Source organism: Rhinolophus hipposideros (assembly GCF_964194185.1).
Source record: "Rhinolophus hipposideros genome assembly, chromosome: 7".
In the NCBI taxonomy this organism is placed as follows: Eukaryota; Metazoa; Chordata; class Mammalia; order Chiroptera; family Rhinolophidae; genus Rhinolophus; species Rhinolophus hipposideros.
The window spans coordinates 33,214,407-33,358,585 of record NC_138053.1 but is presented as its reverse complement, the minus strand read 5'-3'; the positions used below and the strand labels follow the sequence as shown (position 1 = coordinate 33,358,585).

General features: G+C 35.3%; 1 protein-coding gene across 1 annotated transcript; it reads right to left on the bottom strand.

Moving 5' to 3' along the window:
- Positions 1-33,193: 33,193 nt before the first annotated feature.
- ST8SIA4 (ST8 alpha-N-acetyl-neuraminide alpha-2,8-sialyltransferase 4) lies at positions 33,194-114,594 on the bottom strand. The gene is made up of 5 exons (XM_081054039.1): positions 114,151-114,594; positions 106,593-106,724; positions 96,784-97,041; positions 76,180-76,473; positions 33,194-34,597 (listed from the first exon to the last, which is right to left on the bottom strand). The coding sequence occupies exons 1-5, from the start codon at positions 114,261-114,263 to the stop codon at positions 34,315-34,317; spliced, it is 1,080 nt and encodes a 359-aa protein (XP_080910165.1). The 5' UTR covers positions 114,264-114,594; the 3' UTR covers positions 33,194-34,314.
- Positions 114,595-144,179: the final 29,585 nt, after the last annotated feature.

Sequence of the window (144,179 nt, the reverse complement as noted above, 5' to 3'; positions counted from 1 at the left end):
TAGAATATATGTTTGATGTTGCCCTGAAATATGTTTCAAGATTACCATGACTACTTGGTTATGTATTTACTTCTTTTTATTTTATTAATATCATTTATTACAAGGGTTCAGAATGGGTGACAACAAGATTTACAGTACTTTGTTTTTGTTTTTGTTTTTCTTCTGGGGGATAAAAAAGGCTTCAGTGGAATATGGAAGCAGAAATAATAAAATCCCTGAAGGCAGGGCTAATGTGGTGGGCAGCAGGCAGCATCAAGACCCTCCAAGGTGGTTCACCAAGACTGCCTCTGCCCCCAGTAATGGTGTGCATCTGGGGAACTCCCCGTGGGTTCTGTACTTTAACCGTATTCATGTGGCCCTAATGCGGAGGCCATAATTTGTTCTAAAAGACAGGCCATGGAGACTTGAAGCATCAATACAGATCCCCCAGAATCATTCAGCCCGAAATGTACACAGAACCCATTTCTGCTAAGGAACATTCCAAGCATCAGATGAAGTCATAGCTCAGCCATCTCACTATAGAGCCTAGATACAGGCCATGAAAATAAGCTTTGCTCTGGTCCAGGCCACATTTCTATATGGAGAGTGCCTTGAAAGAATTTTGACATAGTTGAAACATCCACGCATAAGTTTATCTCATCAGTTATAAGCAGATCAACTGCTCCGAGAAAAATAGACCTTAACTACCAAAAAAAGTATAGGCTATAATTTGCAGAGAATGTATTTCTATGGTGCATAATATGGCTCCCTGAAAACATTTTAATATATACAAATATTCATCATATACCTGTCTTAGGCACTAGTTTATTTGCTTGGCTCCTGTATGCATTTACATTTCTAACAACTGGGTCAAAACAAGGTCAGGTAGGTAAAGAAGTCAGGCTGCTGTGAAGTATAAGTGAAGCAGCTGGGGGAGAATATTTAGTATTTCAAAACATGGATAGCTGTAGGCCAGAGGTGTCCAAACTTTTTTCAACGTTTTTACCAAGGGCCATATGCGGTAAACTACACAAACAGCCGGGCCACTCACTCGAGGTGAAGTATGTATTGCCTCAGCTGATTTATTTAAGTAAACTAAATATATTTTTGGAATTTGCTGTGGGCCAATTAAAAATGGATTGTGGGCCACAGTTGGCCCGCGGGACACAGTTTGGACACTCCTGCTCTAGGATGAATGAATAAAGTACAGTGGGAGAGCTGAATTTATGAGTAATTTAGTTGTGTGGATACTACATTCTAAGAAACATCTACATATATTGCTTACTCTTAATTATCTTAATCAAAAAGGTATATTTCCTAATACAACAGAAAGCATCATTGTCATCTAGCAACAGGATCAAATATTGATTTTTCGAAGGACAACTAAACAAAGCTGTACTGTAGCTAGAATCCTGGAATGGAAAGAATAGAACATGTATTGGCCTGTAGGAAAAGAGTAAAGTGTCCATAATTTTTAAGTTAAAGCAGTCAATGCAGTTAAATATCATTGAAATGCTCTTTTGAAACCAGCTTCTTCGTCTTTAACCTGACCTCCTCCCTGTGTGTTTGTGTATAAATTGTTTATTGATACTCTGTGAGACGGAGGTCACAGCCGGTAAATATGCTCTACTTCATATTATATACATCACTCAGGTCTAATGTTTCTGACCAAACCCCAAAGGAATGAATGTTAGTCACAGAGCTCAGCATTAGGAAAATAATTGGATTTGTCTGGCTCCATGACATATAATGATTTGAAGGACAAAGAGGACTAATAGTCTGAAAGGCCAACTTCTGAAGAGAGGAGATTCTGAGAGTAACGACCCCCACCCCCACAGTATGCCACGCCTCCATAGAATGTTAGATAAAATACCTAGGCAAAGATCTTAAGCCATGCAAAGGAAATCTTCACAGTTTGGTCTTCATTTTCTGGATATTTTAGACAAATTCATTTCAAGAGGGCTGGGAAAGAGAAAGGGAAAATGGACAGACTGTCCTTAAATGAATGGGCTACCATAACACTATTTCGGAGTCCCTAGCCCTGTCAGAAGGATAAAAGAAGGACCAACCTATCAGGATAAAGGTGAGTGGGGACTGTGTCCCTTCATGCAAAAAGAGTTATGGTTACAAACTTACCAGGTTAAAAACAGACAACCATTTGATTGTCCAGGATATTACAAAGTTGAGCCATATTACCCGCTGCAAAACACTGTGAGCATATACTATGCCCCAAGCACAGTTCTAAGCACCTTACATGTGCTCTCTTAATCTGTCCAATAACCTAGTGAGGGAGGTAGAATTATACCCCTATTTAAAGGAGAAACTGACATCCAGAGTCTGCATAGCTTGTCATAGATCACACAGCTGGTGGTAGGCACAGCATGTAAACCCAGGACTTGAATTCAGAGCCTCAACCCAGGTACCTCCATCACCAACCTTCTGGTCCCCTGTGTCTAATACTCACCATCTTCCCTGTGCTGATCTAGAATGCCTGAGAACATTTCCTTTCTCAAAAGTTATATAATTAATATTGGGAGAGCTAGAATCAGTCTTTAGAAGTACTTCTAAAGTGAGGGGACGTCTGTTTCTCATGTTTCGTTTTACCCATGGAGAAACAGAAGCCGCACTCATAGTCTAACACTGAGGTTAAGTCGCAGAGAAGGAAGTGGGACCCAGGACCCAATCCGTACCTCAAGATTCTCAGTGGTCCCTACACAGTATCAATTGATTTTTCTTTTTATTATTTTCCAGGCACGGTGACAATAGAATATGCTTGATCTCATCACATTTCCTCTCAAAACACCATGTACATCTTCAGACAAGCTTTATGCACTGTAATGCTTCATGGAAATCTCTTCATCAAAGAAAAGGAACCATGTTTTTAGGCCCATCATTTTTTAGAGCAGTCATCAGAGTGGGTGCATGGGGAATCTAGGTAGATGGAGTGAAAAGTTGTTGGAAGGAAGCACACAAGTCAGCCTGGCACACACATCTTGGCTCTTGCCTTGCTCTGACAGTATAGTCACTGAGCTGAGATTCAATTTGATCCTCCTTGTTTCAATCCTTTTTCTTGCCTTCTTATTCTACCCTCTTTTTTGCAACAGCAATAAAATGTATCCAGAGTGACTGTTCCATGTTTTCAACATCTCTCAAAATACCCCTAATAATATAATCATCATGCTCCCCATTGTCCCAGTTTGTTTGTGATTACTGTCTTTATTGTATAATATTACATAGTTTTCCATATCCTTGAATAGACTAGAAACTTTCCAACAAATTGTTGTGATAGCATTATAGAATTTTCTAAATGTACCATACAATTGAAAAGCTTGGGTATACTCGCAGATGTTTGACAGTAAAATATCTATTTGCCCTATTGACTTTTCCTTGAGTTGTTTGTACCTTGAGGAATAATAGTCTGATGGCTTGGACTGAAATGTATTCATTTTATTAACTAACAATCACAGTGAATGCACTTGACGTTAAAATATAAAGTAATACCTTTAAGAAAGCATATTGTCATTACTAGTGGAAAAATTACATTGATGTAAGTATTAAAAGATAAAATGCATTTTTTTCACAAGATTTCCTTTAAAGATCAACCTTTTTGAAAACAATCTGAAAAGCACCCTTTGGATTTTCTTTGTTATTTTCTTTGTTATTTACCTTTACAAGGTTCTTTCAGAAAGTACCAATTCTATTTTAAAGTTTTAGTCAATATTTCACATAGTGAAATCTTTTTCTTTGACACAATGAGTTATCACAGCATTTTTTCTTCCCCAGGCAGCAGCTTTGAGCTGTGACTGACAACAGGTCTCGTGGATACTGTCCATGTCAAGATTAGATCAGACACCATGGGGATTCTTTTCCACATTTGTAACTCTTAAATCAGCATAAGCAACACACAAATTCCTCCACTCTAAAGGTGAGTTTTCCTCAGTGGAATGACTATGGCTGATCGCATTTGACTTTTATTAATTGATAAACAACTTACAGTTTACAATTGGAAATTGTGAAATTGTAACAGGATATATACTTAACTGACTCTTTTCCTTTTCTTTGAAAATAGTTGTCTCCAAAAACCACAGTTAAATTTCCTTCTAGATATATTGTTATATTTTAAATGTCATATGCAATTAAGTATTTCAGGTAAAAAATGTAGTCCTCTTTCAACACAAACTCCTTTCTTACATAAAAAAAAAAGGGAAAGGAAAGGAAAGGGAAGGGAAGGGAAGGGAAGGGAAGGGAAGGGAAGGGAAGGGAAGGGAAGGGAAGGGAAGGGAAGGGAAGGGAAGGGAAGGGAAGGGAAGGAAAGGAAAGGAAAGGAAAGGAAAGGAAAGGAAAGGAAAGGAAAGGAAAGGAAAGGAAAGGAAAGGAAAGGAAAGGAAAGATGGAAGTGAATTACCGGCTGCTCTTGGATGCAGAAGTGGCAACTTGGGGTGGTCTTTACACCTAAAAATAATCTCTCTCTCTTTCTGTGCATATTAGTGCTGTTTTCTAGTTAGACGTACCAATAGAAAGGTTTTTTTTCTTTTCTTTTTTTTTTTTTTCTCTAATAAGACACTGAGAAGAGTCATGGTATCCTGGTTAAGTGCAGTCTGACATCAGACTTTTGTGGGCTTGAATTCTGTCTCTGCCACTTGCAGTACTTGATGTGAGACATTAGACAAGTCACTTAAGTTCTCTGAGTCTCATTTTTCTTCCATGTCACAGTGCCTGACTCATTGACCAGGTAGAAGGATTTAATGATATAATCCCCACAAGCACTTAACCCTGTTCCTGACACATAATGGGTGTTTTATACATATCAGCATCATCATTATTTATGTAGTAAGTCTGATATGTACAGAGACAAAACATTTGTCTAAAAATGGCTCATGCTTATTTTAAAAATGAAGAAGGATTTATTTTCACCACATTTCCCTTAATTTCTGTCTTTGAGTACCTTATTAGCTTTTTTCCCCAATGAGGTTTAAGAGGTAAAATAATGTTATTTCCTAAAAGTAGAAAACAATTGGGTTAAAATGAATATGGCCTTCTGAGGGTAACATTTTAAACATGGATTTTCTTACGCAGCCAATATTCTTTTAATATTAGATAGCCTTAGACTTTTTATGATTTGAATATTCTGTGACCAGCCAACCAGAAGGATTCTTAAAGAAAGATGCTGAAGCTGGTAGGTTCCAAGAAAAATGGAGTTGGGTGCTGAGGGAAATGTGTTTCTGAGTCAGCTAATACACATTAGGCTCGTTTAAAGGAGGCATGGGCTGTCTCAGTTATTGATGATCACCTGGATTCTTCTTTGCTTTGGAATAATTTGGTAAGTTAACGATGAAGTCATTTTCTAAATCTTGGGTCATTGCCCTGCATTCTCTTTTCACTCTGACCATTCAGATGGTGAGCACATATGAGCAAGAAACGGAGTGTGAGGCTGACATGAAAAATGGGGTTAATGAACCACAAAGATGCATAATACAAACAAAATCATTTTAGCAAAGTAGAGTTTGCATCTTTTGCTCCATAAACAATGAGTACGCACTCCAGAAATTAGCCAGCTTTTAAAGTTTTAATTAATTTGAAATGTTAAGTGGATTGTAGACATCTACTTTTACGTTGAAGCGTGGAGGGGAGTTAATCATCAATAGAACTTTTGGGAAAGGGAATTTTTCCACATCCAGAGAATTCTCATGCATAGGAAATTTTCATAGATGATTATAATACTTTTGACAAGGGTCTAAATCATTCATTTACGTACTCCTATAATTAAGCCATTCTATACCATCATTTTCTGCACAATGATTCAGAAAATATTCAGGGGAGTTACTGATATCCTAACTAAATGAATGACATAAATCTATTTTTAAAGAGAAAAGTATGTTATACAAGTATTTGGAGAATTAAATGTGTATGGAGAAGGATAAAAGGGTGTTTTAAAAAAGACCCCTATCTCCCCCATGGCTAAAATTCTTCCCACAATTTCTCTTCCATGGGACTTATTATATCCAAAGTCACACTTGCGTTTTCCAAATGAAGACATATCTTTAAGGATGTGCAAGTGTTTTAGAGAATGACCCTCTTTACTCACCAAAAGCCCCTGAAACTACGGCTTATTCCTAGCATGTGCTATCACCTGCAGGTGAAAAACAGCCACCTGTCCAGGTAGATCAAGCCAGGTGAATGCCACTAAAAGAGAAATTTTGTTTGATTCTAAACTAATTAACTATAGACAAACTCCTAAACTATTGGTAATCAGAAATTTGATTTTAAAAAACAAAAAAACAAAAACAAAAAACCAAAAATCTCTTTATCATATGCCCTCATCCTCATCTGTGTGTTTTTAATTTACAGTCTTAGGTCAGCAAGGTGATATCCTTTTATGCGGAACGCATGCGAGTTTATGCCACAGGATCAGATGCCCACAAAGGTGAGCAATTGCCATCAAACTGTGATGCTAAAATGTAACTGCCATCCTCCAGCTGCAGTTTTTCCTATGGAGACTGTTCTCAAAGAAATGTTACTAAAGCTTGGAGTGTAACGGCTTGTAAAAGAGCTGTCCTGGAATAAACTGAAAAGCTTTTTATCCTCCTTGCTGCCAAGCATAACTATCACATTTTCTTAGTCGAGGGATAACTATTTTTCAACCACAGTCCACCAGCTCCTAAAAAAAATAAAAATAAAATAATAATAAAAAATACTACCCAATATGATGTTATGAATCATATTAGTAAAAGTTCAAGAATCTTTGTCGTCAGTCCAAAATGTTATTTTGAAAATATTTAGAATAAACTACTAAGAGGAAACTCTAGATGTATAAACTTATTAAGTATTCTTTATGAGAGAGTATTATACTTTTATCTTTGAAAGAAAGGAAACCTTCAGAAATATGATAGAATCTGATAAAGAGAAATTTTTTTATGGGCTTTTTGGTGTGAAACACATGTTTTGAGGCATATGAGCAACTTCTCTGTGTATACATACGATGCTATTGCTTTCAGTGTCAGAGATGATGGATTGCTATAGTTCTGTAAAGTCAGGCTTTGTGTCTTTGTGAAATGAATCATAAGTCAAAAAGCCAGTGAATCCTTTTTTTACACATGCCTGGAATTATAGTGACATGTCTGAAATATGGTGACGTGATGATGTTACATTAAAGGAATCTTGTATATTAAATCATATCTAATAGCCATCTATGGAAGATTCAAGCGTATACTATATGTATTTTGGTATCTTACCTTTGTCAATATTTTTTAAAACATGTGCACCTCTGAGTTCATTTACTATTTCCTTGATAATAAAGGATGCTAAAAGCTATAAAAATGCTAATGTCCGCATAAGCAATGAGGCCAGGTACCTTATAATTGGTTTGGAGATACTGGATTTTTTAATTATTTTATCTGAAACCTGTGATGTGTTGGCATTGCTCCTTCCCTGGGTTCTGGCTTCACTGGGCAGCTTTCCTGATAATCATCTACTAGGGAACCGACTGCTTTGTGCTGGTCCACTTTCACACTTACAGTAACATTTATAAAAACATATTTGCCTTCTACTCACTCTGAGGGTCAGGAGCATGACTCTTATTTATCAGTTTATGCCCTAGAGACTCACATCATTCTGGCACATAGTAGGTGCTCAAAGCCTATTTTGAGTACCTAAGAGAAAGTATGAGTGCCACCCTGCAGCTGATCCCTGAGAGGCCTACATGTCCACCAATTTATGAAGAGGTTACAGAGATGAATTTCTTGCCGGCCTTGCAGCACCTCCATCTGTCATTCCTCAAGTTCTTTGATTACCACCTAAGAGGGAATCCTGGTCATCTCTCTTCTCCCATATTTCAGCTGACCCAGTTTTGTATTCTCTTTAGCATGACACATCCTTTTTCAGCTTTCTGATTTCCTAACCCTCTGCTCTGACTTTTGAAATCTACAATCTATGATTAACAAACACTCATATAATCACAATCACAGTCTAATCAAAGAAAGTTATCTTCACTTGTTTCCTTTAACTGACAATGACTCTCCCCTTAAACCATTATTTTTCCTTTTAGATGGAGAACTGCAATATCACACAGCCCACTTTTCTCAGTGTTGAGAATGGACTAGATAGTCTCCCCATTTCCCACTTTCAGATAAGTACTCCTCCATTCTCATCGAACACCTTACATCTGTGGTTGTAAACATATTGTAAAAGATTATGTAAAAATTTATAGTGGAAATCTCCACATGATTAGATTTTTATTTTTTCCCCTCTGTAAATTTCTTCTTTCAATTTTAAATAATATGCATGTATTCTTTTGCTGCCCCCAAAAGCTACTTTTTCAGGTTTTTCTTCCATTTATTGAGATGTAATTGCACATATAGCATTAAGTTTGAGGTGTACGTGTTGAATTGATACACTTATATATTACAAAACACAATAGTGTTAACTAACACCTCTATAATGTCACATGATTGCTCTCAGAATAGCTCTCCTTTGGCTTCCTAGTCACTGCACAATGTCACTTAGGTGTGCACACTGCAGTGGAGGCTGGGGGCAGGGCTCCAGTTGGGCTGGGGCATGCAGGGGCACAGCTCGGGGTGGGGTAGGGATAGCTACATGTGAGTGTAGTGGTACCTGCCAGTGATAGAAGACAGTGTCTGATCCAGGTCCACAAGCAGCTGCGAGGTTCCTGGCCATCGGCCTGCTCTACTGGGGCTGCATGATTTCCCTTGGGTGTTTGCATTGCAGAGGCCAGTGACGGGTGTCATGCCAGTGGTGTGCAAGTGCACAGCTGGAGGGGCTAGTGTGCACAGGACTGCAGGGATCTGTCACAGACCTCTAGGTGGTGTCTTATACCAGTGCGGCCACAGAGGTCTGAGCCAGCCACTGTGATTCCTTGGTCTCCCAAACGGGTGGGAAGAGGACCTGGGAGGGACTCAGGTGGCTGGAATCAGAGAATGTGAATACCTGTGAAGCCAAAGCTGGGGAAATCCACAGTGTGTCTTGGGCAGCTATGCTGGCACATGGTTCCTTCTTCAGCGGTGAAGCTGCTGGTTGCCTCTAGAATAGGTCACTGTGAACCACACTTGCTCACACTGTGGGGCTATTATTGATAGCCCCTGTTTTCCTTCCTTGTTTCTGGCTGACTTTGTAAATCTCAGCTTTTTCTGTTTTGAGAGTTAAAAGTAGTACATAGTGTTCATTCATTCAAAACCCCATGTACAGAGGGTACCAAAAAATGTATACACATTTTAAGAAAGGAAAAAAACTATTAAAATTGTAATACTCAATATATACCAATAAGAAAAGATGAATACAAGTCACGTTTGACTTCTGCGATTCCAAGAGGTGCTCAAAGTGGTTACCGTCAGTGTCCAGACACTTCTGATTATAACAAACTACTGCTTGAGCAACGTTGACCAACGTGTCCACTTGTATACATTTTTTTGGCGCCCCCGGTATATGTAAAGAGCACCTATGCTATAGCAGGCACTATTGTAGGTAAAGGTGATCCAGTGGTGAACATGACTGAAAAAAAAGTCTCACTTTCATGTACCACACATTCTGGTAGATAATAAATAAATTAAAAAAATAAATTTTAAAATAAATAATGTCGAACAATGGTAAGTGGCAGGAAGAAAATTCAAGCAAGACAATGAGATAGAGAAAGAATGCTGTTTTACATTAAGATGGTCAGGAAAAGAGTTCTTTGATGGGGTGAAGAGGCAATTAGTGAAGTTGTTCAGACTTTAACATGAGCAGACTTTAAACAGAGTATAAGACAACTCCTTGAAACAACTTGTGTTTTGGAGCTTCTTAGGACTAGTGGACAAGTACACAGCAAGCAACCCTCACTCCCACCCTCAGAAAAACACTGACAAATATGATAGACATTACATTATTTTATTTACTATAAAATTTTAGACTTTATAAGAATAGGTCTATGAGCAAATGTAATTATTTATATAGTCTTTCAGTAGTCTCTGGTTTATAGCATTTAGCTACAGAAAAATAATGCCCTCTCGGGCAAGGCATTGTTACATTTCAACATTCCTCTCTCTTACCATCACCAACAAAAACCCCATATGATTTACTATGATAAGTTATAATTCTCAGTTAAAAAAAAAAGACATTATTATGTTCTAAAATGGCTGCATATGTTTGAATGTTTGAGTCACCAAAAGAGGTACATATTAATTCCCAGGCAGTAATGCTAAGTTACGTTTTAGTTATTGTAGTCAAACAGCATGAGTGTCCTTGGACAAAAGAGCAGAAACCAGCAAACCAGAAAAAAAATTCTGTCTAACATAGAGGGGAAAAATAATAGACATTGTTTGTCTTTTTTTTATTTAGTATAGATTACAATTTGGCTTTAGACAGCGTCATTAATAAAATATTGTTGCAGACACTTAGAAAGGTGATTTTCTGTAAATCATTGGAAAAATAAAAAATGAATGCTGTAACTACAGCTTCCACGCTTGCATTATATCATCTATATGCCAAGGGAAGCAAGAACCTGATTAGGGCCCCTCTAAATGTGTCATTAGTTAGGCAGAAGGCATCTGGCTAGGAAAGCTGTTTATTATTTTTCTGGTAGAATGTTTTGTCAACGCATGGTACAACCTAGGTGACACAATGGGGAAAAGCAAAGCTTTAAGACCTGTCATTAAAAAAAATAAAAAATAAAATAAGTTAAGCCCACAGTTATTCAGAAATAGTCTATCATAATCGTTAACTAGAAAGAGAACTCCACTAGCTAACAAAGAGATGGGCTAAATCCAAATTGATTACTTTATCAACACAATGTACCTTAAATCCTGAGAGAACAAAGGCAATTTTGTTGGATAAAGCATGCTTTCTTTCAGAATGATTTTTTAAATTGCTTCTGGTTTGACAGATAAATAGGGTCAAAAAAAATCAAAACAAAAACCCTGATGGATTTGTTTATTAGACTTTCTCATAACTGCAAAAACAATAATAAATGTTTGAAACTGAATCATATTAGCTGTATTAAAGTTCAATGCACTCCTGTTATGGAAAAGTGTTTACTAGGTTATCAGGGTATAGTTTCTTTCTTTTTTTTTTTTAACTTTCAGATAAAAATACTTTTAGCATAATTCTAGTCAATTCAGTTCAAGCCAGAGCAATAAGCCTGGATTAAGTACTTATTCTTTATAAGCACGGTACTGCGTGAAATGTGGGACATGAAGGTACTAAGACTTGACAGTAGGCCTCTAAGGGATCTCAATATAATGTGGGAGAAAGGAGTTTAAAGCAATTAACCATAAAGTAAGGCATAATGTATTAAGTGCTGTAATATAGATACCACGTGACAGGCGAGTAGAGCAAAAGGAAGAATTAATTCTGACGAGGGTAGGAAAAAGATTCCTGAAGAAAGTGGTTTTTCAGCTCATTCTGTTTGAAAAATTCATATTTTTATGGGTATCTGTCTTCCTTCCCTGTTTCTCTAGCTATTCGTTTTTATATACAGATGGCGCCAAAAAAGGAAAACTGTATTAACATTTTAAGAAAGGAAAACTGTATTAAAATTGTAATAATATATACCGATAACAAAAGATGAATACACGTCATGTTTGACTTCTGCAATTCCAAGAGGTGCTAAAAGCGGTTACCATCAACTTCCAGACACTTCTGATTCTGGCGAACTACTGCTTGAACAACGTTGACCAAAGTGTCCACTTGTGTACATTGTTTTGGCCCCCTCAGTGTTTGTCCGGTCAGTCCAATCATCAATGTGCTAGGTATTGTTTCAGAAATTTGGAGTACAACGTTGACTGGAACATAGCTGTTATAGTGAATGCCTTGCAACGATCATATTTTATGACTCTAACTATCACATCTTTATGCTTAATTCTTAAACTGTAACTGCTAGTCCATTTCCAATTTGCTTTCTGGATGTCTCATCCTGGATGTTCCGCTGCAACCACAAACTCAATATTTCAAAATTAAAATTTACGTTCCCTTCAAATCTACATCACTAACTTTACTAATATAAAATGAACATCTAGCATACATCTTGTTGATGCAAAATCATTCATCTACTCATTCAGATTTAGCTTCCAGAGTCATTTAGCCTCTCATCCCAGTGAGACTCTCATCTGGGCTCCCTGTGGTCATAAACAGCACGGGATTGTTACCAATTAACATTTCCCCAGGTTTTTCACAGGACACAAGATCCTCAATCCAGGACCACTTTTGCTTTTTTTTTTTTTTTTTTTTTTTACCATTTTTCACTCTACTACATACACACAGATACCTCAACTGGTCGGATTTTTCTCTAGTCTCTATGGTAGGGCATCCTCTTACTCCCTAATTTTTGATATTTGTCCTCAAAGGTACAATTTTTCATGTGACATTTTTCTCCAACACCACATTACTTAATTTAGGTTTGGAGATACACAAAAGCCAGAGACTGGCTATTTCTTTTTCTCAAATCCCAGGATGAACACATTTCTTGGTTTGGAATATTAAGGTAGAGTTAACAGAAAGGAAAAAAATTCTGCTAATAATATTGTACTCTTCCTGTATTTTAACCGTTTTGTGCTCTACTTCCTCATTAATAAAATAAGAATAGTTGTATCTGCCATGGTTATTGTAAAGATCAAATATGAAAAATGAATAAACAACATTTATTAACTATTATCATTATTTTTTCTGATGGTCAAAGACTTCACTTTTCACATCTAGTTAACTGATGGCTGTTTGTCACAAAAAGAATCCAGCAGGGAATATGAATGTTTAGAGAAAAATATCAGTTATGAGTAGAGTTGCCACAAAGATCATCATCAAAAAGCGTCTCTTGACATACATATTAGTGAATAGTACGTTCTCTGGGGCTGAGGGGCGCAGGTGATTCTGGGAAACAGGATGTTCTAAAGCGATCCTGGAGGACTTGTCAGACATCTTGATTAATTGCCATTTTTGAAGCAGAAGGAAGAGCATCACAAAACAGTGAATAAACACCAGACTTCCCAGTCAGCTCCCTGTCCACCAAGGTACTCAACTGTAAACTGGAGGTACTTAGTTGCCTTCTAAAATCATCAAAGAGCTTAGCCAGCCAGCAAATGATAACAATAAGCAGCTAACCATGCATGAAACAAGAAATCAGAATTTTCTACTTGTACGCATGTTTCGGCTAGGAGAGATGTCAGTTAATGAGCTTAAAAAAGCAAAAAAACAAACAAACAAACAACAAAACAAGCAAACAACAACAAAAAATAAACGGAGATAACCATATGATGGCATTTAGAATCTAAATCAATATGCAAAAGATGCAGGAAACCTCGCCCAGTGCTTTATTTACATAGTGGAGGGAAACTATGACTGAGAAATGAGCTTCCTGCCAGAAGCAGGGCAATTAACCTAAAGCGGATTCAGGCTGCTAAGTGGGGTAGAAGTGCCTTGTTTGGTCAAGCAGAGACTTCCCTGGAGTGTTCCTGCTGGGATTATTCGCACAAATTTGAGTTGCCTGGATTCAACAGGCCCTTCTTGGAAAAAGGATTCTAGAGGTCTCACTTATGTTGTTCTGAGTGCCCAGCTGTGTTGAGAGAACAGAGAGGACTATGGGAGTGGCTTGGAGAAGAGGCACCTCGCTCACTTGGGGAGAGAGAGTGGAGTGTGGCTCTGAGCCCTTCCAGATTCTGCATTTAGCTCAGTTCAATTATTCACTGAAAGTGAGAAACAAAATCATGTGTTTTAGCCATAGACTAAAGGGAAGATAATGTTTTGTTAGAAAAGTCAGCTGCACAGACTCAGTCTGAATGTAGCTGCCACTGCTGCTGAAAGGTTTTATTTGGCTAATCACAGAGGTATTTTCAAATACTAACAAAAGATTCCAAGCAGAACAAATTCATTCCTGATGAAGTCTTGCAGCCCACAATGTGGAATAATTTGAATCACAGACCTGTAAAATTTGATCAGGAAGGAATTAAACGACTCTCCTGAAGTGATTTAGCAAGTCTGTTTTCACCAAGGCATTGCAGTGTAAGTGGGTAGTCAATGAAGGGTCATGTTCACCTGCCATCTTGATTGGCATCCTCCTGCCAAAGGGATTCTGAGTCATGCCATGGGAATATGCTTGCCAGCCTCAGGCAGACCTAAAGATATAGGACCCCTTCTCTTCATCACTTCTTCAGGGTGATGATACTTTTACATTTATTGTCATCATATGAAATATATGTTTCCCGATTTCTCCTATATTTTACACCTCAGACAGTTTAAAGATTATAAAGTACTTGGAGAAAAAATTAGAAAGTAGCATAAAAACATCAACTCCAACGTTGGTCTACACTAACCCCAAGGTGGAAATTTTCTTGAAGCGGCCTTGGCAAAATACATTGACTAATTCACTTCTGTTCTCGTAGCTTACTGGTCAGGCACTATCAGCTTGACCTTGTGAGGTTAAGGCAGGAGTGAGGGGATGGAGCCAAAGAGCAAACACAGACTCCTCAGATTCCAGTGTAGTGGCCGTGAATTCTGCTGTTGAAAAGAAGCAATTTGTACCACGCTGATAAAAGAGTTTCTTTTGTGTTTGCAAGAATATGTTAAAAATCAGTATTAGAACATTTTCCTACCAAAAGGTGAGACATTTGAAAAGATTTCTTTTAATGTTATGGTCTCCTACTTTGTCTCTTTGATACAAGGCATGATGAGAGAAATTTCTGAAAAGGATATATAGGGCACAGCTACTGTAATCCAATTTTAGAGGTCGTGTGGTGATGAAGTGAGGATTCAGGATGGCAGTTGTTTGCAAAGGAAAGGAAAGTGGGGAAAAAAGGAGTATCCACGATAGATAGCATAACAAAAAACTACTGAGAGTCAGAGAAATGAGGTGAATAGGAGATTTTTAAGAAGACAGTAAAGTGAAGCGGATCCAAGAAAAGCCAGTATAAAAATTGTTACATTTTTGCCACAAACATATTTTATTGATTTATCTTAAAATTTGTTAAATGCTTGGTAACAAAGAAAATATTATTGCTAGAGCCAGGAGTCAAGCCCTTGACTTCTCACAGTAATGAACAGGCCCTCACTTCAAGTTACTTCTCCAATGGGATCTCTTCTGCGTGTTCGCTGAGACATGCATGGGGGAACACGGTCTATATCTATGTTTTGTATGTATATGTATATATATATATATATATATATATATATATATATATATATATATATATATACCATTTATATTTGTGAAATAGAAGACACATACAGGAGATGCTGAATGAGGAAGTGTTAATTCTGAGTAATGTAGTACCAGAATACAAAAATAACTTTGTCTCCTCTATAAGAATTCTATGTCAGCATTGATGAAAGGGAAAGAAAGATGCTTTTGCCAAGTTTGGAAGCAATTTCTTTCCATGTAGTTTTACTTAACAAATCAGTTTTTATTTGCTACAATTTATTTTAAAAATAAATTCTGGAAAAATGCACTGAAATGAAAATCTTTTAGGCAAATAGGAAGGCATTCCAAGTACTATTCATATAAAACAACAGGCCCATTTTGTCTCTGATTTACTGAAACAAATATGACAAGTCGCTTTATATCTCTCCTTGGGTTTAGAATATCCAGCTGCAAATGGAGATACTAATTTTGACACAATTTAGAGAATTACTAACATCTATAACTAATATATATGTTCATAACATTTTCATTTACACATCGTAATGGCAAATTTTTAAAGAACATTTTGTTTTTATGATATTTTCAGGTTCAACCCAGAATTAAAGAAATATTGATTATTAAAAAGATCTGGAATCCTTTGGAAAAGAGTCAGTAAATATTTTGAGAAATATTTATAGACTTTACATATTCCTGGTAGATTGACTCTAACCTCTGTACTGCCTACAGTCATGATAAAATTGCCTGTTTTATGTCATCTCTCTCTTCTTTTTGGTTTCTCTGTGGCGCTTGAAACTGTTCACAGGCGCTTTCTTAAAACTCTCTTCCTTCAATTCCTGTGGAGTTGTACTTCGTTTTTCTCCCACTGACATGCTGTCTTCATTTCCTGTTTCAGCCCCCTTCCCCCTCCTGCTACACAAATGGGGCCCTCTGCCAAATTTCTGTTCTCTTTCTGTGTTTTTCGCTTATACTTTTCATAGACTCCTATGGCTTCAAATTTCATATATCCCTAGGGCGTCAGACTAAGTTGAAATTTTCTTAACCTAGTGCTGTAGCAGCAGACCTATTAAGGAGTTAGTTGAATATGTTGCATGTATTGATCTGGAGCCTAGAAGTTCTAATCAGAGAGGTGATTTGTATTAAGGAGGTGAATCTAGAAGCAAGTGTACCAAGAAAGAGGTATTGCTCAAGTCTAGATGATTAGACAGGGATGGATGCCAGAATAACTACACAAGATACATTTATGGAGCTTGTGGATGGGGGGGCTGAAGTTGGAACTGGAACTATAAGAGTTATTGCAATCTTGAAAACATTATTGTTAACCATGATATAATTCAGGTTTTAGAAGATATAAACACATTCCTTCAAATAAGTGTCCTTAAAAAATACCCAGAGGTGCAATTTGTTTACACCCTTTAAAATATTACATAGAGTTCAAAATACATAATGTATTTAATGGTATGCATTACAGAAATTCACACAGTTCAGAAGTGCTTAAGTAAACAAATGTTGAAATTTGTGAAATAATAGGCATAGCTTTCCCGTGATTACTAGAAAGTAGGTAGTGGGTTCTGTGGCTCCAATGTTCAATAAAAACACCACTGTTAACCTTGGGGGAAATATGGAGGCATGACATGGACTGCTGTATATTCTGGATGACCTAAGCTCCTCATTAACCATTGCCCATGGGCAGTTGGGACAGAACAGATAGGAGTAATCTAGGTGCTACGCTCAGGTAGGGGAGTATAAATTAGTTCAGAGTAGTTGATATATCTGGAACTGTGAATCTCTCTAGGGAGGTCAATATATCCTCTATGGCCAAACAATCCATGCTTCAAAACTCCATAGCCAAAAAAAAAAAAAAAACAGTCAGTATGTCCAGAGCAGTTATGTCTGTGCTGTCAGACTGTCATTAGTGGCCAAGTATCCAGAATGATCTATCTGTCTGGGCACATGTATAAATAAATAATGTATTTATTTACATTGGTCATTACGTTTGGGAGATGTTTTCCTGGTAATTCTTTCTTGGCCAAGGGTTATTTATGCCTTTGTGTTTCTTTTACACTTTATTTTGTTGTTGGGGAGATGTGGCTCAAAAAAGGCCCTTTCCTGTTTGAATATCAGTGTCAGGATGGAGGTGAGAGTACGTGGACCTGTTGAGAATCTGGCTCAAGCTACATAAGCAATGTCCCTCAGATCTGGTCACTCTGATCCTGTGGAGAAATTGATCAACAACCATGGCAAAGGGATCTGCACCCTGACAAATAAACCTGATCCCTGAATATCTAAAGGTGAGAATGGGAAACCAGGGCGACCTCAGGGATCAGGACCCCGTCTGGGCTCCTGGTAACCTCTTTAGCAGTGCTTCTTCATCATCATCTAAGACCTTTCACAGATTTTCAGCCACCTACAGTCCTTTCTCTCTGACTCTTGCATCTTCAAGTGCTGTTTTTTTTGCTGTGCTTAGGCTCCTTTCTAAACGAGGCCTATAGAGTGAGCACAACTCATTCATGAATGAGTGTGACCTTAGGAGTGAAGCACATTTTCTGCTTCACTCTTTGTAATGTAACCTCAGATTCCTTGTCAGTAAAATGAGATAATATTAATACCAAAGTCTCGAGTCATTGATGTGAAGCACTTAGCAGTAACATAGCACCAGTGAACTTGCAGCAAATGGAAAGAAGTTATGTTCTTTAATTTTCTTTGAAAAATAATTTAGAGATGATTTAACTGTTTTTACTTGGGTATGGTTTTCATACATACACACAAATGGTTTTGTGTTAATTGCCTATCATTAACTCAAAACTTCTCCAGAGGTTCGTAATGTATCATAGGAAGATATGGAAAATATTACAAGGAGAATGATATTTAGACAGTTTTGGGTGATGAACAAGAGTATGAAAATTGAAGGGATGGAATGCAGCGTAGAAAGAGAGTAAATAGTATGTGGAGTTGAGAGTGAATTTGGCGCTGTTTAGAAATTACTCTTAGAAATATAAACATGGATTTCTGAAGGAGAGAACAAACTGCAGTGGGAAAGGTACTTGAGCCAGATAATGGAGGGTTTTGCAATGCAGGGTAAGGAGTCTTGGAATTTGTCCGAAGGTTAATGATGTTATAAACAAGGGGTAAACATAGCTTTTCCTTTGGGTCTGCCTCTGTGTGAAAATGGAGCAGTAGGGTCAGGAAGATAGGCATGAAATATAGTTTTCCCAAATATTAGTGTCTCAGACTATTATAATGGTTAAGGGATCGGAGAGTGATGTGTGTATTTGGGAGGTACTTGCAGTTCTAATGAATGACATTTGATTATTTGTGAGGACTGAAGAAAACAGATGATTGCATTTTGGCCTTAGTAACTGGGTCGATGATGATGCCATTTGTTAAGATAGAAAACATCAGATGAAGAAAATATGCAGGAATGGGTGGAAATGTTTAGATTTAAGTATATTACACTTGCCAATAAGCAGTTGCCTATCTGAGTCTGGAGGGGAGGATACAGGTCTGGGCTGAAATATCAACTTAAATATATTGGTATAAAGAAACCGCAAAGCCATGAGAGTAGAGGAGATTAACTATGCGGAATTTCTGGTGGAAAAGAGTCGAGGATTGCAGCTTGCCCCTATTCAGTGCATTGAACAGTGCACCCTGCGTGTGGTGGATAATCAACAAGTCCAAAATTAAGATTTAACAGAAAAATCAATAGAGGCTTCTAATTTTAAGGATATTCTCAGTGCAAAAAAGAGATTTCTGCAAATTAAAAATGTTAACATTTGGTTGGTTGGTGCTTTTGATTTGCTTTGGTTTGTTCCTGCCATTATAAGTTAGCTGGTGATGGCCTGACTTCTTGCCATGGCTTTATGGAAAGCGCACTGTGGCTTTTCCCCTGTGGCCTGGGCCGCAAGACCCTGGCATTCGGTATTTCCAGGAGTAGTTGTTCAGAGAAGATTTGTCTTCTGAAAAATAACAAGCTTCCAATACGCTTATTACATAAACCTTAACAGGAGCTAACTGACTAAATGGATACCTGAGAAATTTTCTTTTTCTTCTTAGGTACTGGAGTGGTGGTAGAAAAAAAAAAAAAAGGAAAAAAAAGGGGGGGGGGAAGACCCTCAAAATTTATGGAAAACAAAGGAAAGATAAATTGTGTGAGACAGAAATGACAAGGTAAATAGGTCCCTTAGACCTGAAACAAAATGTGAATCACTGCCTTTGAGGCTATCCATATTTTAGCAATATTGATAACATTATCATAACAACAGTTTCTTTAGTTGTGATCCAATGCTTCACTGCACATTAATTTTAAACATAATTCGTATTACCCATATATTAACGTCTTTTAAAATGTTAGAAACCAATTCATATTTAAATGCTGCCAGGTGTATAAGTTGTCCTAGGACAAGTGTGGCCTATTGATTACCCATCAGAATCACATTCTTCCCATGTGATTGCGTCCTTTCTGACCCGACTCAATGCAGCAGAAGACCTCCTCCAAGAACTGGCTTATCCCCAGAGCGTGGCTAAGCAGTGTGCTCACAGATACATCACCTACTGAAGGTAGGTTTACCTCACAGAATCACCCATTCGGGATCTCTCAGACCCTCGGGTGCACTGAGGTGTAGCTTTGAAAGGGTAGGTGACATTCTGCAGCTTATTGTGTTTTCACACAACGCAGCCCTCGATCATGTTGTCACTTCAGGAGACTCAGAGGACAACTTGACTTTTGCGGTCTTCTCAGCAATGAACAAAGAGTCACGTCTTGAATTTTCTGCCTTGATTGAGCAATATTTCACCTGGCTGCAAAGCTACCATATGCTACACACTTTCCAATTGCCTTTAGATTTCTTAAATGCATTTATAGACTGAGAACAAACAGAAGGAAAAAATGTGGTAGATGAAATGAAGTCTTTTTCACACTGCCCCTTTTATTATTGTGTTAGAAAAACCCAGGCTTAAAATAGATTGAGGTAGATTTATCTTTTAATGAAAATCGCCGGGAGGTTTGATGTCAAATATTCTTATCTGTTCCTCACTGTGTCTCCAATGCAAGACTCATTTGCAGCACTGACCTTGCGGTGTGGTCCCGGAGGGAGCGACAAGGACATTGTGGACTGACTGCCTTCAGAGGGACTTTTAGAAGAGACAATGAAGGCAGCACGCCTCCTCTTAGGCTCCGTTGTCCAAGGTTGTGCGTGTCAGCTTTTCCCGAGAGCAAAAGGCTGAACAGTTCAAGGGCATCGTGTATGGCAGAAAGGAGCAACTTCTCAGGGCATGGTTAGGAAACTGGCCTCAGCCGCTCAAGGCCATCTGCCGCACTTGCAGGCTTCAGGGCTCACCTGAACTGCAGGTTGGAGGTTAGGTGGGTCGATAGCCCTGGGTCCTTCCATACATTCCCACTGCCTGGCATTGTGCAGAGCAGCCCTGGAGGAACTCACTGCCAGGGCTCCTCATGGCACAGCACAGCCATGCAGATGTCTCTTCTTGCTGTAATCAAAGCCTCCCGACACCTGAATGGGCTCTCAGAAACCTGGTTAGCAGTACAACTGAAGCTGAAGTAGAATAATATTGTGTATCAACTATAAGTAAATATATATATATATATATTAGTAAATATATAAATATATATATATGTATATGTATATATAGTCATGGGAGGTAGAGTACAGTATAAGGAAGATAGTCAGTAGAACTGTATCAGCTATATAAGACGTCAGAGGGGTGGTAGCTTGGGCAAGGAGGGTTATCACTTTGTGAGAGGTGTAAATGTCTAACTATTATGTCTCTTTATATACCTGAAACTAGTAAAAAAATAAAATAAAAAAAGTCACTAAACACCTGTTTAGTGACTTTACCAATTGTTTCTTGTCTTAGTGTTTCACTACATGAACCACTGGGGTTTCTTTTTGTTTTTAATTCCTTCTTACATGAATTTCAAGGTTCATAACAGAGAAGAGGTTGGTGTTAGAAGGAATGAAAGCAGAGGTAAGAAGAAAAAGTAGGCAAAGGAATGGCATTTAAAAAAAGACTGTTGTCATTCAGCATTTCAACAAACATCTGTAAAAAAAAAACATCAAACTGGAGAAATACAGTAATGAGGATTTAATGTCAAAATAATTGTAATGTATGCTTAAATACACTCAATATGACAAAGAATTATCTTAATCTTAATCAGGAAATAGGTGGGGTCTTTTTAGTTTTATTCTATAAACTGCATAGCTCCTGGAAATAACTGTCTTCCAAGAGCAATAGCTAATAAAATTTAAAAAAAAAAACAACATGATGGCATCAGATGTCCTGGAGAACATAAATAGCATCACACTTATTTTTTAATCTCTCAACTGGAACAGTGTCTCATCTAGCTGGTCGTAATTAAAATACCATATATCTGTCTATTCAAATGGAAGATTTCCCATTTTATGTATATTACTGTACAATCACCTTACTATAAATGGATTCCATGAGCAAGTGGCAAAGCAAGCTTGAAGAACTGACGTGGGTGAGTACTTTGTAATCTATTACTCCCGAATGAAAGACTCAATGAAATTGTGCACTGCTGAACATTTTAAGGATTTTTGTAAATCGGTGAAACAAATAAATCTTCTGTATAGATATGCTTGTCTGGCTTGTACTTATTGTAGTAAAATCTACCCCTACCTTACTCTTGCCCTCCTTTTTTAATGATTCACAGAACCACTTAGCATCCAGCCAAGGATGGCTGAACAAGCTGGATTAAATTTTAACTTTTTTCCACTCACATGAAACTGGCAGCCCCCAAAACCTACTGAAGCCTCCCTGAAACTCATCATTGTCTAAAGAAAAAAAAGTGTCTTTATAGAGATGAAAAATAATGTTTTCTTTCCTCCTCTTATTGTATTTCTTCCTATTCTAAGACACACTCTAACTTCAATGCAATTGTGCCATGAAAATCATGTTCGTAGCTGGATCTGGTTCAAAAAATGTACTTCTATCCATATTAGTAAAAAACATATGAAGATCTTTTCATAGTAAAAACTTAAAATCCGGAACAATAAAACTAAAACTGGAAAAGAAATGCAGCCAAAATGATCAGGCTGGGCACAGATTTTCTACCCGTGTAAACTGGTGTAGAATGCAGCATGCTGTCCTCAGAGCTGAAAAGCATGCTTGTGTTCTATTCTTCGGAGGCAGGTCTATTAACAGTTAGTAGACCCTATATCTTAGATATACATAAAGGATCAGATCTCACATTATGAATGAAGAAAATATAAGCACTGCTGAAGTTATCAAACTTTATTTTGTCTCATTTGCAGAATGAAGTTTTGTAACAAAGATTAGAAAGTCTAGATTCCCCATTTATTGTTATTTTGTTTTAAAAGGTGACCCAGAATAAGCCAGATTGACTAGTGGCACCATGAGGTGGTTGAAAATGTTTGACACAAAGGAGGCATTTTATAATCCCATATTAACAGTGAACAAATGAATGAATGGTACCCTGAATTTAATTTATGATTATGGTGTGAGAAATGTATGAAAATGTGAAGGGTGAGCTCCACATTTTAAAGTTTACAACTCTGGATACTTTTTTGAATCAATACTCAATATTACACGGAATTCCAAATACACAATTATGAGTTTTCGTCATAAAGAATGGGTTTGTTGAATTAGACATGAAATGTTTTCCCACTTTCATTTCTTCATTGGCATTCAAACTTATGGATGTTAAGATTACAGTAACTATGAGTCTTCAAATATGTTTTTTTTAATGCTTCTTTCCCTCAAAAACTATTTTTGAGCACCTTCTGTGTGCCAGACACTGTTTTAAATGCTGAGAATATAGAAGTAAATAATGGGAGCAAGGCTTTCTACCTTCACAAAGCTAACATTCTAATAAAGGGAAACAGACAATAAGTAAGAAGTAAGTAATATATAGATATCAGACAGTGATGAGTGTTTGGGGACAAAAATAAAGCAGAAAAGAGATAGGTATACATTTAATATAACACAATTAGGAAAGGCCCACTGAGAATGTGACATTTGGAAAACGAACAGAAGAGTGAGTGAGCCATGCAGGTATCCAGAGGTAGAGGGAACACTCGGAAGAGGATACGGTAGTACAAAGACTGAGGCAGAAGCGTGAGTGATATGTCAGAAGAATAGCAAGGAGACCAGTGTGACAGGAATAGAGTGAAAGAGGGGCATCGTCACATGTGAGTGGTTCAGTGCTGCAGACCAGGTAGGGGCATGTTAGGGCTATGTCAGAGTGAGGTGGGAAGCTTAATACTCTCACTTGGACACAGAAATTTTATTTTAGCATGAAGGCTTATTTGACAGTTACTCTTTGGGAACATGAGTTCAAAACAAGGGTAATCCCCATGACTTCAACTTTCTGCCTAAGTCAGGAAGAAGGGTTTTATTGTATTTTGCCATATATCTGTCTATATTGTCAAAACCTCTGGGAGTAGGAATGTTTGATGAAAGGCACTGGAAATGCAGGAGAGGTCTAAATTGGGCCCAGAAGACCTAGATGTATTCCTGATCCTGAAAATCCTGAGATGTCTCCTTGGTACAGTAGGCTGATCACAGGGTGGGGTGAAGAAGAGGGTAGCAGCCAGTGCCTCTATGTCCAGGCCTTCTGCCCAGAGCCAGAATCAGGGCTGAACACCTGGTGTGCGAGTCATCAGGCAAATCTGGAGACCAAGGGGACGCAGCACTTACTTGGTGGTGATATAATAATTCTCAACACAGGAGACCAGCACTTCCTGCCCACTGAGCGCTGGGCGTCTGGATCTTAGAACAGGGCTTTGCCGGGGGCCCCTGTGTCCTCCTGTAGCTACTAGATCAATATGAACTAGCAGCATTCTTCCTTGAAAGGAGGACCTCACCTCCTTTCAAGGAAATCTTAAATGACATTTCGTATTCTGTCCTTTATGATGTGTAATATTCATTAAACTGCATGGCTAGTATATGGCTGTGTTCCTAATATCTAGAATCCCAGTCCCCTAACTAACAAAGGTACCACTGGCTCTTCTTTCCATTTCTCTCTTCAATCCATTTTGGAAATTTCTGTTTTCTGTATTCACAATTTAGACTCTGTTAGATTTTTAAATTCTGATTTCTAGTGGGGGAAATGTTTCTTCCAGGGATTCAATAAAGATCCCACAGAACTTGGAGCTAAGATTCCTACCTTATCAATTGGGTGCTTATGCCAGTGAGCCAATAGGCAAGGAAAGGTGTTATCATACTGGCAGGGATAATTGACGCTGGTCATGATAAAGAGTTAGAGTTAGTGCTGTCTGGTGGGGAAAGGGAAGAGGATGTCTGGGATCCAGAAAATTCATTGGGTGTCTCTTGGTGTTTCAGTGCCCAGAAATAACTCTGAGTGGACCACTGCAGCATTCAAAGTTTACCACAGACAAGTTGACTAAGGGCTCAGATTTCTTGAAGATTTGAATCACCCTTTAGGCAAGAAACCCACAAAGTAAGGGGGCTTCCAGAAAGAAGGGGATGGTAAATACCAGTTATGACTTGAAATGAGAGTTCACAGATGATGGGGCTATAGTTTCCAAACTAACCCTCTTATAGGAACTCTCCTATAAATTTCACAGAAATCAACCAAGTTGGAGAGTTTGTTGTGGATTGGAATTAACGGAAGGCATCAACCTATGCCACTAGTGGCACTAGAGGAACCATATTACACACCTTGTGCTCTGCCTCAACTTTTCTCTGCCTCACCCCTCATTCCAGTCCCTGGTCCATCCAACAATACTATACAGACAGAACCTCATGTCCAGCTGCATTGCCTCTTTTGCACATTGCTTGGGTGCTTCTCTGGCATATGCTCTGGGATACCTATGGGAGCTAGCTTAGAATTCACATACGTAACTCAGAAGTTCAGGGAATTTATGACTCCTAGGTAAACTCTCAGTTCCGGATAGGGACTGATGAACAATTGCTTCTTCTTACCGTCCCTTGAATCCTGTGACCCTTATCGTACATTTCCTCAGTTAGTCCACATGGGATTGAGCCTCCAGTATTCACAGAAGCAGTTAATTTGAAAACATATCTCTGTATAGGCTTTATCTCCTTTCACATTACAGACTCCCTGTGTCTTAGTGCCTTTAGGCTGCTATAACAAAATATAATAGACTAGGTGGCTCACAAACAACAAACATTTATTTCTCATAGTTCTGGAGACTGGGAAGTCCCAAATCAAACACTAGCCGATTTGGTGTTTGGTGAGAGCCTGCTTCCCGGTTCAAAGTCAGCTATTATCTTGCTGTGTCCCCCCATGGTGTAGGGGGTGCGGGAGTGATTGGGGGTCTCTTCTATAAATGCACTAATCCCGTTCATGAGATTTCTACCTCATGACCTAATTACCTCCCAAAGGCCCCACCTCCAAATGTTCTCATTTGGGGGATTAGGTTTCAACATATGAGTTTGGGAGGGGCACGGACATTCCATGTATGACAACCTGGTTCCCCACTTCTGCTTCCTGGAAGCATTGTCCTAGTAGCCTATTTTCATTAAAACACCGTTGAGCTGTGTTTTTGAGGGACTCTGAACTATGAATATGACATGAATATATACCTGCTTCTATGAATAGATTCCTTCATTTGATTATTATCTCCACCTGTCCATGTCTCTGCCAGTTTAAAAGCATCAGAACAGATAAGATATCTATAATTGTGGAGATAAAAGAAAACTAAAGAAAAGTCCGACAGAAACATGGTTTAGATGAGGACATAAAAGAAAGCATCTGCAGAGGAGATAGACGGTGTGCCATTGAATGAGAAGTAATATTAGAAGGTTAACATTCTATATCTTATATATATTCTATATCATATATATTCTATAACATTCTATATCTTAGAAATTTGGGGCAGGTGCATTTTCAAATTCTCGGATCATCCCAAAATGAAACTTAAAAGTTATGACAATTTGGAAGCATGTATTAAAGTGACAGAAATAAATCATATTAAAAGTCATTACTTGGAAGCAAATCCTAGACATTTTCTTTTATGGTGCATTCCTTCAAGCTGATAACATAAAGTAAATACTAAAACAGAAATATTTAGAAGTGAAGGATATTGTACAATGGATAATTTCAACAGGTCTGCAGTTATGTGGTTTTAGTGGTAAGTGTTCGGTGTAGTCTAGACTGCAGTTTTATTTAAACTTGTAATTCAACAATGATTCAGGGGAAGTGTGGTCAGGAGTATATACGGGGGTGCCAAAAAGTTGCTAAGCAGTAGTTTGCTGTAATCAGAAGTGTCTGGATGCTGATGGTAATCACTTTGAGTACCTCTGGTAATTGCAGAAGTCAGACGTGACTTCTATTCATCTTTCATTATCAATATATATTGAGTATTACAATTTTAATACAGTTTTCCTTTCTTAAAATATGTATATATATATATATTTTGGCACTCTCTCTTTCTCTCTCTGTCTCTGTCTCTCTCTGTCTCTCTGTGTCTCTGTCTCTCTGTCTCTCTGACTCTCTCTCTCTCTCTCTCTCTCTCTATATATATATATATATAATATGTATATATACAGAAATATATCTATCTATCTGTCTATCAATCTATCTACCTATCTATCTGTCTATCTATCTATCTATCTATCTATCTATCTATCTATCTATCTATCTATCTATCTATCTATCTATCTATATACAGAAGTACAGCAAGTACCTGCTCTTTGGGTCTCATGTGTTAATGGAGTATTGCTTGCTTTCATTTTACCACCTGAGTACAAACCATGCTCATTGTACCCTGTCCTCTGCCTGGCCTCCTCTATGCTCCCCTAACTCTGTACACTCTAGGAACAGAATACTGTCACCAAAGGATATGATTATTTATTTTCTTGTATGTGATTTCCATCTAAGTTTGATAACTGTGAGGAAAGGTATTCCTCAAGTTTAGTAAAGTGCCTAGTAGGTACTATTACTTTATAAATGTTGGATAAATGTAATCATTTATAAGGTAAAATATTTTTAGATTTTATATACCATCAGAATTTGCAAATATATCCTGAAAACGAGTTTATACATTCATATAAGAAAAACGTGGCATCATCGTCTATAGAATTAAATAAAATTACCCCATAAATGAATACAGAGTTTATTGATATAAAGTAGGACTAAGAATTATGTATATAATTATTATAACAACTCACAAAAATACTAGCAGTCTCAACGATGGCCATAGAATATCAGAGAGTATACTTATTTTTCTTTCGCTCAGCTTATATTTTACTTTTGAAGAGCTCAGCAAATAAAGACTTACAAAGGCTCATATTTTTAAAAAGAACAATATTGACATTCAGAGAGCCTTCAGAGGCATTTCTGTGTATAAGCACATGGTAAATATCAAAGTGTCGAGTCTGCAACTACCTTGTGACTGGTCTGTACCCGAGAGACAAATAATCTGTGTGAACACAACGACCTTCTGCCCAATCATGGAGATCAACTAACAGAGAATCAGAAGTGGAACAACTCCTGTGGTAGCGATCTTTCCTGGAAAACATCTGCTACCAGCTGAGTGTGTTTACGTTGTGGCAGTGCTGGCAGATGTGCTCATAGACAGCCCATCTGTGTGGTGATGGGAGGCTTGAGCTGGGCTGGACTGACAGTGGGGAGAGAGTGCACTGTAATATACTGAGAGGTTCTGGAAATGCAAATTAGGACCTCATTGCATGTTTTTTTTTTTTCTTCCTGTGCTATTAATGCCTTAAAGCTAACTAATCTCTGTGCACTGTTTAGAATGAGCAATAAAGTTTAGTTTGGGGACTATTAATTAGTTTAGCCATGGTATGATTAATATTTTAGAAAAGAGTAATTGTTACTATAAGAGTTACTATAAAAAGTTGAAAGAATAAAGGAATATGTCAGTTTAAAATAATTTCGTATTTGAAAAGATTGGGTCTATGGGAAAATAAAACATTGAATAAATCAGCATCAGCCTTTCCAAAAGAAGCTCTTACTTGTTTTCCTGTATTATTTGTTATATTCAGAAATGTTATCCAAAGTATATTCTGTAGAACATAATTTCATACTTGGTGGAAGTTATATACAAAATTATCTATGACTTTTTAAACAATAGAAATGTCTTTCTTTATTGCGAAATTTTTCAGATCTTTTTCTATGTCAGTATATTTTCTGAGTCTCCAAAGGAGAGATATACAGAATTGTCATTCACCGAGCACATTTTTGTTCAATATGTCCTGGATTAATATTCTCTTAAGTTTACTTGAGAAATTCTACTTTGGTGATTGAATCAGAAATTAGCAGTCTGGAAGCAAAAAAAAAAAAAAAAAGAGAGAGAGAGAGATTTTTATTGGTATTCAATTCTTTCACGTACTTTCAGATTCCAGAAATTAAGCAACTCAGCAACTGAAATCTATCTTTTAGGAATGGATCAAACAATAATTTTATTTTTATATTAGAGAATTCTTTTTTGTCTTTCACACGGTCCTGCAAAATGAAGCTAGTATATTTGAAGATCAACGTATTCTGATTTTCAGGAAGAGAAGGAAACTATTAGGTTGGTGCAAAAGTAATTATTTTTAACCTTTTAAACCACAATTACTTTTGCACCAACCTGAGTTTTCAAAAATTAACCTGAAATGGATGAATTTAGCCATATGCATAAGTTCAACCTTAAATATTTCTGTAAATAGTTGCTAATGGAAATGATTGAAATACCCAAATTCAATCAAAATATCTGTACAGGAACCTCACAATTAGACTTTAAAATAGTTGTAATGTAATAAATTTTGCAATACATAAAGTCAGATTCTAACACAAGCATAATCCAGCTTATATGAAAAAAAAAAAAGAAAAGAATTTGAGGCAACAATTGGCAGTTTATGCAGCACCATCAGGAGAAAGCTACTGACCTGGAAGGCACACATTTCATCATCAGACATGATTTACTATTTGAGGACAAGGGTCATTTATTAGACTTTTCCAATGCCTAAATTACATATCTCTCCTAGATACTCACCTATACACTTGATCTATGCTCAGTAAAACATAATGTATTTGCAAATTTAAGTTTCCTGGGGAATGTTTTGCCAGTTAAAAACAGGCAGCATCAAAATGTGATGGGTAAGATAGAGGACACTGAAGTCAGCCTGCTACCTGGTTGCAATCCTGATTCTCTCACTCCTGAGCTGTGTGACCTTTGGCTTGTCATGTAAACGCTCATTTACTCTCATCTCTAACACTGGGATATTTTCAATATCCATTTCATAGGCTCATGATGAGGTCTGATTATATCCCAAGAATAGATAGGAATGACCAACAGTATATGGATCTTTGAAAGTAAAAGTTAATTATGCAAATATAAATAAAATCTATATGCATCAACCATTGTTAATGGTTCACCATTGGTCTTTAGCAAATGTTTCAAAATTGCAGGATGCTAAAAGTGACCTCATGTACGAATTTCTGGAGAAAATAGTGCAAAGTCTGAAAACATAGACTAGCCAGTTTTAGAACGTCATTGAAGAAGATTTGAACATGTAGTTTTCCAGGATCATGTCCTGGAGGGTGAACTTGCCAACAATAGCCAGAGGGTGTAATGGCTGTTGAAATCGCAAAAATCAAAGGGTAGCCTTAAGAATGTGCGGTGTGGTAAGAAGCCATTGGCCTCTCCAGCCATGAAGCTGGTGTTACCACCGACAGCAGTCAGTAGGAATATAAATTGGATACAAATTTGGACACTCCATTCCTTCAACTACAAACAGAATGCACCACACAAATACATTGTTAAGGATTTCCTGATGTTCACTGGGCTTTTGATATTGTTCATATTCCTGTGCATACGCTTTAAATAATTTGCCAAATTGCCAATGGCTGTGGCTCAGAGGTAGACAAAATCACTAGCGAAAGCTTAGTAAAAACTATCACCATATATTGATGTATGAAGTGGAGTGAGGGTTTGGATATAGAGATAAGAGAACAATTGAAAAAAAAAAGATTTAATTTATTTTACAATTTTACAAATGATAAAACAGTAACATCCAATTGCTATACATAAACAATAGGGAAACAGTGTTGAACAGAATGAACTTGACCGAATAAACCTCCTATCTCAATTCCACAAATTATATAAGAAATATTCAGTAGCAATTATTCTGTGCAGCAATCCTATCTCTGTAAACTCTTTTTTTTCCTGCTATATACATTTGAACCACTTGTGCTTTTGCCTACACGCAGAAACAATATGCATTAAAAGCTGCTACTTAAATGGGAGACACTGAACCTGGGGCCACAATCTCAAAACTGTAATTCAAATACATTGCTTGAAAGAAGCTTGAAAACACATTTTTTTAATCTTTCTTTTCTTTCTTTCTTTCTTTCTTTCTTTCTTTCTTTCTTTCTTTCTTTCTTTCTTTCTTTCTTTCTTTCTTTCTTTCTTTCTTTCTTTCTTTCCTTCTTTCCTTCCTTCCTTCCTTCCTTCCTTCCTTCCTTCCTTCCTTCCTTCCTTCCTTCCTTCCTTCCTTCCTTCCTTCCTTCCTTCCTTCCTTCCTTCTTTCAGATTTGGTCAGACTGGACTCTTATTGTAACTTTAGGTTATGAACAATGTGGAATTCACTTTCAAAGTAGATTACTCTTAAAGCACATTAGTAACTGAAGTCTCAAAAGAACTTCTTTACTCTAAAGTGGTCTTATCTCCAGAGTGCTTCACAGTGCAGCCCCGGAAGATGTTAGCATAACACAAATCTAATGTGTGCATATTACAGACCCAGTGTGTATACACACAAACACACATATATATAACATTGTATATATGCACCACACATATCTATTTGTACTATATAGATATACCTATAGCACATATATAATAAAATTATTTCTAGGTGGGCTTTATTTGGACTTTCTTTCATTAAATGTGAACAATAACCCTCTCTCACTCAATTTTTAAAAGAATGGTATATTGATAATGTCTGTGGGGAAACTTTCAAACTGGTAGAGGTAACAACTAACTCTATTTAACTCTTCCTACACCCCTTCCATAATTATAGCTACTCCCAATAACCACGTGAAAACAACTCTTTTATGAACCAAATACCACATTGTGTGCATGAGGACTAACTGGCTCAATTAGAAATAAATTATTTTGTTCACCCTTTTCCTGTGTAGTAGCTTAATAACTAGTTGGTATGTACACTACCCATAACATTATTTAGAAGGCATCTATGCTCACTTCTATACCACCAATGCAAACATAGCATTATTTAAATAAATTGCTTTTGTAAGCATGTATGCAGAAATTCCCATTAGCAATCGATCTACATTTTATATGATATAGACTACATAAAGGCATTTAAATGCCCAGCACCTTCTTTCAGATAGAAAATCTTCCACGGTAATCTCATCAGTCCTGTGGGCTGAATCATTAGATTTGCCCAGAAAAATCTGATACTTGATTTTTTTTTAATTCCAGCAACTTAATATTAAGTATAGGACAGGCTGGGTAATGATGATGAAAATGTTTCCATGGCCTATTCATGTCAACAGCACAGTAACAATCACGTTCTCTGAAGGACAGGAATACTTCACAATCAGCTGCCTGAACGTTGCCAGGTACCCGGTTAAATCGTGAAGAAGAAATGAAAAATTAAAGTTGTGAACATATAATAGTTTCAAAAGAAAAGAAAAAAACAACCCAGATAGTTCAAGTATGTATTTATAATTTGATTCCATCACGATCCCTTTTGCCCCCTTCTTGGTTAAACCTCGATGTTTTTCCTTATTCTTGCTGTTGGTTAGCCTTCAGTGCGCTCCCTGCCCCATCCCTGTGGAAGGCCACCGCCAACTGTGGAGGGGGATAGATAGGAAGGTATTCAATAAGGAATGAAATGATCTTGAACAGTTTGCGTTCTTTGAACACTAAATGCCTTTCATTGAATTCACCCTTGAGTATTGAAAGTTCCCTGAGATGAACAAAAGTAGTCTCAGTCGATACTGAAGCCCTTTTTAGATGCCAAACATTTTCAGAACTGGGCAACGTATTTAGAGAACACAAAGCACAGGGTAACAAAGCAATGTGAAGCTAGCAAGGCACTACTCAATGTGTCTATGAGATAAACTTCAACGCACAGAACAGTGAGTGGCCGGGATGCCTTTGCTGTGGCATCCAAATTGTTTAGACGTTTGTTGAAAATGCAGTAAAAATGGCAAGGTACGTGGCTGCTGCTTTTTAAGACATACTATGAATGAGTTCTGAGATAGATTTGCCTATAAGAATTTACTTGTGATTCAAACATCTATTGAATTCAAATTAAAGGCTCCTCAAAAAATGTATCCCCAACTAATCGAAATTAAGGGTCTACAAATTATCTACCTTTGACTTGTTAAGTAAATCAGGCTTTTCAACTTTACGTTCAAGACATATGCCCAATTCTTTTAAAATTTCCAGTAAATAAGAGATTAATGATTAAAGTACATCATGTTTTCTCCATATTTAGCTATGTATCTCCTTTATGCATTGTATTTTGTTTCTTAGACACATGAATTCTCAAAAAATAGTCTTCTCTACCCCATGATTTACCGTATTTTAAAAATAATATACATATGATTAATTGAGAACTGTACTACAGTGAAACCCTAGTGTGTGTGTGTGTGTGTATATATATATATATATATATGTATATATATGTATATATATATACATATATATATATATATATTCCCCATGCTATTTTTCTTTACTCAGATTGCCTTGCCTAAGAAATAAGAAGTCATCTAAGTTGTTTCAAGGCAAGAGTAGAAGTGGGTGCAAAGCACTTCTGCTTTCCAAAGAAACAATTTACCATCACAATGACCTACCTATCATAAGTCACCAGAAAACTGGCCTATGGGTCAATTCATATATGCTAAAAAAATTTAAATCACTTTATTAATAATTTCATGTGCTTCTTTGAAAACACATTAATGTGATACCGTGAATAAATTTAACCACAGGAAAAAAAATCTGGTCAGTTTAATCCATTCAAAGTGCAAAATACTGACAGTTTCACTGTTAAACCTCTTAAAGTAAATCATCTCTGTCATGGAAACAACACTCTATTAGTCATCTTATTTCTGCACTAAGAAAATTTACTGATGACATGAAGAACATGCCAGTCTTTTTATTTGAATAATAAAGGAGAATATCAAAGAATTGGAAGTCATATCTCAGCCCTACCAGTCAAACACTTATTCTAAAGGGCAAAATGCTTCCACAAAATTATTATGAAATGTAAAAGCCGTGAAAGTCTTCCTTCAAATAACAATAAAGTTTGAGTTTGGAAAATTTAAAATATCTAGAGACAACGTTTCCATTAGTAGTATAATATGTCAATATACTATTTTCACGAAAGGAGAATGGTTTGTTGTGTAGAAACATCAGTATAATCTTTGGTACCAAAAGTATATATTTTTTCGGCTAATTTTACCATCTCAGATGACACAGGACATCTTTCCTTTAGAATGGCTCAAGATTACTGAGTAGTACAGTTTAGCTGGTACCTTCTACACCACTGGAAAAAAATCTGGAGGTTTAGAGTTGTGCAAAATACATTTTTTTTACAAAGTCATTGGGGTGATTGCTCTTTAAAAATATAAGAACTTTAAAAATGATTACTTGAAGATCGTTTGTCTGATTCACATGTGTCTTAGGATTTCTAAGCACCCCGATTCTCAAACCAAAAGATTGCAGAGGACAAACAAAAACAGAAACAGAAACAGAAAATTCATGATCAGACTCAGAGTCCTGACTGAAGGCATTTGCTTGAGTTGTTTAATCTTATGAGTTTCACTGCTCAAATCGTTTCCATCTTCATATCTGCTGACAAGGATGGTTAATTTCCCCATGGGAGGAGTTGTATTCCTGGGTTCCTCTTCTCATGTGCTTGTTGTTGCAGTGGCAGCCCAACAGCGATGAACATATTTGTTTCGTTAATAATGACGAGTGCATTGTTGGATCTTGTAAACACTACTAATTATACATTCAAACTGTATTCTTAGTGGAAGTGGCACTTACTAGGACCCTTGAAGTCAAAATGTTTAATTTTCAGAGCACTTTGCAGGTATTTCATCAGCTGGTAGTGGATTTCTCACGGATGTCCTTTATCACCTTTCAGGTAATTGGCAGATGCTGAAACCCAGTCTTGTTTTGGATCCTATTTTCAAATCTTAGGAAACATCTTCAGTAAGAAGTGCATATTCAGATTGTTTGTCTGTTTTCAAATGTGCTTTATTGCTTTACACACTTTCCGGTTGTCAGTTTCAGAGCGCCTCTGTTATGCAGCACATTTAATGTTTTAAATTCTAATGGCATTCTGTGAGGACTTGCATTAGAAAAGTACCTATATTTTAAGTCATCATAGTAATGATATTTGACGGCTTTTCCATTCAAATCCTTAGGGAATGGCCAGAATCCATACAGGTGAATTTCATCACAGAATCTTGTGGCAAGTGTATACATGAGGAGACCTGTGCTGGGTCTTTTGATGGGAACTTTGTTCGTCAGCCAGTAACTGGAAAAACAAGACACACACACACACACACACAGAGAAGAGAAAGATTTAGAGAAACATACCAACCAGTCTACACCAAGTATACTATGTGGAATTAAAGTAAATAACATTTGAAAAGTATCTTTATGAATAACATTCAAAATATTGCTGAAGACAATATATAGAGAGTGCCAAAAATGTATATAAATTTTAAGAAAGGAAACTGTATTAAAGCTGTAATACTCAATAATGTGAATACAGGTCACGTTTAACTTCTGCAATTACAAGAGGTGCTCAAAATGGTTACCATCAGTGTCCAGACACTTCTGATTATGGTGAATTACTGCTTGAGAAATGTTGACCAAAGTGACATCTTTCTTAAAATTTGTCTATATTTTTTGACACTCTCTGTATTTCTTAAGCACTCAGAAAATGTAATGCATTTATTTCCATTATACTAATTTTCTTGCTCAGTGTTGAGGTCAGATAAATAGCCAGGGCTTGGAATGTAGGGCTATTACTGTGTAATTTCATATTCATAATGAATTAGCAGTAATATTTATGTAATATATAGAGTAGACTCTCAGAAAAGGTTAAATATGACTGCAAAAATCACAATAATAAGGCAGAAATTAAGTAATTCTCCTAGAAAAAGAGAATTTGAAACTATGCCTATAGTTTTTCAAAACCTCTAATATTTCAATTAAAAATACAAACAAATATACGCGTTAGCTGTATTATACTGACATATTCAACTTCAATTGTCCAAATCACATTGTACTAAAGTAATTAAAACTATTGCCTGAACCCATAGAAGAACAACATAAAACACGTGTATTATTTTCAAATAGTTCACTATTTATGCAGTTTAACATTTTGTTAAATTGGTGAAATATATTTCAATGCTGATAAATACTTTATGCTATTTATTTTAAAAGGCAATAAAATATTTCAAAATGTTCAGATCCATCATTGTTACCAAACTGTTCACCTGAAAAGCCTGAAAATTCAGAAGTTAATCATCACCTCTGATGTTAAAGGTGGTTTCCAATACTTCTTGGCATATTCATTAGCTTATGTGGAAACTCTGACTTTCAAAGTTGTCCATTTATAAATAGACTAAATTTTTAAAAAATGTTATTTTATTTTTGTTTTTATGATTATCTCCTATTCAGGAAAATATATACCCTGCCATCCAAAAGTAAGGAGAAGATTATTACCTTCTGGTTCTTGCTGTATTTAAACACCTGCCTTAGATTTTACATAATCTTATTTTCTTTTTCCTTTTATAAAATAATTTATGAAGCTTTTCAGAGGAGACCAAATATATTGAGATTTTTGAATATGAAACACGTAAAATTTTATTTTATTTCATTTGGTAGAGAAATATTGAACTTTCAAACCTCACGACAAACACCTAAAACAGGGAACATATACTTAGCCATTATTATCCCCCTTTTTCTTCCTTCTTCGTCCCCCTCCTTCAAACCAGGATTTATTGTTTACATTTTTAAATTTTTCTTGTTGGGTGAAGACCACATGCTGAATATGTTAAACAATGTAAAATACATTATTAGTCTTTTGTTATGACAGTGTTCTAAGAAAGACTATTCTCAGTAAGAAGGGTCATACGGAATTTTCAGAGAACATCTATCTTTTCACAGCCCAAAGGTAGCTGGATGAGCCCAAACCACAGCACGCACATTGGTGACATCATGACAAAACCACAAACACTGATTCTGTGCTGGGAGCATAAACTACAGTTTGAAGGCCTGAAGCTCTCTCAGCTTTGAACAAGCAGATGTTCTTAACATGAAATGATTATTATTAGAAAATCTTATGATTGTGATATGTGTGTGGTTACAAATGTCAGTAGATGCAGTTGGTTAGTTTTAAAAAGTGCATTTATTTTTAAATGTTTAAAGTGGGCGAAGTTCAAACTCAGTCGAAAAGTGACTATTTTATCAGGGAGTGTCAATGATTGGAAATAGATTGACTGTATGAAGGTCATGCTGAGTTATTTTACTCTAAGGTGAGAAAAAAATAACTAGCAGGAAATAATATAATGCTATATTATTTGTATAGGACTGCTGGGTCACATTAAATGTGACTCCATGATGACATTATAAATAAATGTTTTCAATTTCCAAATTCTGGAGAGATTTGATGGAAATCCACTTAACTACGGAAAATTGTAGACAAAATACCAAAACAACTTCAATATGTAATACAAATAAGCAACTCTAATGTTAGGAAAAATACGGAAGGCAAAATTATTGGCCAAAATATCTCAAAACAGTGTCAGAGATGTACAAATCACTCAACGTTTTTAGACCCAGGCACTTTGTGAGACACCAGAAACAGACAATCAGTGAGGTTTCTTCTTTTTACCCTCAAGTCAAGAATCTGACATTTAAATGCAGAGTGAATCAATGAGCATTATGGACACATCAGCACATCTAGAAAAATACAATACGAAAATGTAACTGGTGACAATTCTCAACTCTGTGATAATGACATCAGTGAAGATTTTATGGAGAAAATGAATGTGTGAATTTTTTAATAGGAAAGACATACCTAGAGCATTGATCAACATTAATAAAAATTGTGTTTTGAAAACTACATCCTGATCATCTTATTTGAAAAGAAAAGGTAAAGAGGCTTCAAAAACGTGTTGTATTTTAATCTATGCAGTTAAAATACTGGTATCAATAAACTTTTGCTTAGAAATGCTAATAGAAGAAATTAAGCTTTGTGATGTTTGGATTGTAACAATTTGAATAATTCCAAAGAAAAATAAATTACCTATTTTTTTTTCAGGACAATTTTGGAGAAAAAACACAAAGCAAATGCCATTTTCCCTGTTGATTACTAGAAAATCACTAGAAAACAGACCTTGATAAATGGCATCAATATATAATAGATAAATCGAAACAAAACCTTAAAGAAGGTCAAGAACTAAAGTCACAGGTAATACATTCTGTGAAATTAAAAAAATATAGGAGCTGATGCAAATAACCAGTAAGAGTCCTCTATGTGCTTATTTTAAACCTAATGTAATTCTTGAAATTATGTCGGCCAACCTCAATGATCAGGATTCAGTATTTTTCCAAAAACACATTTTACATGTGAAAATGACAAAAATGGATATTCTTTTTAAATTATAGTAGAATAATCAGATAATATCTGTTAACTTTACAAGCCAAAGCCCAGAGTACAATTTTATTATCCATATTTGAAAGTATTTCTTTATATACCAGCAACATTTAAAAACTATACACTTTTTGTGAAGAGTTTGTAAAAAAGATAATATTAACTTAAATTTTTAATCCTAATTAGGAAAATAATTGAATTGAAAAGACTGCATTGATAAAATAATAAACTACTTATACTCTAATTCAGAACAAGCTGTTCTACTTTTTATCTCAAATTCATACCTATTGTAGCTTAAAATTTAGTAATTTAGTTTTTAAGTCAGAAAATAATATAGTTCCCCTGTATGTATTTCTTTATATAGAAACTGTTTTTTTTTAAAAAATTGTAAAATAAATTATAAAAGTTTTCTTGTAGAAAACTTGAAGAAAAAAATGAATGAAGGAGAAAAATATCCACCATATAGAGATAATTACTGTTATAATGTGTGGCATCTGTTTGTTTCCCTGACATTTTTGGATATTAATATATATTACAGTCATTCACAGATACACATAGAATATTTGTCATCAACTAGGCTGTTTTATTTCAGATATTATTAATTTCCTCTCTCTCTCCTCCCTCCCTTTATTTCTGCTTTAATATTGTAATACTCTGTCTTGTATGAAACAAACTCACCCTGGAATTTATGTGTAAATTAAATATGTTCTTGTTTTTTTAATACATGCAATTATCTCATTACTTCTCAGTATAGAAGCTCTGATCTTGCTAAGCAAGATGTCTTATCCACTGCTCCTCCAACGTATCAATCCCGTTTCTTATTTCAGACAAACACAACACTTGGAATGCCTTTACCCACCAAATCAGTGTTCTATGGAAGGCCATATTTATGGTCACAACACGTGGATGTGAATCTGTGATACAATACTTTTGAATCCTTGGGAAAGCTACTTCATTTCTTGGACATTGGGCAATGACATTTAACATACGAGCTTGTTATGATCATGTAAAAGAGACAGTAAGTGTGGAAGAATCTAGCATAGAACTTAACACGTAGTAAGTGATAGTAGTTGAAATTCAACATATCCCATATTCTTCAATCCCATACATACATCCCACTTCTCGCTTGCCATCTTCTGTAACTATATATTGGCTGAGCAATTGAGGTCAGATCATTTAACCTCAATGGACACGTTTCCTTAGTTGAGAAACAAAAACATGTGATTGTATGTCTTTGGGGTTTCCTCTATCTATAAGATTCTATTGCTCTTTTAAATATTCTGTGTTTGTAAACTGTATATTCCCTGACACACTCGCGGTCCTGCTCTGTTTCCTACTCCCTATTCTGTTACCTTTACCTTCTTTCAGATTTGAATACATTGCAAAGCAAAGGAGGTACTCAGTAAATCCTTCTTGATTTTAAATCCAGCAATATATTAGATATTATTAGATATATTAGATATCATAATAGATATTTAGATAATTATATATCATAAATTAGATACTAATAACCTGATGAGCTAAAGTATGATTTCAAGCAACCAACACTTCAGAAATAAAGCAAAAAATGGTGTTCACAACAGCATTTAATGTGCTAATGACAGTTCACACTCAACATATTTGCAAATAAAGAATATCAATTTGTACTTATATTTAAACAAAGAAGTCTAAAAGTATAGAAGTAATATTATATTTTTTCATATTAAAACACTATTCTTCTAACAACTGAATATGAAAATTTCTAGAAGAATTTGAATAAAGTATGGAGTCCCACTGTGCCAAGGTTTTTAACTCAATATTATATTATATGTAAAGTTTCCATTCACAAGCCCAGAAATTCTTTTATATGGAATGTGAGATGAAGTACATAGCATAATGTCCTGTGTTCCCTTAGTTCAGAGGTGTCTTTTCTATTTCTCCTCTCATATTTAATCTTCCCACCACTGAGCTTTGTGCCTGATTCCACAGGAAGATTCTGTTAAGAGCAAATAAGTTGGCTTCTGGTTCTAAAACGCCCACGGGAATTTGAGATAGAAAAGAATAAGCTTTCTGTAATTCATCTTTACAGAAGATATCTGTATCTCCCCAATGCTATACTTCAGCCCCCAAAACCAATTCTTTTATAATATCTGAATATTATATATGAATTTTCTGTCCTCCATATTTGTCAATATGTTGGTTCATTCTTAGGAGAAGTGTACTTATACAGGTTATAAAATATAAAATAAAATAAAAAAAATAATTCCTGGATATACTAAAATAGAACAGCTCTGCTGTTTTGTTTTCAACTCTTTAAATAGTCCTTTCATTGTATTCTCAGTCTGCAGTATGGTACATAACATGACTTCATTTATTTAACATGCATAAAACTTAATTTTTTAAAAACTATTTCAGTAAAGTTCATGGTACTTTATGAGATGACTTGTGCTACTGCAAAAGTAGGACTTGTGAGTATTACTTTAAAAAAAAAAAATAGAACTTCCAGCACTGTATTACTGAAAATAATTCAGTCCACCAGGAATTAATCTTTATGTTATTCCAGAGAAGCAAAAAAGTGACAGGTGTTCAATTCACTTCTCGTGTGAGGAAACAAAGGGACAGAGAAGCACATTAAATGTGATTTGGCAAGCTAGGAATAAACCCAGGAGTAAAAACATATGCAATTTATTAAAAGGTAGCAATAATAATAATAATTTATTGAGTGTTTATAATGAGCCAGACACAGTGTTAATAGCTCTGGGTATGTTGTTGTTGTTTTTGTTTTTTGTTTGTTTGTTTTGTTTATTCTTCATTTAATCCTCATCACAAAAATGAATATTTGTTATTTCACAGATGAGGCAGGACACTGTGGCATGGGAAGGTTAAATAATCAGTTTAAGGTCATGGAGACTGTAGGTTATAGAACCAGGATTTAAGCCCACATTTATCTGGCTATGATGAATCCAATTTCAACCAAAAAGGAACTGAATTCTTTAGCTTCTCGAGAGTATTCAGCTTGGGATAGCAAGTCCTTCGGACCATTTTCAACATACAGTTCATGGGGGGAGAAATAGAGATCTGATTAGTGTTTTGGTGATTAACAGTCTGGTGTGGATGGTCATATGTTTTACACACGGAATCTTTTTGGCTGTTTTGTTTTATTCAAAGGTAAACAAGAGTGGACCAATATACAGGACCCAAGTTCAGAAGAGGATTTTGTAGTTTCAATATATGACTTACTTAACCACATTGCAAATGCCAAAGGCAGTGACATTGCATCAAAGGGTAGGGATTTCCATGCAGATTTGAACAAGACTTCTAAAGTATTTGGAAGAGTCATAAAAGTGAAAGCGAGAATTTGTAAACTCAAGAGGTCTACCTGTCAATATTTTTTTTCTATGTGTCCTTTGTATGCAGCGCTCTGTATTAAGTAGGTGATAAGAAGAAAAAAGGAAATCCTTTCTGCAGAGGCCTTCATAGCCTACATGCAGAAAATGTTTTATCCACCTTCCTAAGCCTAATTCATCAGATTCACAGAGGACTCGTGGCATGGGGAAAGTAGTTGGGGTACTACTTTTGACCCAATAATCTATGCATTCTATTTGGTACCTATTTATGTTATTTGATGTCTGTTATAGGAATCAGGCTGTGACATTAACTCTGAGTTTCATTATTTTCCTTTTTGTCTGGCTAGGTACATAGGTTGAGTGTAGATGTGGTGTTAAGGAACTCTAGGTCTATGTATACTATATTGGTTTTGCCAAGTGTCTCATATTTTATTTGCAAACATATAACTTTCATTATTGTGATGTTAGTAATTCTACTTCATAGTCACAATTGCAAAGATTTTCACATGATCTTCATAAAATCCTGTGATATATGCTATAGTATATATTGCCATCCCTACTTCACAGAGGGGACAGTTAGCAGCTCAAGAAGTACAATAGGCTTGTCTAGTTTTGCTCAGCCAATGCATTGTACATTGGTGTCTTGGTAAATGTTTAACGGCAGGCACTAACTAGGGGGGAGAGAGAGTCGCTAATTTGTAGCATTTGCCAGTTTCTGTGGTGCAAATATTCCCATAACATCAGTGAACCCGGAGATGGGAAGAGATGGCACAACCAGCTCTTGCAAGCCAGTATAATAAGCCAGCTCCAGTGCACAACTGACTACAGAAAAGAAAAAGAAAATATTCCTTCTGGCCTGTAGCCCCTTATGGTTTACATGACAAAATTCAACGTTGAAGAAACTTGCCTTTGAAAAATTTCCAGGTAGTTGTTTATTTATACTCCATTTGTAAAGAGAGAAGACGGGGTATAACTTGTATCTCTGTAAAGATAGCTTCACTACATACTCATAGAGAAGTTTAAAATTATATAATAAAATAGAAAGAGATGAATCTATTTTTGATGCACATCTTAGCATAGTCGGCACTTAATGAGTTCTTATTTAATTTATATTTGCTGGCATTTTAGAGATTTGTGGTGTTAATACAATGGAGCACACTCATGGCTTCAGTCTCTGAGTCACAATATTCAATAGTGGGAAAGCCCTGGAGAGCTGGAGTCTTGGCTTTGCATTACCTTTAGCTAACTATGTGCTCTTGAACAAACCATTTAAACTAATTTAGGATCAGATTACTAACCAATAAAACGAGATCCTTAATTTGGCTTCTACTACATCTAAAACTCTCATTTATAAAATGTCGCAAGTAATCTGAATTCAGATTAAGGAACGTGAAATTTCATCCAGTTGTAGCAATAGTCTAATCTTTACATTTTGCATGTTATTATTTATTAACTATTTATTAACTACTACTTTTATAATGTGTGATCTGACATAATATGCAGCATTGCCCTTCCATAAGATTATAGAGCTGTGTGATAAAATCATCCATGCTGAAAATTTAACATCATTTCTAGTTTTCTGTAATATTTGAAACTAGAGGTCATAAAATTTACTTCTAAATTCATAATAAATTGAATTTTGATTACATAAAATTATAAAATTATTTATTATAATTTCAAAGATACAGCGAATGAAAGAGAATTATATAGTAGGAAAATGAAATTGTTCTGAGAAGTAAGAACAGTTAAACAACAAAAAAAACAGAGGACTCCTTTAGACTTTATTTACCATGTCAGAAACATGAGTGAAATTTAAATGGATCACACCAAAACTACATCATGTGTTAGATTTTGTTGGAGAATTAAATATACATATATATATATATATATATATATATATATACATATATACTATATATGTATATATAAATATATACATATATGTATATGTGTATATACATATATATACATATATACACATATATACATATATATATATGTATGTATACTATCCTATATAAATGTCTTCCAACTATTTTGGGATGTCTCAGAAATAATGCCTAACTTGAACTGGTGCATGGCAAAAACTATGCACTTGAACTATGGCAAAAAATGAAGATGTGATGCCACAGGTTTTAATGACCTTCTCTTTTAAACCCAATTGAATTTTGAAAGACAACTGAAATTTATAATTTAAACTTACAAAATGAGGAAGTGGTGACATCCAAAAGGTGAAATACTGGAAACATAGAGGGGGAAGGTTTTTTGAAGCATGAGGAAGGAGTTAAATGAGGTTAATGCTAATGTGACGTTTGTATGATCCTTCTAATGAGATCATATTGCTTTTGGAAAATCAACAGTTATGAAAACCTTACATTTTCCCTATTACAATTAAAAGGAAGCAGTGAAATCATTTATAATAAGACATGGAGTCCTGCACGAAAAGAAATAATTAAAAGCAAGTGGGGGTAGGTAATCCTAAAACTTAGCAATAATGGGTTAGATATTGGAAGATAAATACGATAGTGGTTTTACCCATGAAAATTTTCCATTACATAAACATTTATTCAAAGGAGGCAGTTACAGATGACACTTCCACATTTCCCAGCCAACATAAGAAGAGTTTCACAGACTTTTCATAGTAAAAGTCCATTTTACTATGATAACAAAATGTAAACATCTCTTCTAGTGGTCTGATGATCTTATTTTAGCTCGATTTGGACTATTTTCAAATGTAGATGCCCAGTTTACATCAATAAATCAAGTTACATGAAACTTCCAGAGAGGAAGTGTGTTAAATCTATTTCAAGGAAAAGACTAACAATGTGATCTATAATCCATTCAATAATGTAAAGTACAAACAACATCAGCTGATGATCGGAGTTCTCCCCAAAGCCTGGTGAAGGAATGGAACCGAGATAGTCATAAGCAAGTTCAAAACAGTTCTTTAAAATTTTCCCAGTGAGTTTCAAAATAATAGCATATGGGAGAGTAGTCAAATTTAGGTCATCATTCCTTCTATAAAGAGTGTGATGCTGAAAGGACTGCCCATTTTGGCAATTGCCTTGTTTTTGGCTTAATTTATCACTCAGTAAAGGACTTTCTATGAGTAGGTAAGTTGAGAAAGGGGCACTATAAGGGATGCACGCTTTGGGATCTGAATTATATTCCAAAGTCACCTGTCACTAGAAATGCTATTGCTGTAATTCTGCTGCACAAGTTTAATTAGGGGATTTTTTAAAATTATTTAAACTTTAAAGGGCTCTAAGGTGATACATAATATTTTTCATTAAGTCACATGTCGATAAATACTTGTCTTTTTTTTCCCCTCCAGATGTCAATCTGTACTTGATGAAAGCCCAAATTAGCCCTTTTCTCTTTTTGAGCCTTACTTAATGCTGATCCCTTCAACATATTTTTAAGCGGGATCACTTAATATATAAATCACATTTATAAAATAGCTGCCGAATGGAAGATCATTAGTAGAGTTTTTTTTTGGAAAAAAAGAATGTTCTTATACTTCTGAAAATATAAAATAATTAGAAATACAGCTGTAAAGATAATTGCATTATGTAATATACTATTCTTTGCAATGGAAAAATATGAAAGTGAAAACAGTAATACAAACTCAGGCTATTATATAACAAACTGCACCTTGCCTGAGACTTCTTACTGTAATGTATGTCATAATATTCAGTTACAATGAAATGTTGAAAGAATAAAGTTGGACCCCTTCTTCATACTCTTTGCAAAAAAAAATAGCTCAGAATGAATCATAGACCTAAATTAAAGGGTGAAAACTCTAAAACTCTTAAGAGTGCAGAAGTAAAATGACATGACCTTAAGCAAAGCCTTCTTAGACATGACACCAAAAGCACAAGTGACAAAAGAAAAAGTAAACCGGAGTTTATCAAAATTAAAAATATTTGTGCTTCAAAGGAAACCATCAAAAAAAAAATGAAGAAGAAAAAAAACATAGGATGAGAGAAAATATTTGCAACTCATATCTGATAAGGGACTTGAACAAAATACATTTAAAAATAGTCCTACACCTCAATAAAAAGACAAAACAAAACAAACAAATAAAAATAACTTAATTTAAAAAATAAGCAAAGGAAAAGAATAGACATTTTTCCAGAGAAGATGCATAAATGGGCTAATATGCACATGAAAAGATGGTCAACATCATTAGCCATCAAGTAATTGTGAGTCAAAACCACAATGAAATACTTTTTCACACCAACTAGAATGGTTATAATAAAAATGACAAATAATTATGCCTTGGTGACAAGATGATGCAATTGGAACCCATCCTTTGATGGTGCTTGTGTATGAGAGTAAAATGATGTGGCCCCTTTGGAACAAGTTCTAGAAGTTCCTCAAAATGTTAAACCTAGCGTTAAACCATATGATGCAGCAATTGCACTCCTAGGTATGAGATTCTCTCCTCTACCAAACTTTAGTTTGGCTCGTCTGAGCCCTCTTGTCAAGTAGGTCTCTACTTTGCCTTTCTGTGTCCATCCATGCTGAGTCCAGTTTTAGCAAGAATCCCTGCCATGTTTGTGTAAGGAGAATCCCCACACCTTTGATATCTGATCAATTTCCTTATCTCCCAACTTTTTTCAATTCACTTAATATAAAGTTATGTACAATTAAAATTTAATATATTATGCTGATGCAATCATATTAGGAAAGATCAGTCAGATCACCTGCACACATGTCCATAACATTCAACTCCACTAGTGAATTTGAGTTCAGTTTAGTTATTGTTTTTGTTTATAGAATGCAATGAATTATTGCCCTGTATTATACTGTTAGGGTTTATATTGCTAGGAAAACAAATGGACAAACAAAAACCCAATAGTTACTTCTTTTAAACTTGATAAATTTTAAAAATCAGGGAGAAATGATAATTGGGTTTCCACCTAGAATGTGAACTTTACAATTCAACTGAATACAGCAATCACAAAATTCCCATAAATTTAGAGGCACTGCCTAAGACAACCATTTATTTCATACAATTTGTTTTCTTTTAGCTATACTAATACTACAGAAATTCAGGAATGATAATAACAAAACTTTTTCTCCAGACTCTTTGAATAAGAATGTTAAGTTGATGGAGATGATTAGCTCAGACTTCACAACAATAAACATATTAAGAGGGTGAAACATAACTTTCTTTAAAATAAAAATATAGTCAAAATGACTTTTTGTTGTTGTTCAAGAGGACTATTTCCATAACAAAGCATCTAAGATCACTTTCTGATGATAGATTCTACTTGGGAAAAATATCTGAATGCAGGGAATATGTGGGAGTTGGCATACGAAACGTGTACAGTATTCTTGACCATCTATTTCTCTTTGTGTTAGTTAATTCACGTAATATTGTTTTGTATACTGACTCAAATTTCACTTATAAAGTTTCTTAATGCATGAAATACCCATAAAGTGCAGAAAGCAAGAGATGAATCTGGGAAATACACAGGTTCAGAAAAGGAATATGCACTACTGGAAAATAAATCACATTTAAATTTTGGAATAAGAGCAATTAGGTGTTATGTATTAAGAAATATCATACTGAATCTCTAATGGTCTTACTTAACTAATAAAGAAACCTCTAAAATGTCTCAGTTGCTATCTTAATATCCATTCTTTCAAATGAAGACGATGTATGAAATGCAACACCAAAAAAGCTGCAAATCATTAAAATTTGTGGGTACTCTGGAAGATCTGTGTAGAGAGTGCTTCATTTTGTACAGGCTTGAAAACAATCCTTTTTACCTTTGGCCTAGCAATTGTGTATGAAAGCAAACTCAAGGACTGAGCTATATATCTAAGGAACAATAACTTATAGAAACTAAGAGAAAGACAGGAGCCAATGTAGGCCATCCAATAGAGCACCTGATTAAATCAGAAAATATACCAGGTAAGTTCATCAAAATGGTTTCTTACATAAGATCCTTAACCAGCTTATTAGGACCAGTGATTATTCACGGTGAAGAAGGTGAAACAGGTAGATCACCAGAGTTGAGTGGAAGTAGAAGCATAATGAATATTGTTTTGATCCAATTTCTGTCATACTACTTAATTTATTTTGAAATTCCAAAAGAAGTGCATGAAATTTCATGGTTTTTCAAAAAGGGCAAGGTTAAAAAAGCTTTGAGGATTGTCTGTGAATTCTACCTAAAAATATTCTACAATATTAACATTAAACATTCTAAGTCAGTGATGTTGAAATGCAGTAATGAGAATGGAAATAATAAGTGCACTTATGGCTATCTTTGATCATATTTTGGTTATTAAATTCTGTCTGTAGCATATGGAGTTTCCAAATTCTTAAGTGTTCAATAATTCAGAGTTATCTAATCTAGACCAGTTGCCAATTAGTTTGGTCTCATAGACCTTAATTTCAAGAAAGCTAAAAATATTCACTATGATGGTTCTATCTACAGCAAGAATTTGTCAGGTTAGAGACAGGCTCTGGAAGTGAAGGGCAGTGGCTGAACTCTAGATATTAAGTGGCCTTTTAGGCCTGGCAACTATTTACGATAAGGAAAATAAATCATATTGTATACAAATGGAATACCAATGTATACATAAATGTGCATTTTATAGCTATAGTATTAAGATCCGTCTTAGGTAGATTATTTTTTAATCTTTTTTTTTAAACAAAGAGTATTTAACTAATTTAGAGCCTGTAGAGAGCTTTCCCTGAAACTCAATTGCCTGTAAGGCTCAATTTGAGTATAGTAAGGTCAAACCTATAATTTGTATAATTTATAAAAAATAATTTGACAGAATAAACAAATCCTCATCAGAAGAATTGTACGTTTTCTTCTCTCTTCACATTTCATCAACAGTTTCTGCATTTCCAGAACTCTAGTTCTTCAGAGTATTCTGACCAGAGAGAAACAGAGGCAATATATGTGTGTGTGTGTGTGTGTGTGTGTGTGTGTGTGTATATATTAGTAAAAACTCTCTTTTCAAAATGTGATAGAAGTTTCGTTGGCTTGGAATTACCTTTTTTTATATGTGGTTCTATAGACTAAAGAAATTGGAACTACACTGCAATATTAAGTGATGATCTCCCATATTTTATTGAATCTGGACAGTTTCCTTGTTCCCTATCTCTTGTCCACGTTTAAGAGCTGACTACATATTCCAATGTGGGAAAACACTACTCCTTTTCAAACAGAAGTGCTACATAAGTTTCAATTTCCAGTTGATTCATCAAAACAAAGCTGGTTCAGAAAGGGGAAAAATTACAAATTGCTTACATCTGTTCAACCTAAAACATTATTCATACTTTGTCAGTGATGATGGCTAAGCCATCTGGGGAATATGATAAGTGTTCAGGGGAAAAAAAAATCTGTCACAGTTCAATGAAGAAATGACATGTGTGAAAGTCTCAAGGTTATCTTACAGTTCAGTGATGGCTTTCAGGTATTTGGGAAGAGATAACTTCTCAATTTATATACACACAAAGTATATCTAACTAAAGTTAGATAAGTAAGCATGGACATATTTATTAAATAAATTAATGAATTATTGCAATCAAGAGTTTCTAAGATAAACAAGTGGAACAAATTATTACAGGTTATGATTAGGAAATAGGACATTTCATTCTAATTAATAAAGTGAATATATATCGTAAACATACTATTAAGTATAGCTATATAATACACAGGTATATGTCATAGGTATTATATTTACATATACAATTATATATAATACATTAATATGTGGAGAAATATATGCAAATAAACATAATAATGTATATGTAAATCTGTATCTCCAGTTTGCTATGCAAACATATAAACACACAAACATTCCATAGGTATAATTATCTAAATATCAGAACGCATAGTTGACAATATTGCCTTAAAATCAAAAATAGTTTGAGATAGCAGTCTTTTTTTAACTGTAGTGTCAGTTGATCAAAGTTTCTCGCACTTCCTTTTTGCTTTTAGAAGGAAGTCTTTTGGTTGACTATGCAGATCTTTAAAATTCCTGATAAAACTTTGCCTTAGATAAGCATTTCTGGTATGAGACTTATTTTAGTCAGTTTTAGCAAGAAAGTACCAAATTCAAACATAAATTTGATACTTGACCCTGTTTTGTACTTTTAAGAAACTTTTAATATGAAATAAAATAATAATTTGCTCTAAAATTTACTGCCACCTATTTGGACACACCTGAGAGACCATGTATGTTAATTCCCTATTACGAAAATACTTAATAATCACTAATCTTACTCACTGACCTTCTCTTGATATTAATGGTACAAGTTAGGAAATTTCAAATTCTACTATAAATTTTGCTATTAGAGTTATAAATTGATTAAAAAAATGAAAATAATTCAGTATCAAGGAATCAATATGAAAAAATTATTTTAAATCTGGTTTATAGAACTATCTGTTTTTCACATATTTCATTGAAATACCTTGGGCGATCTATAGCAATTTTGTCTTCATTGAGGAAAGAGGACAACACATAATTTAAATCTATATGGCTTCCAAATAGTCTGCACCTTTCTCAAATATAGACCAAGAAAAATATTGAATCAGACTGCATGCAGAAAATCTGCAGCAATCAAAGATGAGAAGAGGTACGGGGTCACTTCCAGTCAGGTGCATATTTAGTATAGGTCATCCTGTTGAAAAGATCACATTCAAACGTGACTGGAGCTGTGTATTTGTATTCGTTCTACCATGGAAACAGTTTGAATGCTTTTCTCTAGAGACTTATGTATCTCAGTGACAGCTGCATTGCCACAATATGCTGAAGTGGCTCATCCTGACAGGTCATATCCTGGATTTCACGTTCTGAATGGCAGCTGGGATGCCAGAGAGTTTTCTCACAGTGGGTGAGCCCTGTGTTTAATCAGGCCCTCCTTGGCTTCAGAGACAAGCAACATGTGTGGTTATAGGCCACTCTAAGAAGTCCAAGATGCACATTTATCACTCTAAAGAGCAGTGACATTCAATGCAGCAATCTCAGCTGCTCTATTAGAATGGTGCGAAGTGCCTTTTAAGTTCACAGATTCCCTGTGTCCTATTGTAATGCTTTCCCTGAGGCCACGTGCAGCATCAGCACCACGTACACTGTTGGTAAACACTGGTTAAGCGATTCCAGTTTCAAACTGAAATCCAAATCTACATCCATGTAGCTGTGTATAGACAGATGCATGAACTGAATTAAAAATAAAACACCTTATTTTACAGTTCTGGGACAGCTCACCAATCAGAGCAAATCCGATTGTAACAACAAAACATGAGTCCACTCCCATCACTGGAAAGTGGATTACTTGTCTAAGGTGAGTCCTTGCTTCCTTTCAGGGGTGCATTTTCAGTTCTCAAGTTCATTACCAACTGCGGCTGGCACAAACCTATTACTGTGCAAAACCCGAATGAGTTGATGGGCGATAAATGAATACATGCTGGCATGAGGAGGATTTCCCTCAGCCTTTTGGAACTCCTCACTTGTGCCAGACAAGCAGCTTTTCAGGGCATTTGCCCAGAATACCTGACAGAGCAACTCCCTGCTACATCTTTTGCAAGTGAGAAGCTCCACTTTACACTCTCTGAGACCTCAAAAAGCAATGCCTTTTCGTAAACCTTTCTGAAAGAGGCTCATAGAGAAATGAGACTTTCTTATGTTAGATGGGAACATAGGTTGACTTTAAGATGTCTAAGCCCATCTTTGCAAAAAAAGACTTCTTTCAGGCCAAAAGCCTAGATTGTGCCCTAGATTTTCTAACTTGCGGGATGCCAGAGACACGTAGGTCCATATTTCATTAAAAAACCTGCAGCTTGCCTGTCAAAACTTAAACAGAAAGCTCAAGAATTCTAATAAAGGAAGCTCAGCAGTTTGGATCAAATGTGGGAGATCCTTAGTCCACTGGGGTCGATTCAGATCAAAGAGGCAAAGGCCTTCAGTTAATATGACTTCCTGATTGAGCAAGGGAAGAGTTCAGTTTTTTCAAAGGCCCAGGTTTCTGTGACACGTTCTCAGCAAGTCGGAGGCTGAGAAGAATTTTCATTACCTTAATTATTATAGTCAGGAAAAGAACAAAGCCATGTCAAGTGACTTACTATGAAACACCAATGAGTTCTGGTGTAGACAGTGTTTGGGCCCAAAGGACAGTGCACTGTTCCCCCAGTGGAAGGTGTAGGAATAGGGACTTGCTGGTATGGGAATATTCCCAAGTCACAAACCTTTACCTATGAACTATGAATATCCTGCATGTTGAAATATCAGTGTATGCATTCACACTTTCATTCATCCCAAGGCCCTGCTGTGCTCTGCCTTCTCTGGATAATTACCAAAAGAATTCCAGTGAATAACAGAACCCTGAGAGCTGTTTGAAGCTAGGACTTTCTCCAAGCAAAATCATCTTTAGACCTGCTGCCCTCTCCTTTGTCCTTTTTCCTCTCATGGTTTAGAAATTTAACCTTAATCCTTTTTCAAACATAAGCATTTATATCCTCTTAGATCCATTTTCCTTGACTCTTCCAATGATTGCCCAAATGCTTTGATACATCTTTTCATTTACTTGAAGTTTTGCCTTGCCTTAATTCTATTTTAGAGTTATAAAGAAAAAGTTGAAAAACAAAGAATACTGACAGTGATAGATCTATAATAGGGATAGGAAAGTCATAAGTTGAACAGAAAATGGACATAATAAATTACCTGTAACCTTAACCTCTAAAATGCTTGAACATATCCTTTAGGACTTCCATGATATTTCTATCTAGCATACGTTTCTCCTCCAAGTAAAACTGAATTTTCTGAAGTGCAATGAAACAAGATAAAGCAATATAAAGCTTTATCTTTTTCTTATGCATGCCTACTATGAAGATTGCAATTGTAATATCTTTGTAATCTTTGGCGATGAATGTGCAACATTAAAGATAAGGGGCTTGTGTGGCCCAGTCTGAGAGTTCAGCTCTTTATGAAAATTATAGAAATATTGTATAATAAGACTTGTTCCAAAGAGCAAACAAGTGAAAGGCAACAGAGTTTAGCAAGATGTATCCCTGTGCAGTAGTTACGGGCACATTGGAGCCAGACTGATGGAGTCTGGTCCAGGGCTACCACTTACTATGTGAGCTTGTAAAAGACGTTTAACTTCATCATAAATAAAATGAAGATAATCTTTACTTTACAGGATTGTTGTAAGACGAAATAAGTCAAAAATTGTAAGGTGCTGCGAACAATGCACGGCACACTGTAAGCATTATACTGCTTATTGTTGAGTCAAACAGCCATCAAGAAAGCAAATTTTGGAAGCATAATCCATTTCTAAGTTAGAAACTGCATATGCAGCAAACATCTATCTAAAACAAAAATTTTATTCTTCTGATGTCCTTCAATCCCTCAGTAGACCTATTTTACGTCTTGTAATATCTCTGGATGGTAAAATATTAAAATATTGCTCGTGAGTTTAGGCAAGCTGTCAAGGACACATCATCAAGAACAATATGGCAAATCATCGCTGTGGTACTTAGACAAAGCTATCCCTCTGACTAGTTACATTATATTTCTCTATGTGTGCATACATGTGTGTGCATGTATGTATAGATAAGTGAAAAGCATATGTGTGCATATACAACTAAAATTAATTGTAAAAGAGATACAAATGATGTCTACAGAGGGTTAAGTAAATAGTCATACCTATTTATATAGCCATAACTTGTATATGGCTTCAAATCTAAATATTATTTTTGTTATATCTACTGAGATGGTAACTATAAGTAGTATTTTGATAACAGATTTCTAAAATATAGCATGGTCAATACATTAGTTCTTAAAATTTAGACCTACAGATTCTCAAAACAAATCCTACTGTGAATACATAAAGACTTACCTTAACTGTCCAATGACAACTGTCTTTAATAGCATGAGTTGAAATTAAAATTGCTGGTTTTACCAGTGGAGCATTGCAGTACATTATATATTTATCTACATAAATTAATTTTGGAAAGATTTCACCTTTTTTAAAATTTATTGCGGTCCTCCAGCACCCACTTAGTTTTGAGGGTCTCCTATTTGCTGGCACTCTGCTGGGGAAAAGTGCAGAACAGGACAGACACTGTTTGCCACCCTGGGAAAACCGACAGTCTCCATTACCTATGTGAGCACCCAGTGAGCTGTTTAGATACCAAGACAGGGAGTGTATGGAGTGCCCCGGAAGTGCCAGTTCAGGAAAAACCCCAAACCGTGACTATACAAACACTATGATTGTATCATACGGAATAAACCCTTCTCCAATTCTACAATTTCCTACTGGACCCTGGAACAAGTTTCTTACTCTTTATTAGCCTCAACTGTTCTCGTCTGAAAACCTACTTGTTATGAGGATTACATGAGGAAAGAAATGTTTGATAAGTGGAGTTATTCTTACTGCCATTGTTCTTCCTCTTGAGGAGAGACACACAGCTATTCTCCAGAAGACAGAGCTCTTCTCTATCTTGCCTTTTCCCTCCTGCTTCAAGACATTCATTTTTTCCTTCATTCTCCACTACTTTTGATCCATAACTTAACCTTCCATGGGAGCTAGAAGAATCTAGTTCTTAGCTGGATGATGTTCTCCTAGATGGTTTGGCCTGATCATTTCAGAGTGGGCCCCAAAACAAATCACTTTATTTTTTGAATTCTCCATATCCGACTCTTGATCTACTTTTCTACAGTTTTTTTTTTTTTGGGGGGGATGGGTAGAAGTAGGGGATGGATGGATGACATGTGAGTTGAGACAAGATAGGAATCTAGACATATGAGTGGATAATAATTGAGCACACTTTCAGAACCATATCTTTGTTTAAAACATTGATTATGGAAAAGACAGAATTTATCTATCAGTTCTAAATAGAATTTAGTTTAGTTTAAACACAACATTATTTAACTTTGTCTACGCAGATACTGAATATCAATAGGAGAGATTTCATATCTGAATAAATTAAATGTGTTTTATTCATTTATACTTAAAGTAAGAGTTTTGATACATGTCAGTCCACACTTTAAGTTTTAATCTACTTTTTTTTAAATCTTAATTCCACATGGACTAGTTTTTCATTTTTGGGCTCTATTGGGGGCACCATGCACAATTTTTGCAATTAGACCTAAAATGTAATACTACATATCTGGGACATATGCTGGAGGGAAGTCTTCCCAATTCTTAAAAATCATTGAGGATATTTCAGTGTCACAGATGTTTCATTATTGAAGATATTTCAGTTTCACAGATATTTCATTTTTAAGCATGCTTTGAACCACAGCAACTATAATAAGAAGAGGAATGATTTGCTATTTGCATCAATGAAATGAAGGAATTGTTCTTATTTTCAAAGTGTGACTCTTTCAGTTAATATAGGTTAGCGCGCTAAAACTTATTGCAGCATTCTAAAAATTCAATATACCCTTAGCTAACTTACATGTCTTTGTTTCCTTCTCTTCTTCTTTTATTGGCTTGCTTTAGATCATCATTAATTTGCACACATTTGAATGAATTAGTTTCTAAAAATATTCTTATAGGCTCGTTACCCACTATGACACAAATTTTATGAAAGTACAGCTCTGATCTTGTCACTTCTTGCTCATAAGCCTCTACTGAAATCTCCACTTTCAAAAGAATAAAGTTCCCTGTTACATCATTCAAGGCTTCCTACAGTCTTACACTAGTCAAAGTCCTTAGTGAATTCTCTCACTGCCTTATTTATTTTTCTACTCTAACGATTTTGTTCAACATTTATGTGTTAAGCAAGTTGCATTTCCCCTGCTCCTATACTATCTTCCATTAAGGAAATCCAATCCATTCTTCAGGGCTCCAAAATGCCTCTTTTTAATGAATTTACATGATTTACATTGATGGAAGTAATTCTTCCTTTTATAGCACATTGTTGCAGTCATTCATTCCACATGTAATCAGGTGTTAGACACTGTGCTATGAATTAAAAGGAAACTAAGGCAAACTGTTTGTCCTCAAATCCTACAGGTGTCTTTGTCTATATTTGTAATAAGTTTTATATATGCTTAATGGTTAACATACAGGATCACAAAGTTGAGAACCGTAGAGATTAAACAAATTTATCGTTATGTCCCTGCATCCTAGCAGGGAACTATGCATGTAGAGGAAGACAACAAATAGTTGTTGAAGTGATTTTCTAGTCTGTTGTGGACTTAGAATTCATAGTAAATGGCACACAGGCTTTCTGGTGATTTATATTATTTTAGCTATTGCAAGTTGGTCTCTAAAATTATTTTACTCATTTTATTGGGATCAAAAATGAATACCTAGTGTAATAAATTAAAATTTTACTTTACTACATTTCCATTGTAAAAGACAATATAGAATTGAGAGGAAGAGCACACACTCAAGCTGCTTGGCTTGGATTCTGGTTTTGCCTTTTCTAGTTGTATAAACCTGGCAAGTTCCTTCATCAGTTTCCTCCGCTGTTTCCTCACGTGGAAAATGAAAGTAACAACAGAATTAGCTTATGAGGTTGTTTACATAGTATGAAAACAACTTGTAGTAAGACCAGCACATAGCAAGAGTTACATGAGTGTTAGCTAATGTTAAACAATATAAAGATTGCAAAAAGACATCTGTCTTTACACATGTCATTTTCTCTGCCTTAAACACTTCCTCCCTATTCCTACATTAACTTAAACATCAATTTCTTCAGTAGGTCATTTTCTTTTAATCAATCCCCCATTCTCACTTCTTATAGAAGTGACTCTTCCATCGGATACTTTCCTCCCCCATCATAGCACTTGTTATACTGTAATTTCCTAGTATTGATATAATCATACAAGTGGAAGTGAGAACTGTGTCTATCTAACCCAAATTTGTACCTCAGACCTAGCAGAGTACCTGGCACATAGCTCATGTTCAGTAAAAGTTGAATGATAGATGAAGTTACTGAAGAAAATTGAAATTTAGGGAAGTCCTCTTCATCATGTTAGTATTAATATAATAATAAGAGAGAATGTTATAAATGCAATCTAAATAACAGTATTGTCTAAAAGGTATACATGTATGTAATATTGAGGTTTATTTCTAGTAGAATTGGAAAAATAAAAAAAATGAAGCAATAATAATGGAAAATAAAACATAAAATCCTATAATGATAAAAGGAGCAATTGTTATTTTGTGGGGCATGAAAAGAGTAGAACAGCTAAGGATTTAGCATTTCTTAAAACTTCACATGGATGTTAGATACAGAAACCTCGTGGTTATCTATCTCATACACACCCAAAAGAAACGTGCTTATTTATGACAATGCCCATAATTTGGTACCTAATAGGGATACTAAAACATAGTTGTTGGAAGGAATTAATATGTGACATTTTAATTTGATGGTTTTAAATTTCTATTAGGTTGGTACAAAAGTAATTGTGATTTTTGCAATTATTTTCAACCTCTTAAACTACAATCACTCTTGCACCAAACTAATATATGCTTAATTATATTTTTTCTGCCTTTAATGTTTTTTCTCATTCTCAAGTTGACACTCTTGATGAAATCCACCCATCCTTCTTGGATTATTTTTTTTCTAAGTTATAAAACAAGGCAGAAGTGGGAAGAAGTCTTCCAATTTATATTCTTACATTTATAGCAATAGCACTTTTGCAGCCTAGATGTAGTATTTTGGTTTTTTCAACTTGTGCACAACTTTCTCAATCACAAATTACAAAGGGACCCATAGGTTCAGATCTATTAGCAAGTGGTCATTTCCTTATGTATAAAAAGTGACATTTCTCTTTTAGATTATGTGGTATAATAAGAAATACATTTGCTCTTTGTCCCCAGTTCCTGACACAGAGCTTCCAAAACACTAGAATTTTTCTGAGTGATAAAATGTCTTTTGTTAATCAGACAGTCCCTTTCAATTACACCTGAGTTTATACTAAAAGAAGTGACTGAGGGTAAAGCCCCTGTGTACCTCAGGACTGGGGCTGGCGATTAGAAAGGCCAACTGATTACAGAATAAGAACTTTCAGTCCTACCGCTGACCTCCAAAAAGGGAGGCGGGCTTGAGATTGGGTTATAAAAACTCTTAAACAAGGGGGGTCCAGAGAAATTTCTGGTTGTTATACACACCAAGGCGCTAGAAGCTCCTAGCCATCCCCCTTTTGTCATCCCTCCCCCACCCATACCTTGCCATATGTATTTCTTCCACTTGGCAGTTCCTGAGTTATATCCCTTCTAACATACCAGTAATAGTAGGCAAAAGGCTTTCCTGAGTTATGTGAGTTGTTCTAGTAAACTATTACACCTGAGAAAGAGGTGAGAGACCCGTAACTTATAGCCAGTTTCAGAAATGCAGGTGGCCAGGGACTTGGATTTGGTGTCTGAGGTCGGGGAAGGCATATGGGTATGAACCTTTTAACCTGTGAGAGCTGATGTTAAATCCAGGTAAATAGTGTCAAAATTGAATTGAATTACCGTACATGGATTCGTATTCAGAGAATTGGAGAATTGGTTGTTGGTCGTGGAAAACACTGCAAAGATTGCCAGATGGGGAGTTACTCAACTGTTCATGGAAATATTTGATCTTCTGAAAGTCACACATGGTTCCCTGATTTTGAAAGATGTTGCCATTTTGTGTTTTTCAAACATACCCTAATTATGTGGGTAAATGAATAGGAAAATGCATTGGAAAAAAGCATTGCATTTTCTAAATCCCCCTTTTGTTTCAGTCACCATAAATGTGTCCACCTGAAATTGGAACGTGTGCACTGTTCTAGGAGGTACACATTAGGCACTTTGCATCATGCAATATTGATGGCACTGGTAGTTGAACTAAGTTTCATGCTCATTGATACCAAATGTCTCATCAGAAGGTATCCCCTGTCTTTTGAAAGTTCTCTTCACTTTTATGAAAGACCTACATTAGTACCTGCTTTCATTGACTGGAGGAAAGCCAAAGATTTTCAATTTATGCGCGTTCAGCACCTGTTTTGCAGTGAGCATTACACAGACAGCATGTGCCACCCCCTGCACCCCAGCAGTGAGACTGGAACAGCCCAGCCCCTTTCCCGGGAACCACACTCAGCATCTCAGCATCGAGCTGTCATAACTTTGCATTGTGTCCATGAGCATTTGTGCTGTATCGCCATCTATTTTGTGCACCCATTAGTAAGATGTGTCCTAAAATAATTGCTTATTTGCTTTATGCCATTTTGGCTTATGCAAGGAACACCCTGGGAATGTGGGGTAAACCTGTGTCTGGATTGAAAAATTAGCTTTTCTTAACTACCCAAAGGGTAACTTACTGAACCTGATTTGCGGTGATACATTAATTAGGGAGCTAAGCCTTGTTTAGCTCCCCGACAATGTGCCAGCTGCTGTTCTATGGTTTACATATAAGTCAAACGATCTTCTCAGCAACCCTATTCGGTAGATACTCTTACTAACTTCATTTTACACATCAGAAACCTGAAGCTTGATGAAAATAAAGAACAAACCCAAAGTCATAGAGTTGGTAAGCTGTGGAACTGGGGATTAAAAAGCAATCTCCCTCCAGAGTCTATGTCCTAAAAATTATGTTTGCGTTTTATCTCAGTAATGCTATTAATTTGTCCATACCATTTAAGTTGGCATTACATTTATTTCAACTTTAAAACTTAAATTGCTAAAAAGTAAACTATGACTGAGGGTCCAATACTTCATTTTATAACTTTCTTGGGTATCATTCTGAGTTTAGGTGTGTTCCAATAACTGACAAACAAACAAACACAAAAACACAGAGAAGTAAAAAACCTTTCTTAAATCTAATGTAGAAAAGAAGGTTAACATGCTTTTTTCTCAGTTAATTATATGGTACTCCTTATTTAGTGTAACTTGGAATTAAACAACTTTCACTTTCCTATGGCAAATAGTAAATCACATGTTGACTTCTTCAACTTGTCAAATCAGTTATCATTGCTTATCTCTTAGAGGGGACAAAAATAATTTAAAACAATCAACTTGAACTATGCATAATTAGAAATGAATTTCTAGAAAAGTGTTTTATCATCTCCAGATTCTATTTTTACTTATATTTGGCAGAAATAACACTGATACTTGGAAAAGAATAAAATCCATCAGACAGAATTGCTATTGTTCTGTGCTGACATTAAAATGGAATACTTTGGAGATGTACTTCCCAATTTTTAGGTAAAAATACTCCCATACCAGCTATTATTACTATTGACTTTACTTATAGGAGCTCTAAAAGAGGTCTGGGGAATTTTCTCATTAGTGCTAAAACACACACACACACACACACACACACACACACACACACACACACACTCACACACACACACACACCACCCAAGGGAAATAAGAGACCATTCTGATTATTACCTTTACTTTCCACTTGTAAAGTCTGTCATCATAACTATAAGAGGTGCTTCAGGGAGGATGAGTGGGGTGAGTGTTGAACTGGTTTACCAAAAAGGGAAGAAAGTAAAAGATAGATAGATAGATAGATAGATAGATAGATAGATAGATAGATAGATAGATAGATAGACAGACAGATAGATAGACAGATAGATGATAGATAGACAGAAAGACGGATGGATGGATAGATTGATTTATAGATTCCTGCAGTTTTATTTTCCATACCACACTCTTTCTTTAAATTTGGAGAAAACACACAAAACAAATTAATAAGCCAATTTATATCTTAGTCTTTTGTATCCATTTCTACCCCCAAATTCTGTCTAGAGAATAATTTTTGAATACTAGAACACAGGATTTTTAATTTTCTCTTATGTTCTTTTTTTCTTTCATACATTACTCACTCCAAACTCAAAGTCCTAACTTTCTCCAAACCATTGATCAAAAGAGATAATTTCCATTAGGTTATGGGTGAAGAACTATAAATAACAGAGAATAGAGTTCAACAAGTATTCTAAGTGATTCTCCCAGCTCTCTCACACATACACCCTTTGATTTTGACAGTCTTTTCACAGACAAAATGAAATAAATAGCGTCCGTAAGTCCTGCGAACAGCAACTTTTTACTAATATTTGCATGTTCATCTCTAAATCTTATCTTTCCTTGCTCTTCTTAAATCAAACGTTACATTTGCCTATTTTCTTATTGCTTCTTTCATGTCCATAAGACAAGTAATAGAAACAAATAATACAGATTCAGTGTCCAACATATAATAATTCTGTAACATTGGGCAAATCATCTTCCTGAGAGAGGGGTGAAATGTTTTAGATGAAATGGTTACAGCGGAACTACATTCCACCATGGGGATGAAGATAAGAAGTTGTAGGTGAAACATGCCTATGTTATTTTGCCAGCACAGCTTTATAAAAATCAGTTTTATTAACAAAATCATTCTCTTCAAATATAAAATTTAAAATGCTAGAAAATAGAGAAATGATAAACTATGTACAAACTCACGTATTCGAAAAGGTTTGGTTCTAATTCCCTTTGCTGACGAGATGCTTTTCGTTATAGAATGAGGAAGAAACAATGTTTCAGTTTCTTAGCCTAAAATATCTCTGAAATAGATAACTGAGTTATAGTAAAACATCACAGATAAAATATTCTTTTTTCTGCAAATCTGAATGTTACTTTGCACTCACATATTTTTCTTTTTAGAAATAAATCTTAATCTGTTTTAACAATTAGTTCAATAAAATATGGCATTAAAGTTCTGGAATTAGATATAGAATTGGATGTATATCAACGGGAATACACACACATATGCACATACATAAAACACGCATAAATATATTTATTGCAATATTTTGATCATGCATTATCTAGTATTAAAACGTCTTTCTGTTTTCTGTATAAATTTTACCAAGGATGATTGTTTTCTTTCTATATACTTAGTTATGACTAAGGGAAATGACTTAATATAATTTACTTTCTCAGATAAATTATTACAATTTTTATTAATATCAACTTGGTTTTAAGGTTAAGACCTTAAGAAATCTCATTTTACCAGTTATGTAAGTAAACATGCTTCATACCTGTGAGAGTTAGTGTCAAAACTACCAAGTTTCTAGAATAAAATGGAAAATTTTAATTCATGTCAAAATGCTGTCAAAGATTTATAATAGAGAAATTGTAATGTAAGATTTTTGCCCTATAAAAACCATTATTGAGAAGATAAGGAGTTCTTACTTTTTATTTAAAAAGGAGCATATAGGTAAATAATAATAGGTTTAGCGAAATATTCATTTCTGACAAACATCATAAAATTTGAATGTCATTCCCAAGCATTTAGCCAGGCCAAACTCAAAAGCAGGGTAAGGAATTTGAGTACTTTCTCTTCAGTCAGTAACATTCAGAGACTCCACTTTAGGGATTATTATATAAAATATCCATTATATATGCTTATATTTGGTTAGTATAATAAACTAAAGAGAAGAATTATATAAAAGTTGCTGATTTTACTTTTACATCTATCATTGTAGTCACTGTATTTGCATTAGCTAATCTAAACTATAATAAAAGATAGAATAAAAAGAAAATATCCTTCTAAATGAGATAGACATTTTTCCTAGAGTTGCCAGTGTGATAGAAAGGATTTTATTTAATAAGCTTGCATGTTAATGGTTTGAATTTCTCTGTGAAACACACAATTATTCTGGTGGACTGAAGCTGGCTGTTATTGATTCACAAGAGCTATTGTTAAATTTTCTTGAATTTTATAAGCTGGTTGACATTTCATCAGTAGCTCTTAAAATTGGCAATGGTGGGAGTATTTACACTATGGAAGTCAGCAAATGTTATAATCCAGATTTGTTTGTCTTCCTAGATTGCTGATTGTTAAACATTTATTAGCACACGCTGCCTGAAAAAAAAAAACAAAAAAAAACCTCCACTGGTTAAATGCTGCGTAATTTTCTGCAAATATTTCCACCATCAGCTTTACAAGCTAGTGAAAAGAGCATGGCATTTGGTGTCAAAAGATGTATGTTTGAGAGCAGGCTACTGTGTATAAAGTCTTATTAAGTCACTTAATCTGGCTAAATATGGCTTAATGTCATTATTTTTAATGAGTTTTTTCATGAGACTACAGGCAAAGTCTTCTCCAGTTCTAAGACTGTCTAAATCAATTACCATATATGTTTATACTCATTCTGCTCACCAAAGGTATTAAACTGAAACTAATGGCTAAAAGCTAGATAAAACAGAAAAACAGGATGTGTGAATCAGGCTGACTGTCAGGATGGAAGAGACAAAGAGGTATGCCAATTGTGAAGAACTGGAGAACAATGCCTACACTACAGAAGGCAGAACAACTCAGCTTTGGCTCATAGTTATCAACAAGAAAGAAAGGTCCAGTATTGCCAGATATTCTGATTTTTTTACAGAATCAACAATAATTCAAATTTTATTTAAAATCTCATGGTTCTTAAATATTAGCAACAAATTTCATTTTTACACATATGTGTTGGTAAACAGGTCAGTAGACAGGCATCAAATTGTTACTCATAAGTTTGCTACCCCTATTCTCTCATCAGGAAGAGGAACAGAAATAGCAATATGGTGTTTCTACAAGAGAAATGAAAGAAATCAGGATTTTAATGAAGACCAACATGATATTACTTATACTTCTAACTGGTAAATGCCAAATAGACACTTAAAACAACATATTTTTAAAATCTGTCTTGACCATAAATAATATTTAAATTGTATTTTTCTCATTCCAGCCCAAACATTAGTAATGATGCTGTTTGGAACACTACAGGGAACACTAGAGAAAAAACAAACAAACAAAACAAAACAAAACAAAAAGTTAAACATCAATTAAAAGGCATAGTGCTATAGGTCATTTTCCTATTTATCTAAAAGAATGAAATTACTAGTTTAATCCAAATTAAAAATAAAGGCTTCAAGACAAGTCCAGAGATGGAAGTGTAAGTCATCAACATTATAAGTGCTTAGGATACATTCTCCAGTACTTTTCTCAAGTATATCTTCATGAATATTTGTTTTGCACAGAACAACAAATGTGTACAATAGAAAACAAAATTGCCACTGGGTAAATTTCAGCAAATTGTGAAACATTGACATTCTGATTATAATACTGTGTCATCCACATTAAACTTCTCAGCAAAATTATTTAAACCCTGCTGACAAAGCTTGCTGTAAAAACAGATTATTTTTTTTATTTCAACAACCTTTCATCAACTTAGAATGTATAAAAATTGATATTTAGTAATGATAAAAATTGCACTTATTTTCTGGCTAAATACATACTTTAAAGTTCTCTATTGTGTTTCAAATTTCATTTAAAATAAAATATTTCAAATTTAAGTGGTTTGAGCTTTACAAAAAATATGACACATCATAAATTTTCTAGAAGAGATCCTGATTTTGTTCTGCAGATGTCAGCTGTAAGCCTGCATAGATAAACTAACTTAAATTTAATAAAATGATACAGAATCCAGCTATTGGATTTGTGTTATCTCTTTTAGAGCTGGGAAAAAAAAAAAAAAAAGAACATTGGAATTCTATTTTAGAATTACTTAAAAACTTGTGTCTGAAGTTTGAGGTATAAATCCTTAGTTCTATATACACAGTTTATTTAGTTGTTTCCTCTTGTTGTCTATGAAGAATAATCTTTTTATCTCTGGCAAGGAAACACAAGCCAGAAACAGCTCAAGATCTGTGATAACTTATATAGAGGAATGAATTCGCTATCTGAATATAATTTTGGCAAAGAGTATAAAGCTATATAAATTAATGATTTTTATTATATTGAAAAACAAATATTATAAAGGAGTGATATTAGGGCACAAACATCGTCATACTAATATAAAGTTACATTCTTCTATAGATACTGGTGGAAAGTCAGCTGCTCCTGGGATCAGCATTTGCAGCTCTGCCACTGACTAGCTAGTTTTGGATGAGACCCTGGATGTCAACAGCCTGCTCTGTAAAACAAGGTGTTTAACTAGGTGCCTCTAAGGATCACCAAAATCTCTGATATATATTAATTAGCTATGCATAACATATAAATATATTTATAATAATTACATCATTTAAATATTTTCATCGCACATAAAATCTTTTTTTAACTCTTCCTGATCCTAAAGTTTTATGTTATACTCGTATATGATTTTACCAGTGAGTAACTGAAAAACTGTTTGATGCATAAAATGAGAACTTTCCATGCTTTTCAAATGAGACTAGGTTTTTCTAATCAGTTATGAATTTCCTCACCTTTTTCAACACTTTCTAATTTGTTTTACTTGTTTCAAGGAGGTTTATAAGTGTTATTTTTAAAGAAATTCAAAGCAGAGGAGGCAGTTATTTGACGAACATATAAAATACATTAGACTTCCTTTAGGGTGAAAGATGGGGGGTTTTCAGAGAAACTACAAAACCTATTTTCAGTGCATTACTATAATGAAATAAACAAGCTATTAAAATGTCCCCTGATTAAAAAAAAATGTCCCCTGATATGATCATCAACCATCAGCTTGGTTAGAAAGTCCCTAATCAAACCAGATTGACGGGGGTATGCCAGGTTCCCCAAACAATTTATTTTATCGTTGAGTCACAATGCTTATGCAATGCAGTCATTTCTTAACATACTTATGACCTGAGAGGAAACCACAGGCCTCCACCACCCCCTGGCCAGTAGGGACAGTGGAATAATTCAGTCTGAATTTGAGTCTCTTTTCCAATCAGCCTATGTTTGCTGTTGTAACATTCCTTTCCCCAGGTTACTTAAGGATATAAGAAAACCAATCTCCAAAAAACTTTTACATAGATGTAATAATAATAATAGTAAAATTAAAAAAAATGCAGATAGTTTGTCTAGTGAGTCACCTGTTTCTTTTCTAAGTGCTTCTTCCTGTTCTATTCTCCAGTAAGGCCCCGCCCTCCTATTAATCTATGGGCTGTCGCAGTATGCCTACTTACTGGCATATTCAGTGTCTCACAGGCAGGGAGCAAGCCGAGGACTAGTTCCTGTTCACACCAAGTTCAATGACAAAAACAGAACAAGGGGAATATCAATCTTATCACATATGTCACGGTGGAGAAAGGAGAGAGTTTCATAAATCTGTTTCAACATAATTTTGTTCTATCACCTTGTATCATTTCTAAACAGGTAACTCATTTCAGTAGTTATATAACTGCTTCCTTTTATTACCTTCCATCCCTTTCTAAAACAAATTTTAGTATTATACAGTCATTGAATCCTGAAGCTCTTTTGTACAAATTGGGACTCTGATTAATATATTTTCTCTTTTTTTTTTAAATTAAGCAATAATTTTTTTGAGTAATTATATTTAGTTCTCTGAAAAGAAGACTGTTACGCAGTATATAGCTATGATATGACTTATGACTAGGCGCTACTGTAAATTCTTGATCTGTACTGTTAGCTGACCTTTAGTCCTGCTTGGAAACTTCTGTGTATCTCTGTTCACTGACCCTGCTTACATGTCCTGCTGGAACGATTCCAAGCATTTGTCAAATCCCTTTGGGCTAGCCTTCTCAGATTAACTCCTCCCTTCCTTGTGTCAACATCTGGACCTAGAAAGGTGGGGATTCCATCACTTAAAGAAGCCCACACTTTTGTTATCTTCTTTGCAGCTTCAGACCTAGCCCAACTGCTGGCACAGGACACACTCTAAAAATGTTGTTAAAGGAATGAATACTCAGAAATGCATGTATTCACATTTCCCAAATGTGCAATTATGTGATATGAAGTATTTTGCTGCATAAATATAAACATTTTTAATGAAAAATTCTGTATTTCATTTTCTATCCAGTCTGATAGGAATGTCATGCTTTGTGCTTTATTGACATATTTGTATGAAACATATTCTGTGTTAATTATTTCCCATAAAATAATCAGCTTACGAATTTTGAAACTAACAGCAATTCTGTTGCAGGCATCTGTTTCAGAGTTGGGGGGAAAGGGAAAATATTTGCCAGCTGAATAAACTACAAAATGTGCTTTTAGCAGCACTGATTCTTCATGGTGGTGACTATTAATGGAGAACTGCAGGTGGATCATTAGGCTGTAACAGATATAAATTTTACAAAGTATCAAGTTCTTTTCTTCTTTTTCTTTCTTTTCTTTATTTTAAAATAATAATGACTATTTAGAAGTAAAAACAAAAATGAAAGTTGTAGGAAAGTGCCTACATCCTATCCAAACACAGCTTTTTCAATTTTTATTACTCTAAAATAGGTGCTGTCAAGCATCAATGATGACTATAAAATTTTATCAAACACTACTGAGAAATAGATATTTTAATGTAATATCAGTTTGCCATCTTGTGAAAATTTTATATATGGCTATGAAATAATTTCTGCAGAAAGTTTACAGAATTCTATTAAGAGGAGTAAGATCATCAATAAAATGAAATGCAAAATCATAACTTGAGCTGCGAGTGAAACTTTTACTTTAAGATCCACTGGAGCAAAGGAAAAAACAAGAATTTAGTTCTTATTAGACTAAATTATCCAAAATATTAGTAATGTAATATAAATCCCTTGTATTTTAGATTATGTAAGAAAATCCAGATGTCACATGATTATTTTAGATATTTAATTACATTTAAGTTTGTAACTGGTATAAGTATCATTGGATATCTGAAACAAGGAGCTGAAACTCTGAACTCAGTTCCTTGATGCAGCAGCTTAATTAATTTTGGCAAACTTCTCTGAAATTGTTATATAAGCCAAGGAAACTCAGTCCATATCATTCATTCAATAGAAGCTATACAAGCTAAGTGTCTAAGATTTCCTAATTACTGTATTTAATGTCACTTTAGTTTTTACCAGAAGGAGAAATGGATTCTGTCACTAATTTTACTATCTCTAGAGAGACATCAAAGAGCAATGTTTCTTCAATAGTGTGCTATAAGTGAGGAATTAGGGAGTGGGGTCAGGCACTATGGACACTGCTTTCATTATGAAAACAATTTTGTGTTGACAATTAAAATGTGTACTGCCTAAAACAAAAGCAACTCATTCTTGGTAAGAAATTCATAATCAGATAGCAACTTCCAGCCCAGTCTTTCCCTACAACACATTACATTTGACCCCTAACACGGTCCTTAGATGATGGTTTGGAGGATAAAAGTGGAACAGGACAAAATTAAATGGTTGTAAATGAGTTCTTAATATGCTACCATTGGCCTGATATTCTCTTCAGGAAAATTTAATCAAGGAATATAGCTAAATAATACCATTTGTCGGAGGTAATGAGGTCGGTGTTGGAAACATATTAAAACAAGGAAGCAGCAGGCGTTTACCTAATACAGAGCAGTGATCTCTCAACTGTTTTTTTTTTTTTTGGTGCTGAATTTAACCACGGCACCTAACTTTATGATAAAGATGCAGAGTAAGAGCGACAGGAACATAGAAATCAGCAGTACTGCTGTTCCCACATCGTTTCCATTTACTTTCTAATCCCCAAAGTGTATTTATCAGGACTTTATGATTTATTTCCTTTAATTTCCGAAAGGTATTTGCCACTAAGCATTACTTATCAGTTATGTATACTTTACTGTTTATGTAAGTTATTTGATATCTTTCTCCTGAATATTTGAATTTTAGGTGGTTATTTCTTATTGAGACTAAAATCTGTTCCGTTTATATAGCAGTAAGGTCTTTTGAGGGAGAAGGAATCCTTCATGGCACATACAGACAAATTGTACCATACAAACAGGATCCTAATTTGTCAACAAGTAGTAACAATGGTGTATTAGGAGGCTAAGGTTCTTAAGATATGATGAAAAATATCCTTTCTTAAGAAATGAAAAAACTACTTTAGGATTTTGCTTTCACTTAGGCCCCTGAAGTGACAGCCCCAGCATAATACCAAATAGAGGAAATGATTGTGACAACACTGAACTGTAAGAACTGACAACTTACATAATGTGATTTGATTGCTTCTTAAACTATTGAACAATGTTTACCACATGTCAACAAACATATATTGTATTTAAATGTAGTCTTCAGAAAACAACTTTAAACCCCAAAGTCCCTAACTTGAAGGCAGAGAAAACTCACTTATCAATACATAAAAAGGAATGTCATTCAGCATATCAGTGGGGAACAGAGAAGGACCCTGGCTGTTTGCCATGCGTGTTGATGAGGGCAAGCTGGCAGAGGTAGCGGACTCAGACAGCTGCTATGTGGTTACCCCTCCTACCACTGAATATTGGTTTTTACTAGGACTACATAACTTTGATTCTTACATTGTCTTTGTGAATATTCTTCTTATTTCATCCATGGAATGTGAAAATATGAATGTCTTATTTCTGAAAAGTCAATCCCAGGTTTCTAGCTCCAACTGGAATCATTAAGAAACAGCTTCTCGTCGGCCCCTGGCCAATGTGCTTTCCTATTCTTGCTGTTGATGTAACCACAGAACCAAAAGAAATTGTTGAAGGATTTTTAAAATAAATAATAGTTAGCATCCTTATTCTGATACAATATGCTAACTTGCTCACTCAACTAGTCAAGTGATTTTGGGGTAAGACTATCAAGAAAAGAAAAAAAGGAGGAGAGATGGCTATTTCTTTGATCTCTTGGCAAAACGATTCATGGGCCTTTGAAATACGCAACAGACTCTATCAATAACTTGTTTCCTAGATGAAAATTCTAGTTGGCAAGCCTCAATCCTTTTTCTTATTCTTTCTAATGTCTTACAGTAACTTGATTTGGCATTTCAAATATCTAAAGCCATTATTTGGAAGTCATAGCCTGAGGCTGTGATCCTCTGATCAATATATATATTATATGTATACTATTAATACATTATATTATACAATTATTTATAACAGTACATTATATTATATATTTTGTGATTGCATATAAAATATTAATAGTAGATAAATATAGTATATGTTGCATGTATATATAATATATGTTGTATGTATTCTATATATGTATATATGTGTATATATGTATACTACTTTTATTTTTCATATATGCAACATATACCACTTCAGATTTAATTGTCGATAATTTGCATTTATAAACAGAGCTGTATTTTTTAAAAAGTTTAATAATTAGAGAAATTCAAAGAAAGAATAAATTCAATAGACCAAATGACTCTATAACAAACATACCTTTATGTTCTGTATCTATCTATTTATATTCATACACACACACCCACACCCACATCCACACATAAATGTGTATGAATTGTGTGTGTGTGTGTGTGTGTGTGTGTGTGTATTTTATTATCAACAGGAAACATTTAGGTGAGGGTGGGTTAGTTAAATTATAGTCTTAAAGAACATGAAGAATATTTAAATTCCAAGAGAAATGACTTTAAAGCAGGAATATTTTAGGAAGCCACCTCCACTATCATGATGATCAAAAGTTACATGAACTTCCTTTAGGTTACAGAGAAGACATTCTTGAGGATGTTTATGAAAATTAAGTACAGATGTTTATTGCGGTGGTTTCAATATTCTCTTCAGTAAGAACAATTACAGTAGAAAACCAGTAAAACTTGAAGCCCAAAGGAATCTAAATTACTTATGACATAATTACTTATGTCAATACCCACATTTTAAAGGATACAAATCTGAGACTCAAGGATATAGTCTTGTCTATAGTCAGAATTTTTCTGACCTTCCTTAGAAATCTAACTCCTAAATAATAATTGAAAATTCTCTAAGCAAATGTTCTCAATTTGGATCAATGTAAAAGCATGTTCTAAAGAGAATAGGAACATTTTCTCAGACCCTGCAAAATACATCTATGAACTCTAATTTGAGAAACACTGCTCTAGGTTATGAGCGGTATATCAAGCATTTCAAGTAAAATTTTTAAATTCCAATCAAATTTAAAGCAGTCATATGGTCAATTTATCTCAAACTTGCACATTTTTTTGTAGTTGTTAAATCATCCTTTAAATAAAAACATCTGGAAGATTTGTCAAATATAAAGATAGCATATGTATTCTCCACTAAAAGATAAGGAACAAAAGTCTAAGGTAGAACTCACATAAATATTTTAAAAATCTATATGACCTGAATTTATCTTTTCCTAAAAAAAACATTTTGGTGAAAATGTTTATTTATAAAATTGTTGAATAACTTTATAATTATTAACTATGAAAGTGACATCACAGAACATATGTATTTTTATCAATCTCAATAATCACCAGTGAATGTTTGACCCAAGTGTTTATCTTGATTAATACAAAGCATCAGCTTATAAGAGTCATTGTAATATGAATATTGATATTAAAACAAATTAATAATTAGAATGTGGTGACAAAAGAGGAAAACTACATACTTTTGTTACAGTAGAATTAAAATATAAAACTAATGGATCACATAAATTATAAAATAATTGACTAATTTTATTTTATATTTAAATATTTTAATAATAGTTTATAATAATTGTCAGGGGGCAAAGGATTCAAATATAAATGTTGGAATATTTTATCCAGAACTGATTATAAAAAAATATAAAGTTTAAATCAATTTAACTCTGAAGAGCTCTGAAGAGCTAAGAGTATTATACTAAGAAATAGAAGAATGGAGATGAGAACTATAAGAACAAACTCCCTAATGTGCAAATTAAAAAAAAAAAGTACATAATACTTCATATGATTCTAATCTAGAACTAATAATTTATATGTTTAGTTATATAAAACAATGTTTAAATCTCTCTCTCTCTCTCTCTCTCTCTCCTTCTCCCTCCTGGAAGAATTCTTAAGAAATTATTTATGGTAGTTCATAGTGGAACTGAGGATCTACTTTTTACACTTTTTTTTTTTACCATGTTAAACGATAAGAAAATGAAGTTTAACTACCCCTCACAAAAAACAGCTTATCTATTATAAATCACATTATAGTAATTATAAAAATAGGATATTTGCCTAAAACTAAAAATTTTATAAAAATATATTTTATATGTTATATATATAATAATTTAAAATTGTATATTAAATGATGTCATTGGGTTAAATTTTTATTTCAAGAGTTTTATGTTGTACATTGTTGTACATTGATGATTCTATTATCAATGTATAAAGAGAAAAACCTTGTTTTTTATATTTTGTAGCCACATTTTAAAAGTTTCAGCAAGTGATTTTATAGTTCCAAAATCCCCTCCTCAGTCTTAAAGTCTTGTGAAAAGTGTTCCATTTTTCACAAGAAAAATTACAAAATAATAATAAATATATGAAGATATGTGGGGCTTCTGAAGAATACCAATTAAAAGCTTGCAATCCCAAACCAGTTTAATACATTTATGTATTCTCTTTAATTTGTAATTATAGCTTTTATTTGTCCCTGTTAGATCACCCTTTCATTATTTTGTAAGATTGTTTTAGAATATAGCTCTATTTTTTTTCTCCTGTTCACTTAACATGGTTTGGGAAGAATGACCATACATTAAAACAATTTAAGAATATCTTTGAGTTTTGTGATTGACAGTTATATTTTTAGAAACTTAAAAAGAAATCTACAAATACACGGATGTTTGAAGTTACAAAGCCAGCATAATTTTCAGAGAAAAAAGTTACATAATGAAATCTGACAACATGAAAACTACCTAAGTGATTCTCATTGTGTTCAAGACCCTTTCACTTTCCACATCACTTAAATTTCTCCTTGTAATTGCTGTGCTTGCACAGGCCTTCACATTTTAACATTATAATTACGTGCACCCTAAAATGTATGTTCTGGGGGCTCTAAAACTTTCATGAGAGATAAAAAAAACAACAAAAAAAAACTCCAGTAATCAAGAGAGGAAATGAAACTCTCTAAACTATTTTTCTGAATTGTATTAACCACAGGGTTTCAGAGAGATGTCAAACAGATACTTAAAGAACAGATCTTTGGGAACTTTGCTCTTGTTTTCATATCATGTGACCTTCTTTCACGAGCATTCACACTTCCCTATTTCAAGTTATAGGGACTTGTGTAGAAATGCTACATTGCATGTACTCGTGCATTAATGTCATTCATTCCGTAAATGACATTACCTTTCACATACACCATGTGTACAAATTTCCAAAGTATTTCAAAGGTTAAAGGCATCTCTGCAAACACATTTCATATTCTGGGCCATGGTTTAGAAGTCAATCACTTGACATTTGAGGGGGTATATACAGATATATGATCAGGAAAGTATCAAGGTAAGTTCATTCTAGAGAATTTAAAATAAGTCTTGTCAAAAACACCTAAAGCATAGCAATCAAAAGAAAGCATACCATTAACGTCACCAGTGATGAGAAGTTTGGTCTTGTTGCTCTTCAAAATAAAATGTTTAAGAATTAGTGAAGTAGTTTGTTTTTATAATGCTTATGGAAGAAAAGTGGGTAAGACAAAACGTGGAGAGTACTGATGCACTAATTATAAAAAGCTGTGTACTTTCTATGTTTAAGATATCTGTAAAAAGCCTATATGAATTCATTGTTGTTAATAATACATAGTTCTGTCTGGATTCTAATTAAGTGGAAATGCCCTGTTTGAACAATACCTCTTATTGTGCATCTTGGTATTGGTAATGGATAGAGAAATATAAACCAGAATCAAAAGTAGGTAACAAAAGTACTAGTTCCAAAGATTACATGAAAAGGCAAAGGACCCAGAATAGTAGACACGATATTGATGGAGAACAAAGTCAGCAGACTGGAACTATCCAATTTAAAGAATTGTTATAAAGTTACAGTAATCACGGCTGTACGGTGTTGGTGAAGAATAGACAAATAGATCAACAGAACATATGCAGAGCCCAGAAATAGAGCCACATAAATATAATCAACTAATGTTTGAGAAAGACGCGAAAGTAATACAATGGAGGAAAGATAGTCTTTTCAATAAATAGTGCTGGAACTTCTAGACATTCACATGCAAAAAAAAAATGAATCTACATAGATCTTATACCCTTCCCAAAAAACTAACTCAAAATAGACCACAGATGTAAATGTAAAATGCAAAACTATGAAACTCTTAGAAGACAATATAGAAGAAAAATCTGCACAACTTTGGGTTAGAATGGTACACTAAAGGTACAATCCATGAAAGAAATAATTGATAATTTGGACTTTATTAAAAATGAAAAAAATATGTTTTGCAAAAAACAATGTCAAGAAAATGAGAAGACAAGCCACAGACTGGGAAAAAATGTATTTGCAAAATATACGACTGATAAAGGACAGTTATCCAAAATGTACAAAAACTCAACAATAAGAAAACTAACAACCTAACTAAAACCGGGCCAAACATCTTAAAAAGCATCTCACTAAAGAAAAAATAGAGATGGCAAATAAGCACATCAAAAGACCCTCCACATAGTATGTCATCAGAGAAATGCAAATTAAAATAACTGAAATATCACTACATACCTATTAGAATGGTCAAAACCCAGAACGCTGACAACACAAAATACTTATGAGGATGTGAAGCAATAGGAATTCACATTCATTACTGGTAGGGATATAAAATGGTACAGCCACTTTGGAAGACAGTTTGTAAATTTCTTACAAAACTAAGCATACTATTGTCATAAGACCCAGCAATCGTACTCCTTGGCATTTACCCAAATGAGTTGAAATCTATGTCTTCCCAAAAACCTACACCAATGTTTATAGCAGCTTTATTCATAATTGCAAAAACTTGGAATCAATAGGTGAATGGATAAATAAGCTGTGTTTTTTTCATACAATGGGATATTACTCAGTACTAAAAAGAAATGAGCTATCGAGCCATGAAAAGATACAGAGGAGCCTTTAAAGCATATTACTAAGTAAAAGAAGCCAATATAAAAGGGTTGCACACTGTATAATTCCAATTATATGACTTCAGGGAAAGGCAAAACTATGGAGACAGTAAAAAAGATCAGTGCTTGCTATGGGTTAGTGGGGAGCGGGGGATGAATAGGCTGAGCACAGAGGAGTTTTAGGGCAGTGAAACTGCTCTGCATGATACAATAATGGTGGATACATGTCATTACACATCTGTCAAAGCCCACATAGACTGTACAAACTAGGAATGAACTGTGGTATAAACTATGGACTTTATGTGATAATAATGTATCAATGAAGATTCACCCATTGTAACAAATGTATAACTCTAGTGTGGGATGTTGATAATGGGGGAAGGTATGCATGTGTGGGGGGCAGAGAGTATATGGGAAATCTCTGTACCTTCCTCTAGATTTTGCTGTGAAACTAAACCTGCTCTAAAACCAGTCTATTATAAAAGTACTAATTCAGAGTAATAAATTTTCTAGTTAGTCTCACATACTCAAAAGTATTTCAAAATATTGGTTTTGAATCTTAATAAGTTATCACTGGAGTGTATGTGTGTATATGTATGCACATGCCAGAGAGTGTGTGTTTGTAATGTAGGACAGAGTGATATCATTAAGCTTTTCTCTGAATCAAATGATACTCAACAATGACTTCTCAAAAAGTACGATGTGTTCTTAGCACAACACATTACAAAGTTACCCTCTATTAAAAACACATTATTTTTCTCAGTCAAATTGTTATTACCAGGAATCTTCTTAACTAAAAAAAATGCTTATCTTCCAAATGCAGGTATAGTATCTTACTTTGTTGAAACTCTGTGTCAAAAACATTAAGAGAATGAATGGTGAATAACCATGATGTGATTATAAGAATGTAATTAAATTGTGTGCAGAATAACCCAATCCAAGAAACTGTGTGGAGGTTTAAACAAGAAAACTATAAATCCTTGAAGGAAAGTATCTCAATACAAAACAAAATGAAAACCCTTTAGCCCAGTCTCAATTATATGAAGCAAACTATTTTTAACTCTGGGCTTGGAAACATTTTTCTTTTAGGACTTTAAGCCACTGTTTTTAATTGATCCCCTGAACTTGCCCTTCCTTTCCATGTCCACTAATTCCACCCTACATATTTATCATGTTAGGAGTCAATTAGTCAAAAAGCTTAATTGGCCTTCATTCTCAACACCTCTCCTAGCCAGAGCAGTCTGCAGTTACAAGATGTATTATTCTCCTAAATTCACACAGTTCGCTGTGCTTAATGCAGGCTAACATAGATTCTCTTCCCAACCAGGCCGCAAGTACTTTTCCTAACTTTGTATTACAATGCCCCACAATGGACTCCATTACGCCACAAGTTTACTACTACGGACTAACTGAGTTCCTGCTTCAGTTTGCTCTAACGATGCAATACCATTTTCTTCTCGTCTTGTTCTCTCTCTCTCTCTCTCTCTCTCTCTCTCTCTCTCTCTCTCTCACTCTCTTTCACTCTCTCAATCTCCGTCTCCCCCCCAACAATCCTTATTCTGTTTTTAAGATCTAGTTCAAATATTAGACTTTTAAGACTTCTTTGCCAACCTGAGGGACACATTCTACTCTTCACAATATACCCCTTTATCATTTGTTTATGCTCTAGCTGGTTGTACATGACTGTTTCCACCATAAAGCCTATGCATTCCTTTAAAGCAGTGACCACCTCTTCTTTGTTTTTGTGTCTACAGCATCTGACACTCAGGAGATATTCAATAAATAGCACATTATCACTTATCTTTGGGCTATATATTTTACACATATATATAACTGAATTTGGCCTTTTGCTCATTACCACTTTTAAACAAGAGTCTATTTCTTGGATTTTTCTTCTGGAGCTTGAGTTAATAAGAAGGAAATGTTGACTTAATTCATAAAAATAGCATCTGTAACTTTTAGGGGATGCATTAAGGAATATTATCTTAGCCCGCCTTCTTCACTAGTAAGCCTCTTCACTACAGATGGGTCTTAATTGCTCCTTAAACATATTTAACATTTATGTGTCTACAATATTGCCCACTAGCCTTTTAGGACTTCTCTTAGTAGTTCTCTTACCCCAAATTCATCAATTTTACTATAACTCCTTATTACTCTTTAACACAGAAAAATATCAAAATCAGTAGTTTGTTCATGACTGACATAAATAAGTGTCAGGTTCAAATATTTGCTTTTTCAAGAAAGAGTATGAGCTAAAATACTATAGCACATAAACAAAATTCAAGTTGGTGACTAGAGTAGCCATTATAAAATAATGGAAATATATATCCATTCTTTTTTTTTTTTTTTTTTTTTTACCAAGGCTCCTTCCTGTGTGGGAAAAATGTTTCATTATATGTTCCACTGTGCCAAGGACAGACTGGTCATTTCCAGACACTTACCCTCTGACTGCATGAATAAGTCTCAGTGATGGATAGGCAGTTCGCACTTTCAGTTTATTCTTAAGGATTAATGCATTAACCCACTCCACGTGCTTCTCTCCTCCTTTGACCATGAAAGCAGGGATCCAAAGAACACTGTCATTCAGCATGGAAAGTCTATGCACAAATCTTTCTCTGTCACTCTCATTCCGAAAGCCTCCAAATGCTCTTTGTACAACTGATGGGTTCATGGTAATAAAGTCTGATTTCGTCCCCACGTCAGCAGCAAACTCTACCACAGGAGCAAGGTTACACCTGAAGGGGAAAAAAATTAGAGTAAATATGAAATATTCCCTCTTAAGATGGTGTGAGTGGAAAGAAGAATGAGGAACAAGCTTTTTTTTTTTAATCAGGTGGAAAAAAATAACGATAATCTGGTAAAATTACATTTTTCAGTAAATCATCACACATTCAGGAATATAATCTTCAATAAAGATGTGTCCTCCTACTATAGAGCTCAAATTGTCATTTATATTAATTCAATCTGTTGTCTAGAATACTCTTTGCTGTTATCTTCATAAAACTACAGGATATGAATTTCTAGGTGAACTGATGATGGTAAATCTGGCTGCTGTCATCCAGTAGGAAATCTAAAGTACATGGTGACCTGTAAGTCACCTGTAAGTCACCTATAAGTAAGTAAAACACGAGACCTGATATTCCAGTCTGCATCACTTGCCAAGCTTAGGGCATTTCAACAACTTTATAAATATAAGTGAAGACGACTTTTCTGTATCCTGAGGTTAAGGGAAACCTATAATTCCTTATAGCATTTTCACAAATATATTTGTAATTGTCTTCTAGAAGCCAAAGTGGGGGAAAAAAGTAAGAAAAATGGAGTTATTTAATAGGCCTTTTTGAGGTGTTAAATAATGCAGAAAAGCCCTGATCATAGGGTCAAACATCTTTCTGTTCCTTTTGAGGACATCCACAAAAAGCTTGTTTTCCCTGCTAACAGGCCTCACACCCTCTGTGGAGGAGGCTCAGAATTGGATTTCCTGTTCGCACCACTGAAGCTCCAGAAACTTCCAAAGAGCCTGGGCCCGATTTCATTCTTGTATTACAAGAAAGCTTTGGAAAGCACCTTGAATTTTGTCTTCAACCAAAATGCGATGCTGCTTTGATTCTCTCATGTAAATCTTTGGATACTTAAAAAATAGCCTTTTATTTTACAATATTTTAACTTGATAAAAAGGCAAATTTTAATATAGTTGTTAGTGAAAAATTAGAAATTTAACAAACAAGAATGCTAATTTGGAAAAAAAAAATCATTTGAACCTATGCAATCTACACCTTCATGAAAATGCACGTACACACACACATATACACACACACATGCATACATTTCATCTTCTTTGCTTTTTCTTTTTTTATATCAGCCTTTCATGGGGAGGGAAAATAAACTGATTTCCTCTTTCTGCATTTTGCAGGTTTGCTACATTATGAAATATTCTCACATTTCTCTTCCTTGTGCATTTTGCCTCATTAATTAAAATCTCAGGCAAGTTAAATTTAATTAAAAAGTAGTGTGCTCTGCTATTAAATATACTGACTTGCATAACCCTTCCTTATCTCTCTTAATTAATACATCTTATTACTTCTTAGATCTTTAAAAACATTTAATACCACAACAAATATCTTTCATCTCACACAATTAAGTAAAATGTGTATTATCTACAATGAGCTACTGAGAGAAAACAAATAAAAATTAACATATCATATTATTTAGAAATACTCTTTTAAAGTTGTATATAATTACACCCACTATAGTATATGAGAGTAGTTTTTTGGTCTCTCTCCAGGCGCTATTTCAGAGTAGATATTATTCATTTCCATCACAGAGTATTATGAACAGGATTGCCCCAGAAGGGAAGAGCTACATGTGAATGGAAGCCAAAGTGAACATCTTAGAGTGAAACTCATGAAAGATTGAAGACAGGATAATTTTTGAAGTCCTAAAATACACTCCACACCAGCTTTAAAAATAGTGTAAAATTCTAACCCAGCTGATGATAACATGCATTTAGATAGTGTGGGGAAAATGCATTCTGAACATCTTTCTTACACACACTTCTCCTTCCTCAGGTAAAAAATAGACAACACTTGTTAACATTACAGTTATTATGTTCTTGTCAGGAGAGATGGCTTCAGATATATCGTTCTGCTATAACAATTCTTCAGCAATTCTTTTCAGAGGGTTTTCACTATACAAAAACAATATCAACACTTTATTTTCTCTCTACTTGTAAAAATAATCAGAGCCAACCCAGCTAAAGAGAACAAAAATAACATTCTACTGAATTATTTTTGTAGGAAAAAAAATCACTTAATTACTTTATGCTTTGTAATAGTTTTTTTGTTTTGTTTTGTTTTTTAATCACATACTTAAAAGCTCCTCCCATATGTGCTAACATCCACTCTTTTAGGATTGACTCAACATGTTTCTAAACATGATTGTCTGGCCATGTGTCATTTAAGAGCTGCTAAAAGGACACTCATCAATAAAGTTGGGTAATGAATGACAGGTACTTTCCACCTTGGAAGCAAAAGGAAACTAAGAGTAAGAATATTTCTGGAGAATAGGAGACAAACTAACATATTTGATGCACTCAAAGAATGCTAAATGACTGTGGTGTTAACTAAAGGGAACTAAGATATCAAAGAGTAATTAATCCACATGAGCTTTATTGCAAAGTTTTTATGACCTAAGCATAGCCCAGCTAGGCTTTCGGAGGGATGGAAATAGTGGTACTGAAAATAGCCTGACAGAAGGACACCTCCTAAAATATAATCTATGCTGGCTCCAGGAGTCTGGTTTGTTCATTTTCCTTGGAGTAACTATGTCTAATTTTTCATTGGAAGGAAAGATTAACATCATGTCCACATGTGGCCAGTAAATTAACTGCTCTGCGGTTGAGTCAGATATTTAGTCATATAATTAGCTCAATGCCGCATAATCAGGGCAAGCATTAAGAAAGCCAAAATAACTGGCCAGCTGTGTTACAGTCCCGCAATTTCATAGACTTTTGAATTTCATAGCTATACTAGTAGCAATACTGCTGACTGAGCAAGATTATGAATAGATTTGGAATCACACTTTCTTAATCTTCCTTTCTTTAAATCTTCTTTGGGATTAAATATTCAAAAATACCCAGAATATGTAGCAAGTATTTATGAAATTCCATATATTATTCTTAATCTCATAAAATTAAACAGTCGCCAATTTTTTAAATGATGGATTTATTTTTTTCAGTCAAAACTACTGAGTGCATAAGAATATTTCATACACCTAAGCTCTATTACTTAGCCAAATTAAATTATTTGTACTGTCCAACTATTTTTGATATATTAAAAACCAGAAAACTTATACACAGAATAAGATATTTTGGCCAAACTCCTTGTTTATTCTAAGCTGCCCAATTTTCAATTTATTTGTGCTTGTGTTCCATCGTTGATGAAAAATCTGCAGAAATGCAGCTAGATCCTCTCGCTCTTTAGACCTCTATAATTTCTCCTGTGATCTCACACCAGATATGATTGCCTTTCAACATTCCTTTTATGAAGACTTGAAGGTACTTTCATTTATTTCAAGGCTATATAATTTAAAAAATAATTTTAACATTAATTCATTTATTTTTTGAAGGACATAAATGTTTATTTCATGTATAACATCTCAAGATCACAGAATTCCCCAGGAAGACATAGCTCTTAGATTTGTCAATATTCTCTGCATTTCCCTTAAGGTGTAGCTAAACAGTCTAAGTAGGAGGGCCTTCTTTCAATAACTCCACAGATTTGTCTTGACAATTCATTGTACAAATACTACACTGTATGCAAGCAACTTTTTGTCCAACTATCTTATTATTTGTGGTACTTTATAATGACATCATCTGGCCAAAATATAATCTTGACAGTAATTATTAGTAAGATCAGTAAGATAATGCTCGTTCATTGAGCCATGTGTTTATTCATCCCATAGTGCATGTTGAACATTTATGTTAGCTATAGGGCTAGTCATCATCCACGGCACTGAGATAAAACAGCATGTACTGTGACATAGGAGGTTGTTAATTGCTTCTTTACACATATAACATAGATTAGGTGAGAAGAAAACAAGACTAAACTCTTCTTTCTCACCATTAGTTAATGTTCAGACAAGTTCCAAACACATGATTAGCATCCCTTTTCTCCTTTGGCCAATCCCACTGTGTGTTTCTCTGTATTAGTGTTGAAATCCCTCAACGCAAACCATCGTTACCAATGGAAATCATATTTGTTAACCAATCATGAAAAGGATGTAGCCTCTTTACGGCCCTCAGAGAAAGCTGATAGTTCCCATCTGCTCTCATATGCTTTTGAGCTTGAAGAACAAAGAGAACAAAGAATCTCTGATACCTGGGTGTTTTAGGTTTTGTGGTTACCCTCTCAAAATGGCAAGGTAAGCAGAAATATGCAATCTATCCATCTCTCTGACTTTCTTGAGGTGAAGGTTGTAGGCCCCAAATAGACTTGAAACCAATAATTTTTGCAATATTTTATGGTAAGGAGTAGAATCACCTCCAATTTCGAGAGGACAAACTAAGGTCAAAGTGGTTAAGAAACATGCCCAAGGACATAGTACATACAAAAGAAATAAATGCACAGCTACTCTAGAATGACTCCGGGACACAAATTTTAAATGACACTATTTACACATGTGTTTTCCTTCAGAATCAGAGGAAAATGTCTGTGTTTATCCCTCATCACAAACTTCCTGTATGAGAAAGAGTACTTTACCATTTAGTTTTAGGTTTTGGTCTCAGACTCCCAGAACTTAAGCATATTATCCAAGGCCACTCAGCCATGACATTTCCCAAATCCTGAGCAGTTATTAAAAAAAAGCATTTTAAGAATATTAAATATGAAAATAATATTTACGCATCAGATGTCCTAAGGGAAAGGATTTCCAAAATGCTGGTAAAAGGATTAACTATCTAATTGATGTGACTTTTTGAAATATGAAGCATAGGATTAACAGTTAATTTATATATGGTATACCATTATGTAGTAAATAAAGTGTAAGGAATGGAGATGAAACTCTCTATTGAAGATTTGCATTTTCAGTATGATGGATGAACACAAAAATTAACACATTACATTTTATGTTTGCTAATAGACAACAACAAAATCCTAAACTTGATAAAAAATAAATAGTAATGACACATACCATGAAAATAACTGACTAAACATAACAGGGAGTTTTTCACAAACCAGATTTGTTTACGTTACTGGCAAAGTTAGGAAGAATAGTGTCATATTCTTTTTAGGGAAATCACATAATGAAAAATAAAAACCAAACTCCCTCTAGAAGACAAAGATCTGAATACCAAGAAACATGTTAGACTATGTCATTCCCACACTTGAGTCAAAACCAAAACAGAGTCATTGGGTACATCTGCTACAACTGCACAGATATTATTTAATAACTTAGTTTTATTGATTTATTTGGCGGGGGTGAAGGGGAAGGTATGCCAAGGAATGGAATGTTGTACTTAAATAAAATGTTAAATATGCACCTAATAATACCCAACTTTGGCTTATACTTTAAGGAATAAAAAGCATTGAGCTTAGTTTCTGCCCTTAGCCATATTTCAATATAGCTATCTGGGAATTGCCATTCACATTCCAGTCTATGTGATCTCAGGTAAATGACTTCATCTCTGAGATCGAACTTTTTCTGTACATGAGACTATTAACACTGATTGTAGTGCTATTGTAAAAAAAAACCAAAGGGACAAAATATCTGAATATCCTCTCAGAATTGTTTGCTTAGAGTTGGTAATAAATATTAGTTTAGGCTCATCTTTTTCACATACTCTTTCTGTTTACAACCTATTGGGAGAGGCAAAAGAAATGCATGCAGGAAATTAAAGAGCATGTTAAATAGGAAAAACTTACTGACCAACAGTGTGGGGGAAAAAAAAGATTTATTTAAAACACATTTAATAAACCATTTTGTCTGGAATTTGGACACTTCCAAAACTAACTGGGGCTAGAATGGTTGATTCAATGGTTGATTGCAACCATCTTGAATATTAGAACAAATCTGACTCCATAGACAATGTGAAAACTTTAGAAGCTCATAGCATGGCCAAGTGTACCTAAGAAGAATGTAACATAAATGTGCAGGAGAATAAAGCTTTATAATAAGAACATTGAAATACTTCATGTATAAGATAGTGAAGGCCTTTTATTAAGACATTAAGAAGAAGAATAGCTAGGTTTTATTGAGCACTTATTATATGCCAGAAACTGCTTTATTTCCTTTGCATGTAATATTATATGAAACTCTCATAATAACCAATGTGACATGTACTGCCATATGCTTCCCCATTGATGAAGAAATCGAGTTGCAGTAAACTGTACAAATTTACATAGCTCGTAAGTAGGGGAGTCAGGTTTTAAGCTCTTAAACATTGCACACCAGATAATCCTTGTGAATGAAAAGGAACAACAAGTCCCGGTCCCCGAACAAATTTTGAGAACTTGGTCACAAGTTCAGTTGCTTTGGAATATGATACATCTGTGGCTTTTCTCATCTCACTGATTTAATTGATTTGCTTGTCTGGTCTGAAAGTCTGGCTGGCTAAGGTGGAGGTTTTATCCTTCCTCACTCTCCTGTAAGCACTCCTGACCAAAGGTGGGGATGTGGATGGAAGAAGATGGCAATCCCAGATGTGGAGGTTCACTCCTAGGCAGGAATATATAAAAGGCTGCGCTACTCTGAAAAACCTCCAAAGCAAACAGACATGGCAAGGGATTTGAAGGAAAAGAAAAGGTTGATTCTGAGATTATCCACCAGTGGAGGATGGAAGAAAGGCAGGATAATTAAAAGTAGATGGTAGGTACCACTTACAAAGATAGGAGAGTGAGAGAGGGAAGGAGGGAGGGAAGAAAGAAAGAAGGTAGGCAGGCAGGTGGTAACATTTAAAAGTATAAGATTAAATTCAAAACACATGAATTCAAATCAAAACTCTATAATAAAATTAGTGAATTACATTCTCTTCTCTAAAATAAGGAAATTGTCCTAGATGAGAATAAGAAGTGAAGTCTACTCATTCAGTTTAATTTGAAATAAATACATTTTATTTTTCTTTTCTTTCTCCTTTGGAGATTTATTTCTTATAAAAAGTGTTTGCCCATTATGAAAAACTACGTATGAATGAACGATATTGCTGAAAGGACAAATCTTCTTTAACATTGGAACTCAGATCTTAAAATAATGAGAAGATACTGAAATATCTCAAAATAGTAAGAGAGTACTAGAAAGCTATTAGTAACTTTAATGATTTTAAATGCAATATAAAATGTTAGATTGGTGCAAAAGTAGTTGTGGTTTAAAAGGTCAAAAATAATTGCAAAAACCACAATTACTTTTGCACCAATCTAATACAAACTCTCTTCTCTGATATAAAGCAATGGGATTAAAAGTAAGACCCAAAAGTACAGAGTAATTTCAAAATTCCAGCTAAGGACAAAAAATTGACTCCATAGGCCTCCACCCTAGACTCCCAGGATTAACTAGCAAATTAATAGGCAAGAACTGGGGAAATCAGGAGAGATAGTTATAGTCAGAGCTTTCCACTATGATGCCACATTTTTAGTTGAGCTCAGACTTAGCATGTATCAGTTAAGTGGAGCCCGTTTAATTTTAAGTGGTATGACTACTTACAAGGCATCACCCATTTTTCAAAAAAACAAAAATAAAATAAAAATAGAGGAAGGGCTAAAAGGAATAATAGGAGGAGTAAAAGGGAAAAAGTAAAACATCAAAAGGATAATAATTTGCAAATATATTTTTCTCAATTAAAAATAGTCTCACAGCCTCTGGTTGTCAGAGCATGATTGTGTACACTAAGCAATTTAGAAGGTAGGAGCTTTAGCTGCTGTGTTCTATCTGGGGCTTGACAGTATATTTGTAAAGTTCCTAAACTTCATGAACATTGTTAAAAACTTACTGTTACACTAAATTAATTCTCAAAGTTAATATGACCTATTCATTTCACTATCACAGTTAAGAACTTGTATGTGGTTGTTTTCTACAAGTGAATATATGTATATATATTCACTTATATGTATATATAAGTATATACATAAGTATATTCACTTATATGTATATATGTATATATATATGTACCAAAAAATGTATATGCATGGCTTATATTCATCTTTTGTTATCGATATATAATGAGTGTTACAATTTTAATACAGTTTTTTCCTTTCTGAAAATGTGTATACATATTTTTGGCACCTTCTCTATGTGTATACATGCATATATCCTGCCATCACCTGCCAATAATATTATTTGATATGTTATAAATGTCATGTTTCTCAAAATTGCATATAGAATGAATACTAGACATACTCTCTAAATATTTCCTTTGTAATTAAAAAAGTAAAATCATTTAAATTTTTTGAAGGAGGTGTAAAGAAAAATTTCTGACAGCTGTTGTAGAACTCCCTATTCAATATCTTGCTAAAAATCCATGATGGATATTAAAGACAAGAGTGTAGGAAACCAAGCAAGAATTCTTAGAATTTACTTTCAGGCACTCTTGTCATTATAAGGGAACTGGACTATTCTATTGATCGTTGATTGCTGAGCAGGTATTACTCTGTTTTACAGAGAGAAGAACTGATTCAGCATGGGTTTATGTTCTGAAAAATTATGTTGTGCATTAAAAAGAAGGAAACAGAATTCATGAAATATTATGGCTGATACTTTAATCATCCATGACAGAAAACCAAGGCAGAGAAACCATAATTTTTTATCTGTGCAAGTCATGATGTTAATAAACTATGTACAATGGGGCCATTACGGTGTTTGTGGGAAACATATCTGAGTTTTCTAACTTTTAGTGATTACACCACCAGACTCATCATAGTACCATTACCTTGATATTCAATTTTCTTGTTTATAAGAATTTTTAAAAAAGGAAAATATTTTTATTTGTCACTATATATTATAAATATTTTATCCTTTTTTATTTTTTTTGAAAGTACAATCCAAGGTTAAGAAAAGATTTCTAACTTAGTACATATGATTTATCCTACACTTGATCCCAGAAAGACAGTTGGTATAAAGGCTGGAAGATTTAGGCATTCTGGTAAGAATCAAGCATTCAGAAAAGTATCATGTCATGAGTGGATAAAATGAATGTTGTATTTTCTGATATTATAGGTAGGCCAAAGCAACTTCACATCATATTTATTCTACATGGATCTTTCTCATGCTTTGTTTTAGTAGAAAGCCACATTTGGGCTTGGCTAAAAAGCCTTGATCTTTGTAATTCTTTTATCCTCCATATCTAATTTATTACAAAGCCCTGAAAATTTCTCTCAGAAATTTTCTCCTGAATTCTCTATTTCTATTGCTACTTTGTCAGTTTAGGTACCACCACATTTCTTTGAACCAATATTGCAATAATTTCCTAATTATTTTTCACATAATTAATTAATTAATTAAATACATTGGTGTATCATTGATTAAGGTGGCCAAGGCAAGTAAAGTGTCCTTCAATAGATGATTGGAAAGAAGATGTGGTATATATGCATAATGGAATATTACTCTGCCATAAGAAAAGATGAAATACTGACATTTGTAAAAACATGGAGGGATCTTGAGATTATCATGCTAAGTAAAATAAGTCAGACAGAAAAAGTCAGGAGCCATATGACTTCACTCATATCATGTTTCCCCGAAAATAAGACCTATCCAGACAATCAGCTCTAATGTGTTTTTGGAGCAAAAATTAATATAAGACCCATTCTTATTTTACTGTAATATAAGACCTGGGTCTATAATATAATATAATATAATACAATATAACATAATATAATACCCAGGTCTTATATTAAATTTTACTCCAAAAGACACATTAGAGCTGATTGTTCTGCTAGGTCTTATTTTTGGGGAAACAGCGTATGTGGGATATAAAACTGAAAGCAGCAAAGGAACAAGACAAACAAACAAAGAAAGAAAAACTCATAGACAACATTTTAGTGATTACAAGAGTGGAATGGGGAAGAGGCATGGTAGAAGAGGAGAAAGGATGTCCAACATATGGTGATGGCAGGAGAACTGACTCTGGGTGGTGAACACACAATGTGATATATAGATGGTGTATTATAGAATTGTACTCTTGAAACCTATATAACTTTACTAACCAATGTCACTTCAATAACCTTAATACAAATTATATATATATATATATATATATATATATATATATATATATATATATATATATAATAAAATCTTTTAATGGCAAAAAATTCAATTTGGGGTCACTGATCAGCAATTTTTTAACAAATAAAAATTAGGATTAGAATGGATAATAATAGAAAATAACAGGTGTCCTTGCACATAATTTTATGAAAATTTGTTTCAGATTTATGTGTGTGAAATAATAGGAATAGTGGAAGCAACAGTAGGAGTATAATAGGAGTATATCAGGATGTCAGCTGTGTTCTTATTATGCATCTGTATTGAACAGTTGAAATAAATTGCTCTAACCAGTTCTTTCACACAAGGACAGAGACTATATCACTTTCTGATTCCAGGATGGGATCATCTTATTAAAATGCACATTTGATTATGTTACTGTCCTAACCAAAACTCTCCAGTGATATCAGTCCAGGTTTGTACAACTTGTACCGACCCTTACTTTCCAGAATTTTATCTCTACATGCCCATTGCTTATGTTAGATCTCATTGGCATCAAACTACTCCATGCACTTTTCTGTGTTCCTTTATTTAGGATGATGTCTTAGCCTGAAATGACCTCCCTCTTATTTACACTTCTAAGTCTCCTTCTAAAAGGCAATCACTGTTAACATTTGATACCGTACTGACTGTTATTGCTCTAAAAAAGTTTCCAGTAATGGCATAAGTCAAATAATACACTAAAAAGATTGCTTTCTGTGGTTCCAAGAATGTCAGTGGTTGCCAGTAAAGTAGATATGGGAAGTGTGAGGTCTTATCTCCCAGAGAAATGTCATAATTCTTTCCCCAAAACTATACCAAATGATGTTGATGTAAAATAATTTCTCTCCCTTTTGATAATACTTGTATTTCCTGGTTCTTCTTTACATCGTATTTTGTACATACCGTGACTTCCCAAGCTCCTGACCTACTCACATTTACAATAATCTGTGTGAATCATTAAAAAATCATTCTTGTTTTTCTTTGGCTAAGAAGTGATACTTTTCTCCTGATTTTAAGTCTTAACATTTGCTTGTATACATTATGAGGAAAAGCAGTACCCCTGGACCAAAGGAAACAAATAGCCAGAATGGAGGATGTAATATTAAGTGGAAAATGTCATTTCTACAAGTTGACTGATAAGGAGGAAATTTATTCATAAAACTTGGCAAGCAGAAAGAAAGAAATCCAAACAATAATGCAACTTGACAGGATCTTTTCCAAAGGTATCTATTGAATCATAAGAAACTAGAGTTATGGAGTTTTGTATACAGTAAGGAATTCATGAGTCCATCTAAGTTACACCGCCTCATTTGGCATATAGGGAAACTAAAACCCAAAGTGATTTACATTCTCTATTCAGTCACACAGCCATATTTAGCGGCAATGCCAGCGTGGGGATCCAGGTTTCTGAACTCTCAAATAAGTATTATTTAAATTACATTTCACGGGAAAATATGTACTATTTATTGACAATGGCCATTTAACTACAAATACTTACATTTTCTGTGGACAGGTCACACACACAATTTTCTCACCATGAATATTAATCCTACACCATCAGAAGGAAGAAAGATTTATATTTCTTGAATAACTAGTTTGTACTTGGGTTTATACTGCACTCGTTCATACATATTATCTCATTTTATTTCTATACCAACAGAAATAGAAGAAAGGCTTTATTTTCTTCATATTAAACATGAAGAAACTAGGACTTAGAGAAGGATATAAATCACTTAAGAACGAATATACATATATATTCATTATATATGTGTGTGTGTGTGTGTATGTATGTGTATATATATGTGTGTGTGTGTGTATATATATATATATATATATATATATATATATACACACACACACATATATAAAATGGAAAGACTGGGACTAGAAATCAGATAAACCTGACTTAAAGATGTATCTCATTTGATTAAGGTATTAGCTCCCTTCAGAGAATAGGTTGTCTTCTGCATACTTACCAGTTTTTAGAATATTTTGACATACTCTTGGGACACAGTAAGTACTTGATAAAGGAATTCTCACAGATGGTCCATAAACAACTGGAGAAACTGCTCCATGTAATAAAGTCAGCTTGTTTTCTTTTTTATCATTTTGTATTTCTTTGATTTTTAATCGTTGTGTTTCCAGCATTATTGAGATAGAATTAACATACAATATTGTGTAAATTTAAGCTGCACAACATGATGATTTGATATACAGATATAAAATATATATTGAAATGATTGCCAAACAAGGATAGTTAACACATTTATCATCTCAGGTAGTTACCACTGTGTGTGTGTCTCTGTGTGTCTGTGTATGTGGTGGTGGGGGGGTATGTGTGATTTTACTTGTGGTTCAATTGGTTTTGTTAGCCTAGACTTTGAAGAACGGCTGGAACCTTGTGGAAATATCAGACATTAGAATGGCATTCTTTCTTGTGTCTTTCATGCTACATCATCAAAATTTGAAATGTACCCTAATTGGGATAATCTCTCACTGTTCTTCATATTTCACAGTACACATGCAACTAAAAATCTACCAATCTAGTGCAGCACTAACTGTTATTTCTAATTAGAAAAGATAAGTTTTTTCAATCTTAATTTGGAAATAAAGTATTGGACTTTGAGTAAGAGGAGATAAAGTCGTGTTATTGCTTCTTCTCCAATTTATTGTGTACACTCAGGAAAGTTACTCAAAACTGTGTTCTAAGGAAAACTGTAGTTTGTTAACGTAAGCCTAACCACCTCAGAGGAACCGATGGAAAACAATTAGAAGTCTTCAATGTTCATTTTCTGCCTTCCAAAAAATGTTACATTTTAAAATGTAGTGTATTTATATTCATTATCATTTGCACTTTCCATTTATTATACAATTCATATTGTCCCTTGATTTTCCTAATTTTCCTTCTTCATCGATCCTCAGTCACTATCTTACTTTGCCATTCATTATCCCCACCTTTAGACTCTTTACAGTATTACCATCTTTGTCTGCCTCTAAATTATTTATCACCTGGAAATCTTCCTGAAATTTAAATGTGATCATGTCATTCCTCTCCTGAGTGGCTCCACGGACTACCCGCAACTTTAAACCCACCCTCCTTAACAAGGCGTAATGGACCCTGTGTTACCTACCTCTCAGCCTCCCTCTTCAGCCTCATTTCTTCCATGCACCTACGGAAACTTATTCCAGCATGCTGAAACAACTTAGACTGGGAAAGCCACTCATTCTCATGTCCAGGTCCCTTTGGGCATCATAGATCCAATCTCGACTACAACTCACTCTCTTCTCTCTATATTTACCTCCTCAGTTTTCATGATTCAAGTCAAGTGCTGCTTTTCTCAGAAAATCATCCTTGGTCATCCATTTATGTCTCCTCTCTGTCTCATTAGCACTGCCTACTTCTCTGTGTTTCTCTAATAAAGCAATCTACACATTATTATTATGTTGGTGCAAAAGTAATTGTGGTTTAAAAGGTTAAAAATAATTGCAAAAACTGCAATTACTTTTGCACCAATGTAATCATTCACTACTTTATCTCCTTTAGTAGATTGTGATCAGCTCAATGTAGAGACTTGTTTTCCATTTCTATATCTCCACTTTGTGATAAATAGGCAAATAAAAAAGTGAAGGAGTGAATGAATCAATTATAAGAAAAATCAAAGCTATGCTATGTATTACTCGAAGCAATAAATACTGAAAAGTGTGTGTTTGGCTTTGGAGTCCATATTTGGGGCCTACGTCCATTTACATATGAGTTTGGTAGCTGAAAAATAACAAATACTTCAAGCCCAAAACTGGAGTCATATTTTGAAATCTATGGAAGGACTGATCAACTGCCCATTTGCTAATGCTCATTTGATGTCAGGGAAGGATGATCTCTACAACATTTTACATTAATATAAATCATACCATCTAAACTTGGTTTATCTGGGGTACTCTGGTTTAGTCTGTCCTGTGACTTGGAATTCATCATATTTTGCTTCCCCTAGTATTTCCCTCATTGAGTGCTCTTTCTTTTTCTTATCTTTGATTTATTTGTTATCATGGTCCTTCCACCTGCAAATACGCTCATGCTTCCATACCTCTAAGGGTCTTCCGCTCCAGCTTATAGCAACAGTAATAAAACCCCAACAGTAATAAAACCCCAAACAAGTAAACCAGCAAACCAACAAACTCTTGGGGCCTTTCTTGGCCTACAAGATACTGTGTAAATTCTTAATATGATGTAATTATCCTTCATCATTTAAGTCTAACATACTTTGCCATTTCTCCTTCCACACTGTTGCTCATAATGAACGTAATAGTAGAGTGGGCCCAAACCCTGTCTTACATTAGCTAAGACTAAGGAAAGCATTTGTCTTTGTGCTTACTTGTCCCTTAACCTTAGGTTCTTCTTTTCCATCTGTTGAATAACTAATCATCCAGAAGTACAATGTACTTGTCCTTTCTTGTGCATTATAAAATGCTATTCTTTTTTATTGAATTAGATATATTGGGGTGACACTGGTTTATACATTATATAAATTTCAAGTGTACAATTCTATAATACACTATCTGTAAATTGCATTGTGTGCTCACCACCTAGAGTCTAGTCTCTTTCTATCACCATATGTTTGTAAAATGCCTTTCTTCTCAAACAATTGTTCACATTTGGGTAGATTCCTAGAACTGGGAATAGTGAATAAAGAAATACACTATTTCTGAGGCTTGGTAGACATTGTCAATCTGATTTTTGGAAAAGTTTTATGAATTTACAATTTTGAAAGCATTTTGCAGGATTGCCAATATCATTGCAACTTTGCACTGATATTTTTAAGAATTAAAAAAAACATATTGCTAAATTGATAGATGAGCAATTTATCTATTTATAATATATTGCTTTTAGAAAATGGAATAAGCATTTTTTAAAATGTCTTAGAATTTAAATAGTTTATCAGTTATTGTCATTTCCATTTAAAAAATTATCTCCTGAAAATAAAATATTTTTATCCAAAGAGAGATATTATTGAAGAAAAAAAGTTGGAGCTCTGTTTCACAACACAATCCATAATTAAACATTTCATATTTAGTTTTAAGTTAAAATTTTAAAATCATAAGTAATTAGAATAAAACAGAAATTTTGATTTCTACCCAGAATGTACATTGTATTATTAAAGTCAATAGAAATAACAAAGATAACTAGTTTTAAAAACTATAAAATTTCAAGATCAAAAATATGAATACAATATTAAGTAATATTAAGTAAAAATAAGTTAGAAAACATGTGTAGCAAATACCTAAAATATAAAGTAGTTATTTTAATCAGTAAGATTCTTAAAAAGAAAAAGAACAAAAAAACAATTTTCTAATACCCTGTACCTGGATTCCTACCAGAAACTTAGTTGTTCCTAATTAAAACATTTGAATTAAGGACAAACATAGTCTCTATGAGAGTAGCTGGGAAAGAATTAAGGACATTTTGTGAACACATAGAAAAGCAGGAATATATTTTCTCTCCCAGAAAAGTCTATTTTGCTATAAAAGAGTTAGCATTCATAGAAGATCAAGAGGATGATTTAAAGTTCACTGTAAATTATCCACCATTGGAGAATGAAAAATTGATTGAGTTATAAAAATGCATTGTATAAGTCAAGACAAGTCAATTCTTCTCTCCATCTTTTCTTTTGTGAAATGTATCATCCCTTCTGTTAAGAAGCTAGATCATCATAAAGTAAAAAACATTTTTTATCTTTGTAGTTTCCTGAAGAAATATATATCTTCACTACAATTATATATAATTTTATGTACTCAGATTTTATAGACATCTCTATCTACAGAGGGTGCCAAAAAATGTATACACATTTTAAGAAAGGAAAACTGTATTGAAATTGTAATACTCAATATATACTGATAACAAAAGATGAACACAAGTCATATTTGACTTCTGCAATTACAAGAGGTGTTCAAAGTAGTTACCATCAGCATCTAGACTCCTTTGATGATGGTGAACTATTGCTTGAGCAACGTTGACCCAAGTGTCAAGTTGTATACATTTTTTGAGCAGTGTTACTGTGTCTGCATTTCATATTTTCTAATATGTTATTCAGTGTCAACTATGTACACATTTGATAAACTGGGGAAAGTTTGTCTTTTTGTTTACATCAGAAAATGAGAATGTGAATTTCTAGTCAATGACCATTGTTATTAGGAAATGCAATGACAAATTTAATTTTCAACTACAACATTTAACTCAAACAAGATGTACTTTAGTGTCTTTCATCGTTAGTTAAGCTTTACAGTTTATGCATTTCTTTACTATATTTTCCATCTGATACTTAGAAAAAAAACACTTTGAAATAATAGGCTTATCATTATTAATTTCACCAGACAGTGGAAATAATGATGTCTAGAACCTTAAGACATTTGTCCAATATTACGTTTCAGTAATTGTCAGGAACCCAGCTTTCTGATCCCCAATATCTAGCACATTTCACTAACTATTCTTTGTATTTCTGCATTTTCTTTTTCATCATAAGGGTTTAATTTATTTTTACTTATATATGTCTCCTCTTATATATTAATTTTGGAATTCAGTGTTGTGTAAATTCTAAGACAACAATACATGAAAACAAACCAAATTTTTCTCAAATCCTACATTCGTTCTTTCATTCAATAAATAAATAAATAAAATGAGGGAATAGAAGAAAGTGTCTTAATTGCAGAGTCTGAGATGGGCTGCATCTAATGGGTTATAAATATCTCAATACTAAAGCTTAGAGGAATATACACACAAGAAATCAGTCACATTTGAATCCTGTGTTCCTCCAGTTTGAACCAGCTTTTAAAATTATCTTCTTTCCATTGCAACAACTTCTATTATACTCTAAATTTTTTACTCCTTTATTTAACCGGCCCCTTGATTTTAGACTCTGGGAATTCTAGATGTTTTACTTTTTCTTTAACACCATACTGGACACAGACTTCAATGTTTGAAGCTCATTATTTCCACTTCCACTGTCATTTCCTTATCAAATATTTTTACCTCCTCTTTGGATACAATTTTGTTTGTATATCTACATGCTGACAGGGTTTTCTCTCGGTCCAATCAATTTAAGAGTTTGCGTTTTTAAAGGCTCAACTGAAGTCAAATGAATATCTGACCCTGCATCCAACTAAGAAAAGGTAAGCTAATAAGGCAAAATGTTTCTACTTATATTCATTGTTGTGAATTATATTCACCTCATAGTGTTCTATTATGATTTCTCTTAGCTATTATTACTTCTTGAAAAATTGTTGCTTTTTTATAATTAATACTTATTAATTATATTTATTTTTAAGACTACATATCAAAAAGATTTTTTTCAGGAATATTGTCAATAATATTGTAGTAATTATGTATGGTGTCAGATGGGTACTTTCACAGGCTAGATTCCAGCATATTCAAAACTTCAGGTTATTAGAATTTCTGGTCAAGATGGAGGAGTAGGTAGACACAGTGCTCACCTCCTTTCAAGATCAGATCAATTATAACTAAACCACAGAAAAACTACCCAGCAAAGCTATTACTTGGAATTGAAGGACAGATAAAGACAAGAAAAAGCTAAAGGAGTTCATCACTACCAAACCAGTATCATAAGGAATCTGAGAGGTACTTCTTTAAGACAAAAAATAAATAAATAAATAAAAACATGAATAATAAAATGGCAATAACTACATATCTATCAACAATTACTTTAGGTGTAAATCGATTAAATTCTCTAATCAAAAGATAGGGTGGCTGAATGGAGAAGAAAACAAGACCCTTACATGTGCTGCTGTCAGGCCGGGTCTCTAGTCCCGCTCCCCCCACAACAAGAACACAGGATAGGTGATGCCAAAAAGGAACAACAACAGAGCCATAGATAGGGGAGTCATACCACTATATTCTTGCTGGCAGCTGGGTTGGAGACACAGGAAGCAGGAGCCGCCAACCAAACCCACTTGCTAGCTGTTATCCACTGTCCGTTTCTCTGCCAACCAACCAACCTTCCAACATAGCCACAGCAGTTATATTAGTGGCTAATGACTAACTGGTTACAGCTGATGGCCACCCAGCCACAGCAGATGGCCATCTGATTACAGGTGACGGCCATCTAATAACTGAGCCATCACCTTTCCATGTGAGGCCGAGAGCCTGGATACTGCTCTCCTGGCTCTGTCCCCACAGCTACCTACAAGAGACTCACTTCAGATCAAAAGATACACACAGATTGAAAGTAAAGGGATGGGGGAAAAAATCTCATGAAAATGGAAATGCAAAAAAAAAAAAAAAAAGCTGTGGTAGCAATACTTATACCAGACAAAAGTCGACTTTAAAACAAAGGCTATAACAAGTGACAAAGGACCCAGTAATCCCACTTCTGGGTATTTAGCTGAAGAAATCCAAAATGCGACTTCAAGGGGACCTGTGCCTCTATATGCTCATTACAGCATTATTTACAATGGCCATGATGTGGAACTAGCCTGGGTTTCCATTGATGGATGAAGGTATAAAGAGTAGGTGATATATAATGGAATATTGCTCAGCCATGGAAGGGAATGGGCTCTTGCCATCTGTGATGGTATGGATGGACCTGAAGAGTACCATGCTGAATGAAGTATGTCACATAGTGAAAGACAGATGCAATGTGATGTCCCTTATATGTGGAATTTAAAGAATAAAATAAACAAAGATAACTGAAACAAGTTCATAGATACAGAGAACATTTTGATGGTTGCCAGATGGGAGGGAGGTTGGGAATGGGTGAAAAAGGGGAAGGGATTAAGAAGTACAAACTGGTTGTTACATAGTAGTCATGGGGATGTAGGGTATAACATAAGGAATATAGTCAATAATATTGTAGTAATTATGTATGGTGTCAGATGGGTACTAGATCTATCTGGGTGATCGATGGATGGGGGTCGGGGGACAGGGTGGAAAAGGTGAGGTCCTTAAGAAGTTCAAATTGATAGTTACAAAATAGTTACAGGGATGTAAACTAAAGCATAAGGACTATATTCAATAACATGGCAAATAACTGTATAGTGCCAGATGGGTACTAGACTCATCAGGGGAATCACTTCTTAAATTATATAAATGTCTAACCACTATGCTGTATACCTGAAATTAATATAAGATAATATTGGATGTAAACTGTAATTGAAAAATTTAAAAAGTGGTGGGGGAAGGTGAAGGGGAATAAGAGGTTCAAATTTCCAAGTATAAAATAAGTCATGGGGATGTGATGTACAGCATAGGGAATATAGTCAATAATACTGGGATAGCATAGTACAGTGTCAGATGGTTGCTGGACTTAGAGTGATCACTTCTTTAAGTATATAAATGTTAAATAACTATTGTGTACACCTGAAACTAAAGTAATGAATGTTATCTATATTGTAATAAAAATCTGAAAAAAATACTTCAGGTTATTTGTCAACATGACAAATCGTCATACTTTTTAATCTATATATTGCACTGTTTCATGTTTTAAAATACTTATATCACTCATTTAGCAAACTTTTATAAAGAACTAAGCAAGCCAAAAATTCTGTTCAGATATCTGAATTGGGAATTAAAAATTGTTAATGTATATGATTCCATCACAATACTATTTCTACTGTTGTATTTTTATCAGTTATTTAAAAGTTCACCAAGCACATGACTCATCAAATATCTGTTGACCATCAATGAAAAACAAATAGGTATATTTAATTATGTGTGAAAACTCAAAAATTAAAATATACTATCATACACAAATACCACATATAAAGACAATTTGGCCCAAGATATCAAATATAATCTTGTTAAATTATATTCTTAGAAGCTGCTAAATAATTATCATTAAAAGTAAATTAACTTACATCTATTATGTCATTGCATACTAATGTTTATATTTATGAATATAATCTAATATAAAATAATTATGAATATAATTAATTAAGTGAATTAATTATTTCACTAATATAAATGATTAATTATTTGTGTTAGTGAATAAATTAATATCAAATTAATGAATATTAAGAAGAAATATTAAGAAAAATCATTTTCCTATGTAGTATGAAAATTAATAAAATTGCCATTTAGCAGAAAAAGAACCACTGATGTGAATCTTTTCTTTCAATGATGCAGTAATTCTAAATTTATATTTCAGGATAAATGTAAATTTGGATGCTACACAGAAAAAGATATAGATAAATATGTGTTTGAGCTTTGACTAATCCTTAATATTGATGTAAAATTTAAACATTTCTGCCAGTTTTCCACTTCTAAATTAAACATTTGATGAAATTACAATCTTTAGGAACAGAATAAAGCTTACCTTATTACGAAATTGTGACTGTCAATCTCCTTTCCACATTCACTATCTAGCAGGATGCCAGAATTTCCAACAACTGCACAGGTCTTAAATCTACGATTTTTCATTGGTGAAACTTCAGGTAGGAGGCTATGCAGATCCTGAGAAATATTCAGTGTCCGGCGCCTATCAAGCACATAGTGTATGACATCACCAGGCTTAAAACTGCTCTTGACCACTGAGACATCTCGTTCTGCATCTAGGAAACGAAGAATGTTCTTCCTATATTTGAAATAGAAACAAAGATTTCCATTAATGACAACATATCCAAGAACTGATGATAATTTTTTTGTTTTTTTTACAAAATTCTATGTGATGAAATGCAAATTGGTAAATTATTAACCTTAAACTGTGGGGTGTTAATTAAACAAACCAATTAGGTAGATTCCATAGGGTATAGAATATATATTTTAAAAATCATTTGCACAGTTTCTCAATTTAATGTGAAGAGATAAAAGTCCTCCATTAACCAAAATATATTTAAAAAACGAGTTTATTGAATAAAATGAAATTGCCATGACTTCACTTTGCATAACTAGATATTCTGCTATCTTTAATTTTCTATAGTTATCTATTTTGTTTAATGTTGTCTAGTTAAGATGAATAAAAGTGACTTGAAATTGTTTGGAATTATACCTTAGTTAACTCTATTAAAATGATTGAACTTTCCAATAAACTTACACATACATTTATCAAAATCATGTGTATATTATAATTATTTGAAAAAGATTTAAAACTATATTGTGCTGTATGTATATGAAAGCTTTCTTCCAAACTCAAAAATCCAGGAAGTAAGATGGGTACATTAGAGGAAAAGATGGGCAAATAGAACAGTAGACTCATGCATGGCAGAGATGGCTAATTGTTTCTTAGTGTTCTTTCCTCCCTTCTTCCTTTTAGTATTTGAATCTTTTAAGATTTGATTGGGCACACGGATGCTCAAATAGAACATTTTCAAGTTTTCAAACACCAGTGCAGCAGGGTTTGGTCACATGAGTCGATTATCTTAAATGGTGTATGAGTGGATCGTGTGCATGACTTGATGAGAGAGAAATAAACTTCTGCCTTGTTTCATCCACTGTATTTTAAGGTCCCTTTTTTTAATGGAAGCTTAGCCTATCTCATAACTTATAAAGGAATTGATAACAAATTTGAGATGCTACATAAACTTATATGCATATGCTAAGTTAGATGATAGCTGATGAGAAAATAGATAGAGCTGGCTGGAAAGTTATGGACCATTGGCATGATATAGCAAAGCTCCTGATAAAACTGTGTGCAACAATTTGGGAGTCATGCTCTATATCTAATAAGCCTGTTGCTCTTTGAGAATTGGTTTAAAAGTTTTTGTACATTGCTTTATGTCTGTTGTTCCTTTTAGAAAAGCCCTAAAAAATTGGTGAAGTTAGGCATGGAACAGCCAAGTTGCAAGCTGAGATGGAAGGAAATATCTCTGGCAGTGACCTATAATCCAAGCTGTGTGAGAGTCTAGTAATTGGGACCTCCCAAATGTTTCTAATAACCCAACGAACAAGAGATGCAACTGTAAATCAGGGTCATCGCAGCAGCAAGAGTGATATTGCCTTCCCACCTAAGTATATTAAATATCAATTCAAATGACTTAAGATTAGCTGCCGTTAAATTGAGGGAAGGGAGGTGGAGGCCAGAATAATTAGAGGACAGTCAAAAGACTGAAGAACTGTGTTCATATGAAATATTCAGGTGGTGTTATTATACCAGGAACTAACTACAGAGAAGTAATCTAGGAGCCTAATACATCTTTGAAGGAATTATATTGCAGAAAAAAACTATGAACCTGGTCTACAAAGTCTGAGATGGCTTGACCCGTAAGCTACTAAACATATAGCAGCTGGAAACAATCTGAGAAAGTTCTTTTCTAGGTAGAAAGTTGGATATTATTTACTGAAGTGTTGTTATTGCAAGCTTGTATTTTCAGAGTGCTGAAAACAATGCCATTATTATAGCATTCAAGATATGACAGACATATTTTTCCTTTAGTGCTATTATTGTTTAAGTTCCATGACAATTTGTACATTTTATTACTGAGCACAAAATATGACCTTCCATCACTTCACCAAAAGGTCAATTCTCCAAAACACACTTATAAGCCAGAAGCAAGGAGGCATGGAAAATAACTAACACATATTTTTCCTTTTGTTTCCTCTAGTTTGGTTTGCTTTAAATACATCCCAGGTTAATGTGTGGTCTAACTAGAAAAACAGGTCATTTAAAACTTTATTTGGCCAGATTTTACAATGGATATGTCCATCAGCTCTCTGAAAAAGAATACATTTTTTTGAATTTTTCTCTCAAATATTTAGAATATCAGGTTAGTAATGAGTGGGATTTGTACAGGACAACCTGTGTAATTGCCCTACAAAATGACTTAAAAAATAATACAAATACTATCAGGCACCATAACATTCCATCTTAACAAAGTACAGAATATAAAAGAAGAGAATTGCCGGTGAAATCAGCAACTATAGGGCATATGAATTGCAGAAATAGAGAAGTCCTTCATTATGCTAAGCAAACAAATATGATTTTTTTAAAAGTTAATAACTAGCATCAAGAGCAGCAATCTATAGAAACTTTTATACATACTTATTACCTACCATTTATTTGTTTGGGAAAAAAATTTGAGAAATACCGCACCTGTATTTCAACAAAAAAAATTCATTTCCTGTGAAAATGACAAGGCTGGCTGTAAAATAAAGACTGCAAGGATGTGGTTAAATCACCAAAATGGATGGTATTATCATTTTCCTTTGAACATAATTTGAAGGGGTTGCAGTAGATATTTGAAGATATAACTCTCAAGTAATGGCATGTTTGCAAGCGTGCAATGAATATGTTTCAGGTCCAGAACTGAAAGAAGATTCTTTAGCTTGGAAATCCAAAAGGGACAATCCCTTTACTCATGAAAAAAAGTTAACACTTACATGTTTTTCAACTGATTGCAAAGGGAACTTTCCAATAACAGCATCTTTGCTGTGTTATAGAAAGTTAGCAGCAAAAGTATTTTCAAACTTTAAGTCTTCTAAATTCCTGAGTATCATAGGACATCTTTAATTTATTCACTCACGGTCAATTGATATAAAAAAGTGGACTAAGTTCAGAAGAGTTTTGAAAGACATCATACTGTCTTACTCTTAGGAGAACATAACGCTTAATGAGAGAAATAATTATTAAGTGCAGATGATACTATTGTGTGTATTCTTCCAGTGTTGTTATAGGTGCAATAGTAGTTAATTTTTTTAAATGGCAGCAGTGAAGAATAGTAAAATTGCCTTGCAAAACAGAATAAAAATTACAAATTCACACAGATTAATCAAAATATAGAAATGTAAGATTTTAGGCAAAATTCAGAGATTGTTACTATAGTATTTACTGTTTTAAAAATGAAAAGAGGTGGAGGGAGAAAACCTTCAATGTCTCCAATATGGTTTTTTTTCTTACACTGAACCAAACTTTTAGTTACTCTTCTAGGGCTTAAATCTATTCATGAAAAATTATATGAGCTAAGATTCCTGACGTAGGATGCAAGCCAGACTGAAAATAATTACTATGAGTGAATAATATTGTGACTTCAATGCTTAAGTTTTCTTTTTTTTTTTAACCAGTAAAGGAAAGGTTAGTTCTTTTTTTTTTTTTTTTTTTCTTTTCTCCCTAGCAGGCTATAGGCATTTTTTACATTATAGATGTAATGGACTATAGAAAGTTCTGTGAATTTGCTAAGTCTAGCTGTTGTTCAGACTTTAGAAAAGGGAAAACTATTGCTTAAATATAATTAAATGTCATTGGATGCATGAAAAACTCTTGTACTTACATTGAATTTAAACAACACTTTAAGTGTCACCAAGGAGAATAGACATGCTTTTGCTCAGAAGATAATTGATAGCAATGAAAAGAACAGGTTAAAAAAATTACTTCAGGATGAGAGTAATAGAAAACTCAGTTTAACTTCTATGCTGTAAAAAAACTTGAATCAACAAAAACTAATGTTTAATATGCAAGCTGAACTAGTACAGTAAGTCTTCATATAATGTCGTAGATAGGTTCTTGAAAACTGTGACTTTAAGCAAAAGGACACATAACAAAACCAATTTTGCCATAGGCTAATTGATATAAACAAGAGTTAAGTTCCCACAATGTATTTCTGGTCACCAAACTTCTAAAGACCCCAAACACTTCAAATGCGAAACTTTGAATAAATTTGAGCAATACATACATATAAAAAAGTTCATCTTTTATTCATAAAAGCAACTAAGGGCATTCTTTTCCAATCCTTTATTCCAGTTTGGGGTCCTGGGTGGCCAGAACCTATTGTGGTAGCTCAGGGTACAAGGTGGGCATCCACCCTGAGCAGGACGCCCTTCAAACACAGGGCACACTCACACCCACAGCCACACTCACTCAGACTAGGACAATTTAGACATGCCAGTTCACCTAATGTGCACATCTCTGGGTTGCGGGAGGAAACTAGAGGACCCAGAGAAAACCCATGCAAACATGGGGAGAACATGCAAACTCCATACTCAGTGGCCTCAGCAGGTTGTAGATTTGTTTTTTTTTGTTTCTTTGGGTTTCTTTTTTTTTCTCATCAATGTTATAACAGAATTACATTGAATGAAACCACATTATTCGAGATCCTGCTGAACAAGTTTTCCTAAAATGTAGTCAAGTTATTACTGGATATTTAAAGGAGGGGTGTGTGTGTTTTCCGTGTGACTTAAAAAAACAACAAAAAATGATTCCTTATATGTCTTTAACTGTCATTTTGGGAGCATAATGTAACGTTTTAAACTCCATGAGATAAGAATACACCTAAATTCAGCAACTGTTTTAATGATAAAGATAACTGAAAGAATCCAAAAACATGTTTCACTTTCAGTGAGACTGAAAAAAACGTAGTCAAAAAGATCACTTTTTTTTTTTTTTTTGGCAACGTTGGCTTAAACTGAAAGATTGGTTTACACTGACTGTTAAACTGACAAAAATAGATTCAATACAGAAACTTTTCAACTGAATTTTCAACTAGAACATCCCTTTCAACATCGCCCATCACTTGAAGCAGCAGCTGCACAGTCCTGGAGAATTAATTTACTAAACATTGTTTTCAATTGTGAAATGTTAAATATAGCTAACCTATCACCAGGCACCACTCTTTCTTCTCTGTAGTTTTCTTGTCAACAACAAGCATACGTGCTATGGCAACTAAACTTAAATCTAGATGACATTGTGGACTCCATCAGCAAGTATTGCGAGGCAAATCTTATGGTTGGAATGCATCACGAGTTGAGAAGCAAATTAGGTTCTCAACTAATGATACATATATTGGGAATCATTTTTTGTTTTTGACGCAGACACATATCACTGAATCAACTTGATTGTTACTACATGGTTTACTTAAAAGAAAAAAAAAGTTTAAGAAATGCTAACTGTTTTGTTATGCCTTGAAAAGCAGAAAAACACACACAATATTTTTGTCTGAAAATATTATTTCCAGGAGGAAGCATTCCTTAATGTTCTGAAAGAACGTGTAGCTTGAGAGCAGTTCTGAGCTTAGGGTCCTTGCTGTTATGAGAAAGATATTCTAGTATCAAAAGAAAAATCCCCAAAACAACCAAACGAAAAGGCATAATTGCCTCAAAATGCTTGAAGAAAAGCATTTTTTAGTTTAATTTACACCTCAGACGGCCATTTAATATGTGGCCCAGCATTATTCATCCCATAACACTGTATGAATAATATATGTATTTTGTTATTTTAGAGCAGAAAAAGCCTGTGTACTTCATAAAGATTCATTTAATAGTATACATTTCAGGATCAAAATATAGTCAGACAGGCCTGACACTGAAGCTTGACTCTGCCACTAAGAAGTTGTGGACCAAAAATGTGCTCCACTGGTCACTTACTGAACAAAGTAAGTAGAAGAAGTGTTTGTGGGCCTTTTTCTAAAGTAAATCATTGCAGGCAACAGCAAATTCATTTTTACAGGTAAGCACATATAAATTTGCAATTATATATAGTTAACCTGTCAGTCTTATCTGTTTAAGAACTTTGACATATGATGATACTAAGAAATGAAAACATTTATTTTTCTGACTAATTATGAGATCTTTAATCCGTCCTGATAAGTAGCTGAACTTGTACGTTTCCAAACACCCATATTTGGTTTGGTAATTCTTTAGGTTTTTATTCAACATGTGAAGAAGAAGAAAAAAAGGACAAGAAACAACCCAAAGATGAGGGGGGGAAATCAAGTCATAAGTGTTAGACATAACCAAATAAGGTCTCAGTACAATGTTCATTGATTTGCTCACATCTGATGCATCTTAAATGTGTCATTTCTTAGCTTACAATAATAAAGAACAACCCAGGACCAATAAAATCAAGCCTTTAACCAAGCTAATTATTTTAACTATGAAATTAGCTGTAGAATGCAGAAACTCCCCTAAATCCTGACGAATCTTGAAAGTACAAGGAACTGATACATGAAACCATCTCTCTTAGTCAACTCCCCAGAGGTTCAGTTGTTTGATGAAAATATATGAATCAATTCCTGATAGGCTTTTAAAAGTGGTAGACTACATATAGGGCTGTAAGAATTAGTATTAAGAAAGAAAATCATGTCTATAAATGTAGGGAAAAAGAATTTGTCTTCAGTGACTGTTTCATATTTTAATGTAAATAGATAAATAATTTATTAAGAATGTCATAAGAGCATTATAAGGTTAATGCGATTTTTAAAATGAGAAAGATTTGAAAGCACAGTTCCATCATGTGAGATCAAAAATGATTAGTTGTAATGTCTTGATCAAAAACTTCAAAGAACAAATTTGAAAACACTTGTAAGATATGCCCACACCCACTCACAGATAGAGTAATATGGTTCTTTATAAATGTTATTAATATGGGGAAATAAAAAATAAAAAATCCAAAGTACAATTAGCTTCCAGTATGACTTAAGAAAAATGAAAGCTAAGCTAATAATCAGACATTTTTGTGTTCTAATTTTTTCATTACAGGTGTCAAACTGATTAATACTCACTAGTCACTACTACTATAGGCAATTATAATTTTAATGAACTGTTTGCATATTGTGCAATAATGGTTTTACAAATTATTATTTCCTTGCAAGGAAGTGACAACTTTGTATGTATTATTCAATATTTGCTCACTGTTTTACTGTTTACTTCTTTATCTGTTATTCCATATGAAAAGAGGACTAACATTTCACAAATATTATCATCTGTTATAATAGAAAACAGATCACCCTCAAAGATATGAATGAAAACTTCATTAATTCGTAAAGTTGCAATAGTAAACTGCTTGGGTCAATGGTTAGCTTGAATATCTCACAAATAGCAAAACATGTCAAACTAGAGAAACCTTGGCTAGTGTTGGCTTCAGCCAACTAGATCTTATGGGGAATACAGATGCAAAATGTCAAAGTTTTGAGTTTCTCAAGAGTATATGAAAATCTATACTTTTATAAGGAATATCCTAATTTCTAACATTGGTGTTAAGTTTTTGTTCCCATGCAGTTGAACATAACTCTTGCTTGCTAACCATATTCTACCCCAAAGATACAATTCATAAACACAGTCATCAGACTCATCTCTGCATTCTTGTATTTCACCTACAAAAATATAGTGTTCCACCTAAACTAAAAGCAATCAAACATAACACTACATGTCATTGCCCTGATTTGATTCCTGTTTCCCTTTCCAGTCACTTACAAAGCTTTAAAACAATGCAGTCTAACTAACCCTGCATTTCCCTGACCCATTTCTTTAATTTCCAGATAGTCTTTCAAGTATATATATATATATATATATATATATATATATATATATATATATATATATATATTTTTTTTTTTTTTTAATTAAAGTTTATTAGGGTGACAATTGTTAGTAAAGTTACATAGATTTCAGATGTACAATTCTGTATCACATCATCTATAAATCACATTGTGTGTTCAACACCCAGAGTCAGTTCTCCTTCCATCACCATATATTTGATCCCCTTTACCCTCATCTACCAACTTCTTTATCCATTCATCTATCGAAGGACATTTTGGTTGTTTTCATGTCTTGGCCACCGTAAACAAAGCTGCAATGAACATTGGAGTACACGTGTCTTTATGTATAAATGTTTTCAGACTTTTTGGGTAGATATCCAAAGAGGGATTGCTGGGTCATATGGTAATTCTATTAGTAATTTTTTGAGGAACCTCCACACTGCCTTCCATATCGGCTGCACCAGTCTGCATTCCCACCAACAGTGTATGAGGGTTCCTTTTTCTCCACAGCCTCTCCAACACTTACTATTTGTCTTGTAGATGACAGCCATTCTAACTGGGGTGAGGTGATATCTCATTGCGGTTTGTATTTGCATTTTCTGATGATTAGTGATGTTGAGCATTTTTTCATATGTCTATCAATGAATGGGACCGTATCAAACTTAAAAGCTTCTGCACAGCAAAAGAAACCATCAACAAAATAAAGAGAAAACCAACTGAATGGAAGAAGACTTTTGCAAACAGTGCCTCTGATAAGGGGCTAGTATCCAAAATATATAAGGAACTCATGCAACTCAACAACAAAAAACAAACAACCCAATTGAAAAATGGGCAGAGGACCTGAAGAGACATTTCTCCAAAGAGGACATACAGATGGCAAGAATATTTCAATATGTAGGGGGTGCCTTTGCTACAGCGAATTCTATGAAGTGCTATGCATACTCTAAAGATGAAGGTATTGGATTCTTCCTTCAAGTTCCTGGTAATTACATTATATATAGGTATGATCCAAAAAGTGAGTAGTAACTTAAACAGATCACCAGTTTACCCTCTAAACTGCTAACTGCTCTTACAAAATCGAAGTTAATATCCAATCATTGAATAATTAGCATTTTGCCGATAGAAAAATGCAGTGATTTTACTATGTAAAAGATGATTATTCTCTTGAACTTTTAAATAGTTCTGGTTTACCAAAATGTTCTGATTAAACATACCACGCAACACAGCATTGTAACTATAGAAAATAAATTATCTGCTTGCTTCCTATATAATTAGGGAAGTCTGATCCTACCTTTCTTACTAGTAATAGGAGTGTAATTGAAGAAAATAAGACGTAATGGACATATGTAGGCACCAACTTTGATTTCAACTTTGATTTAGCTTGTTTCAGCTAAAATGCCAAATTCCTACAAAGAATAAACCAGTACTCTAGAAAGTGTATTTTTCTGATTTTTACCTATTTAGGACATGATTATTGAGAGTTTTATTACAGGAGCTCACATAAAAATACCCATTGATAGAGTAAGGAAAATGTATTTATAATTGTTAGAAAAATGGTAGTTGAATAGACTCTGTTTTCATCTAGTGCGAGAAAAGACAAGATCAGTATGAAAACTTAATAGGGAAGTTAAAAATAATTCTCAAAATATATGTCTATCCTGAGAAATCGAGTGAGGAAAAGTATGTTAAATATTAGTACTCTCTTGAATAACTCATTCCATTGGTATAAAGACTCACATATTCATCCTTAAATTTCAGACTGCATGATTTCAGTTTTATGGTTTCATATTCTTCAGTGAATAACAATAAGTAGAGCTGATTCATTCTTTTATTAAAATATCCATAGTTAAACTATAAATCAAGCATTCAATATAAGTTCGCCAAGCCCAACATATTCAAGAACACGATGTGAAATGCATACTGTCTTATTAAAGGAACTCACCTTATCTCCAGGACCAAAGAGGAATTGATTTTCCAACCTTCTACAGAGTGCTGGAAGATTGAAGAGCCAGCCTTTCGAATGATTTTATCAGAACTATTGACAAGTGATCGACTCAAACACAGTTCACCATCTCTGAAACAAAGTAAACATGCCATATTTGTGAAAGTAAGAAGAATTTTGTCTAAGTTCTATAATACGTAATTTGATTTAGATTGGTGGTGACAAATTGTAGATATAACTTTTTCTACATGCTAGAAGAAGAGGTATAATTGAGCTTGATAAAAAGTATTATAAAGATAAAGTGAATATAACTTTATCAGGATAATCATTACATTTATTCTTTTTTAAATAAAACCATTTTCATATAAACAAAAGGCCTTTGACAGCAAAGGAAACCACCTAACAAATGGGAAAATATATTTGCAAATCCAATAAAGGGCTACTATCCAAACTATACAAAGAATTCATAGAACTCAACAATAACAAAAACAATTAAAAAATGAGCAGAGCATCTGAATAAACATTTTTCCAAAGAAGACATACAGATGATCAACAGGTACATCGAAAGATGTTCAACATGACTAATTTAGGAGCAAATCAGAATCATAATATCACCTCACATTTGGTTATTATTAAAACTAAACACGACAAATAACAAGTGTTGGAGAGGATGTGGTGCAAAGGGAACCATTGTGCACTCTTGGGATTGTAAATTAGGGTAGCCACTATGGAAAACAGTATGGAGGTTCCTCAAAAAATTAAGACTAGAACTATCATATGATCTAGCTATTCCACTTCTGGGTATTTATCCAAAGAATATGAAAATAGTAATTAGAAAAGACACATGCTCCCCTATGTTCATAGCAGCATTATTTAAAATTGATAAGATATGAAAACAATCCAAGTGTCTATGGGCAGATGACTGGATGAAGAAGATGTGGTACACACACACACACGCACACGCACACGCACACACACACGCACACATAATGGAATACTACCCAGCTCTAAAAAGATGAAACATTGCCATTTGCAACAACATGGGTGAACTCTGAAGGTATTATGCTAAGTGAAACAAGTCAGATGGAGAAAGACATATACCATATGATTTTATTCATATGTGGAATAAAAAAAATCAAAATGAACAAACAGAAAATAAAGACAAATTAATCGATGCAGACAAAAGATTGGTGGTACCGGGAGAAGGGATGATAGGTGAAATGAGTAAAAGGGGTAAACTGTATAGTTACAGATGGAAAGGAGACCTTTGATGTTGAGTATCCTGTAGTGTACACAGGTATTAAATTACAGTGTTGTACCCCTGAAACTTATATAATGTTATAAACCACTATAAACCCTGGTAAACCAATATAAACCAATGTTACCTGCATGGGGGGAAAAAAGAATTCTGGGGGAAAAAATGTAAGAAAGAAAAGACCTGTGGTATTTAAAGAAAATAATTCTCATCCAAGTTCTGTTCCCCTTTAGCCCATCCCTTCCTGCTGTGTTTAGACAATAGAGACAGGATGTTTGGCCAGTCCTTCTGCATCTGTATAATTGTGACTCCCAAGATTGTAACTTTATTTTCACAGAAGGCATACAGATATAATGGAAAGAGCTTTTGTTAAGAAATAAGAAGACCCTGGAATATCAGGTGAACTAGACATGTTGGTGATTCTATTGCTTGCCAGCCTATATGACCTTGGACAATATTCTCTTTCTAGGCCACTGAGGATTTACCTTACCTTTGAAATTGCAGTAACATTAGCTAATCTGCAATGAATTTGTGAGTACTGAGTGGGACTCTGTATGTGAAAGTAATTTATTAAACACTATTGAAGTGCTAATTTCTAAAGTTATATTGAGTCTCAAAATACCACAACAAGAGACACTTTCCTGATAATTGGTAGAGAAAGAGGGGGAGACAAAAACTGTAGTGGGGAGAAAACTCATTGAGTAGCCATTATTATTGGTATTTTCTTTTATATCAAAAGAATCAACTGTGCTACTCCCTCCATTCAATAGTGTCAGGCAAATACATTTTGTGTCATGGTAGTAGCTGGGATAGTGGAATAACGATGAAGGTGACACGTGCCTATGATAGCATTCATGCCATTAGAACATCTATAGCTGAACCAGATCATTGTTCAATAGACTATTTTCTTGGTACTTTATAAATATAAACCTAGCCTCAGAAAATTAAAAAGCCACCTGTTTATGGCATAGCCCTGTCAATGCATTTATTTCTTTACATGTGAACTTTTAATGTTTTAGAATCTCAAAAACATAATTAAAAAGTAACATGATGATTTGCTCAGTCACAAAGTCTAAATCTGTGTTTATTATGTAGGCAATCCTCTCCTACTATCAATGGAAACACTGCTTGTGAAACAGCTGTTAGATGAATTCTGTAATTGGAGACTTATAGTTTGGAATTTTGGTCTGCATTCTTTTTTAAACATGTAGTTCCAATTTGAAACAACTCAAAGCATCACATGCAACTACTCCTTGTGAAATTTAGAACTATGTAAAAATTAATATTTATTCTACCCTACTGATGAAAATGGTACATTCGTATGCCTATGCATGGCTAATAGCAATCATTTTATAGAGGTCATTTAGGATGCAAGGAAACATGGGGAGCAATTTACTACTCAGTGGCCCAGAAGTAATTTTTATATTACATGTCTAATGATAATAACTACAGATGAATGAAAATGTGGATATACACAGATGTTAACCTTCACACTTTTGGAGATATGCCTTTAAGAGTATGGCACAAACTCACCATTTCTAGGGGTAGGGATCATTCCAGTCATCATCTTTTTAATAACTGGCCTGTCAATAGCATCTCTTTCTAACCACAGATTGCGATAATTATAATAATTACTTCTACCATCAGTAATTTTTTTATAGGAGAAGTACAAATATACATGGGCCGGCATGTTTAAATATCTCTAGAAGACTGCTTTCCTGATGTAGATACAGATACATTTTTATATGGCAGAATGATTGTTATGATATACCCATCTATGGAGCCATTTCAGAACCTCTAAGATTAAAAAAAAATATGTTTAAAAGTTTAAATCAGTTTTGTATAAATGAAATGCTGCTATATAACTCTGCTTTTTGAATTGCTTTCATTGAACTAGTGGTAAGCCAAATTTCAGACTCCTGTCACTGGAAAGGACTTGGGATGGAAACAGCTACAACTAGTCACGCTTATTGAAGTCAATGCAATTCCTGTGTGAGAAGGCGAGGCTTAGTGCGATCTGAGGCTCTGGAGCAAATTTCTTTGTATAAAGTTAAATGAGTTCCAAGGAACTTTTCACTTGTGATCTTGGTAGTATCCTGTCTTAAAAAAAAGCTTTTCCTTCCCTTGAATGCAAAGCATGAAGGATGTTGCCACACCCTACTAGTTCTCCATTCCAGATTGGATGTGATGGATAAACAGCTGCACTGAAAACATTTCTTGCATAGGGCTATATACAGAAAGACTCAATATGTACTTCTAAAGGAAAAAATGTAAAACACATCAAGGAAATAATGCAGCATAAAGCAATATATATTGTAAAGTATTCCTGCTTATATGGAGATAAGGAAAACCCACTTAGATGGCCATCTATGGAATACTAGTGACAGAAACTAATCATTAGTTATGTTACTGATAGTTACAAATATTTTTCTATTTGAAATATGAGTTGTCAGCCATCACTACAATTTATTCTATTAATTTTGCAGTACATAACAAATATGATGGATTTTTTTCCATGAAATTAGGGCCCAGAAGCCCTTCATTCAACCCCACTGAAAAATCTTCATTACTTGGTCTGGGAATGAATGTGTTTCCTTTGGACTAGGTTAGATTTCCTCTTTAATATAAAATTTTAAGAGTCATGTAAACGAAAAGAACTTGCACCCAACTAAGCATGAAAACAGCATGAGACAGTTTTGTGTTTTCATTGCCTAAGTGTCAAACAACTAAAAATAAAGATGAGAGATGTGCTACCTTACCTTACTGCTTTATGGTTTCTAGCAGAATTTCAAATATAACATATGAAGTAAAGTGCAGATTCTTAGTTTCCTGATTTCCAAGTGTGTTCTACCCTAAAACAAACTAGAAGAAACTTTGCTGACAATGTAAGTAATACTCTAAGAATGAATGCTTATCTCCACTGTCAATTCTGTCATAAGTTTCAGAACCAATGCTGGTAAGACAACCTAAGGTACACAAATTAAAAAAAAAAGATCTCTAAATAATAAGAAAAGTAAATTAAAGTCTCATTTGTGGTCAACCAGAAAAACGGTATGTGGCAAATTTTAATGACTAACAATCAGAACAAATATTTGTATGTTATTGAAGTTTATGTTACACTCTCAAATGCATTATCTCATTAAATGAGCATACCCTCATATTTTTATCTGTAGGTCCCTTAAGTTAACACATTTCCAGTTATACCTGAAGAGCACACAGAGCCTGTGACATCATGGGCCAATTATGAGGCAAGTGCCATTTTTCCCTATAAAGAAAAAATGTCAGTCAAGAATAGACCACTTGATATCCCCAATGTTCTTTGAGTTCAACTTTATTAAGGAGTCATTATGCCAGGCAGTGAATAGGCTTGCATGGAAGGAAATATCAGTTTGAAATGTCCAATAATTACTTGACCTATTCTCAGAGACCCTTATAAAGAAACACACCACTAGTATTCCTGTGGACATGTGAGAATGTGGATGGTTGGTAGGAAAGTTGTGCCATTCTTTTACCTTGTGCCTGGAATGACTGTTCAACGTTGTGCATAAGAGTAATACTGCACTGACTCTAGATGGACTTTCAGTTAGGGAGGGAGAGAGTCAATGGACAGAGAAACTGTCTGCCTATTGCAAAATGGTAGCAGGGAAGCTAAATATGAATGTAGAGGTATGTTCAAAAATAAGAGGAATATGGAAGGCTCTTAACTGAATGGACTGCCCACTCACACACAAGGCATGCGGTGCTCCCCAAAGGTCAAAGACTACCTCTTTTATGTCACTTTTGAATATTGGCCTGGGCCCTGTGGCCAAACCTCCACTCTAGTTTCCTCATCTCAAAATTAGCCCCTTCCACGTGGCTTAGGTAGAGAGTCAATGAGATGGTCGTTTGGTGAGTCAACTCCTCCACCAGAAGGACTATTTGGGAGTTGAAACGAAATCATGAACAATCATCACAAGCTTTTCCGTTAAACGGCTTATTCTGATGAAAAAGGGAAAGAGTGCTTAGGGGGACCGGCCGTCCTTGCATTGCTCCCGGCAGCGCCAATTGCACGGTCAGTGGCGGCCACAGCAGCCAGGACACTGCGGGGCACAGTTTTATAAGCGCGACGCCCGCAGCAGGCTCTCTGCCTGGCCCCACTCACACCTCTAATTGTGGGTTTTAATTAGAGGAGGAGCCCGGTTGCTGGGTGAGCAGGAAAAGAGATTTTTTTTTTAAGGGGTCCCGATTCCTACGATAGAGCCTTCTCTGGTCTCCTCACTCATTCTTCCACCTTCGCCAACAGCTCTCGGCAGGAGGGGATAGCCCCCACGAGCACCTCGCTCCCGGGGGATTAACTCAGGCGCCCACCCCGGGCTTTCTCAGGCGAGCAGCGAAGAGCCCGGAGCTCAGCCGGAAAAGGGTGCGAGCGAAACCCAGCCGGGCCAGCCCCACCACCGCGCGCGTACCTGCGCCGCCTCCTCTTCCCTTGCCCCCTGGGCAGCGCCCACTGGCCCGCGGCGTCCAGGAAAGGGCCACAGGAGGAACGTCGCCCCTGAAACATGGAGCGTCCCAGGTCTGTCATTTACCCCTGAGGGACTTGCCGTGAGCGCCTCCTTCTTGCGGGCGGGTAGGGAGGCCCAGAGAGAGCGCCTTGGCTGCCTGTGGCGCCTCCCTACCCTCACTCGTTCCGCCCACTCCTGCTCTCCAGGGTCTCGAACCGTGGGCCCGAACCCTCAGAGTCCTGGCGAAGCTTGGTCGCTTTGTCTGGGCTCAAGCTTGTGTTGGGAGCCCACGAGCCGGAAGGGAACAAAGAGCCTCGACCCCACGCCCCAGCCTACGCCTCTCCCCCACGCGCTGGTTCATCACCTTCCCACAGACCCCTTTGTCTGCCTGGGAAGCACAGGCAGGTCTGCCGGGGATGCCCACACCCCCAGCCAACAGCCTTCTTTTCTGACAATTGAACTAGACTGCATTTGCAGCCCTGTGTAAAGGAACTCGTACAGCTCGGCTCCCCACCCCACCCCCAGAATAGACCATTTATAGATTTGTTGATACGTAACGACCCTCCAGCCCATTCCTTATTAGGTTTTTCATTCTCTCCCAATTCCTTTCCACTGTACTTCTGGCTATCTTCCTTTTCTATCAGCCAGTGATTCCTTCTGTAAGGACGAAGACTGACTCTTACTTAAATGCTCATGACTTAGGGAGGAGCGAGGTATATTAAGAAATGGAGTGCATGAAGTTCCTGTGTGTGCACGTCTTGGCAGTCCTATGCCACATGCACACGCGCGCTTAGACAGAGAGAGAGAGAGAGAGAGAGAGAGAGAGAGAGAGAGAGAGAGAGAGAGAGAGAGAGAGAGAGAAATTGATTCTATCTTCGCTCAATAAATGTCAAAGAAAATAAAACCCAAGCGGGCATCTCTGGCAGTGAGGAGTTTCCTCCGACAGCGGAAGCCTTGGGATGAGGGAGGATTTCCGAAACAGGACTTTGAACACAGTTGACAACCAGGTTCACATCCTCAGAAAACGCTTCCAAGCTATGTAAGCAACACAAAGTTGCAGGCACCTCCTGCGTAAACTTCAAAGACACAGAGGCCAGGGGGAGGGAGGAAGGAAGTGTGATATTTAGAGAACTTGCTAGGGTGGGGATAGAGTCTGAACTCATCTAGAAAAACCGAAGAAAAAAAAAGAAAAGAAAAAAAAATTAAAGGCAGAAATATAGTCTATGTGAAGCTACAGTACCCAGTTTCCAAAACTGTAACCATGACGCCCATGCGTTTCACCCACGAAAGAGCAAATAAGGAAGTATCCTTGGTTGTGCTGGAGTTTCTAATTCAAACTAAGACACCCAGATGTACCCGACGCCGAAGAAGAGTAAAGAAACAGTGGGGACTCGTTTCCTGCTTTCCGGGCTTTAACTTTAGCCTTTTAGAAAGCCAGTTTTCTCTAGCATTTCCTAGAGTGATAGGGTAGAGACAGAAGGAAGGGCAACCAGATGGTGAATAAAGATATCTCACTTGAGTTCTGCCCACGGATGAAAAGGACAAGGGCACAGGTTCTTTGTTGACACTTCTGCAGTGACTTCCCCCTTTGGCGTGCGAGCCCCGGCGCCACACAACTGTCAAGACCATCGCACAGGGACAAGTTGAACTCTTATTGGGAACACGCCTCAACAACTGCCTTTGTTATTTAATTCATGAGACTAAACACACAGCAGCTTATAGGAACACACATACTATCCCAACCCTCATTCTATTGTCTATATTCGCATATCATTTATGACTTGACTTTTTGTAATATTCTGAAATTAAGCTTTGCATTTACCCAATGAGTTGTGTCTCCTGGTGCTCCTCAGTTCTTGCTATTTCTTTTGTCTTATAAAAGATCAGGAGCAGACTTATCGTGCAGATCGTCCACCTCTTCCTAATGGAGCGCATCTTGGGTGCCCGGGAAAGTCCTGGTTGCCCCAGCACCGGCACCTTCTCTGGATATAAAAGCTCCGTTTTGGGAGATATCGTCTCGGGAGATGGGGGGGGCGGAATCCGTAAAATGCGAGGAGAGCGTGGAGCCGGGATCTCAGGAGCAGGTCTCGAGGGTCCTCTGTGGCAGAGCTCCCGTTGCTGCTCCAGCGCTGCCCAGCGCTCTCCCTCCCGATTCGCGCCAGCCCTGCCGGGTTGCTCCGCGCCGCCTCCCTAGGGCTCAGGTTTCTTTAAAGACAAGACACCTTGTGCACTGGAGGTGTCAGCCGCTTCTGCAGCTGGTTTGGGGGCGTCACTGGTCCTTCCCTTTTCTTAGCAGGGAAATGATGAGCAAACCCAGCCAATCACCGGACTGGGGAGGCGGGGGCTGCTGTTGCCTCGCGTAGCTCGGGGCTGCTGAGAGAGTAATGTTGCTGGCTCCGAGAACAGAGGAAGCCTACAAGCTCACAGCCGTGTACTCACTCACTCACTCACTCACTCACTCACTCCCTCCCTCCCTCCCTCCCTCACAGGAACCAGCACCCCAATACCCCGGGGAAAGCTCAGCATTCCAGGAGGAAGTCAGGCAGCTCTCCCAGAACACCAAAGCTCCAGCTCCAAGGACAGAGAAGCGCCGAGACAGTCTGTCCCCAGCAGCGTAAAGAGGGCACTTGTACTGCGGGCAGATTAGGGACGTTTCTTGGTGGAGTAATTCTTCAGATTGAGCTGGAGATGCGTAACTAGAAGGGTCGCTTCCTCCAAGCGCCTTTGCTAAACATACACGTGCGCGGGCGCACACTTATCCACAAGCCATCCCAAGTAGAGTGAATCAGGAGGGCGAAGAGGGCGTTGTACCATCCATGCAGAGCTCCAAAGTACAAGTACACACGTGAACCGATTGGCCTATCACCCACTCAGGGTGGGTGGTGGATGACAACCTGGATTGGGAATCCTGTAGGTAACAAGTGATGACAGAAGTGTCATTTGGCACTTTATGGATATTTATGTTACTCTCATTACCATTTGGAAACTTTCACTCTGAAGTCAAGGAAACTCCAATCCCACTTAAACTTTGTTGAGGAGAAACAAGATTCTCAGTAAAAGCAGTCACCAAGGCCCTTTTTTTATGCAAATACACCCACACACGAAAAAGAAAAAATAGGAAAGAAGAAGAAAGAAGGGAAGGAAGGAAAGGAGGAGGGAGGGAAAGAAGCAAAGGACAAGATCTTTTATAAAAATCTCAATGATAGGTATTTGAGACTATTATCTCATTTTCACCCTTTCCTCCCTCCTATTGTTTCCTCACTTCTATTGTATTATGTGGCAGGGGCCTTTTTCCAGTCCTGGGTTCCATTCTTTAGTCTGAGTACTTCTCCACTGTCCTTTGGTCCCCTCCCTCACCCAGAGAGAAGCTTGATGCTTCGATTGTGCCCAACCTTGATTTGGCTCTTCACCAGGAGGCTGCCGGCCATGAATCCCGGAGACACCTTTAGCATGAGACAGTGTCTGTAAGCCAGGAATACCCCTACGTACAGACGCTGATCCCAAGTCCTTCTCTTCACCCCACCCCCAACTTCTCAAAGGAATGCCTTTTTCCTTCTTATTGAGCAGTGATTTCAGCTGTCGTCATCCGATCTTGGTCCCTGGGGTTTACACCCACATAAGTCCAGGAAACAGTGAGGCCCACCACCAATCCTCCAGTGGAGGGGGGCAAGAAGCAAGAAGGGGAGTTCTCAGTTATTACTCCCCTGAGAACTTAAAATAAGGATAACAGCCAGCTCCATCAATAAAAAAAAAAAAAAAAAAAAGAACAGAAAAAAAAAACAAAAACCGAGGTCCTGGCCAATGTTTGACATGCTTCGCCTAAGGTTTAGGAAGTTAAGAACCTCTCAGTTCTGGAGCCTGTATTCACAGCAGAGTGAACTAGGGGGTTAGATCTAAAATGCTCAAAGGAGCAAGTAATTATGAGCCTTTATTGACACTGCAAGTGGCCCACTGGGAGCCTTTCAAGTTTATTGATGTCTAGGCAAATCCTGCTTGCATTAATGCATCTCTATCACACTGACTTCTCCACTTGCAGAAACTGCAAGAACAAAACAGTTTAAGTTAAAAGGAACTTGGAAGGGAGGAGGTGGGCAATGCATGGTTAGGATACTAAATTCTCTAGGATAACTTAATGAATTTTAAACAGTTAAACACATATATTTTGGATTTTACATAAAACATCACTGGCTGATGACAATGAAGTAAAATGCATCACTTAGTTTAATTTACCCAACATTTCTTGAGCAATTACTAAGGGCCAGGGAGGGCATGGGAACACAGCATTGTGTGAGGGCATGGGAACACAGCATTGAGTAAAAAACAGCATTTAACCAGACACAAAGTTTACTCACTCAGAGTGTGTAGATTGTAAAAGAAATAAATTGGATTATGGCACCATGAATCCAAGAAGTTAGGAAGGCAGAGGAATGATAGAACATCGCAAGCAGAGGAAAGAATATGTGTGATTTCAGAGAAAATGAAAATGGGGAAATTTGAAGTAGTTCAGTTCTTTAGAACAGGAATAGGAAGGAAGAGTAGTGGGACAAAGGTTTCAGAGTGATCATAATATTCTACAGCTACGCAATGTCAAACTGTCTCCTCTAATGGGAAAGTTGCAACAAGAAAATCTTCAAGAGGAAAGTAGGTTTCATTCCTGTATTAAGTTTTAAGTTAAATTAGGGGAAATTGTTCATCTGGCCCAAACAATAAAACAAACACAATAGCAAAACAAAAACACACCAAGAACTAGTTATGGGAGCATACCCCTAGAAGACATATTTAAACATCTAGAAGAGAAAAAATGAACTCCCCAATTGTATAATGCTGCTATTTACAAATTCAATAAGCATAGCACTTTTATTATGAGGTGAAGCTTCTGAATGATTGATAATGGTTCAGTGAGACTCAAGAGATTCCCCTGGCCATATTTGAACAATTTAGTGTATTTTAGTGTCACTTGCTTAATATTATTAGATTCATGAAATATGCATCCATAACAATTTGCCAAGTTAATAAAAAACATACAGGCCAACACTTGGGCCAAATTGAGGACAGTCTGGTTATTCTCAATATGCAATTAGGTACAAGAATCATAAATACAAATATTGAGTAAGAGGCCTTATCCACATAAGAGTCTTTTGGACTTGCTTCCTCCCATTAGAATGCTGTTTTGATGATCCTGAGAAATTAAAGTTGTTCCTGAATTTCTATTCTATCTTTGGACTGTAAGTTCTTCAATAATGAGAACACATTTGTCTTTATTCAGCAGAATTCTGCAATACACAGTACCTAATGAATAAATAATGCAAGTAATGGCAGCTGCTTTTAAAATGCTACTTTATCCTTTAACTTAATGTAAATCATGTTTTAATTGCTGGCTGTGACCTCAACTTTAGCTAGAAATAAATGGATAGACACATGGAGTCTCATAGTGGGTTGTTTTAATGGGCCATGACAGTTTTTAATAGACTATTTTTAGAGCAGTTTTAGGTTTACAGCAATATTGAGCAGAAAGTACAGAGACTTCACATATACTCTTACCTCCAAACATGCACAGCCTCCCCCACTATCAATATCCCACCCCAAAGCAGTTCATTTGTTAAAATCAATGAAACTACCTTGGCACATCATTGTCACCCAAAGTCCATAGTTTACATTAGGGTTCACTCTTGGTGTTGTACATTCTATGGCCTCAGATAGATGTGTAATGACATGTATCCACCATGTATCATACAAAATAGTTTCACTGCCCTAAAACTCCTCTGTGCTCAGCCTATTTATCCCTCCCTCCCCACTAACCCATAGCAAGCACTGATCTTCTCTGCGGTGTCCAAAGTTTTGACTTTACCAGAAGTCACATAGTTGGAATTATATAGTATGCAGCCCTTTTATATTGGCTTCTTTTACTTAGTAATTAAAGATCCCTCCATATTTTTTCATGACTTAAAAGCTCATTTCTTTTCAATACTGAATAATATTCCATTGTCTGGATATACCACAGTATTTATCCAAATACCTACTGAAGGACGTCTTGGTTACTTCCAAGTTTTGGCGTCCAAAACTATATACTATAGAGGAGACCGGTTAGCTCAGTTGGTTAGAGTGTGGTGCCCTTAATAACAAGGTTGCCGGTTCGATCCCCACATGGGCAACTGTGAGCTGTGCCCTCCACAACTAGATTGAAACAACTATTTGCCTTGGAACTTATGGGTCCTGAAAAAGCACGCTTAAATAAATAAAAAGTTTAAAAAATAATAAAAAAATAAAGCTACTATCAATATCCATGTGTAGCGTGGTGTGTGTGTGTGTGTGTGTGTGTGTGTGTGTGTGTGTGTGTGTACATAGTTTTCAACTCATTTGGGTAGATACCAAGGAGTGTAGTTGCAGGTAAGATTGATAGTAAGACTATGGCTAGCTTTGTAAGAAACCTGAACTGTCTTCCAAGTGGCTGTACTATTCTCCATCCCACCAGCAATGAAAGAGAATTCATGTTGCTCTACATCCTCACCAGCATTTGGTCTATTTGGTGTTTTGTCTTTTGACCATTGTAATAGATATTTAGTGTTATCTCATTGTTGTCTTAACTTGCATTTTCTTGATAACATATGGTATGAAACATTTTTTCATACCCTTATTTGCCATTTGTATATCTTCTTTGGTGAGATATTTGTTCAGATCTTTTGTCCATTTTCAAATCAAGTTTTTCATGTTCTTACTGCTCAGTTTAAGAGTTCTTTGTATATTTTGGATAACAGTCCTTTTTCACATGTTTTGTAAATATTTTCTTCCAGTTTGTGGTTTGCTTCTCATTCTCTTGACAGTGTCTTTCATAGAACAGATGTTTTTAATCTGATTAAGTCCAGCTTATCAATTAATATTACGTTCATCATGCCTTTCATGTTAAATATAAAAAGACATTGTCCACCCAAGGCCTTCTAGATTTTTTCATATATTGTCTTCTGGGAGTTTCATAATTTCCTATTTATATTTAGGTTTATTATCTGTTTTGAGTAAAATTTTGTGTAGAGTATATGAATATATATATTATTTTTACATGTGGTTTTTTAGTTGTTTATGGACCATTTGCTGAAAAGACTATTTTTTCTGCCTTTCCTCCTTTGTTAAAGATCAGTTGAATATACTTGTGTAGGTCTGTTTCTGGGACTTTACCTGTTCCACTGATCTGCTTGTCTATTCTTTCACAAATATTCTATTGTCTTGACTATTGTAGCTTCCTAGTAAGTCTTGAAGTCCGGTCCTTTCAGTCCTTGGGCTTTGCTCTCCTTCAACATTGTGTTGGTTATCTTTTTGTCTTTTGACTCTCAATCTAAACTTTAAAATCAGTTTGTCAATATCCTCATAATAACTTGATGGGATTTTGACTGGAACTGTGTTGAATCTGTAGGTCAATTTGGGAAGAATTGACATCTTAGCAATGTTGAGTTTTGCTCTCCATGAACATAGATTATCTCTTCATTTATTTAGTTATTCTTTGACATTCCTCTCATCAGAATTTGTTAGTTTTCATCATACAGATCTTGTATATATGTAGATTTATACTTAAGTATTTTATTTTTTGAATGCTAACATAAATGCTATTATATTTTTTCATTTCAAATTGCAATGTTCCTTGCTAGTACCATAATGATTTAATAATGGAAATGCTGGTTTATTAGTAAAGAATCTCCAGAAAAGCAAAACCAATAAGATATGTGTACATACAGAGAAAAAGAGATTTATTTTAAGGAATAGATCATGTGATTGTGGAGGCTGGCACTTCCCAATTTTGCAGCTTAAGGTGGTAGGCTGGAGACCTGGGAGGAGGGAAGAGTTAATGTTGCATCTCAAGTCTGAGGACATCTGGAGACAAACATCACTCTTCCTTTGGGAAGCTTTTTCTCAAGACCTTCAGCTTATTTGAAGCTCAACCACACTCTGGAGGATAACCTGCTTCACTCATAGTTTATTGATTTAAATGTTATTTTCATCAAAAAAACAACAATACCTTCACAGAAACATCTACATCGTCGTTAAACCATATATCTGAGTACTATGGAGTATTCAGGTTGGCACATAAAATCATCACAGATGGGCTGAAGTTTTTGTTAGTGACCTTACAGTATAGTGAGAATTATTCATGCAAAGCCTTTTACGTATGAATCAATGATCAGAAAAAACAAGAAGCATATTAATGAGAAAATTCAGCTGTTCACCACTAGGCAACTCAATCTCTTTTATTTTTCTTTTCTGGACAAAATGTATAGCTTTTAAAAATTTATTCTAAATTAATTCATTTTGCCCATGTGAAAATCCATAAAAGCATCACTGATTATTTTTCTATATGTATATTCATTGTCTTTCTGTTACTTTCAGGGTTTTTCTTGATGATATATATGCATATATATACACACACACACACATATATACACACACACACACATATATTTACATACATATATTATATAATATGTATATATATTATAACATGGAACTGTTCTATGTAAATTAAATTTTGTGAAGCAAACATTTTTTAATGATTTAGTAATGTTTCTTACTTAAATATTTAAAAGAAAAATAATATTGAGATTGTTATTAACTGGCACACTGGGGATGGACATAGCCTGCAGAAGACTTGTTTTCCAGAAAAATGAATTGAAATTAAATACACACACACTTTGTTGCCAGTACTACAAATTTATTTTAAAAAATGTGATACGACTTGGTAATACCAGACTCACCTACTCTGATAGTAATGATTAGGAGGCATTAAGTAGACGTCATCAAAATGGCAGCATGAGGTGAGCCTCTTTAAAACTCCCCTGGAATTTACAACTAATTGAACAACAATAACTCCACAAAGGACTCCCTGCACAGCATACAGGCAAGATGCACAGGCCCACTACTGAATTCACCTAAAGGTGGGAGAATCCACGAGTGGAGGAGGAGGGAAGGGAGAAGTGCGGGGACTGAGCCGCGAGGGCACAGGACGCAGACCTAGCTCAGTGCTCCGAGCTTGCTGCATCCCGGAACTACCGCAGCTGCGGGAAAGGACTCAGACTGTTAGGGCTCCACTTATGGCCCACAGGGCTGAGGGGACAGCATATAACACGGCTGAACCCAACGCTCATGGCAGAGACCTCGGAGAAAAGACTGAGGGAAGAAGACTGAAAATGGTGGTTTAAGCCCTCACTGCTGAGCAGATAATGGAAGCCCTAGGCACTGAAACTAGCCCCCCTTCACCCTCCCAGAGCTCGCCTGGCCCCTACCTGCCCAGTGCTAGAAGCAGAACAGTAGCAGTGTCAGATCAAAAGAACAGAATATTTGCTGTTCTGAGAACTGTGGACCAGAGACACAGATTCGCAGCCCAACTAGTTCCTGCAAAGGGGAGGGAGCTGTGGAAGCAGAACTGGCTGTGGTGGTGGTTGCCACCATTGCTCTGGGCCACCTCTCATAACTCAGCCCGCCCCTGACCCCACCTATCTGGGCGGATCGCTGCAGGAGTAAACAGAACTGCTGAAACATACGGACTCTGAATCTGGTGCAGGAAGAGCTTTGGAACTTCAAAAGCTCTCCGCATCCCCACAGGGATGTGGCGCCCTATGACCCAGGTGAACTGTTAACAGAGAAGAAGCCTGTTTCCCAGGGAATCCCCCCATGGTGTGAGAAGCTGGAATAGTGCAGAGAAAACGTGGCACTACTGTGTGAGAGAGGGAAAAAAAGGCTGCAGTCAGAGAGAAATTAAACATTCTACCAACAAGCATTGGAAAACAAAAGAAAGACCTCTTCCTATCAACCTGTTGCAGAAGCCACTCCTGTAGATGTCTAGAAAGAGAAATAATAAATTAGTAATTGCCATGAATAACCAAGGCAACAAGACAGCTCAGAAAGTGAAAAGTCTCCAGAAAAGGAACCTAGAAATATGGAAATATGTGACTTAAATGACAGAGAATTCAAGATTGCAGTTCTGAAAAAACTCAAAGAGATGCAAGAAAACACAGAAAGGCAATTTAATGAACTCAGAAATGCAATCAAAGAACAACATGAGCATTTTACGAAAGAGATTGAAATTTTAAAAAAGAATCAAATGGAATTTCTGGAGATTAAAAACTCAATAGAAGTAATTGAGAATGAAATAACCAACTTTGGTAGTAGGGTTGACCATATGGAGGAAAGAATCAGTGACATCAAAGATAGAAACCTGGAAATTACACAGATGGAAGAAGAAAGAGACTTGAGACTTAAAAGAAATGAAAGAACTCTACAAGAACTTTCTGACTCTATCAGAAAGAGCAACATAAGAATAATGGGCATACCAGAAGGAGAAGAAAGAGAAAAGGGAACAGAGAATATATTCAAACAAATTGTTGATGAGAACTTCCCAAACTTGTGGACAGAAGTGGATCCTCAAATCCAAGAAGCAAATAGAACACCTAATTACCTCAATCCCAACAGTCTTTTTCCAAGACACATTGTACTGAAGCTGCCTAAAATCAATGACAAAGAAAGAATCCTCAAAGCAGCCAAGGAAAAGAAGATGGTAACCTACAAAGGAAAGCCCATTATCATCAGATTTTTCAGCAGAAACTCTACAAACCAGGAGGAGGTGGAACCAAATATTGAAACTACTGAAAGAGAGAAATTATGAGCCAAGAATAATATATCCAGCAAATATATCCTTTAGATATGAAGGAGGAATAAAGACCTTTGCAGACATACAGAAGCTGAGGGAATTTTCTAATACACGACCTGCACTACTAGAAATACTAAAGGAGGCTATTCGACCACCATCAACAGGGACAATTTGTGGCAACACAAAAAGGGGAAGAGTAAAGGCATGAACCGGAATATGGGAATGGAGAAAGTAAGCGTGCTGAAGAAAATGGAATACTCTAAATATCAAACTTTCTTTTACATAAACTTAAGGGTAACCATTCAAAAAAAAATCCAGAACTGAAATATATACTGTAATAAAAGAAGAAAAAGAGGAAAACATCATAGAATACCACCACACAGAAATAATAGACAACAACAAAAAGGCAAAGAAACAATGGAGACACAGTCTTACCAGAAAACTAAAGATAGAATGACAGGAAATCCTCACATATCAATAATAACCCTAAATGTAAATGGACTGAACTCACCAATAAAAAGGTACAGAGTAGCAGATTGGATCAGAAAACTAAACCCAATCATATGCTGTCTCCAAGAGACACATCTCAGCTACAAGGACAAGCATAGACTCAAAGTGAAAGGGTGGAAATTGACACTCCAAGCAAATGGTACCCAGAGAAAATCAGGTGTAGCCATAATGATATCAGATGAAAAAGGTAACAAGAGAAAAAGATGGGCATTCCATAATGGTAAAGGGGACTATACAACAAGAAGACATAACAGTCATCAATATTTATGCCCCCAATCAGGGAGCACTGAAATATACTAAGCAACTACTAACAGAACTAAAGGGAGAAATTGACCAAAACACAATTATACTAGGGGACTTAAATACATCATTGACAGCTATGGATAGATCATCCAAACAGAAAATAAATAACGAAATTGCAGCCCTAAATGACACATTAGATGAAGTGGATATAATTGACATATATGGAGCACTTCATCCTAAAACATCAGACTATACATTCTTTCCGAGTGTACATGGAACATTCTCAAAGATAGACCATATATTGGGACATAAAATCAGCCTCAGCAAATTTAAGAAGATTGAAATCATACCAAGCATATTCTCTGATCACAAGGCTTTGAAATTAGATATCGACTGCGAAAAGAAAGCAGGAAAAAACACAAATACATGGAGATTAAGCAACATACTTTTAAAGAACGAGTGGGTCAAAGAAGAAATTAGAGGAGAGCTCAAAAGATACATAGAAACAAATGACAATGAAAATACATCCTACCAAATTTTTGGGATGCTGCGAAAGCAGTTTTAAGAGGGAAATTTATATCATTACAGGCCTATCTCAAGAAACAAGAAAAATCCCAAATAAATAACCTCATGTTACACCTTAAAGAACTAGAAAAAGAAAAACAAGTGAAACCCAAGGTCAGCAGAAGAAAGGAAATAAAAAAAATCACAGCAGAACTAAAAGAAATAGAGAACAAAAAGACAACAGAAAAAATTAATGTGGCAAAGAGCTGGTTCTTTGAAAAGATTAACAAAATCGACAAATTCTTGGCTAGACTCACTAAGATAAAAAGAGAGAAGACACTAATTAACAAAAGCAGAAATGAAAAAGGGGACGTTATCATGGACACCACAGAAATACAAAGGATCATGCAAGAAAACTATGAAGGACTATATGCCACCAAATTCAATAACCTAGAAGAAATGGACAAGTTCTTAGAAACGTAGCCTTCCTAGGCTGAACCATGAAGAACTGGAAAATCTAAACAGACCAATCACCAGTAACGAAATTGAATCAGTCATCCAAAACCTTCCCAAAAGCAAAAGTCCGGGACCAGATGGCTCCACTAGTGAATTCTACCAAACCTTCAAAGAGGATCTAATACCAATCCTGCTCAAACTCTTCCAAAAAATTGAAGAAGAGTCAGTACTCCCTAACTCATTTAATGAGGCCAACATTACCCTGATACCAAAACCTGGTAAGGACAACACAAAAAAAAAAAAAAACTACAGACCGATATCTTTGATGAATACTGATGCAAAAATCCTAAACAAAATTCTAGCAAATCGAATACAACAATGCATTAAAAAGATTATTCATCACGACCAAGTGGGGTTCATCCGCGGGGCACAAGGATGGTTCAACATCTGCAAATCCATCAATATGATACATCACATAAACGAAACAAAGGACAAAAATCATATGATTATATCAATTGATGCAGAAAAAGCATTTGACAAGATACAACATCCATTTATGATTAAAACACTTAATAAAATAGGTATAGAAAGAAAATGTTTTAACATTATAAAGGCCATATATGACAAGCCCTCAGCTAATCTCATAATTAATGGTGAAAAATTGAAGCCCTTTGCTCTACGTTCAGGAACACGACAGGGCTGTCCCCTATCACCTCTGCTTTTCAACATAGTGTTGGAAGTCCTTGCCAGAGCAATCAGGCAAGAGAAAGAAATAAAAGGCATCCAAATTGGGAATGAAGAAGTTAAATTATCACTCTTTGCATATGTCATGATGCTATATATAGACAACCCTAAGGACTCCACCAAAAAGCTACTAGAAACAATTAACGAATACTGTAAAGTTGCTGGCTACAAAATCAACGTACATAAGTCCATTGCTTTCCTATATACTAACAATGAAATCTCAGAAAAAGAAATACAAAAAACAATTCCCTTTGCAATTGCAGCAAAAAGAATAAAATACCTAGGAATAAACTTAACCAAGGATGTGAAGGACATGTATGCTGAAAACTATAAGACATTTTTGAAAGAAATTGAAGAAGACACAAAGAAATGGAAAGACATTCTTTGCTCATGGATTGGAAGAATCAACATAGTTAAAATGGCCATATTACCCAAAGCAATATACAGATTTAATGCAATCCCCATCAAAATCCCAATAGCATTTTTTAAAGAAATAGAACAAAAAATCTTCAGACTTGTTTGGAACCTCAAAAGACCACTAATAGCCAAAGCAATCTTAAGAAAAACGAACAATACTGGAGGTATCGCACTCCCTGACTTTAGCTTGTACTACAGGGCTACAATAATAAAAACAGCATGGTATTGGCAGAAAAACAGACACATAGACCAATGGAATGGAATTGAGAACACAGTAATAAAACCACATAAATATGGACAGATAATTTTTGACAAAGAAGCTAAAAACAATGGAGGAAAGACAGCCTCTTCAATAAATGGTGCTGGGAGAATTGGATAGCAACGTGCAAAAGAATGAAACTGGACTGCTATCTGTCACCATGTACCAAAATTAATTCAAAATGGATCAAAGACTTAAGCATAAGACCTGCGACAATAAACTGCATAGAGGAAAACATAGGTACTAAACTTATGGACCTTGGGTTCAAAGAGCATTTTATGAATTTGACTCAAAAGGCAATGGAAGTAAAAGCTAAAATAAACAAATGGGATTATATGAAACTTAAAAGCTTCTGCATAGCAAAAGTAACCATCGACAAAATAAAGAGGCAACCAACTGAATGGGAGAAGATTTTTGCAAACAGTGCCTCTGATAAGGGGCTAATATCCAAAATATACAAGAAACTCATGAAGCTCAACAACAACAAAAAAAACAAACAACCCAATTGAAAAATGGGCACAGGACCTGAAGAGACATTTCTCCAAAGAGGAAATAAGATGGCAAATAGACATATGAAAAAATGCTCAACATCACTAATCATCAGAGAAATGCACATAAAAACCACAATGAGATATCACCTCACCCCAGTCAGAATGCCTATCATCAACAAGACAAATAGTAACAAGTGTTGGAGAGGCTGTGAAGAAAAAGGAACCCTCATACACTGTTGGTGGGAATGCAGACTGGTCCAACCGCTATGGAAGGCAGTGTGGAGGTTCCTCAAATAATTACGAATAGAATTACCATATGATCCAGCAATTCCTCTCCTGGGTATCAACCCAAAAAATTTGAAAACATTTATACATAAAGACATGTGTGCTCCAATGTTCATTGCAGCTTTGTTTACAGTGGCCAAGACATGGAAACAACCAAAATGTCCTTCGATAGATGAATGGATAAAGAAGTTGTGGTATATGTACACAATGGAATACTATTCGGCAGTAAGAAAAGATGATATAGAAACTTTTGTGACAACATGGATGGATCTTGAGAGTATAATTTTAAGTGAAATAAGTCAGATAGAAAAAGAAGAGAACCCTACGATTTCACTGATACATGGTATATAAACCAAAAACAACAAAAGAACAGACAGACAAATGAGAAACAAAAACTCATAGACACAGATAGTAGTTTAGTGGTTACCAGAGGGTAAGGGGTGTGGGGGGAGGGAGATGAGGGTAAGGGGTATCAAATATATGGTGATGGAAGGAGAACTGACTCTGGGTGGTGAACACACAATTGGATTTATAGATGATGTAATACAGAATTGTACACCTGAAATCTATGTAATTTCACTAACGATTGTCACCCCAATAAATTGAAAAGAATAAAAATAAAATAAAATAATAATACCCACACACAAATAAAGGAGGCATTAGTAACAGCTGTTTCATCTCTCTCCATATTTTTTGTTTATTCCAGTATACTCTATTCATTTATTTTATTTACTTGGTCTTTGCATGCATTTGTGTTTGCAATCTTTCAAGTAAATATTTCTATTAAAGGATACATAATGCGTGGTTTACCTGTTAATGGATTGAAATTTTGATAATCTCAGCTTTTGTAAAGAGAATAGTTGAGCAAATAGTTAAATAAAGCCCTTATGAACTAAACTTTTGAATGCCAAGTCTAGAGATACCTACTCTGTTAGCAGGAGAAAGTAGCTGTGAGAAAATGAATCAATAGATACTTATTGGAGGGAGCCTGCGGGAATAAAGAAAAAATAATGAGTCTAATTCACATCTGACCTGTGCCTTATAACATAAATAAACTGTCTTCTGTATTACCACAATCATATTTTCCTACATTCTACCATAAAACTTTATGTAAATGCCCATGGTTAACATAGGTACTGTGGCAAAACACACTCATAATTTCACAGCTTATACAAATTACGATAGTTTATATTGGTTACAATTGTACTACTATTAGAAAAACAAAGAAGTACATTTTAAAATTCTGTTGGGAAAATCCAAAATATCTGGGGATATTAACACCTCTTGTGCGACTTAAATGTAAAACTATTTATCTTTGGTGAAAACTATCACATGTGATAAATGGAGATATGAAAAAGACAGTAGATTGGGTTTATCTACTTATACTCTTTTTGAGAGAGGGGTAAATTTACAAGAAATTCTCGGGATTGAATGAATTATTGTAATATTTCTAATGTGAATTCCAGTGGAGACTAACCTAGCACCCATGAAGATTTTGAATGTGTGTCGTTGGTATGATATTATAGACATCTGTCTTGTCTGTTGAGGTGAGCAGAGGTATTTGAGTCGTAGATAATTCTTGCCCATGGATGTTGAATTCCCTTTGAAGATTAAGTCACCTATAGGAAGCGTCAAAAAACTAGGCTTATATCATCAGTTCTCTGATGACAAATGTAGACCAAATTCAAAAAGTCAGTTTAAAGTATTTGTTGATTCGACTACCCACTTAATCTCATGGTACAGTTATTTGCAAACTATAGTCAAGAAGTTAAAGATGGGACAAGAATCCCACAAAAGACTTTGTAAACTATGTACCCCTTTTCACTCTATAGATTAAAAAAAAATGAATCAGAGTGTTATCGAGTGATTTGTATATATTTATTCATTTATTCATTAGTCAACAAATATTTATTGAGTACATATTGTTTGCCAGACATACTTTGCACTGAAGATACAGCAAAGTACAAAACAGACAAATGTCCTCCTCTTGCGTTTAGTTTCTAGATATAAAAATACATGATAAAGGGGAAAAAATGGAGGCAATTGCATATTCTAACTAGTACTATGAAGGACTCAACAGGGCAACGTAGCAGAGGGTAATAAAGCAGTTCCTTGAATAAGATGGTTATGGAAGGGTTCTCTGAGGAGGTGACATCTGAAGCAAGACTTGCAGAGTACCAGGGAGCTAGCAATGCACAGAGCTTTAGCATTATAGGCTGAGAGAACAGCAAGTGCAAAGACAGACCAGAAAGTAAAAGATGGCTAGGCGAAAATGTCAGAAAATAAAGAATACAATGGAAGCTATTATATTGTGCATGCTCAATTAAGCAAACTAGAAGACCAAATGAAAAGATATTTGTTGAAGTTTTGGGGACACAAAGAAAAAACCGAGAGTTGTTAGATGGGTGGGGGGGGTGGTTGGGGATAAGGGGAAAGGTGAAGGGATTTGGAAGCAGCTGGTAATCACAAGATGGCCTCAGGGTTTTTTTTGAAAATTAATTTGGGGAAGGTATTCAATAATGTTGTAAAGATTTTGTTGGGTATCCGATGGACATGCGTCCTATTTGGGAGACCACCTCAGGGATACTGTGGATACCTGATCATGGCATTGTACACCAGAAGCTAAACATTAATGAATGCCAACTATAATTTTATATATATAATGTGATGGTTCAGTGTGAGGTCGGAGGGATAGTGGATGGGGGAGGGGGGTTCACAGTGTGAGGGATATAAATGATGAACGTCTAAGTATTACCTTGTCTTGTACACCTGAAACTAATAAATAAATTAAAAAAAAAGATATTTGTTGAAAGCAAATTTCTGAAATAGTTATACCAAAGCCTGGGAAAGCAAAATTATTTAGGACATGCAGTTTTCTTTTTAGGCAGTGCTACTTGTCTATTTGTGGCTTGAGCTCATGAATTAAAACAGAGACTTGTCAGCATGATTCTATAAGTATTTCCAGTTGAGTTGAGTTATACAGATTTTAAACACAGAATGTATATACCTGAGTTCAATGAGAGTTGAGGTTTTGCCAGAGAAATATGGGAGAGGAAGAGAAAAAAAAAGAGTTAAAAGTGCTTAAAAACTCATAAAAATAATGAGGAAACACCTAATCTAAGATGGTAAAAAAGGGAGTGAAAACAGAAGGGGACAGATGCATAAAGTCTACAACCCAATGGATGAATTCTCAATATAATGAAGTAATTTTAATTGGCTACTAGAGAAAGTAAGCTGAAAAGATGATGGGGCACAGAGAATGAGATACAAGTAATTTGGATTTCAGGGGAAAATAAGTTAGTGGCTGTGCAAGATACAAGAGTTCTATGCGAATTGGAGACTAATGGAAGACTAAACTGAGGCGACAGCAAATGTTGTTGGCTATGAAAAAGACAAGAAGTGGAGAGAGACTAGAGTTTTGAATAGATTGCCCATATGATTATTTGAAGTCACTAAGCGTTATGGACACGAGTAAGTATGGATTATGAGTTGAGCAAGACTTTAATTCCTGGGAATGAATAGGTGGTATGTAGATGATAGCAGAAGGGGTGACAGATGGAGACACCATTGATGGCATAAGACCCAAAGGAGATGGAGAGATATTTTGTATATGGAATGAGAACCCAGAAGAGCATCCTTCCTGTTCCAGGCCATGACTTATATGACATGTGAAAGAAAACCAGTTTTTACTTGCCAGGGCCTGCTGGAGAAGGAGAGATCTCTCCTCAAATACTCAGAAGTGATCATGAAGTGATGAGAATATTAGTTAACTTAATCTTAAATTATTACAACCAAAAGACAAAGAAACTATGTTATTTTTTCAGTAACTCTGGATTTCAGAATACTTCTTATTTAAATAGTCTTAATTTTGTATTAATGTGAATTTTAAATAACTGTAATCTTATTTTTACTTTTTTTAAGCAGTATCAGTCTTATTTGACACATCACCTAAAATGGGTTCAAATTCGCAGTTCAAATTTGCTGTTAAGATATTTCATTTTTATTATTTCCTAATCCAGTAAATACATTTTATGAGCTTTATTAACTAAAAATGACTCCCCAAATCACACTGGTTTACGACAGACATTTCCTTCTTGTTCATGACAGATTTCAGTCGCTGTGTGTCAACTTTTGTAGATCTGCTCTACGTGTCTACTCATTCCAGATCCAGACTCAAAGAGCGGGCCTTATTTGGGACATCCAGAAAAAGAGCTGGCAGAAAATCCTGATGCATCCTAAAGTTTTTCAGATATTTCTGTAAGTTTCCTCACATTTCTTTGGCTAAAGCTTTTATTGTGACCATAATGTATCACCTCCTTCAGGAGGGCCCGGCATGTTACATATCTGTGAATGAGGAAGAGAAGAGAGCAAAAATTTAGCAGCAAAAATAAGGTCTACCACTGGAAAGTAGCACTGATACCTCACATAATATTAAAAAGTTATAACAGATAAATCATTAAGAGATTAATACTCAGGAGATAAATCCACACTGGGAAGACAGACAGGTATCTTTCATGGGTAGAATCTGTAGGGTCCAAAGTGATGGAAGATTTAAAGACAAGAAGTGGAGACAGACTAGAGTTTTGAATAGATTGCCCATATGATTATTCAAAGTCACCAAGTGTTATGGACAAGAGTAAGTATGGATTATGAATTGAGCAGGACTTTAATTCCTGGGAATGAATAGGTGCTATGTAGATGATAGCAGAAGGGGTGACAGATGGAGACACGATTGATGGCATAAGACCCAAAGGAGATGGAGAGATATTTTGTATATGTAATGAGAACCCAGAAGAAAATCCTTCTTGTTCCAGGCCATGACTTATATGACATTTCAAAGAAAAACAGTTTTTACTTGTGAATAAATACCAAGAATATGTTGCTGTAAAAATCATAGAAAATAAAGACAGGTGAAGCATTGGGAATAGTGCAGTTAGAAAAGTTAGCTAGTCCATATACCTAAACCTTCAGAAAACGGCAATTCTCCTATGGCAAATTTTTTATGATCCAATATCTGGCCATCAAAATTTACTGACTCAGATATATGATTTTTATCATTACTCCACAAATGTTCCATGTGTCAAAGGGCAGACTCACATTAAGCTCTTGATGCTAAGAGCTTGTTTGACTCATTTCTGCATAAGGATGGTTTTTCCAGTGGGCTAAATGTATTGTATTTGAAAGTCGATGGCCAAAGCTCTTTCCACAGGACACTGGTTGGCTCGGAGCAGACAAAACTCATATCTTCAAGTTTTTTGGTGTTTTGTTTTTTTTTTTCCCCCTGTAGTATTTGGTATAATGTTAATCCTTACTGATTACCACATTTATTCGTTAGCATTCTTATCCATACAGTCAGTTTACGCTTATGTATTCATAGCTATGTAGCTATCCTGTCTCCTTTATATAGCATTGTATCTCGACTCTTTCATTTTAAAACTTATCTCTCAGGAGGCAACCATTACCCCATGCCATTCTAAAAACTTAGAGGGTTTACCTCATTGTAATTCCAGAAAACTGACATGATATACACATATTCTTGAATCTTAATCTTGAAGAAAGTTTTCCCTTAATTATGTCACCTCAATAAATTAATAATGTTTATATTTGAAAGTTAGGCACCAAAACTCTGAAATATCAAACAAACAACCCAAAATATTTATCTGATCAAGACAGAAAGATTTAATTAAACAAAGGAGAGATTAGCTATGGGAATAGAAATATTCGCAAAGATATAGCAATAAATTTAGCTACTTGTCTCATTTTCGACTATGGACTTTAGCGAGAGTCATTTTGATTTTATTAATATAATTTACATTCAGTGAAATGTACTTTTCTTAAAGATGCTATCAGATGAGTTTGGTAAAATCTGTAAGCAATAACCAGCACTCTGCTCACAGGATAGAACATTTCCAGCATCCCAGAAATGCCCTTTGTCCCTCTGCATAGTCAATCTCCATCTACTCTATACCATGGTTCTTTATTATTTATCTAACCAAAGATTAGTTTATCTTGTTCTTGAGCTCCATAGGAATGGACTTATGTGTACATACCTTTTTGTGGCTTGGTTGTGAGAGATTTCAATGTTGATAATCCGCATATTATACCCTTTTTCTTTTTACCCTCAACGTATCTTTGCCTGTATGCTTAAGGAGAATTGACAGCATATACATATTTTTTAAAATCATGTTTTACAATTTTTAAAAATTTTAATTGGAGTTTTTAGCCTTTCTAGCTTTTTTTTTAGTCTAATTACAGTTATTAATACATTTTGGTTTAAGTATACTAATTTGATATTGCTTTTCTACTTGATCCATTTTTTGTTCTTTTCTTCCTTTCCTGCCTCCCCCATCCTCTTTTGGAGAGAGTGAGTGGGGAGTGAGTGAGTGGGGAGTGAGTGTGAAGGCCTAGGACATTACTGTACACTACTGCAGACTGTATAAACACTATACACTTAGGCTACAGTACATTTATAAAAAAAAAATCTTGAATTATAAATTAACCTTAGCTTACTGTAACTTTTTTACTTTATACTCAATGTTTCTAACTTTTGACTCTTTTCTAATAACATTATACAAAAATATTTTATTTCTTTATATCCTTATTCTATAAACTATTTTTATTTTTATCTTTTTAAACTTTTTTGTTAAAAACTAAGACACACACACACTTAGCCTAGGCCTACACAGGGTCAGAAGCATCAATATCATATCTCCCACTCCATATCTTGTTCCACTGGGAAGGTCTGCAGAGGAAATAAGAGGCATGGAGCTGGCATCTCCCATGGTGACAATGCCTTGTTCTGGAATACCTGCTGAAGGACCTGTCCAAGCTCTTCTCAAGGAGATGTAACTCTTTTCAGAAATACGCCCATGGTGGTTTGCTTGTTTTTTGTGTTTTTTTATTGTTTGTTTGTTTTTTCAGCAAAGATTTGCCTGTAAGCAGATAATGCACCATGAACATTTCTATTAATGAAAATCTTTTGGTGTTGGGATCCATGTTTTCAAACTTTTTAACGAACTTGTTGAGGTCTGCAAAAGCTTCTGCTATCTCCTTCACTGTGAATTTTCTTGAGTGTTCATCTTTTTCTTCTCCTGCAGTTCCTTTCCTCTTGCCTCTTCTTCAGCTATGCATTCCTGTTCCAGTTCCAACAACTCCTCTTTAGTCAATTCTTCAGGAACCACCTCCAAGAGCTTCCCAATGTCGCCCTCATCCACATCCAGGTCACAGTTTTTTGCCATCTCAGCCATAGCCTTGTTGATTTTTACAACTTTTTCATCCTTGGCAAATCCTTTCAAGTCACAATGAGCCTCTTGAGTGTCTTCTTCCAAATGCCATTCATACACTCCTGGTAACATCACCGCAAGCCCAAGGAAAGTTCTTATGTAGCCATAGATGTTGTAGTCCTTCCAGAGTTGAATCAGTATTTTCTCAGTGTCTTCCTCAGTTGCAGCAATAGCCTGGGCAAAGGTCCTCCTCAGGTGGGAGGCCTTATAAGCTGCTATAGCTCCTTATCCATTGGTGGGATCAAAGGAGGGAGAAACACCACTTTGATATGGGGATGAAGATCACCAATAAAAGGAGGATGTCGGAGCATTATCAGCAATAAGCAAAATCTTGAAAGGTATGCTATTCTCTGAACAGTACTTCTCTATATCGCTGGCATGGCAATTCAGGAGGGCATCTTGGAAGAGGAGCTGGGTCATCTATGATTTCTTATAGCTCCTGTGGTACACTGTCTTTGTGTGCTTAGTGAGAAGCTAGAAGGCCCTGGATTTCTCAGTGCCAGATCACAAAAGGATTTCAACTTGTAGCCTGCATCAGTGCCCCCAAGGAAGACTTATCCTGTGCTTAAAAGCCTTGAAACCTGACATTGACTTGGCCTCCTTATGGATGAAAGTCCTTCCAGGCATCCGTTTCCAGAATAGGAAGGTTTCATCCAGATTGAATATTTGCTCAGGCAAGTAATTTTCCTTGTTGTCTAAAGTTGTCTAAAGTTTCTAAAAGTTCTTCAGTTACCTTCACATCAGTACTCACAGACTCACAACTTGCTTTTACATTAGCTAATGAATAATGATTATTGAGTCATTTAAACTACCCAGAATAGTATTAAATACCTGCAGAGCCCAAGCTTGGATTCAAGGTTACCTCTGTTCATAGAGATGAGGCCTGCATCCTGATTAGAAGAGTCATCCCACCACCCCTGGCTCTCTCCCATTTTTTCCTCATGAGAATTCTTCCCCCAATAAATTTCTTGCTCATCTAATCCTTTCTTGGTGTTTTACTCTAAAACAACGTGAAATAAGGCAAATTGTAGCAAGATTAGTTCAATGCAATGGTGAAGAAGTGACAGGAACCATGAACAATATACTAGAGACAAAAGAAACAACAAAACATGCTGAATTCTAGAGTTGGCAATACTTTCTTTGAACTGGAAATCGGTTTCATGTTCTTAGAGGATGATGAATGCATGACTGGGGGTAGGGAAAGGCAACAACTAGGTCACAATATGGGATATTGGCTGGGGAATGGCTTATCCTTGAGAACTGTAAGTATCTATCTAATACTTCATTGTGTCAGAAATCTCCCTCTACTGGTTAATTATGACCACCATGCTTCATCATAAATGAGGTACTCCAGGTATCCAGGAGAGATTACTAGGAATAGTGACTTTATACTGGATCAAAACTCTTGCTTCAATTCCTCATCCCTAACATTATACTAGAAACGTTTAAGCTTTCTTGGATTCAAACATGTAAGTTTGGATTATCCCATTGTCCAATGAAGGCCTAGGTGTTTGGCTGAACTAAAGTTATTTGGCATATTAATACAGGCATACATCGTGTTATTGCACTTCACAGATGTGCTTTTTACAAATTGAAAGCAAGACCCTCCCCCAGTAAACAGATTACGGCTCATTTTATTGTGATACTTTATTGCAGTGGTCTAGAACTGAACCTGCAATATCTCCGAGGTATGCCTGCACAGCTGATAAAGACTTCAGATTTTCCTTAAGGAGTGTGCATGTTATTTGGTACCAGAATTGGACTCTGAGATAAAGATTTGCATGCAGAAATTTTTTCAGTGCCTTGGATGTCAAGATCTGTGTTGGAGTGAAGGAAGTAAATTTGGGCGGAGAGAAGGTGAACTGTGATTCAGTCTTAACGCAAGTCTCACCCTGTCCACTCTGAATCTGGGAAGGCCTGTCAGTGTCATCCAGCCTTGAGGCAAGGGGTAAAGCATAATATCTTTATACTGACAAGTCATGAGATGTGGGTTCTTCAGGGTAGAGCAAGGCAGCTCTTTTTTGACTGAAGGCCACACATAGAGAAGGACTCAGCTGAGAACCATTATCTGCTGACAGTTCTGAAGTGGGGGTCTCTGGATTGGGCGTCACAACATCCCCTGCAGCCTCACCTTGTACATTTTAATCCACTTCCACCCTGTAATAAATCTTGAACCTATTTTCTGTGATTTTTTGTTGGACTTTTATTCAAGAGAAACTTCGAAAAGGAAGGACAACAGGATGAATTATCACCTCTGCAAAAGTAGGTGGTCCTAAAACTGAAGCTGTACCATGCAGAGGATTTCCTATCATTGTTACCTGTCAGGGCCACTCCTGATGGGGGCTGTAGTTCAGCAGCAGATTAGTCTCCACCTGTTGCAACAGCCCCTCTATGGTCATAAGTGCAGGCAGAGAGAAAGGTGCTGGTACAAGGGGTGTGGGTGTAATGAGGTTCTAGGCCACTCGTTCCTGTAGCTTACGGTTTCCATCTGGCCCTGTACATTTCTGATCTCATAGGTACCATTTCCATGTTAGAATGCATTGCCCTCCTTGCTTCTGACTTGAAGGATCTTTCTGACAGAACTCAGCTCAAAATTGGCAGTTCAGACCACATGATAACTCAATTCCCCACAGTTAGGTATTCCTTCTACACCAGAGCCTAGTAACCTGCCCGAAGCATTTTTTTTTTTTGAGTAGTGTATGATTCTCCACTGAAAATGGTACAGTCGTGTCCAGAAACCGTGTGATTCTCACAATGGAGTTTGCCATAAAAAACAAACAAACAAAACAGAAAACAACAACAAAAAAACACACAGAAGGAATCATTTCCCATTACACAAACCTCTAATACAATATAGTCTGACAGGTTGGTGTAGTTTTTACCTATTCTGTCTGTATCTGCTACAGAACACTTTCCTCCTGGGCCCTCCACAGAGATGGCAGCCTTGCATGTCACAGAAATATTCCTGCATAAATATGGGACTTCTTTCCTTCTTTCTCTCTCTCTCTCTCTCTCTCTCTCTCTCTCTCTCTTTCTCTCTCTCTCTCTCCCCCCCCTTTTTCCCGACCTCCCTCCCTTCCTCCTTCCTTCCTTCCTTCCTTCCTTCCTTCCTTCCTTCCTTCCTTCCTTCCTTCCTTCCTTCCTTCCTTCCTTCCTCTTCTCCTTCTCCTTCTTCTCCTTCTTCTCTCTCTCTCTCTCTCTCTCTCTCTCTCTCTCTCTCTCTCTCTCTCTCCACACACACACACACACACACACACACACACACACAACACCCTGCCCTTCCTCCCTCCCTTCTTTTATCTTAGTGGGCTCCAAATGAAAAATGGCTGAAATTCAGAAGTTGGGCTAGTAATCATGACATTTTATTGAAGTGACGGCTTTCAGACTACTGAGCACCTATTATTAATTTCTTTTGATTTTGAACATGGAGAACTGTCTTTGTCAGCTGCTCGTAGTAAAATGCTGTGTGCTATTAGCTTCTTCCATGACTGTCTGAATTAGCACCTATGATAGTCACTCCAGCTTTGCCACTATTTATGACAGCTGCACCCGCTTTGCTTCTGATGGTTAGATGCTGCCTTTGGCCTCTATATTTCCAATATTTCATCATCCTTCTTACCATAAGAGAACACATTTCTTACAGCATTGATTACCCTGAGCCCTACCAACAGAGAGAAGCTACGGATGAGCTCCTAAAGGATGATGCTATGTCTCCCACCAGTCCATTACTACTGCTTTTGTGTATGGGGCACCTTCCAGGCTCTCTCAGAACATGGTTGGTTAATTGATAGGTTTTCTGGACTTACACAGTAAATCCAGTAGCTTGGCCACTCTGGTGAATTTTTTAAATTCATTTTCTTATGTCTGCCATGGCATTTTTGGCATATCTACTTTACTTATTATGGGCTAGCACTTTCTCTATGCCTGCAAGAACCATCTTAACAGTGTATGGGCACTATGGTCTGAGGTTTTTGTCAAGGTGTGTAATCCTTCATCCTAGGCTAGTTCTCCCTTATCAATAAACTAAGGAATTTTTATTCAGTTTCACATTCTACCTTTTTTTGATACAGGACCCTCAGGATATAATCCCAATCATATTTCCCCAAGTCTTCTCGGTGTATATTGACCAGGTCCTGCAGAACTCACTAGAAGTTTATTGGGAAGTGACTTCAGGAGCCCTTGGGGGTATAACCCCTTATGTGAGTGTGCCTAGCACTTACACATCTGGGAGGATAAAAGGGTACTACAGCCTGGTGCTGAGGGGTGCTCACGATGCCATGTGAGACAGAAATCACTGCCTCATTTGCAAGCAATGGAGGCATGCTCTCCTTTATTAGGAAGAGGTGGACCTCTTTTTCAATCCCAGAGGATTCAAGGGATCTGGAGATAATGGTTATGAGTTCATCATCCTGAATGTCCCCAATTTAAGTCTTAGAGTCTCACTGTTTCCAACTAGGGATCTGGCATAGTCTTTGTTGTAAAAACTGACAATTCAGTGTTCTCTGGAAGGCTCTCTGTTATTATAATTAATTCCTTCCTCCTTGCCAGCTGGCTGCCAGGGTATCCAGCTTTAATATCCGGTATTAAAATCTATCTATTTAGACCACTGCTAACACTAATTGTCTTAAATCTGTATCTCTGGAAAGGAGACTCTAAGAAGGAGATTTGCATGTGTGAAGTATTTGGGCAGTACTCTCAATATCAACATTTTGTAGGAGTAAAGGCACCAGAATTAGGCAAAAAGAAGAGCTGAATTTCAATGCAGTTACACGTTGAACTCATAGTTTCATGGAAGCCCTTGAGTTGAGATGGCCCTTTAGAGTATCTTTTATTTTTTTACAAAGTGATAACCCCCTCCCCCAATCTACTACTCCTCTGACATTGTATATACCTGTTACAATTCCATTGACTCTATTCCCTATGCTGTACTCCATATCCCATGACTATATATATATATATATATATATATATATATATATATATATACACACATATATATGCATACTATACATATATATATTATGCATAATATATATGCATACATATATAATTGTATATAATTATAGTTGACATACAATATTATTCAGCTTCAGCTTCAGGTGTACACTGCAGTGGTCAGGCATCTAAACCATCCCTGAAGTGCTTTCCCTAATAAGACAAGTGTCCATCAGATACCCTACAAAATCTTTATTATATTATTGATTATATTCCCCAAACTGTCTTTCATATCCTCGTGTCAACTGCTTTGAGACAAAGGAGCCACGACTTTACACTCCTGTGTAAAGGAGTGAGCTGCAATTCAGTTCTTGAGGAGGTGTCACTCTTTTGGGTAGGACATGACTCAAGTTTAGGTGCTCTCTTCAATTTCCAGAGATAGACTCAGCAGCAGAATTCCCAAAAGGTGCAGGAGTGTCTCAATCCTGCGGGGGGAGTCTGGGTGGCACATTACATTATCCATCACACAAAGTGATTGAGAATGACATTGTGATGGTTGGTCAAACCTAGATTTTGCATTTATAAAGATTTTAGAGACTTTCTTCCTTCCTGTTTCTACTATAACTGGGAGTATGAATTAAGTTGGTTCTGGTTACATTAGGTTTATTCTGTACTATGATCAATGTTGATTCACGTGATGGGTATTTTAAGTGATATATGTTAGAGTGTTGTTACTTAACATTTCTATGAGAATTACAATATATTATGCATATTTCCAAGAAACTCAGGATTTTACAGCAAAAAGGCAGCTTATCTCTGACACCTTTCACAAAGGCTAACTTCAGCAAGTCCAATATCTCTGCAAGCTTTAGGAAAAAAAATGGGCTACTTAATTAATTTTTGTAGGCTTAAAGGAAAATAAAAAGGGAGGGAAAAATAAATACACCTACAATTTTCAGTGAATTTTGTTCACTTTACTATTTAAAGCAGCCCATTGTTCATTTTGGAAATCCTTTACCATATTTAACTTTCAGATCAGCTTTAATGCCACTGAGATTTATTGTCTAAATGAAAAAAATAACAATAAGAGACAGTCATATAAGTGGCAAAACCCTATGTTCTGCTTTCTCTTTGCAGTGGAATAATAAAGTTCACGTCCATTGATCCAGGCACTACCGTAGAAGAGCATTCCATGGCTCATAGCACAAAATCCCAAAGATGGTATTTGCACGAATCATACTCTAGTAGGATATTAAAAGCCCCATAGTAAAGTGATGTATAACATTATAGTTTGAAGAAAGAATATTTTTTGTGTGTGTGAGAGATTGCACATTTAAACATATTGAATGCTCAATGTGGCATTTATTTGGATGGGCAATGAAAGATTCATATAAATGTTCATGAATAACCACACAGATTCACATAATATTCAGCAACACTTACCTGAATGTTTCATATTGCCATGGGATAGATTCACATACAAAACCTGAAAGTACACATTTGAATGTAGAATTAATGAAAATAGACCTAGTTGATATTATTCTGGCATCATCTACTCTATCTAATATTTACATAGGTCCTTGTATTGTTTCCAAATATAAAAATAGGAAAGCTGTACAAATATTTCATAGGTTATTCTGAAAGAATTAAGAGCCTTTTTTATTATTATTTTTCATTGACTAAAGAGAGACAGTTTTTGAACAAGTGTTAAACCTTGTAAAAATGGTGTCTCAATTATTTTTGAGTATTAGGAAGAATGCTGTTTTTGACACAAAAGGCACAAGGTTCTGCTTCTTTATTCTCTGTTTCATCCAGTGTGACTGCACAGCTGAACCAAAATATCCCTTATCATTGGAGAAAGCAGTTAGTTTTGAGGGTGGGGATAAGAATCAAGGGAGCATGGGAATTTTACCCACTCTAAGTATCCTGGGAGAAGAAAAAGAAAGAAAATAATGTAGTTAGGGAGAATTGCTCACAAATAAGTCAGAAACACACTGATTCTTTGGTTCTTGCCTTAGGACCAATAAGAGAGGTCCAAGACGTTATATATATACACATATATACATATACACACATATATGCATATATAATATATACTATATATTATATACATATTATATATTTATTATATATTATATATATTTAAAGGAACTCTTTTAACAGAGTTTAATTATGTTATTATCACTGTGAATAATACCACTTTCTCTTTAGGAATGTTTACACCAAAAGCTAAGTTTGAAAAATCACTTACCCCTTGTGTGATTAAAACTGCTAATTAATTATCACACTAATTATAGGGTTTTCACATATGATCCTTGAAGTATCTGACATTAGTACTCATGAGTCTTCACAGCTATCCTTATGTGCCACTAGCATGTAAAGCCTTCGGCATAGCAATAGACACTCTAGAGATTTAATAATAGAATCCAAAAAACATACTGTTTTCTGTATCTAAACTTTCTGCCTGTTTCACATTCAATGCCTTTTCTACAGTCTCTATCTCCTCCTCCTCCTTTTTACAATACCTCTTCTCCATTACCTAGTATAAAATGGGCATATCTTTGTTAGTTTATCAGACATATTCATTGTTAGTTGTTGTCTTCTTGTCAGTATTTTACTATTCAGTATTTTACTATTTACTATTGTCAGTATTTTAGTAATTCCTTTACTAAGGAATTACTATAAATGCTATTGTGCGGTTAATTGAATGTGTCAACTTGGAGGGTGTTTTTGGATGAGATTAACATTTAAATGGATAAATTTAGGGTAAATTAGATTGCCCTATATAATGTCGATGTGTCTCATCAACTCATTGGAAGGCCTGCAGAGAACAAAAAGATCAGGCTCCTTGAGCAGGAAGGAATTCTTTAGTAGAATTTTTGCTCCATTGACTCCCCTGTGTTTTGAGCCTGATGGTTCACACAGATTTTGGATTTGCCAGCCTCTATAATTGTGTGAGCCAAATTCTTACAATGAATCTCTCTCTCTCTCTCTCTCTCTCTCTCTCTCTCTCTCTCTCTCTATATATATATATATATATATATATATACACATATATATACATACATATATACATACACACACACACACACATATATATATATATGGATAGATAGACAGATAGATATAGATACAGATACAAATATCAGTATCTATATCTATATATCTAACCAGATCTGTTTCTCTGGAGAACCATGACTAATACAGCTATCATGTAAATGAATATTCAAATTAGATAGAAGTATATTTTAGAACTCTAACCATGATCATGATCACATTGTTAGCATCTCTCCTAGTTATATCTAGGTCCTTACATTCTCCCTGCTTGGATACCAGATACTGCTTAATGGAAGAGATAACATCACTAATTGCATTGCCAGAGCAGGTTTATGATTACATGCCATCTATCTCTTTCAAGAAAGTGACAATCAAAGCAGCTTATTTAATATTTGAAATAACAAAATACAGCAATAGCAAATGGAAGAAAAATAAAGAGGGAATTTAAAATGACTAAAAATATTAAAATCACCTGTTTTAGAAAAAAAAGTGATACTGTGTAGATACAGAACAGTTAGATAAAGCAAAACTACTAAAGTCACTGTTAAAACTTAAATTTTCTTTCAAAGTTTCCTGCTTAACACCTTTCCACCTGAGAGAATCAGTCAGAATATGTAAGAAATTTTAAACTTTATTTATTTATTTATTTTTTACATAATCGTGGTGGTAATTCTCCAAAGAAGCAACATTTAAACTTACTATAAAAAAGCATCTTTGGTTCTAACAATTGTTGCTAAGGTATACTTCAAAAGCAGGACGCTCCCATCCAAAAACACTGGAAAATTTCTACAGTCCTTTAACCTCTTGTAGAATGCAAGGAAGAATAGTAACGTATCCTTTTTTTTTTTTTTTTTTTTTAATAAGTATCCAAAAGTGTTCCTCAGGGGGGGAAATGTGGCTAGGTAGAGAGTTTTTGATAAAAATATCTTAATAAAAACTACATAGAGGACTAAAGCTTCTGGGTAAGGTCTTACTTCCCTCCATAAACAACTAGAAAATTAGACAAAACATGTTTTCAGATACTGGACAACCATCAACACAGGACTGTTAGACGAGAGAAACAAGAGAGGTAAATGCTCTCAGTCGCTGTGGCTTTCTGCCTGAAGCAATTTCTAAATCCTGGAGCAGGGAGACCCAACTCAAGGTCTGTGGTGCACTTTTGACAAGAGGAGTTTGGAGTGTGGAGAAGTTGAGATGGCTGGAATAATTGGAAACAGATAACCAGTGAGGAGGGAGTTACAGAGAGGCATAGCCCTAGAAATATGCATAAGGAACCTCTGGAGTCTATGGTGGAATACCAATCTGCATATGTAGAGTGAAACTCCATGAAACGCAAAGAAAAAAATCTGACGAAAGAATAATTGCCAGGTACCTGTAAGCTAAACAATTGCTATACCTCTCAAAGAGGGCCACAGACCCTTCCAAAACCCAGCAATCAAAGTGAAGAAACCTCATCAAATGTATGGGGAATTTAACAGATACAAGAAAAGCCAGGCGTTAGTAATTGGTCTGAACTGCTTCTGTAGAATAGATGACTCTAGATCAGGGGTCAGCAGAGTAAGGAGCAAAGCTCAATCACTGCCTGATTCAGTAAATAAAGTTTTATTGGAACACAGATCTTCCCGTTCATTTACATGTTACCTGTGGAGGCTTTTGTGTTAAGACAGAGTTTATTAGTTAACATAGAGACCATATAGCCTGCAAAGCTTAAGGTAGATATAGCCTGGCCTTTTATAGAAAGTTTGCTACTTCCTCCTCTAGGCTCACCCTGATCAAAAAGGCTTTTCGTGCAACGTCCAACACTGTTAAAAGTCAGACAACAAAATTTGGTAACCAACAATTTAAAATTTACAATGTCTGTCATCTAATCAAGAAAATACTTGGCAACACAGGAGGCTCTTGAACGCCCTCCTTCCAGGGAAAAATGGGTGAATGAGAAAATAGTCACAACGAAACAGGTTAGGAGAGCCCGATACCCCCATCTTGCCATAAACCCCATTCCAGGCACAGTGCCATACAATCAGGAAGGAACTTCCA

Coding starts and splice junctions, on each gene's coding strand:
- ST8SIA4 (XM_081054039.1), bottom strand. CDS start 114,263: ATGCGCTCCATTAGGAAGAGGTGGACGATCTGCACGATAAGTCTGCTC. Junction 106,725..114,150: donor CAGGAGACACAACTCATTGG/GTAAATGCAAAG, acceptor ACTTTGTTTCAG/AGATGGTGAACTGTGTTTGA. Junction 97,042..106,592: donor TCTTTGGTCCTGGAGATAAG/GTGAGTTCCTTT, acceptor TTTCAAATATAG/GAAGAACATTCTTCGTTTCC.